At 35.0% G+C, this 144179-nt stretch overlaps 2 protein-coding genes across 6 annotated transcripts in view; one reads left to right on the forward strand and one right to left on the reverse strand.

The window, feature by feature from the left end:
* Positions 1-8027: 8027 nt before the first annotated feature.
* Positions 8028-91487, forward strand: LOC149773090 (translocation protein SEC63 homolog). Of its 2 annotated transcripts, XM_089946849.1 has the most exons (20): positions 8028-8207; positions 15959-16064; positions 17076-17190; positions 19894-20009; positions 22509-22570; positions 23219-23277; positions 32220-32270; positions 34155-34263; positions 36433-36527; positions 39116-39251; positions 39708-39800; positions 42236-42384; positions 43594-43741; positions 46195-46424; positions 50391-50561; positions 55318-55332; positions 65446-65709; positions 79325-79423; positions 79908-80012; positions 87405-91487. In XM_089946849.1, the coding sequence occupies exons 1-20, from the start codon at positions 8087-8089 to the stop codon at positions 87540-87542; spliced, it is 2382 nt and encodes a 793-aa protein (XP_089802975.1). In that variant the 5' UTR covers positions 8028-8086; the 3' UTR covers positions 87543-91487. The 2 variants fall into 2 exon arrangements, with proteins under 2 accessions (XP_089802975.1, XP_089802976.1); XM_089946850.1 differs by lacking the exon at positions 55318-55332.
* A 9170-nt stretch (positions 91488-100657) lies between these two features.
* The window catches only part of LOC149773091 (CCR4-NOT transcription complex subunit 2-like), a 66024-nt gene continuing 22502 nt past the window's right edge, over positions 100658-144179 (reverse strand). For 3 of the 4 annotated variants that reach the window (XM_089946853.1, XM_089946851.1, XM_089946854.1), the window contains 14 exons: positions 137892-137963; positions 133493-133556; positions 131802-131940; positions 130824-130949; positions 126662-126717; positions 125377-125478; positions 123480-123566; positions 121599-121669; positions 113782-113899; positions 112192-112348; positions 109517-109578; positions 105227-105276; positions 102519-102619; positions 100658-101292 (listed from right to left, as the gene is read on the reverse strand). In XM_089946853.1, coding sequence (XP_089802979.1) covers positions 101055-101292; positions 102519-102619; positions 105227-105276; positions 109517-109578; positions 112192-112348; positions 113782-113899; positions 121599-121669; positions 123480-123566; positions 125377-125478; positions 126662-126717; positions 130824-130949; positions 131802-131940; positions 133493-133556; positions 137892-137963 — 1443 coding nt within the window. In that variant the 3' untranslated portion in view covers positions 100658-101054. The remainder of the gene's footprint in view (positions 101293-102518; positions 102620-105226; positions 105277-109516; positions 109579-112191; positions 112349-113781; positions 113900-121598; positions 121670-123479; positions 123567-125376; positions 125479-126661; positions 126718-130823; positions 130950-131801; positions 131941-133492; positions 133557-137891; positions 137964-144179) is intronic. The other variant, XM_089946852.1, reaches the window with a different exon arrangement.

Genomic DNA, 144179 nt, shown 5'->3' on the forward strand with positions numbered 1-144179 from the left:
GTAGACCTTTCAATTTCCATAATTCTATTTTTAGCATAAAAGCCAGCCGAATAAAATATTGTTAGTTTGTGTGTGTGTGTGGGGGGGGGGTAACTTTTATTGGGGGTGGGGGGTCACTGAAAGTTTGACAGTTGTTGACAAAGGGGGGGGGGTAAAAATTTACTAAAAATTGTTGACATAATTAATGGACGTCCCGTTTACCCGTTCTGATATTGGACCCTGTCTATCATACTATAAAAGAGACAAGGTAGGTAACTTCCATAATTTTCATTCCACTCATCCAGATGCTAGTTAAGAGAAAAGATGACAACCTAATCTTCGTGTTTTATGCCAGCCATTTTATCAGTAGATATAATATGAATATGTATTCTTGTCGTTGTGGTTTGTGTTAGTGATTTTTTTATATGCCTGCTTTTCTTTGTGTGGGTTTGATAGCAAGGATGGCAACGCGTTGTAAAGACAAAAGAAAAACAAACAAACATACAGAAACCCTCATGAGCAACAGCTTAATCCGACATAAACGTACCAACTGCAATACCTAACTAAGCTGGAGCCTAATGTTCTGATTGTACCTGGTGATATTTTCAAGTCATTTTAAGCTCGGATTGTACCTGGTGATGTTTTCAAGTCATTTTAAGCTCGGATTGTACCTGGTGATGTTTTCAAGTCATTTTAAGCTCGGATTGTACCTGGTGATATTTTCAAGTCATTTTATGTTTTGGTTGTACTTGGGGATATTTTCAAGTCGTTTAATGTTCTAATTGTACCTGAGGATATTTTTATATTATTTAATGTTCTGAGTGTACCTGGTAATATTTTCATGTTGTTTAATGTTCTGATTGTACCTGGTAATATATCAAGTCTTCTAATGTTATGACTGTATCTGTTACTATTTTCAAGTCGTTTAGTGTTCTTATTGTACCTAAGCCCTCCCAGCACTGTTCCCAATACTCCTTTCAGCAACGGTCATAAAGACGTGGGCAAAATTCCTCCGCGTTGTACCAATATTTTTAAAAATATTTTTGACGAATGGGTATTTTCTTTTGGACCATTTGGCGAAGAACGATGCTTGGCTAAGCATTCATTCTGATGTTTAGACAAAGGTATCGTGCCTTTCAAGATGTTCAGACAACATTCACACGCGGTATCGACGACGTCTTTGGAGATTGTTTGAATGAGTTGTTTTCGCATGAGTGAAGGACAGAACAGACAACATGTCCCATGTTTGGCTAAACGGACGAGGAAGTATTTTCCTTTTCTTTCCTTTTTTACCCAGAGAGTGGTATGTACTTCTTTTAGGGGACATGCCTGGGAGCTCAGGAGCAAATGTCAATTTTGACACGAAGACAGACAAGACAAGAGTTTCTATAGTTTTTTTAAGGACACGTTTATTGCAAGTTGAAATGGAACAATACGAAAGACAAATTTACATAAAAGCCAACTGGTTAAGTACAACGATAAAATACACATCAAAACGATCAAAGTCGAATATAAACAAGTCACTATACAACATGTTTTTGGTAACAAAGGTGTCCTAGGGACAGTGTGTAATGTTCTTACAGTCTCTACATTGGGTATAATCACACAGATGTCCTCCGGAATGGTATTTCGGGAATGTCCATGACAGTCCTGTCCTGAAGGGATTAGTTGCCTTCGGTGACGGGTTCTTCTTCTGGCACTGTCACTAACTCGGGTTTAAAAGTTATTTTTTTTTTCACAGGACGTTTGAATCGATGATCTTGGGCATAATTGGCCACTTCCTGAGTCCAAGCCTCAAAACAACAATTTTTCAAGTTACGTTTATCTTTCCAGAGAGGGTGTAAGTCACAAGCTACACACGCATCGTCGTACACATCTTCAGTACCTAAAACTTGACGAATCATTTTTCCCGTTGAGGTCGAGAAGTATCCAGATGAAAACGTGAGGCTTTTACCAGAATGAGTTTCTCGGGACATTTAAAGGGACCACTTTCATGTTTTATTTGGTGGTAAGTACTGTTCGTAAAGCGTCCAGAATCGTCTGGTGAACGAAATCCCAGAAAGGAAGTCACTAAGACACACACCACACGATGGCCCCATTTTAAATGGGCACAGTTCATGTAATAAGTGTTGGTAATCCTTTACGGTCTGAATACGGTAATTGATTTCCTTCCATGGAATATCTTGTATCACTAATGATAAATGTCGTGGCATGGCAGCAAGTTTTTTTTTGTTTTTTTTAACCCTCCTTTGTTGAAGGCAATAAATGTACTTTATGCACATAACTGACTGTATTCCAGTGGCGTCAAATGGAGCAGTCACTAACTTGCACTCCACACGTTGCACATCATTTTCCTCTACAGACAATATTTGTTCGTGTACAAGATTTTGGTAACCCTCTAAATCTTCCTCTCGAGTTCGGTGCAGTATGGACACTTTGTAAGTAGAATGAGTAGCATCAAAAACATCTCGATCGTCGCGTAGTTGATCAATAACTGACCATTGGAACACTCTCATCTGAATCAGTCCTCTTATAGCTTTCAGGTACCAATGGTTTAAACATTGGTGACGTGACGGTTTCAATAGTCCTTTGTATTTCACTTGTATTTTGACCAGCTCTCAGTAAATGCGTTCTCTCAACTCGACAGGCAAGCCACGAATGTTCTCATGTAAAGTATCCATGATTATGTCAGTCAGTATTATTTTATTTAAAATCTTCTCTTAGAGCGAAAGTAATGAACATAGTGAGTAATTTCTGACGACAGACATTCAGGGTAACGGTCAAGAATGTCAATAAAATCTTCTAATGTAAACGGTCTAAAGCGGAATAATCGGATGAACGCAGACTTGGTTCAGAGAAATCTGACGCGTTTGTTGACATTTTTTTACTTTTCTCCTGTGAATTTCTCGACACAGAGGTTCTACAGTCACCAAATGAGATTTTGTTCTGGCAAGTCCCTGCCAAACATCTTTGTAGATCTTCTCTTGCAGTTCGTTTGGTATTCCTTGATTATTATTTTTAAATGGAGTTTAAATACTTGTCTCGGTGTTGTCCAACGTCCGACTCATAGCCAATCTGGTTTCTTAAAATACACGGTATGCCACTTCAATAACTCGGTCCCACTAAACGTAGGTAGTGACAATGCGGAGACCATCGAGCATGCTCCAGGTAAGCCGAAACTTTCTGCTCCCACTGGTATAGTGACACACCGCAAACGAAGCTCTTGACTTTATCTCCTTCACCCAAGTACAAAAATCCGGCTCTGACTAATTCTTCGTGGGTAGGTCCGCCCAGATATTTTGGCCATTTTCCGTGGAAGGGTTGAAAACGACTTTCAAAGTCGCACTATTCAGGCAAACGCACAGGCAACGAATATTCGTCTTTCACAGATTCATTTCGACAAAGGTACGGTGAAATCCGCAGGAGTTTACTTAGGGCTGGGTGACATCTGTAGGGTGGCAGCTTCATGGTTTCACCTAGAGGATGACATTGGCAATGAAAACCAGAAAAGTGATCAGGTGTTCTGTAACGAGTGGCATCGCTTTCGCATCCTTCAGGTTTGACTAGCAAAGCATCACTTTCCAAGGTAGGTTTTGTAATAGTCATAGCAAAGTTCCTATGATATGGTACTGAATAGCTGATGTCACAGCGTATAGCATACCTCTTATCGCATGGCACAGCATCGCACTCCACTTGAGAATCACCGAACTTGAATGACGTCTGTTTAAAAGTATTCATCTTTCTCGCTTGCTCTTGATAGTTACAATGCACTATCGGCCTCGGTCGTTGCCCCTTTTTATATGCTGACCAATATCGACGTGTCCGTACGGCAAAGTGAAGTGGTTGGGAAGCCGCAATCGCTTCTGGTACACGATTTGATACACTTTTTCCAAAGGTCGACTGACGATTTGATGTGTGGGTAAACGTAAATTCTTGAGCAGTTCGTAGCTGGTCACTTTAAAGTTTCCATTCTGTCCAGACTGAAACAATTCTTTCAAGACCCCAAAGTTCACCACTCGACTGGTGCGATAATTGAGAGACAATCCTTTCATTTTACACTCCGTGTGGACTTCTTGTTTGTTCCGGTATTCGTAGTGGGACCGCCACTAGCAAAACTTAGAATCTTGTCGTCTGGGTACTCGTCCGTCAATGCTGATAAACGGTCTCCTTCGATTTTAGGGTAACAGTGACCCAGACGATCGATGTAGATGCAACTGTCCGTGTCAAAGAACAGGACAAGATCTCCTAAATGTTCAAAAACTTCGTACAATTTTAAGCGACCATGGGCTGTCACATAAGCCACAATGATGACATTTCCAAATTCATTGGCTTGTACAAAGTCCATTCCTTCTTCGTAATTAACCAGGATCAAATCCTCACGAACGACGTCCACGTGTTTCATGTATTTGGTTTCGTCGTGAATCATCTGGAAGTACCGGGAAGGTTCTGTAAAATAATCCGTATTGCGCAAACAAGGTGGTTTTGCCATTAACCCCACAAGCAATTTAACATCACTTTGGCAAACGATCGCCTTGCTTCCTTTTTCTCCACGTGGTCTAAAGTGATGCCTTCCTGCTCCCAGTATTTCTCTTTGAATTTCTGTTGGTCGTCGGGAGTGTGGCACCAGGAAGGATATCCGCTGGCTTCATGTTTCTTGTTTCAGTTTCATGAAGGCATCCACGTAGTGTGCGAAAATTCCTTTCTGAGTCTCGTCGCCCTTGTGGCACTGTTCTGTCTGGTAAAGTGATAAATTTCGTACACTTCTAACAGTTGGTATCCCATGTCCAGAGCTTTAAAGAATTCCAAGCTGACTTACGTTCCTGTCAAGACACGCTCTTCCTGGGTGTGCTGCACAAGTACGGCACAGTTTTCCTTGTCAATGGTGAGGTAAAACGGGATGGTACAAGTCTGTGGGAGGCAAGACTTTACATTTAATTAATCCTTCGTATTGTCGAATGTCGTCCAGGTCAGTGTGTTCCGTCAGCATTTGCGAGTGCCCTGCAGTAAGCGACAATATCTGCACACGTATGGATACTGCAAACACACGTCAAAGTATTCGATTTCTTCTCCTTTCTCTTCGTCAGCGTGGTACAGCAGACAGGTGACATTTGTCCGTCCTCCGTACAAACTGTCTCGCGGGTTCAGTGGGTCTACCAACTTGCAACTTTCGACGATGCGTTTAAACTCGGGATCGGTTTTCAATCGGTGATCGTTCTCGTGTTCCCACATTTCCACCACTTGGCATCCTTGCTGTTTTAACTTCAAGCGCCTCTGCCAAGTTGCCTGGTACAGGTCTTCCATGGTCCGTTGTAAAAACTGATTTTTATTGTCATGTTCAGGGTAGCAAATGGGACATCCGTGAAATAAACATCTGCTAAACTCGTACACGATCGTGGGGTTTTCTAAGTCCCAGCAATCCACCGAATACGTTCCGATGCTGTTGTGGGCATGTTGGATCCATTTGTCTTCCTTGTCGCATAAGTAATGTAGCCAGCGTAGGGCTTTTACCGAGTATTGACTTTTGACACAAAGTTCGTCGTTTCAGGGCTGATGACAGACAGTGTATTTTCGGGCATGAATCGTGGACTGTACGCTAAAGAACACCCTTAGGCAATGGTGCAGACTTCGTTCAAAGGATCGATCCCTCCGTGTCCGATGAACAGTTTTCGAACTTTTTTCCACAGCAAACGCCGTAAAATGTACACGTAGGAACAAAAACACTTTAAAATTTCTTCCTGAAAGTCGAAGATGTCTGAGGTGTGAGTCTGGTACCAAGCGTAAAAACCTTCTCGTTGTTCTGTACGCATATTGTCGGGGTCGTAGTCGTGCGCCTCAGGCAAATGTGGTAGAACGGCATGTTGATTGGCTTCGGTATTGAAAATAGCGGTGAATAACCTTTGGTCATTTTTGTCATTCCAAACGTGTTAGGCATTCGACTCAAGGGCATGACCAAGTTGTTCATCGAATCTTTACGCTGTACTTGACCCACTTGTCGGAAAATGATTTTGACTCCGTCCAAAGTCACTTTAGGACTTTCGGTACTTTGTTCCGTATAGTATCTCAAAAGAAACTGTCCATCATATCCCGAGAAATTGTGAGCCATTACCGTGGTATGGCGATGACAATCTCCGTAACATTCGATGTCCTCTTGGCTCCACATCTCGTCGTTGGGGTCTAAGATCCATTGGGTGAAATCGGCTAGCGTGTTCGGTCTCCGAAAGATTTTTTCACGTCCTCCAGGAATCTTGCTGTTACAGCAAGTGGGGATATCCAATGACACACCCTGTGGCATTCCTGAAATGCAAAAATTGCAAGATTTCCTGGTTCCACGCTACATCTTGAAAGTACACACTCAAAAAATGCGTGGACCTTTGTTGTTTCGAGGCAAAGATTTCAAAGACGGAAAACACATTCATGTAAGCCATCACGATGAACATTTTAATGCAATCACCAGTATCGCCCCATTTCTGGGATACAGTTTTTACTGTGAAAAATGTGACAATGGCTATAACAATCGAGATACACAACCATTGTATATCTTAAGGATTAGGATGTTTGGCTTCTAAACCCTGTCTGGACAAAGGACAAAAACGAGTGCATTGCCCTGATTGTCAGCGCACTTTTGTCAGTCCAACCTGTTACCAACAACATCTAAGGACGCAAGGTTCACAGCAGAAAAGTGCATGCCAACTGCTTCGATTGTGCCCTCCTTGTGGACAAGGAATACGTACCAATAATGCCAAGTTGCACGTCTGTTCAGGAAAGAAACGATGTCACATTTGTCACAAAATCGTGGACTTGGAACACGAATGCTACATTCAAAAATACCATTCCAAACAGGAGGAGAAGGAAGATAACCAGAAGAAAGGGAATTTCATCTTTTTCGATTTCGAATGCATGCAAGAGACTGGCACTACCATTCCAAATTTCTGTGTGGCTCATCGAGCGTGCGAGAAGTGTTATCAAAGAGCCTATCTTTAGTCTGAAAAACCTTATCCATAATTGTGCCCACGATCTTTTTGGCTGGGTTTTCCATTGGCCATAAACAGCCCCTTATTACTACTCATGGCACAGTGTTTTGAGGATCTGCCTGGTGTAGAGACTGATATAGATGACATAATTGTTTAGGGAAATTCAAAGAAAGATCATGATGGAAAACTGAAAAATGTTTTAAATAGGAAAAAAATGCTAATTTGGACTAACAGAAGTGTGCTTCCTGGGACACATGTTGACATCATCAGGTATTAAACCTGCCCCAGAAAAAGTAATAGCAATCACAGAAATGCCCGCTCCGACGGACAAGAAAGAAATTGAAATATTACTGGGTACAGTCCACTACCGAGTGAAATGTATCCCAAATATGTCTACAGTGACAGAGCCAATCAGAGAACTTTTGAAAAGTTACACTGAATTTGTTTGGGAAACTGGACATAAAGATGCATTTGAAGTGATCAAACAGATTCTAAGCAAAACACCTGGATTGAAATACTTCAATGTTAAGAAGCCTGTCGTTGTTAGTTGTGATGCATGAAAATGAGGACTTGGAGCAGTGTTAATGCAGTCAGGCAAACCCATATCATTTGCATCAAGGTCTTTGACAGATGCAGAGCGAAGGAGGTATACACAGATCGAAAAAGAACTGCTTGCAGTATTATTTTGCTTTCATTTGCATTAAAGTATTTCATCTTCATTACAGTCCATTACTGTGTTAAGATAGGTTGACTAAAATAATAATAATACATTTCTTTTACAAGAAAGATAGGCTACAATCGGAGTATTCTCGGCCTTTTCCGTGAAGTCAATAAAGAAACCTCGGCTGGAATTCGTCGAGAACTATATCCTAACCACATTCTTTTAATTGGAACTATATGGCGGTATAAGGAAACTGTCTCGGCCTTTGCTGTAATAAGATATGTGGTGCATTCTGCCAGAGGCGAATCACCAAACACATCAAATTGATTTGTACTCCAACGACTACTTCCGAGGTTATGACAAGACTCGACGGAAGTAGCATATCGATTTTCTGATCTAATAGCCGAGATATTCCGATTGTGGAAAAGAGTGCAAAAGTTTTACTTCCGTCTGACTTGCTGGACAAAACCTCAAGATGGCAATGCAGTTTGAGTATGATGAGGAGGGAGGAACCTTCTTTTATTTTTTGTTGTCTTTCTGGGCGCTACTTTTATTACCCGCAACTTACTACCTGTGGCCCCGGAAAAAGTCTAAAGGTGAAGTTTGAAATGTCGTCATAATTTGCATCTATGATCTTGTCTATCAACAGAGGCAATGCAAACAGATGTTTTAATTTAATTCGCAATTTTACACAAGCTTTCATTACAATTTTGATGTGAAGTTAAGCTGTTTTGCTGTTAAAATTATTTAAAACATGTATTAGAAAATGTTTAACGGAGAGCTACAAAATTAAAGCTTGTGATAATTATTTGAAACCGTGTTGTTTATAGTAAGATTTCAATATTTGCAGCGGGTGTGAAATTGCTCATGGAGATATCTGTAGTAATCACATACCTCCCGACGGCAGTCAGGCTAGACATTATAAACTGATGAATGAAATAACGACGTTTTATGGTCTTTTCATGTCATTATTGTTTCTCGTTTTTAAAATTGCTGGAGTGTACAAATTGCAAGAAGTGTAGGTACACTGCTGTCGGACATTTTTGCGCACCTAAGGTTTTCGTTTCCAATATTGAAGCAAAACGCATACAGAATTCGAGCGATTTACAAAAATAAAATACAGCAATGCTTACCATTTGAAAAGATGCAATTGTCACCAGAATATTCTGTTCAAAATAATATTAATTTTGGACACAGGATACCACCCCCCTGTTTTCCTGACTTGCGATATGTCGGCCTATTCTGCGCACAGCTTTGAAAAGATTAATATTTATCTATCGTGCTATAGAAATGAAATGTATTACTTTGGACTGTCTTTGTCAGCAATTCAGTCAAGTAATTAGGTCAGGTTTATAGCTAGTTTTACAAAATTCAACGTACAAATGCCAATAAATGGCAAGAGATATTAAGGTAACTAAACTGATCTTGCAAAAATGTTTGCAAAGTTCAACATTTTATGAAAAATAAGCTATTACGTGGAAGAGAAACAACAATGAACAGGATGTAATGTGTTTAAAACGTCTTGATGATGGGGAAAAATTACTACATAATTTAGAAACAGACTATACGCCAGTGAATTTGTTGAGAATTTACGTTCTAGCGGCAAGTAGACATGTTGGGTAGCAGATGATTTTGTATGTGTGGGACAACTTCTTGCAAAATTGGAAACTTGGATTAAAATACAGTTTTGTTTTAAGGTACACATTTCCATCTTTTATATAACATGTTTATTTGTATGATTCTAGAAGATGCATGCTAAATCAAATTTCCTGGGTTATGGTTCAAGAAGGTCATGGAGTGGGTCTTCACGTTGCCATTTAGAAATCACATTTATATGTGCATTTCGAGTCTAAATGTGGGATATTTTTGTACACTTTATGAATATAATTTTCCTTAATTAAAGTATGATTGTTCTTTCTTGATACAAATTGGATTTTTGAACCAAAATAGCATGTGATCCAATGTTTGCAGAATTACCCGATATGCAGAATTGGCCGACATGGCTTTACATGTAGTCCAACATGTAAAACCTTGATGCTGATATTGATGTTTTGGGTGTCAGGGTCTTTACTGCCTAACTAACAGCACTGTGTAGTGTGTTTTGATGTTGACTAACATCTAACAATTGTCAAACTTTCAGGAATATCTCACACAACTGGCAACTAAAGTCATAATGTTTTAGTCAGAGTTTACTTACTCTGATGTTTTCTCTAATAAATTCAAATTATCACAGAAGAGATGGACCTGTCTTCAAGTTTCATTGGCCTACATTTCATTTGGCTGGAAAGCCGGGAGTGCCAAAATCGGGTTGAGTTGAAATTTTATTCTTTAACGAAGCAAATAAAAATATATTATGCCAATTGGAATTGTAAACAATGTTTCGTTTCATTCAAGAAATATATCCCCCACATGTACCTACTTGAACATATATTGGCATACCTTGACTACTGTCGCATTTCAGCCAATTCAAATGTATGTCTACAGAGCATGAAAATGCATCCAGTTGCTAGTGTCAGATTTTGATTCCACCAGGGTAAAAACAGCACAGTAAGTATATTAATTACATATCAATTTGTGGAAGAGTGTTGATATGGGCTGCCAAGTGTGTAAGATATTCCTGAAACTTTGAATACTCATTCTGATGTCAACCAACATTGGAACACACTATACACAACCGTTATTTGGATTGAAAGACATATCGCAAAAACAAAAATAACATGCTATGTCTTGCATTGTAGGACTTTAGGCATAAGGTACTAAATCTAATGTGGTAACAGGTGATGATATTTTCAGAACTTTAGAATATAAAAAATGGAACGTTTTCTGCATAATTCGAGTGTGCAGAATTAAACCATAAATAAATGAACAGGAAGTTGTTATGAGTCTGTGCTTTTAAAATAAGTAACAGAAAAGAGTGAAGACAACAAGCTTTGTAAAATTTAACAAATAATTGATTTCCCTGGAATACAAAGTAGCAAAAATGACCAAAAAAGAACTTTTGGTTTTACAGACTAAATCCAAATTGTAATCCAAGAATTAAAAAACACAAGTCCTATCAATGAAAAGTTCTAAATGAATCTAAGTTAAAATCTCAATGAAATTCTAGATGGAAAATGATGACATCTGCAATAACCTATAAAGTATAGATGTGTCAACAGTCTCTTGTTGAATCACAGAAAATATTACCCCAGTTTTGAATTTCGTATAAATTCCAGTAAATGTCTTTGTCCAAGAATTATATCAGAGAACTTTTGTATTTCCAATGAAAATTATTACTTAAATTCAATAATTTGAAGAAAAGAAAAATTCAGCCCAAACTGGTCACAACGTAACGCAACTTACAGTGTTAGCTGTTAAAAGCACAACTGACCAACCTTTATCAAAAACATCAGTTTTATGACTAAGACAAAACAGATTCCTTGATGGGGGTCAAAAGTTCATTCTTCTGAAAAAAATAGAAGTTTGTTACCAATTTTCACATGATTCTTGTCATGTAGTCCATGTATGACCTTGACTCAACTAAATGATTCTTACTCTGAGAGAGATGTTTCTATTATTAGTTTACATTAATGAAATATAAAAAATGCCAATCAGGTAAAACAGAACTGAACTCTATTCTGGACAATGTCAAATCCAGTAAACAATGTTACATTACAAAAGATTTCGATGGAATAAAAATTGTAAACTAACAAACAATTAAATTAGATATACATAACATCCCCCCAAAAAAAGAAAAAGAAAGATTTATATAATAAAGCTTTCTTTTTACCATAGGTCAATTATACATGTGGTTTAGAAAAGAAAATAACATAAGAAGGACTCTTGAATGATATAAAGTATACATGAAATAATATATTTCTGTACACATAAAAGAGCACCTGCTATTAAATTGTCTTTTCCCTTTATGTGTCTGATGTCTATATTATATTTCTGTAATTACAAACTCCACCTTATCTCTGATTTTTGTTCTTCATCTTGCAGATGTTTGCAAATACAAATATTCCTGAGTTATACACTTTTTTAAAATTATATGGTGCATTTACAGTTGAATGTTTTATGCATAATTTGTGCAGAATTCAGAAATGAAATCATCTTTATTATAACTGTTAAAATAAATTCACATACAGTATTCCTACACCTGTACCATCCACCATTTTTAATATTGGTCTTTGGTCACTTTTTATGCAGATTCCTGACTTTTCCATGTTAAATGCTACAGTTTTCTTATTTCTTACATTTGGTTATACAAAAATGCTTTGTGAACGTTATGCTTCAAGAATATGTTCATGTTTTCTTTGATTCTCGTACTTCTGAAACCTTTTTGCACCTTTTTCTGGGGCTAACCCCCCCCCACTTTTGCATGAAATACCATAATGATGGGTTGTACACAAGTTGAAATTGGATGTTACTCATAAAATTAATAGTGTGTATTTATTACAGTTGTTATGACCTTATGGTCTTAAATAAGTAACAGAGCAAAAAGCCAACACTTTTTTTGTAAAATTCAACAAATAATATATTTCCCTGGAAGATAAAGTGAAAATATGAAATGAACTTAGGGTATTGTGAATTAAATTTGAAATAGTTTTAGAAACTTAACATAATCCAAAATGTTCTTGACTGAATTCAGTATAATTCCAAAGTAATGATATATTCTAAGAAGTATCTGATGTCCATGATTTTTTTAAGTAATTCACAAATATGTAGCAGTTGTGCAGTCAGCATATATTTGATGCCAGCAATGATTTTCTCGTAATAATAGATTCCACTACAAACAAAACCAAATATCATATATGTATTTGGCTCAAAAAATTGCTTTATATATTTTGATTCATTCAGAGCTGTTTATTTCTTTCTTCATGTTGTACTAAGAAAAATTCCACAAAAATACTACAGTACTACAGCTAAAAGATATTCATTTTACAGACACACTTTTGGGTTTGAATGCTTGTCGGAGTTAAAACCATCCATTAGTCTCATCCAGTCTATCAAAGAAGTAGTTTGTATGAGGGCCTCAAGGTAGATTATTTCTTAGCTAATTGCGTTACCCTCATTAAATAAAGTCATTATTTATTATTTGTATTAATGAACACTTTATAATTCCAGTGAATAATTTAAATCACCTAAACTAAAACTGAACACAACAATTGGAGTTAGTTCCATTTTGGATGGTAAGGTAAGAATGAACAACATTGATATAAAAAATATCTGAGACACAATACTTGAGTCAGGATTTAATTCAGTTTCCTTTAAAAAATCGTTGGAAATTGTCAAAAATATTGAATTTGAGTAAAAAATTTATGTCTTTGACTCGGATTCAAATAAACATATTTACCTTCATAATGATAATTTGAAGCCAACAAACAGTACAAATTAAATACACATAACACATTTGTTCTTGTAGATATGTACATTGATCTGAAATAACAATTTGTTAAACATCAATTGCCATTTTAGAATTTATTTTTGATAGATTGAATTCTGCATTCTGCTTTTCATATTGTTCAGGTTTTCCACTAAGTTTTCGTTACAGTAAATTTGCACTTCTGTAGTTTAAATTGCAGATGTAGCTACATTAAATTTTGGATATCCCATGTTTAAGTTATTTCCTGAATAATTCTGAATAATTCCAACCAGTTGTAAGCAATATTATGCAATTCATGAATAAGTGTCAAATTGTGAAATGAGAGAGAGGACCTGTCACCATGTTAGATCCCAAGAAATTTATATGAGTTTTTTTTCTTTTTGTTGAACAGAGAATTGGTACAGATAAATTTTCTGTTCTTTATGACAACATTCATTCTGATTTGTATTCACAAAAATTGACATGAATTTGTTTTCTTTTTTGAATAGTTTAAATTTTACATCTTCCTCTCTGATACTAAAAATTCAGATTTTAATTTAAATACCAGTGCATCTAGATAAGAATCGTAATAGGATGATCTGATTATTTCTGTCTCAAGGTGATACAATTACATTATATGTCATTGTAACTGTCACAAGGATCAGCATCACCCGTCAAGTCTGAGTCCTACCTCAAAAATACATTATACACCAAAAAGATTTTGTAATGCATTAAGTTTAATGAATGACAGGATGTTTGTATAATCAGATTGCTTGGTATAAATATCTGGTTTTTCATAAAATGTAGGTTTATGTGCTTTTTAATTCCATGTATGTTAAAATGTTGCCATTAATTACATTTTTTTGCATACGCTTGTGTGGGAGGAGTTACTGTTCTTGTTGGCATATGTGACTTTTATAAAAGACAATTCTGTTGTGTTTTTTTCTCCAATATTCTTAGACATTGTAGCATTATTTTCATAAAATGATCTCCAAAGTGTTCAAAAAGTAGTCATAAGTCAGCATATATATTCATTTATTTAGTTTTACTGTATTTTGATGAATGATCTTGTTTATTTCCACTGAATATGTTGTACAAAAGTCCCAGTGTCCTATATGCGACACATAGACAGTTGACCTTTCGACAATGAATACATTAGGAACTAATAACGTTGGTTTTTACATATAAAGCGGAGAAAGTACAAGTGGTAGTGAGGCTGACATTTTGAGAAAATTATAATATTGATTGCCAGCACCCTCTAGAGATGTCTCTGTTGCTGTTTAGTGACACTATCTTCTTTGAAGCAATGCTAAAACAGTCCTGTATCAACCACTGGAGCTGTAAGATGTGATTTCACACCAGCATTTTTTCAGCATATTATCAGAAAGTCTGAGTATGGCATGCAGATCCTAAAGCAAACCAAATATTCTTCTTTATTTAATACTATAAATTGCAGGTTTTTCACCATAGAAATGTGTAATATATCTTTTGCCTTTTTCAATCAGACTTTTCTGTGTAAATATCTGTCATGTTGATGTTATACTACTCTTCCAGGGTGGAAAAACGGGGTGCACCAGACCAGCTAAAAATGCTGTGCAGTAATTTTTCCCAATTGTACCTTCATAGTTGAATGTTGGGTATTGCTGTTAGTAAGAGACCACATTTCTAACCATGGGTCTGCAACTCATTATCTGAATAACTACTTACAGTCCATACTACCAGACCCTTTTGGTGAACCCTTAAAGGAGTAGAACATGTGAATGTTCATCTTTCACCAACACAGCAACCTATGATATTAGTTTCTTTCATCATTGGCCTGCAACACTGAATGCCCCTTGATTTTGTATAATGCTTTCTCATTGGTTGTGTTGACTAACTTTACATAAGGAATATGGTAAGTGTAAAGAATGAAACCAGAAATGAGTTTCAAAGTTTGTAATGAACTTTAAATTTCTGAATTGGCACTTGTAGATTTCCACAACTATGAGAAGAAATTTTACCATTATTTGCAATAAAATCATGGCATCAGTATTTTACTAAATGTTTTTTTAAAAATTGAAGTTCAGTGTTGGTGATTGTTTCATGAAAGAAATTTTCATAATTTTTTATAAAGAAATTTTTTTTGCTGTAGATTGGCAACAAAAAGCTATGGCATAATGCATGACATTTTCATGTGAATGTGATGGTAGTTGATCCAGTTTGAGTCATGTTGTAAAGTCTTTCAGAGTTGGGGTAACTTGATAATAAAGGTAATTTATACAGAAAAGCCTACAACTTCTTTAGAAAAGCTGCTTATTGATAATTATTCTCCATGAGATTACAAAATGGGTATTCAGCCATTAAGTAGCCCCATTATTTCCCCCTCCCCCTGTTTTTATAATGCCCAGCAGGGATGGCATCCTTTTCATTTTTTTGAGTATCAGTAAATTGTGCTCTTGCTTATAGTGTGGTCTGTTTTTGGACCTTGTCTTGTGTGACTTATTGAGGGAGATGTGTATAGTGTGGTCTGTTTTTGGACCTTGTCTTGTTTGACTTATTGAGAGAGATGTGTATAGTGTGGTCTGTTTTTGGACCGTCTTGTGACTTATTGAGGGAGATGTGTATAGTGTGGTCTGTTTTTGGACTTTGTCTTGTGTGACTTGTTGTTGAGGGAGATGTGTATAGTGTGGTCTGTTTTTAGACCTTGTCTTGTGTGACTTGTTGGGGGAGATGTGTATAGTGTGGTCTGTTTTTGGACCTTGTCTTGTGTGACTTATTGAGGGAGATGTGTATAGTGTGGTCTGTTTTGGACCTTGTCTTGTATGACTTATTGAGGGAGATGTGTATAGTGTGGTCTGTTTTTGGACCCTGTCTTGTATGACTTATTGAGGGAGATGTGTATAGTGGATTTGTTGCTCATGACAGCAAATATGCATGGATGTTACTGAGGAATTTGATTGAAGGATGTATTTTTGACATGAATTAGTCCAAACAATTGACTTTTTAGTTTCTGTATCATTTCAGATGAAGAGGAGAGACTTAAAAAGATTTGTCAGTGCATTCCTTGTCAAGTGAAGAGACAGAGGCTGAATGTGAATCATACATGGATAAAAACTAGAGAAAAAGTCATGTGAGTATTTGGTTTGGTTTGATGTTTGATTCACAGCAACACAATTTGGTTATTTAGTACCAAGGCTAGTATTAGATTAAAGTTTCTTGTCCAAGAACACACCATGGTGGTTGACCTATGTCTGTCAAATATGCTGCACCAAGTTCATGGGCTAGAATATCATCTGGTTTGTCCTACCCAGAATTGTCTGTTATTTCCAGCAGACTGTTAAATATGATTATTTGAATAGTAAAGGATCACCAAATCTTGTATGCAGTTTATTATTACAGGAATTTAACTTTTTTATTACACAGTATCATTATGAAGGTAAACAATGATTGTTAACCAGGTAAAGTGTAAAACTAAAAATTAATCAGATTGATTTATCTTTTCTTTTCACATCATTTTTCTTGGAGACCATCATATATTTATTAACCTCCTCCAGTGTGTGGAAATAGGGCATGATTACCGGTCACCCGTCCATCCATCCATAAATAATCTATCCATCCATTTATGAAATACACAAAATGTTTGTTAGAATTTGTGTTTTTGAGTTCTTTCTGATATGTGACAGAATTTTTTCTGAGTAGATGAGTGGGCTAGGAGCTTGTTTCACAATTGGTCAGACCTTAAGCAGGGTATGCTTTAGAATTGACCTCCCTTGACATGTTGGTCACCTCATGGACCATTCTTCCTGGATTTGAAATGCAAAACTAATTTATCAGTACACAAAAGCTTGTCATCATAATTACCATGAGCATCATGAATGTAGTATTGAATACTTTTAAGTGTCCTGTCTTATGAGCATCATGAATATGTAATTGGATATTTTTAGGTGTACTGTATTTCTGTAGTTGACTCAAGGTGTCTCAGAATTCTATTTCTCTATTAGTATTTCTTGGTTGACCTAACAATTACATGTTAACAGTAAAACCTCTCAGTATCAAAACCTTAGTAAACTAGAATCTTCTTTAATTTGAACAATTACAACAGCTATGTATGTTAATTACAAATCTTTCTTTTCTCTTACAGTAAAATTGGACTAATCATAGGCTGGGTGGTATTTATACTGCTTGCCTACAAGGTGTCAAAAATTCAGCTTGAACATGTTGAATATGATCCATATGCTGAACTTGAAATTGATCGGGTAAGAACACATGTAGGCCATGAACTGGCTGGCATAGATTTGAATTTTTAAGTGTTTCTGAAATATTTTTTTTTAAACATGTCCACTTATAACCATGCTGGGCAATTCATTTTTCAAATACAGTTCAACATAGACACTGTGGTGTTTGATTTACTTTACTGTGCACTGTACATATTATACAGAATTTTAAAAGTACTTTTTCTGTGTTTTTTTTTTAAATTTAGATACATTCAAAGATACATTATTGTTGGTATTGTGTGCCCACTGATGTCATAGTTGCACACATTTAGATTTTGTTTCATTGTTCAAGTCTATGATATAAAACTGTTGAAGTCTTATATAAAGCATTGTTGGGCTGTGATCCATTATAACACTGTTTAAAGTCATATATGAAGTGAAGTTTGGCAGGGATACGTTATGGCACTGTTGAAAGTCATATATAAAGGTGAGGTTTGCCTGGGATACATGATGATGCTGTTGAAAGTCATATTTAAAAGTGAGGTTTGGCAGGGTTATCTTATGGCAATGTTGAAAGTCCTATATGAACTGAGGTTGCCCTGGGATACATCATACTACTGTTTAAAATCATATGTAAACTGAGGTTGCCCTGGGATACATTATAATAATGTTTAAAGTCATATATGAGGTAGATTTGCCCTGGAATACATTATAATAATGTTTAAAGTCATATATGAGGTAGATTTGCCCTGGAATACATTATAATAATGTTTAAAGTCATATATGAGGTAGATTTGCCCTGGAATACATTATGACACTGATGAATGTCAAATATTAGGTCAGGTTGGGGTGGAATACATTATAACACTTGAAAGTCATAAATGATGTTGGGTTGAACTGGGATACATTATAGCAGTGTTGAAAGACATATACAAAGTGGGGGTTGGACTGGGATACTTTAACACTGTTGAAAGTCATATATGAGGTCTGGTTGTACTGGGATACAATATAACACTTAAAGGTCAAATATGAGGTCTGGTTGGGGTGGAATACATTATAACACTTGAAAGTCATAAATGATGTTGGGTTGAACTGGGATACATTATAGCACTGTTGAAAGACATATACAAAGTGGGGGTTGGACTGGGATACTTTAACACTGTTGAAAGTCATATATGAGGTCTGGTTGTACTGGGATACAATATAACACTTAAAGGTCAAATATGAGGTCTGGTTGGGGTGGAATACATTATAACACTTGAAAGTCATAAATGATGTTGGGTTGAACTGGGATACATTATAGCAGTGCTGTCCGGCCAGCCTGCTGGCTGATTTTAAATGGCCCACCAGAGCTCAAGCAGCTATATAAACATTGCTTGTCAGTATTTTCCTGCTGCCCTTGGCTTCAAGAAAAGCATTTTTCAGTGGCCCATGGTGTCAAAAAGGTTGTACAGCACTGCATTATAGCATTGTTGAAAGACATATATAAAGTGGAGTTGGGAGAGGATACTTTAACACTGTTGAAAGTCATATATGAGGTCAGGTTGGACTAGGATACAATATAACACTTGAAAGTTATATATGAGGTTGAACTGGGATACATTATAGCACTGTTGAAAGACATATACAAAGTGGGGTTGGACTGGGATACTTTAACACTATTGAAAGTCATATATGAGGTTTGGTTGTACTGGGATACAATATAACACTTAAAGGTCAAATATGAGGTTCAGCTGGGATACATTATAGCACTGTTGAAAGAAAATATTTTGGGGTTGGGACTAAAATGGGGATTTTCATCACTGATGCTAATCCCTATATTGGTTATTTTTGTCAACCATTTCTTGTTGAGCTCCATGTTATGTACATGCCAACCATTATGTTTTCTTGTCCAGAATTGCATCTTATGCTCATCTGTATGTAGATTACACTTTTCCAGTAGATTAAAAACTAAAAATAAAGCATAAAAAGTCTGATCAGAAAAAGCACAAATCAACACTACATTACAAATTTATAAAGAAGATAATGAGAGTCATGCAATACAGAAGTCAGAATGAGGACAGAATTTGCGGACTTCGTGATCATTTGGCAAAAGTTAGACATGTACAAGCTAAAGTGAGTTTTGAATATAAATAATATGTCAGTATGTTTTGTGCTTGTATTCTGTTTCTAATCCACATGGAATTTTTCCATTTTTGCCAAGTACTTTGACCTGCAGATAAAGTTAGTAGTAAAAATAAATGTGCATTTTCATAGCACACTGTAATTATAGCATATAATATAATAGTTACAATGTCGTAGTCTCAACAAAGTAATGTTACTTATATTTGTACTAGTAATATATACATTACACTTTTTATGCTCAGATTATGCTTTTTTGCCACTTATATTAGCAAAAATTATGCTTATACCTCTATGAGAGTTGGCATGTTTACTGTTAGTGGTGAACAAGATAGAGCAGTCGTGCCTTTTTGATGGCACTTGCATGAACAGTTAAGGTTTTGGTTGAGTTTTTAATTAGCATTGTTTTCCTAAACCTATGATAGCTCATCATCATACTTGCCATAAATAATGATGAATCTAAAGCAATTCATTTTATAATATGCCTGATCATCCCTTTTACAGTAATGGATTTTCTTCATTCGTTAGATGAAACATAAAACTATGACGATTCATTCTGCAACATGCTTTCTCTTCATTTTGACCTTGGATGGATGGACTCTTCCAATATTTTTCTAATTTCAGGGAGCTTCACAATCAGAAATTAAGAAAGCCTATCGCAAACTCAGCCTTACATTCCATCCAGACAAAGAAACAGGGGACGAAAAGAAATTTATGAGAATTGCCAAGGCTTATGCTGCGTAAGTTGTATTCGACCATTTGGTCCATCTTAACATGGTAATGGATAGATATACTGTTCAGCTAAAGCAAATTTTTGTTTCTCCTTGCATTGTGATTGGGCATTTCATCACCATCACATTTATATCTACAGTATAGGCTTTTATAACTCAAATGTCATGAAGTGGTAATTTTTAAGGTCCCCACCTTAAGGTTATATAGCAAACAATGATTTACTGAAAAGAAGGAACAACTGATGTAATCATAATATCACAATGCCAGCAGGGGACTGTCAGTCTTTCTTACAAACTCTACAGACTGTTTCAATTTGTTTTCTTGGCAAACCTGTCTGTTAGGCCACGTGAGCTAATTGTATGCCCATCATCCATTGTCCATTTATCTACAGTTGTTTGCCAGCACTCTAGAGTCAGTAGTTTTGATTCATCAGTTTCAATCACACTTGGAATATGGGCCTCCATGGACAGGTTGGATAATGAGTGAGATCCAAAGATATGAATCAGTTGACCTTGCATCTGATTAGCTGACCTTGTGACTACTTTGAAGGCCATATTTCTACTCTAAGCTGATTTAGATCAAACTTGGGACATTGGCTTACATCATAATGCTCAAGAACGAGCTCAGTAAGGGGTGAGATCCACACATAATAAGGTTTTCTTGCATTTAATTGACTGAGCTTGTGACCATGCTAGAAGTCATATTTCTGATCCAGTTTTATCAAGCTTCATGGCTGTTTGTAATATTTGTTATACACAGGGAACTTAAGGGAGAGAACTATTTTTATCACTATGTGTTTTAAACAAGCAACATGAATATTTCCATGCACTCCGTCTGTCTGTCATTCACTGCACACAACCCCCCCACAGTTTTTAAGAAATATTTATGAAACCTGGTTGCAACAGTTCCCCTGTGATGTCAGGTGGCATGACAAATAATTTTGGTTCAATCTACAACCTTTCCTTGCCCATTTATGTCATTGGAATGGGTCATTATTACAATAATTCTTGGTTAGAATTTTTAGATGTACTAGACTCATTCATATATGTAGCTGACATTGGACTCAGTTTCTATCATTACCTCCAAGGACATGATGCTTAAGTCATAACTCGGACACTGTTGAGATTCCCACACTACAATCATATATACACATACTAGATATAAAAATGTTCCAATAAACAGCTGACATTGGTCCCTGGGTCCATCCTGGATTCCAAAGTACTTAATCCTTGGGTCATTACTTGGAAATTTATTATTGAGATCCCCACTGGAAGGCTATACAGCTTATGGCAGTTTACTATATACACTGGTAGTTGATTGTCTCTTTCCCAAGGCTTACAGCTGCTATATTCTGTTTGAAAATGTACCAATGCCTGGCACCATATATGTCGAAGGATACTTGAACCTCTATTCTTAGCTATGATCCATGCATCAACAACTGCTTGTCACCATTCTGTTGTCTATACTTCTGATCCAGTTCAGACTTGGAATATGAGCTTATATCATCAAAACAATTTATTAAACGGAATTGATAATGAGAGAGATCCATGCACATTAATTAATGGATTTTGAATCTGATTGGCTGACCATGTGACTCAGGATGCCTTTCTTCAAATCCAATTTTGACCAGACTTGGAATATCTGCTTACATTGTTAAGTTATGAGTTCATTAATGAACTAGATCATAATGAAGTTATCTTGCATCTGTTTGGTAGAGCTTGTGACCATTGTAGAATCAATATTTCTGATCCAGTTTTGATCAGACTTAGAGTCTTTCCTTTTTGGACAAGTTCAATAATGTGTAAGATCCATGCATATTATTGGCTTACCAAGTGCTGTAGAAGCCATATTTGTGATCTGATTTTGCATATTATGAGCAATGTCTGACCCACTTGGGCCTCATGTTGTAGATTTAAAAGGGTGGAAATAATTTCTTTAAAACAAAATCTTATCTCTGTGTAATCATTCAGCATTAAAACTGTTACAGTGGTTAATGTAAATTTTACCAAACTCCTATGTCTGTCTTCTGAAGAGAGCAGAAATGAAATGTAGTCATTTTATTCCAACAAAGGATTTTAAAACTGCACATGTATGTGTGTCTGTTTGTGCATGTATGTATTTATGTTTGTACATATGTGTCTGTGCATGTATGTATGTATGTATGTATTTTTTAACAGTGCCTTAGCACAATAGTAGTTTTATGGTGCCAACTAAAAGTTGCCTTACTGACTTTCAGTGATGTTTAAATTAAAAGCATCATTGCGAGCATTTTCCTCAAGTCCATCTGTTGACTCTTTGGTATACATCCTTAGTATAACATGGAGCTTATGAACTTTTGCTTCCTAATATCTCAAACAAATTTACAATTTACAAAACCATTAGGTTACATGTAATAGTTGGTATTTCTATCGTACAAAACGTTTATAACAAAATATTTTCGACATGAAATGTTTGAAATAATTAGTTTGCTTGCTAATTATGCCACAACTCTATTTATTATTTTGCAGGCTAACAGATGAAGAAACCAAAAAGAATTGGGAAGAATATGGAAACCCAGATGGTCCTGGAGGTGTGTACTGGCATCATTGTTGCATGCAAAATAGCTCCTGTTTTGACAAGACTAGTTTGGTCCATTGATTAGTTATTCATCAATTATCAATTGGTTTAGAGAAAGAAAAAAACTGATGATCAGTTATGGCATATATTAGATTTACCAACACAACTTTGTGTACAAAAGTTGACTCAAGAATCCAAAATCACAAAGCATAAATCAATGAAATTGTGGTTGTATACAGGCATAAAATGCTGTCATTTCTGATATTTTGTTAATTGTCCCTTTATTTGGATTAAATGCATTGAAGTTTTAATTACATTGTTGACTTGGGCCAGAAAAAAAGCATGAGCTTTATTTTCATCTGAAATTGAAATTGTCATAAACTCACACACAAAAAATGAAACTTTTTCTTTAATATTTTATTTTTAAATTCTGGGCAAAAAACACTGATTGTACTGGTTTGTTGTAATCAAATTTGGATACTCACATGGTGGTTAATCTCCATTGATGTATCAGACTGGGGGGAAGTATTACCTGTCCTATGATGGAAGTGTCTGCAAATTACTGACAATAGCTTTTATCTGCATTGATACAAGTCTTGAAGTCTGGCTTGAGAAGTAACATTAAACTCAAGACCATTACTTTCTGTGTTCTATTTTACAGTTACAAAGTTTGGAATTGCTCTTCCCAAATGGATCATAGAAGAAGGAAACTCTGTTTGGGTAAGATGCTTGGATAGTGTAGACTTATCATATTCTGTTATGTTTAAAGTACGCTTTTTATACCTATTTCTTCTTCAGATATATTACCCAGTCATAGTACCTTATGGGCACTATGTCACAAATCCAGCCCTCACATGTAGTTTTATTTTAGCTATAAGATCCAAATGTTATGTCACATGATGCCATTGGACAGAGTGATCTCCCTTTGAGATAGGTACTGGTACTAAATCCAGTGTGTACCTCAGTTACTACTTCTCCTCATGCAGAGTATCATGATCTCTCCAGGTGAGAGACCTTGCAAACCGGCTTCAAGAATTTTGTAACTTATTCAACATTAGAGCAAGTTGAGGGACTTTCTTATCTCAAGGAAGTATACTCTATCTATATATATATATATATCCAGCTTCTTCATGCTCCTTTCTTTTGCAGACATTTTTATATCTGCTGTAGAATTACAACTTTGTCGGAACAAATTAGCCCTTCTGTACTTATCTGCACATGTCACTAGTACAGCTTGGATTGGGGCATTCACCTAATAACTTTTTGTGTTGTGCAGGTAATGTTGTGCTATTGAAATCTCTTGAGTTGCATCAGTTATTTAATTTGATGCTGCATGTATATCATTGTATTATTTTGTTTAAGTCAGATACTTACAGATTGTTTTCTATAGATAATTTAAGGTCAGATCATCCATTTTGTGGCTATAAAAAGATAAGCTTCAGTGACTTTACCTGTTTAGGCAGTCTCTTAGACCTTGTTCAAAGTAAGCTAACACCATATATTTTATATAACAGCATCCACTTCTTAGTGACTGTTCTCAGTTTTTACTTACTGTGTGCCCTTTCTTGTAGGTAAGTTTACATAACATAGTGTACCGCCCAGTAACTTCCACTCCTTGACGTGAGGCTGGTTACACATGTATAACATTGTCTGCTTAAATTCTTGTTACAGATTTTGACCATACAGTGTAAATAGTGGAAAGGTGTGCACAACAAACATTGTACATGTCTAGCATGCATTGGTTACCACTCCACATATAAATGGGCTGAACTGAAAAAGTCAGTGGACCTTTGCATTGGGAGCACTATCAAAACAGAAAGGGAAAATTCAGAAGCACACTGGGAGACGAGGATGCCATTAGTATTTATGCTGATGTTACCTCATTGAACGATTTTATGTTGGATGAATATCTCAATCTGTGAAATACCTTTTGGCAACTGCTACAGTTCCATCCTTACTGCCTTAACCAGACAAACCATTTAAACCTCATACCACATTGGTTCAATGCCTCTGTCAGCTACATACGAGTGAGATCAAGATCAAACCAAATCAACTCAGATACTGTCTCACATAGTGCCAGCAGGCACTGGATCTGTTGATCAAATATCCCATAACCCATCTCAGCAAAAGAAATGGACAGAATCCTGGAAGATAAAATGGCAGTGTTCTACCATGATTACACTCTGCCATATGTTTCAGATTGCAACAGGTCAACACCTCAGTCAACCTTACCCTAAAAGTCAAAGTAAGTGATGTCTTTGTCCAGTATGCCTACCCAGCACACGAACACCGGCACTCAAATGGATCAGCATATCCACTTGTAGTGCTAGAAGACACTCAGGGCATCCTATGTCCAGTTTAGTGCCCTAGTATTCATTTGATATTTTTAACTTCATGTGCCACTCTAAGGAAGGACTTAAGTGATCATTTGGAAGTTACCATCAGGAAGATATGCTATAATCTTTGGCAGTTATATTAGACATTCTTCTAAAGATGATGAAGTTCACTCACAAGCGCTATCATCTTTGCTAGATCTAACAATGTCAGGAGCAGTCTTTACCTTTCAGGCATCAATTGAAGAAGTCTTTCAACTGTTACCACCAGAGTTTTGTACTCATATTTCTTTGGCAACAGTTTGGTTGTGAGTTCCAGCATCTGTTAACTTGCTAATAAGACAAATCAGCATTCAGACTACTCACAGACTGGTTGAGTGGCTGAGCTGATGGGATGCTTACAAAGAATTGCAGAACTCTAATGTCAGTAGGCATTCCATCTGGTTTTAGTAGTAGGAGATTTGGTAAAACATCCCAGTAATAGACAGAGACATTGCAGGTCTTGGAATGTCAAAATCTTCAATTTTGATGGATTGGAAGAGTCTTTGATGTTAATTCAGAATATCAAGGCAGTTGGCTCCATGTTGATCTCAGTGGCACTCTACCAAGAAGCTTAAAACAATTTATCCTATTCCACTATCTCTCCCACTGGACATACATGAGAGTATGTCTCTCGAATAGTGCAAGTATTCAGTAGTGTTGCACAGGATTAACTAGCCAATCCTTTATCAGCAGTGACATATCTTTGGCAGCTGGAAAGAGATGCAATACTGTACATTTTCAATTATTGAACTTGGCAAGTGGTTTCAAAGGTCCTCTCTATTGCATTCATTGGCCCTCTTCTATTGTCCAGGGTCCCTACAGCCACAAATGTCCCAAAAGACCCATTCAGGGCAGATATACTGGAGCAAGAAATCAACCATCTTCAGAAAAGGGTGGTTGAGATGGTTCACTACATAAAATTGCCTTCCAGATACTCCCTTTCAGACCCATCATCAGTCCCTGGGTCTATACACACATTATGGACAGAATAATGACTCACTTTAGGACCATGTCCACAACCTTGACATCAAACTATCTTGGCAACATTCTCCAGAAAAAAAAAAAGTTATGTTTTGAATCAAGACATGAAATTCCTTGTTATACAAGTTAACTGACTTAACACAGGTACAACCATCGAGCATGATGGTTTGCATGTATGTGGTATAGCAGACTGGGTTGCATATCTCCTTCAGACCTGCCAACCCTCGTGATTTTGGCATGAATTTCATGGCTCTCAATAGCTATTCATGGATTCACACCATGTGCAAAAAATCATGGATTCATACCATGTGCAAAAAATCATGGATTCCTGAATTCTCAATTGACTTAAATCAGGTATAACTTTTATTGTGTTAAGTGCTAGTCGAGATAGCAGCAGTGGTCACTGATGCCAATAATGGACCTGTATTTGCTAGAATCGATGTTAGTAGAACTATATCCAATTGTTACAGTTTGCCCTGTAGTAAGCATTGTTAAGTATATAATCTGTTTTTAGAACAGAAGTTTTACAAATACTCATGAAGAAAAATGGGGCCAAATTGAATTTTGATAAAATGGCATATGGATTCACTTCGTGCAACAGTAATTTTCTTTTAAACAAACACTGAATGAAGACAGCATTTTCAAATGGAGGAATTTTTGAGATATTGAAAGATTAGCATATATCGTAATTTGTTTAAGTTCCTCTTATTCCGCGCATGAGCCGATACCACTAATCATCAAACATTTGACATTTCAATTTCTTCATTAATAACATTTCATAATTAATATACAATATGCTCAAAATCTTTTCATCTTCAAGGAAAAGGGTATGTATTACACAAAACATGAAGCATAGATTGGTGTACACCGAAAATTGAAACAATGAAACATCAGTGTACATTATGCTTTTCACACAGTAGTGTGCCATGAATTTTAGAATTGGGAATGTGCACAGGGGCTAGTACCATTGCTTACAATTTACCTGTCATACATGTACTGTATAATAATATACGTATGATGGGGTCCCGAGTGGTCAAGTGGTCTAAAGCGCTGTCCGTTACGGATCACTGCCATCTCACCTCTGTCTGCATGGGTTCGAGTCTAGGATTCGGCTAACGTGGGTATGTGAGAAAGCTCGCCAGTAGCTTCTCGTGGGTCGGTGGTTTTTCCAGGGTTCTTCCTCCATTATTAATACTGGCCGCAATGCATAGCCTATCGTGTGCTGAAATATGGCGTTAAACCCCACAACAACAACAACATATATGTATGACTGATAAATTGTAAGCAATGATACAAGCCCCTTTGGGCATGTGGCAGAACTATGTGAAAAAACACACCAGGGTTTGAAATTAGTGGTAGTCCGCTAGCCCGATGCTAGCAGATTTCCTGTCAGAGTAGTAACTTTCATAATGTTAATAGTCCGATGGGCTAGTAAGTTTTGGTTATCAATAGTCAGTGTTTGTTTATGCCATTCCCTAATAAAGACTTGACTCGGCTGATGTTCTGTAGGATCAAAGCAGTGGTCATTGTAAACACAGTCATAAAATATTAGCATGAGAAGATGAAGTCAATTTCTGCCTTGAAAAGGTGCATTTCTATAACAAGAATTCATTCGATTTTGTGCATTTCACTTAACAGCGCAAATTATGGTCCCTCATTAACAACGGAAGTTTCTTAATTGATCCTTATTAATCTGATAATGAATTAAATGAAAAAATGACGTGGTATCACACTTTATTCACTCGACCACAGTAACAAACTACAAAGCAGTATACCACACAAAAGAACACAGCAAAAACTATTCAAAGAAATTAGTTTGCACGTTTTTTTTGTTTAAGGTTCTTTTTTATTTTGCTCGCTACCCAAATGCCCCAACAGTCTCAAACAGGAAACTACATATTTTCCATTTCCATCGAAATAATTACAAGAATTAGATCAGTTTATTATGATTACGTTATTGACACATCCTTTCCATACAACTACTTTCTCTATTATGATAAGAATAGTTTTTATATTTTTTGCCTTACAAGAATGAACAAATAATTGAATACACATGGATATATCCAAGCAGAATGCCGTACATTTGTTGGGAATTAAAATCTCCGAGCATGGGCATGTAAGATTTGAAAATGTTCTGCCTTATTATTAATTTCAACAATACATTGAGGATCGATTAATTAGGAACAATTACCAAACTTACGACTTAAGATACCGTAATTGGAGCTGTTAAATACAATGGGCAGAGTGTCAGATGGCTTTGTTTGATGGGAACACACCTTTTCCAAGCTGAAACTAACACTATCTTCTGATGCTAATATTTTATAACAGTGTTTACAATAGCCATTGCATTGATCATGCAGAACATCTGCTGAAGTTAAGTCTTTGTTAGGGAGAGGCCATTTAATGGTGGGAGATGGAAAGACGTGTTTCTTGCTCTGACTTTCTTATATAAAGGACAATGTGCCATTCCTTTTCTTGCTTTAAATAAATCGCGTCAGCTATACTATAACATCTTGTATTTCAAAACAAGGCACAATTCCAGGCAAAATGTGGCATTTAATAGAAGGTGTTCAGCCACTAGAAAAAAAAAGCAAAAGTTGAAGGAGAATGATGAGGAATAATTCTTATGATAGGGAAAAGCATAATGGAAAATTTCAGAAGAAATGGACAAAAGACGGAATGGCTGAATTATGACGAGGAAAGGAACGTTATGTGGTGTAACTGGTGTACGCAATTTGCAAAAACAAACACAGAAAACATCTAGTTTTGTTGCAGTTTGTTCGAACTTTAAAATTGAATCGGCAAACATACATGAAAGCTGTGTGACATTGTTTTGTGAACAGGACTAATAAAGATTTGGCAGGACTAGTAAATTTCTCAATATAATAGTCCTTCTGGCTACAAAGAAATTTGTGTTAAATTCGAGCCCTGAACACTGATAGCAAAAAGCATATAAATATTGTTAAAATTAAAAGCACCCCCAGCAGATTTCATCTCTGGAGTACCTACTCAAGTCCTGCAAAGTACTAATACTGAAGCATTGTTTGTGAGTTTTCTTGTTGAATATAATCTGCTATTCTCAGTTGGATATCAACAAAAGCGACAGTGAAAAAATATTTACTATTGTGAGGAAAAATAATACAAACTTAAGTGCCTCCATTGGTGCTGAAAATTTGCTTAAATTTTAGTCACCAAGACTAACCAGCAGGCAAGAAGCCTGAACTGTTTTGAAACAAATTTACCAAATTGAGGAAGTTCAAGTCTGCCATGGCATCATATCATGAAGTTTGTTTATACATGTATCAGTAAATTTGGCTGCAAATAAATTTGTACTTGTAATCAGTGTAAATAAAGTGGATGAAGCTTGTGCCATGGTATAATTTTTCACTAACTGTGTTCAAAATTCACTCCATTTTATCCCTCTTTTCAATAATTGCGAGACTGGAAGATTGGCAGCTCTGCTTCTTTAGTCATTTCTGGAGGCCAGTGGCAAGTAATCCACTCAGGATAATCTTTTGTGTATCAATATTCTAGAGATAAAAGCCATACTTAAAGCATTTCATTGGGGGCAGAAGCTACATTGGATGGGCATTCTCATCCTGTTCAACAACTCCATTATAGTAAAGAAGAAGGCAATGGGGAACCAGATCCTTACATTTATGTTTGGGATTTTTTCAGGTGGTGTCATCAATGACAAATCCACATACATGTTTATTATATTCCAGGCAGACTACATTATGTAACATGTACACGTGGATTCATCTTGAAAGAATCGACTAATTAAATTGAAAGGTTGCAATGGGGTAGCACATTGGTAGGTTTATTTGTGATAAAGTTGGAATGCAAACCAACAAACCTTTGTTTCACCAGGTCTGGATCAAAGACCTGGGCAGTTGATATTTGTTTCATAGATTGGAATTGCTTGGATGCTTTCCTTTGACCTTCAACACCTCTGATGCCAAAGGTGTTACAAAAAGCTAGAGAATCAGAGTGTCACATCATGCTGATTGCACACTTCAAGTAGGAAAAACTGTGATTTAATAATTTGGTGAATTCATGTCAGAAACTCAAGAATAGATATCTTACCCTATCTCTTAAAGCAACAATGATGGCAGGCTTTTCAGTCGAATCCATAGCTTGTGAACCTGCATGTATGGATAATATTAAACAAACCCTCAAGAACAAACAATTTACACAAGTGTAAAAAATAATCACTTCAGTGAGAAAGACCTCCATTTTGAAAGCACGAGGGGAAGTAGAGACTTTTCTCACAATTTCTACCCTAAATAGCTGACTTCCTTCTTTGCCTCTTTGAAGAGAAACAGCTCCAGTAATGAGAAAAGGTTAACATTCGACAATCTCTGACATGCTGCATCATCATAGAACAGAGGATATAGGTGAAAACAAAGACCTCTGCAATCTTCTGTTGAATTTGATCTCACATGCCCAAGAGAGTGAGATCTATTATGGGTTCTCACCTGGCTTAATAAAACACTGTCTGAACTTGTTGCTCACAAGAGCTATATTGGTTCACCTCTTGTATAAGACCTGCTTCCTAATTGCATTAACTACAACAGGAGAACTGTTGACATGCATGCTTTGTCCATTGATTGAAACTACTTAGAGTTCCAGTGGGATGACTGTAGTCAACTTTCTCTATCTTCTGCCTCAGGGATCTTTCATGCTAAAAGGCTTAGACCTGTTGTGGCCTCTCACCGCAGCTCAAATGATTACCTTTCTGGGTCATTTGGCAGATTGGTAATGATGCAGTGTGATGACTTCCAAAAGATTTTTCTTCAGCCAGGTTCTCCTCCTATGAGCTGCCTTACATATCTTAGGGAACTGGTGGTGGTCTCTCAGGAGGTAAGGGAGGTATGTTCCTCCATCTTTTACCAATTCTCTTAAGGTATTAGGATCAGTCGAGCGTTTAAAAGAAAACCAATTTATCTAGTGAAACAATTTTTCTACAATACTTACCCAATCATAATACGGATACACCATACCAACCTCCCCCCAGTTACATCCTACTTATACAGAAAAGAAAAACTTTATCTAAAAGGGCAGAATTTTTTTCTCAAGAAATTTACTGCATCATTGGTGGTGTTGTAGCCCTTAAGATTGGACCTTTTATGGTTTAACTTATTGCAAAGTTATCTAATTACATAACAGTATGGTTTGCAGATATACCTACTTGCATAATCCTTATTTTGTAAACAGTACATTGGAGGCATGTAGATACACCTAATGAGAGAACCTTTGCCAGGCTTGAAAATAGTGTCTGAGATTGACAGGTTGAGGACATGTCGCTCTCTGAGGCAGCCAGGTCCTACATAGGTATTAACATTTATGAGTTGGGACTGAGGATGAGCAGATTCAATACCAAGGCACAGTTACAAATGTTCTTTGCATCTTTCATGAGCATGAATTGTGCTGCCTTTTAAGTTGTATTTGCCACAGTAACGATCACTTGATCTGTCAGCCAAATCACAAAACTTCAGATAGGTTGAACACAATAGTTTTCCCACCTCCCCATCATATTCAATCCACTGACAATTTTTTTTCAAGACTGCTTTAAATATTTGTCCTTTAAATATTTGTCATACATTCCTACCTTGTTTTGCTCATTCTTTTAATTTGGAAGGCCAATTTTTATTTTTGTTTCCTTCAACTTTTCTGATTTGCAGGTTATATTTCAGTGTTTTAGCAGCTAATTCAGCCTCATGATTTGTATGCCAGTCACAAATTATAACCATATCTTTTGCATCAGGTATTTCAGGTTCTTGCTGAGTAAGGCTTCACGTGGAAGATTGGAATGTGTGGTTTCCAAAGTAAGACGATAAAGTCTTTTTCTTTGAGATGAAACTTTTGGACTTGCAGTTTCTATATACTTGTGGACTGGTACTCAAATCCAGGGTCAAGTTTCTATATACTTGTGGACTGGTACTCAAATCCAGGGTCAAGAATAACCACTGCTATTTTCAGGCCTGGTCTTGTTTTTAAAATAGAGCAATGAAAGCTTGCATATTTACTTAGCTGAAAACTTTGTTTTTGTAAACAGTATGTTGGAGTTTTGCACATGTACCTTTTTTGTAAACAGTATGTTGGAGTTTTGCATTATATGTACCTTTTTTGTCAACAGTATGTTGGAGTTTTACATATATACTTTTTTGTCAACAGTATGTTGGAGTTTTGCATATGTACGTTTTTGTAAACAGTATGTTGGAGTTTTGCATATATACCTTTTTGTAAACTGTACATTGTTGGCTTCATAATTGTTTTATTAATATTTCATGTTCTGTTTTGCAGGTGCTTGCCTTATATGGTGTAATTTTTATGGTCATTTTGCCAGTTGTTGTGGTAAGTAATGCTTAATTATTTCTCTGTAACTTTGTTAAGATAAAAAGGCATTAAATGGGGACATTGTATTTTGCATCATTACACTTTGAATTCATTATGTTATTTCTAAAATATGATTTAAAATAATGTTAAAAAATTGTACAAACAAGGATAAAAAATATTGTTAGATATTTTATGTGATTATTTAGTAAAGTTACTACAGCTTGTAACACATAATTACAACATCACAGATTTATTTTTGTGTGTGGAGGAAACTGAAGAATCCAGATGAAATCAATGACCTTGGGTCCTTACATATGATCTGGGGATTAAAACCTGGACAAGAGAAAACATGAAATACTAGTAACAATACTGTCAGTCCACTCATGTTCATTTTTCCTTATTCAAACATTAGTTCAAGTTTAGATTTTTTTGCCACTCTGTTATGTGTGTTTTGGTTGATTACGGTAGTCATTGGTTCAGGAGATTAAATGTTACTATCAGTGAAAACACCAAAATATTTCTGCTCTTAGCCAGAATATTTTTAATCCCCAACATCAACCAACCTTCAGAGAATTATTGACCGCTTTGGTGGCCTAGTGTTAGAGTGTCCACCTCAGATGTGGGAGGTCATGGGTTCAATCCCCAGCCAAGTCATACCAAAGACTTACAAAACTGGTACTAACAGCTGCCTCGCTTGGTGCTCAGCATTAAGAGGTTAGTACTATGACTGGTCATCCTGGTGTCAGGATAAAGTGACTGGGTGGGACATCATGCTACATGTCTGTGGCATGATGCCCCAGTGCTAGACATCACTATAAACTCACACTGCTAACATCATAATGATATGACTGAAAAATTGTTGAAGCTACTTTAAAAATCCCAAATCACATCACATCTTTTTCACTGGTATTCACAGAAATTTTGAAAACAAGTTGAAACAATGGAACATTTTTAAATTCACATAATATAGAGATACGTGCATGAACATCGATGACCCAGTGTCACCCAGAAGGTTTGGAGAAAATAACATCATGTGATGAATTCATGAAGGCCAGAAGAGAAACAGATCCTTTCACCAACAATATGATTATTAACATGAATGAAACTGTAGTGTACTTTGATCTCATTCCTGGATGGACTGATGATAAGATGGGGGTCAAAAGTGTGAGAATTAGCAAGACTAGTGCAGATTTGAAAAATATGACTTTAGTCCTTGCAGTTTCCGCTTCAGATGATCTGTTGCCTCAAACAAGTTTACATGGTATGAGAAAGCTAAAAAAAATATATGTACCGAAAGAATGGATCATACATGTGCAGGAGAAGGGTTGTGTTGATGAGATGATGCTGCAGTGGATTAGAGTTTTATCTTAAGTACACAGTTTTATGTTCTGTAAAATTTCAGTTGGAGTGCATTTTCCGACATGTAATTTTCCAGTAATTTAAAAGGTGTCCCACAACTTACAACTCGGAAAAATGATGTGTCCCGGAACATACAGTGCACAAAAAAATTACTTTTAAAATTAATTTATGGTGTCCAAACAAATATGCTGTCCAACATATACAGTAAATATGGTAAAATCATTTTTTACAATAAAAGCTTGATGTATATAACTTAACATGCAGAATTAAGTCATTATTATTATTGATAAAGCAAAATAATGGTCAAAACAATTAGTGAAATTAATTCTTTGTGTATAAACTGCACATTTTACTCACCCTTGTACCTTACAATCAGAAAACTCCCTTTTGTGAAGAACTTTGTCTTATGGTCACAACTGTACATGCTGTTTTTTCACATAGTAAAATATCTCCCTTACAGATAGCTTAGTTTTAGTTACTAGAAATTTTGGGCTTGTCTCAACATAGCATTGTTAATGTAACCTGAACTGCACATATTTTTAGGGAATATGGTGGTACAGGTCAATCAAGTTCAGCAAGGACCAGGTGCTCTTAGACACGACACGTCTTTACTATTACTTCTTCCAGAAGGTCCCAAACATGACTCTCAAAAGTAAGTATATTTTGAAATTAAACTTGATCTATTTATACATCTGATATGACAAGAACAGTGGCCATTTTGAAACTCATGTTATTGCTACTCATAATGGGATAGTCATATCAACATAGGTTTTAGCTAAAAGATTTTTTATTATGTCTAGTTGGTCCCAAATAAAAGTGGTGCCTAATTGATGTCTAGTATGTATGACATGGAATTCATCTTGAAAAGCTTGATGCTACAACTTTTGAACATAAGTCATATCAGTATGAGGTTTTTACTGGTAGATATCTTAAGATATCTTGTTGATCCTGAATGCAAATGGTGCAGATCAGACCTATATGGCATCTTGAATGTTTTAACACTGTCTTTTCTGGGTGAATGGTCATATTGACATGGGGTTTTATAAAAAGACTTACAACAATGTCTAGTAGGTCTTAAATGAAAATGATGCTGTACTGACATCAGATATAGCTACTACTCCACCTTAATGGAAAGTCTACATACGGTTTTTACCAGAAGATTTCTGATGTTGAGTTCATGCTGAAGAAAAAATTAAGATGCAGATCTACCATCATACTCCTGCTAAATGGATGGTCATATTGAAATAGGGCTTTCACCAAAAGACTTCTGATGACTTGTTGTTGGCCCAGACTAATAATGGTGATGATGGCATTTAATATGGATTCTTGTTGTAAGATTTATTCCCCTTTTTGATTTCAAGCCTGATATGGTGTGTGGCAGAATCTTTTGAATGTATCTTGTTTTAAAGTTTTCAGTGCATTGCATGAAAGATGAAAGACCTGTAAATATATATGTCAATAAAAAATAAGAGTACTGTCTATACTTACTTATAAGTCAAGTCAGACTGCAAACAAGAAAGACCCTGATCTGTTGTAGCATTATATACCTGTAGATCAGGGTCTGTGTTGTTGGTTCAGCTGATTACTACTAAGAAACTGCACAGACATTATAGAGTCCAGTTTATACTCAGATTAACACAGATGTCTTTGATAATGACTTTTTAAGCTTGGATTAATTAAGAAAGAATAAAACCCGATGGAAGATCCAAAAAGAAACCATTCTCACTCAAGAATACTTTTCTTTTGCTGAGGATAAACTCGTAAAATGATAACATTTGCTTATATAATTTGATTTTAGCTTGAACAAGTAGAAACTTTACATCAAACTAAATGGAACTCATCCAGTCAGTAATATACAAGATGGGATATACACCTCTCCCTTGATAACTTGAACCCAATTGGATCCAGAAAAAGAGACTACAATATAAGCAATTTTATAAGTGACAGGAGATCACTGAAAAATTGAAAAGGGAATGCCAACCCAGCTGGAAAACAAAGATAGGAATAGGTTGGGGTTACTATTTAATGGTTTAATACCTGTTTTATAGTTGTATTAGGAATTGTCAATACAGTGCCTTTCTAATAAAATTGTTCACCTCTATAAATTACCTTGATTTTCAAGATAACCACACCTTTGAAAGATGGCTGAAATGTCACTCCAAGAAGTTTCAGCACATGTTTTGCTTGTGAAGGTGGATATATTCAAGTGGTATTGTTGATTCATAGTAAAATGATATAAAGTCATCAAGCAACAAATTTCAATATTAAAATTTTATTTCTTGAAAAATTGTTCTATTAATAAAACATTGATGCCATGATTTCATTGAGCAAATCACACTGGGTCGATTCAGGAATTTTAAGTTCCCAACAGACTTGTTGAACTCTTCTCCATAATGAACTGTATGTGAATTGAAGCTTTTCGCTTGCTTTTCTGTGTCATTGATCACATATGCAGATTACTTAATAATTAATTGTATATGTGGAATGAAGCTTTCACTTGCTTCTCTATTATCATTGATCATATTTGTGAGTTATTAGGACAAGCAACTGATTAAAGTTAGATACTTGTAAGTGGCTTACATAATAGTAATTATAAGTGTTTAGTTTTAAATGAATTAATCCAATATGCTAGCTCTTGTGCCATACTTCTTATAAATGGATATATCTATGAAATCAAACTTTTTAATAGATGACATTGGAGTTTTTGTCTCAAATAAGATAATGTCTATTTTAGTTATTGCTACAATATTTAAGACAGGTGAAACATAACATTCATGGATCTTAAAAAAAATAACAAAATGCTTAAAACCTTTTTTTCCAGAGGTCATAATGGTCCTGGCTGCCTCCTTTGAGTTTGACAAGCAACACAATTCTCTAATTGTTGAAAGACCAAGTGACAATGAGGAGGTGCCACCGGTATGATGTATGGAATAAAGCATGTCAGAATGAACACCCAGTATTAAACAAAACATGCCCCCTAATGGAAATATTTGTATAGTATTGTTTGTTTTACTGATTATATTAGTTTAAAGTTGCAGGCACATGTTTATATGATTATGGATGAATCAGTTTTAAAGAATTTTATGGTATGTGTTTTATCAATTACATACACATGTTGCTGTGCTGTAGTTAACATGTATAAATCAAATATGTCCAGGTTACAAATCCTTGCAATTTAAAAAAAAATTCATAATAAAAGTATTTATTATTGACTTTAACAACAGTAACATGAAATCATTTTAACCATGAAAGAAGTTCAGATTTGTGTTAGAAACTTTATTGTGGAAAAAATACTTTGGTTAAAACTTGTACCCTTCATCATATAAAATTTTCTTAGTTGTCCCCAGCTTTTCATAGAAAATGGGAGATACTAAATTGGGTTTGTATGGCTTCCATTGTTCATTCTTTCCATCCTTTCATCTGTTTGTCCATCCCACTTTCATATTTGCACAGAACTCCTTTAATGATCATTTGATGTGAGTACAGTTTTGGTGTACAGCTTGATACTTACGACACATCAACATTGATTGTCAGCATTGTGTCATCATTATTTGGAGTTATAGCCTGTGATTGTCAGATCCTACCTTTTTATTTCTGAGCAGCAACTCCCTTTTAAAGTTTGGATTTCAACAAAATTTGACATGCAACTTATTTTTATGCAATCTTGGCTGAGTTTGAAGGTCAGCATTCTGCATCATTGTTAGCAGAGCTATAGCTCTGGATTGTCAGACTCAACCACTTTCATTTCTGCCCAGTAACTCTTGTAATTAATATTGAATTTCAAGCAAATGTTATTAGCTGCCTGATAATAATGATACCTCTGCCGAGTTTAGTTGTCAGCATTCTGCATCACAACAACACCCTTATTTATAACTAGAATTGAAACTTATTTGACAGAACACTTGATATTGATAGGACCTTGGGGGAGTTTGATTATCCGCATTTTACATCATCATCTTGTTGTGGATTTATTGCCCCAGATGGAGAGATGCACCCACCTTCATTTCTTTACAACACCACCCTTGTTTATGATTGAAATTGTAAAAGATTTGGTAAGCTGCTTGATATTGATATACCTTGGCTGATTTTGATTATCATTATTCTTTGTAATTATTTAGCAGAGTTATAGCTCCTGGTTGTTTTGATTCATTCACCATGATTGTGGAAGGGGGCATATTGTTTTGTACCTGTCCAGCCATATGACCATAAGATCATTCATCTTATGTCCATCCCAAATTTGTTTTAACATGAAAGCACAAAAATTATTAAAGTCATAGCCATTAAAGCATACACACAGTATTATGAGAATAAAAAACGTTACAGTTAGCAGATTTTGTGGATGGCTTGCACTTCAGGTAAGGAAGATTCCAAAACAGTTTTAGTCAAAAATTGAGGTCACAGTATGAAAGAGAAAACATGGAAACTGAAGTTGTCTACCATGTACAGTTACCAAACTTTGTGAATGGCTTAGAGTAAGGAAGAAGCCTAGCTTTGTTGGGGTTAAAAGGCAGAAGGTCAAGGTCAGTGAAAGAAGAAAAGTGATTTCCACACAGTAACTTGAGCTCTCCACAATCTACAGTTGCTAAATTTTGTGAATGGCTTGAGTTGGACTAAAGAAGCCTTTCAAATTGGAGGACAAAGGTTAAAGGTCAATGTTTCCTTAACTGGGAGAAGAACAATGGTTTCCACACAAAAGTATTAGTTCTGTGTCACACATTAGGATCAAATTTTGTGGATGACTTTCACTTTGGGTAAGTTGGAAGTTTTTTTATTTTGGAGGTCAAGGTCAGAGTCAGCTGAAGAAGAAAATTGTTTCTGCAAATAAATTTCAGTTACTTTCCATGTACAGTTAACAGTATTTGTGGATGACTTACACGCCAAGTAAAGAAAGAAACCTGTATTAATAGTGTACTGGTTAATTTCAATGACTGAAAGGAGATTCTTTAATGATAACTTTTGTTACAGACAACTTACTTTGACAACATTATTGTACAAGGCTTGCACTTAAGGTATGCTAGAACTATTATGGCTCAAAGAAAACTTAATTTTGCAGAATGACATGTTTTAAAGTAAGTTCTTGACCAAAATTTGTGCCAGTCTTTCACTTTGGATAATAATGAAAAATGTAGATTCTGGAGTCTAAAGGTCATTCACATTACTCTTGCTCAGAATTTAACTTTTTTGAATATGGATAATGGTTGAGGGTGAGGGCAAAAACAGTATGAGCACAGGTTAGCAAAAACCATTTGTGATGCTCAAATGATATTTGGCATGCATCTTAATATTTATATGTAGATGGCCGATTTTAGTTTATGCCATTCTACCAAATTTTAAAACATTTTCCACAATTTTGCAATTTTGGTTCACATTGGGGGCTTTTATTTTTTACAAACACAAAAAAATGTTAATTGAAACAATTTTCATAGTATTTTAAAGATGCTATACAGAATACATCAATATTATATATCAGTAAAATGTATTTTGAATGTTTCTTTCATTTTTAGCTGATGAAGATGCTGCCAGACTTAGATGAAAAGAACAAAGAAAAGCCATTGTGTTATACATACAGTGTAAAGGCACGAGCCTTACTACACAGCCAGTTTCATCGAATAGAGCTTCCCAGAAACACCTTGGAGCTGGGTAAGTGAATTTCCTTTGTTTCCTCAGGTATAGTAGCACCTGAGTATAATATGTACTTGATTTTATAAGGAGCCACAGTTAGCATTCTGGGCATTTGGCTGGAAGGGTGTAGGTTTGAATCCTTCCATTGTATCATCCTGGATCACCTACCATTGGGTGTCCTTGGCAAGGCACATTACTCCAATTGCCACAGCAGTGAATGACCTACAGGTGTTTCTGTACCATAAAACACCAAACCAATTCTAACTGATTTCTTGAGCCAATTTAAGTAAATAAAATTTCTTTCATGATAAAACACATAATCTGTTCTAAGTTTGAAAACATTGATTCATCACTAGTTGTAACCTGTAACATTAAGTTTGGATAATTATATTACACAATGAAATTTTGGTAATGACATTAGTTTCTAGTATTTGATGAAAAGGGAAATTCATCTAAGATACCTCTTGCTTTCAGATCGCCTTTATATCCTGAAAAAATGCCCAGTCCTGATCAATGAAATGATCAACATGATTTCCCAGCTGGTAGCCTCGGCAGTTGCTAGACGTGGTGAGTCATAGTATGGTGTTGTCTATATGTTGTCTGTCTTCCTTCACTTTTGGTACAAGTTTCATTAGTTAATATCTGAAAGTTCAGGAACTAGCCATGGCATGTTGGACTAATAAGGAGATTATGCTTTTAGGTTTTTTTAAAAACTTAATGTGAGTTAGTCTTTGCTTTACACAAGACATTTATAAAGTAAATTCTGGGATTAGAATTTCCTTTTCTTGGGTCATGTTATATCTGTATTTTTTGTGTGCTGTGACATTGATTTGCTGAAGAGGTGGACAAGTGCCTAAGGTGCTCATCTTTACAGATCACTCACATCTGCTGTCTTTATGGGTTTGAGTCTAAACATCACCAGTGTATGCAGGAATGCTTGCCACTAGCATCCCATGAGTCAGTGGTTTTTCCTGAGATCTTTATGGGTTCTTCCACCACCAAATACACTGGTCACCATGTATCGTGTATTGAAAAAATGCATGAAATGTCACAAATCCAAGCCAGTAGTTTGCTGAAACATTCATTACCGTGTGTACTTGTGTACATGTAGGATCCAAGTGCAAAACTGTATAGACTCGTATTTGCTTTACATAATGTATCAGCAGATCTGGGTCTGTGCAGTTTGTTAGTCATTTACTTTATAAACAAATGCAATATTTTATCACAGATTTAATATCAGGATGTTTGATACTGTGATGTCCAAGATGAGACATGTTGATCACATGACCCTGATAGCGTAGTGGGTACATTATTATACTTGCATGTAAGTTGAGTCCAACTGCTAATGCTGTAGCATTAGCAGATTAGGGACCTTACTGTTTGTTCTACTGATTACTTCTAACAAACTGCAGAGACCCAGATCTATCAGTACATTATGCAGTAGCGGGTCTGAGTATGGTAACAATACCTTTACTGGTGCTTAAGGGGGCCCCGAGTAGCCAAGTGGTCTAAAGCACTCTCCGTTACGGATCACTGCCATCTCACCTCTGTCTGTTGGGTTTGAGGCTCAGATTCGGCCAATGTGGGTATGTGAGAAAGCCTGCCAGTAGCTTCTCGTGGGTCGATGGTTCTTTCCGGGGTTTTTCCCGGGTTCTTCCTCCACCATTAATACTGGCCGCCATGTATAGCCTATCATGTGCTGAAAAATGGCATTAAACCCCACAACAACAACAACTGGTGCTTGAGGGCTGGTCTGTTTTGCATCATCTATCATCTGACTCCATTAGTACCAGTTTGTTATTGCTTCTGATCATAAACTACTTGGAGGATTGCTTTGAACTTTACACACGCATTCACCCAATGGCCTAGTTGGTTCTAAATAAAAGTGATGCTGCTTGGATATTCACTTCAACTTCAGCAGTGGCCATCTTGAAAACCATGTTGTTGCTACTTTCCTGAATGGATCAGTGATGAGAATTTTAAAAGTGCTTTCCCTAGGTCCCATGTATGTTTTAATGGAACAACTTTAATCATAAAGCTATTTAATTGACTTTATTAAAAGTCTTTACACATGATGAGAATGTGTTCCACTGTTTGTGGACACTGGCAGAGTACACACTGGTTAAAGCTCACCCTTCAGGGGATATGTCTGTATCAGTTATGATTGTCCCATATGTGACTGGCACAATACCACCTTGTTTTATATGATGGATGCCACCTTCCAGTGCTGGATTTTTCTGTCCTTTGATTAACATACCACAGTGACTAGGTTGCCAACAGTACAGAATGCTTTTTTTTTCCCTACATTTAGTTAGCAATTCATGTTTCTGTAAAATTTGAAATATTAAAGATTTTGCAAGGCTTTCATTGTGGAAAGAGAATTGGAAAAGATTATGCAGTTTATTATTTTAGAGGTTTCAGTGTAGTTCAGAAATTGAGTATAGATGTAATTTCTGTGGTAAAAATAAAGGCCTTATTTGGTAACCAGCTTGAGATGGTGCAGCAGCAGTTTGTCTTCATCTTTTGAACAATCTAAAATCAGGGACATATGGCTACAATAGGATGCTCTGGTTGAATTGAATTTACTTGGAAAAATGAGAGTATTTGGTTGAAGACATTTTTAATTAATAAAGGTCAAATATTATTTCGTGGGTTGAAGATGTTTTGAATTAATAAAGGTAAGATATTATTGGATGGGTTTTAATAACCAATGTGGTCTTCTGAGAATACAAAATTTGTAGAATTGTTGGTGTTGATTTTTGTGTGCTTAAAGATGAGGACAAATAATTTTTGTGCCTAAAGGTGGAATGATATTTGAGTGAGAAATGAGTTGTATTTGCTGCAGATACAAGAATTCCTTTGTGTATACTGCAAATCTTTTATGTATTTTATTTAGTAGCTAATGCCATTTCTGCCTATGGAAATGCAGTCATTGTATGGTGATAAAATAAATCCTTTATATATTTTGTGCTGTAAATAATACATGCCATTTCTGTCTATAGCAATGCAGTATATGCCAAGGTTGGATACTGTGGAAAATGTGATGAAGGTGTCTCCAATGATTATTCAGGGAGTTACAGCCAAATGCAGTCCATTGTTGCAGTTGCCTCATATCACACAGGACATGCTCAGGCACTTTGTTACCAAGAAGGTATAATTGCACTGTTGTCATTGCAGCTTTATCCTTTGCTCATTAATTGTTCTTCAGTAAGCATTTTAAGATACCTGTTAACATTGTTTGTTAAAAATTTGTTTGTCAATACAGTGGGGTGCATTATACAATATGGTACACAGATTAGTCAGAAATTTGTTATGTTTAGCAAGTTTTAAAGAATGGCTGTTTCCCAGACTTACATGAGAGTATTGTCTTCAGACCTTGCAAACATGTTCAGCAATGTCCTCTATGCCTTCGATGGTCATTGGCCAGGTGTTGGTTTTTTCCTACCTTAAGCTTTAACTGGCACCTATCTACATTGACCACTCAGTCATTTGCTTCATGAGGAAGGCATTGTTTTGATAAAGGAATACCATGTAAATCGATATGCCAAATTTTCTTATCTTGCTTGTGCTCATTATAATCCAGACAGGTTGATAGTTTAACTCAAAGGTGTCACTATGTCAAATTAGGAAGCAAGGCCGTTTTTATCATTAGGATTGAGGGTTGAAGCAGTTTGTTTTCTGGAAGGGGGGGGGGTAGTTCTGTTATTGCTGGAGAAATGGAAGTCACATTTTATGTATCTTTTTACAGGTTTAATTTATCTTCATCTTTTTGCCTGTGAATTAAAGCTGTCTTTGAAGAGAAAATTTCATGTTTGAGAAGAGGTGCGGGTTACAACCCTTTTCATTAGGGTCAGGGGGTCATTTAATAGTCAAAACTCGTTTGTAAAGACAGGAAGTTTCAGTTCATGGGTCACAAAAAAATTTGTATACAGCTTCTTTTGATTTCCTATTCACATCAGCCAATTGTCTTTTGATCTTGCCAAGCTGAGCTAATCCAGATATTGTTTTTTAAGCATGAACAAACTATGATTGGTAATTATTTTAAGTAAATGATTTTTGTTTATAGCAAGGATAAAAGTGTGCTGGATACAGTAATCTTATGTGGAACATAAATTTGGGAGAGAACATGTACATATAATTTATGATTTTAGTTGTATAGGACATATAAACAATCTTGATAAAATAATAATAATAATAATGCTTTAATGAAATTTGTTGTATGGTATTTATCAAAAACCAGTTTTAAAATGTGAACTAGTTGTGCAGAGGTCACCTGTGTATAAAGGCCAGTTTTGCCTTTTCCCATAGGTGGCCGCTAGTGTCAGGTTTGACTGTACGTAATAATAAATTCTCTTTACAGAGAAATGTTCAAAAAATACGGGATCTGGTGACGATGAAACCTGCAGACAGGAGAATGTTGCTGCGTACACTTAATGATGAAGAATATCAGCATGTCATGAATACATGTTATAATTTACCTCAAGTCAAGATGACAGTAAAGTCAGAAGGTAAAGAATATCAGCATGTCATGAATACATGTAATAATTTACCTCAAGTCAAGATGACAGTAAAGTCAGAAGGTAAAGAATATCAGCATGCCATGAGTACATGTAATAATTTACCTCAAGTCAAGATGACAGTAAAGTCAGAAGATAAAGAATATCAGCATGTCATGAATACATGTAATAATTTACCTCAAGTCAAGATGACAGTAAAGTCAGAAGGTAAAGAATATCAGCATGTCATGAGTACATGTAATAATTTACCTCAAGTCAAGATGACAGTAAAGTCAGAAGATAAAGAATATCAGCATGTCATGAATACATGTCATAATTTACCTCAATTCAAAATGACAGTAAAGTCAGAAGGTAAAAAAGGCTTTGTTTTCTTTGCAGCTTGATGTTCAGTCCATAAAATTCATTATCAGTGGTCTGGAGTTCCATATTCACAATATTTTAGCATCATTAAGTTTGGGCTGATCTGAGTGTAAGACCAAGTGAACTTATGACATGTTTCTTTGTTTGTTGCATATTGTGTATTGTGCTCCCATCAACAATTGCTCCTTTAAACTTTTATTAAAAATCACTGGACCACTTTTGGCACAGCACATCCTGGCTTTAAAATAGTACAACTGAAGTTCATTTTCCATCAGAAATAGCCATTTCTAAAAGTGGTGAGAACCCATTAAATGACAGTGACTTTTCAAACATAGCAGAATTTGATCCAGCTTATGCTTTTCCGCCCTAAAATGTAGTCACTATTTAAAAAAATTGATAAAACACTGTTAAGAAGATAGAAAAAACCTTTATTTGACTTCTCCAAAGCCACTGATCAGAATTTCTCCAAACTTGACAGAAAACATTATGGCATGAAGAACTTAAATGATGCTGATATCCAAGTCTGGCTTCTGTTACTAAAAATATAAAAATCTGAAATGAATAAAATGAAGACTATGAAGTTTGGGTTATTTTAAATTCTCCCCCTTGCAGAAAAATATGCAATTGGTAAAAATAACTTTAGAATACATGATTAATAGTTTTTTTTTATTAACACAAGATATTTAAATTAGTAAAAACTACAACTTAGGAATAAAATCAAATAATCTGTAATTTATAACTGAAGAAAAATATAAAGTAGAAATATGACAAGTAGCACTCTCAGTAGATGAAATATGTTATGGATACATTCAGCATGGAAAACAATGAAATGAATGTGATCTTGAAATGAATCTTCAGTATTGTGCTCTTTGGCAAGACACTTTACTCCTATTACTCAACAAAAAGTAACCCTAGCTCTGAATACCTTAAAATGGTTTTACCATATTCAGATGTCTGAAATAGATGTTTTTTTTATTGTTACATGTGTATGCTTTATTTTATTTTTGTATTTCCTGTGAAGCATACTTTTGACATATATGTCACTTTTTTGTAGATATTGTTGTTGCCATAGGGATCTATGTTTCGATTTTGCATTTAACTAATTTTCATGTTTGCTTATGTTAGTTACTCATGAACTGTTTGGAGTACATCCACTACCTTGGAAATCAATCCTTCTTGGGGGAAAAATGATGTTCACCCTGTCTTTAAAAGTAGAAAAATGTTGCCTACTGCCTGAGAAATTCATATTTCCATCAAAACAATTTGATGGAAATTTCCTAGGTGCACATGCAGGGACACTACCAGTTTATGGCACTCTTTGGAACTTCTTGAAAATAATAGAGACATATCAGTCTTAACATTTTCTGAAACAGCTCCATATTTGTGACATTGAACTACCTGGATGACATTCTGCTTAATTTCCAGGTGTCTGTCTTCTGAACCAAGACCTAAAATTTCTTGTTTTACTTGTGTTTTGCATTGTTTTGAGTTCTTGTCAGCAAATCTGATCTTAATGATCTTAATCTATCCAGCATTGCATTCATCTAAGCATGTCAGACTCAGAACTGTAAGGGTGGGGGTTCAGATCCTACCAATGGATCAGTCAGGGTCATCTGATATGGTTTGTCCTTGGGCATGGCACTTCACTCCAATTGCTGCCCTTGGCAATAAATAAACTACTTTTGTTACTGTGTTGCAAACACCAAAGGAACAAAACCATGACCCCCCACCCTCCATTGCAGCCTGACCCCCCATTGCAGTTACATATGTGGAAGAGCATGAACATCTGTTGAAGTAATAACCGATGATTGACAGGATTTGGCACCATTCTTTGTGTCTGTGGGTATGACATATCTCTTGCTAGCAAATGACTTTTTAGCTTCTTTACTACTAAAACAAGCCAAAAGACATGATAAACTATATCGTTCTGCAGATTTCTTGTTTTGTTGGTATTTAAGTTTTGAGACCTCTCATGTAAATGCATCAGTCTGAGAAAGTAAAGATGTGTATGTATTTTTCCTGATCAAGGAATGGTTACAATATGCAAAGGAAAATTGCTTACTTGAAAAATATATTGATTTCAGTTCTTGATGATGAGGACACATCCATCACAGCTGGGTCAATTGTAACAGTGACTGTTACACTGGAAAGAAAGAGCATGGGGGAAGTGTTTGAAAGGGAATTTAAAGAATCTGAGGAACAAGGGTCATACAGCAATCAGAGATATATTGAAATGCATGAGGAAGATGACGAGCATGGCATGAATGAAGGCAATGATAAAAATGAGGATAAGGAAGAAGAGGAAGAGGCAAAGGTTTGTTAACATCAATTATACCAAATCTTTGATATTGTCTTGAAGATTATCCACTTGAATACACATTCACTCAAATGACTTTGGAGATAGTGTTCATTTTAGGTTTTGCTGTTGTGCATTTGATCATTAGTTTTCATCTTTGATGCAAGAAAATTGCCTTTCTTGGCAGACTGAAATGTTTTACTTCTTTTGTTCACTTTGGGGACCAATTGAGAGCAAATTGTGAAAAATCATGAATATAAAACTTGAAGAAAAAAGATTCAGCAAAAATTCTGTTGCAATTGTTCTGAAAGCAGAAAACGGGAGATAAAAAGTAGATTCACGTGTCCAAAATAAAATTCTCTGGGGGATGTTTACTCCAGCATTTGGAATTAATTTCAATGTATGGCATGCTCATTTCAGGGGAGGCTGATAATGGAGTGTATTTGAATTTTCTTGAAGAAACAAAAAAAAATGGGTTTGGATATCTAAATGATCTTAGGGCTGTTCCATTAAAACATACATGGGACCCAAGGAAGGCACTGTTGAAGTGTGGTACCCACCCATGGATGCAATTTAGAATTTTCTTATCATTTAAATATGACCTTTGTGAAGTCAAAGTACCCTGGAATATGTTTTAAAAACTGCCTTCCCTGGTTACCATGTATGTTTAAATGGAATAGCCCTTACATTTTGACAAAGGTTTCCATTTAATGCATTTCAGAAATGAGATGAAAACATAAAGTGGGTGATATTTTTCAAATCCTTTCATCTTTTATAATGTTACTCTTTGTGGCAATATGTAAAAACATAATATACGGGATTAGTCCCATTGGAAAGCCTTCTCCTGCCTGCAGCCTCTAAAATTGCAAAAAAAAAAAAATCTTGCACTTGAAAAGGGTCTACAAAAGTTCTACTGTATTTTTTTAGACCAACCTTTTGATGGAGATGACATATATTAGTCTTGCCCTATGATGAATCATTTTTCATTGTGTGCGTCTAAAATTTTAATTATAGAGAGGTATTATATATACATTTATACAAGTTAGGTCTGACTGCAAATTGCTTATTCCAAGATGCCCTGGCAGATCAGGGTCAATGTAGTTTGTTATTAATAATCAATAGAACAAACATAATTGACCCTGATCTGCATCACCCAGTGGCAGATCAAGGCCTATGTTGTTTGCAGTTGGACTTGCACGTGAGTACATTCGCTACTTCTCAGAACACTGTGTTTGGTTGTATTTTGCAAGTCCTTGTTCTTTAGGAGTTTAGTAGTGTCAACTTTACAGAGGTAGGTCTTCTGCACAATTTGAGCTGTATGTTTAAAAAAAACTTTTTTATTTCATTGTAAAATATTTGCTGACTGGTCTGGCAGATGAGCTAAAATGACCATTTGCTAGCTCAAAATGTCAAATACTGGAAGGTGCCCATAATTTTCTGTTTTATTACTTTCTAGCCCCAAATCAAATGACAAGAGAGTTGTGAAAGTTAATCTCCTGGACTTAACAGAACCCTTTAATTGAATGATGGCCATAGGTTTATATTGTATCATATAGACCTTACATAAGTCCCTCACAGCATGTGATTTTTTAAATTTCTCAGAACAGATTAGACTTTAAAAAAAAATGCATAACCTCTATCCTAATTAGAAAGAAAATAGATACTAGCAACAACCTTATTATCATCCAGAAAGGGGCCCCGAGTGGTCTAAAGTGCTCTCTGTTACGGATCACTGCCATCTCACCTCTGTCTGTGTGGGTTCGAGACTAGGATTCGGCCAATGTGGGTATGTGAGAAAGCTTGCCATTAGTTTCTCGTGGGTCAGTGGTTCTTCCTGGAGTTTTCCCATGTTCTTCCTCCACCATTAATACTGGCCATCATGCATAGCCTATCGTGTGCTGAAAAGTGGCGTTAAACCCCATAACAACAACAAAAATAATCATCCTCAAAAACATCTGAGTAAGAGTAAGTTTGCTTGTTATTTTAAAAAATAATGCGTAAAAAAAGTTAAATGACATAAAATACTTTTGTTTGGTGAAGTTCTGAATTAGTTTTCTGAACAAAAAAATCATTTTTATAAATAAAACGTTTGGGGTAAAAACTACTGAAGGAATGAAGAATAATACTAAAACTGAACCAACAGCTGGAACTGGAACTACACATTTTAGTCAGTGTGTTGATGATTTCGTTTTTTGGTAATAACTTTTTTGTAACTATTGAAATTTTTATATTAAATTTCTCAAGTTGAAATCCATTGTGAGTATGGGAAATTTTGAGAAATTATTTACAATTGTATGATTGGTATAAACCATTTCATAAACTTCCAGGTTCACATTACAGATAAAGTGGAAAATTTCAGCTGTTAACTTTGTATTCAGTGTATTAAGTAAGAGTGAGGAATATGCAGTATTCAGATGTACAGATGTAATAGATTTCGTAATATTCGTTCATGTTATTGTGAAGACATTTGCAGGCAGGGTTCCTTTTCCTTTACTTTTTCAATTTCTTTGTATTTCCTATAGATTATTTTGACCTTCAGATGTAAAGAAATCCATAAATTGCATTACTTAAACAGTTTAATAGGAATGATCCTTTTGTAGAGTAGATTACAATAAGTAATCCCTCGATACAGTTGATGAATACTGGGCCATTACATTGAGTAATCCCTCTCTACAGCTAATGAATACTGGGCCATTACATTTGGTAATGCCTCTATGCAGCAAATGAATACTGGGCCATTACATTGAGTAATCCCTCTCTACAGTTAATGAATACTGGGCCATTACATTGAGTAATCTGTCTCTACAGCCAATGAATACTGGGACATTACATTTGGTAATCCCTCAATGCAGCAAATGAATACTGGGCCATTACATTGAGTAAGCCCTCTAAACAGCAATTGAATACTGGGCCATTACATTGAGTAATCCCTCTCTACAGCTAATGAATACTGGGCCATTACATTGAGTAATCCCTCTCTACAGCTAATGAATACTGGGCCATTACATTTGGTAATCCCTCTATGCAGCAAATGAATACTGGGCCATTACATTGAGTAATCCCTCTCTACAGTTAATGAATACTGGGCCATTACATTGAGTAATTTCTCTGTACAGCTAAAGAATACTGGGCCATTACATTTGATAATCCCTGTATGCAGCAAATGAATGCTGGGCCATTACATTGAGTAATCCCTCTATACAGCAATTGAATACTGGGCCATTACATTGAGTAATTCTTCTCTACAGCTAATGAATATTGGGCCATTACATTGAGTAATCCCTCTATACAGCAATTGAATACTGGGCCATTACATTGAGTAATCCTTCTCTACAGCTAATGAATACTGGGCCATTACATTGATTAATCCCTCTATACAGCAACTGAATACTGGGCCATTACATTGAGTAATGGCCATTACATTGAGTAATCCTTCTCTACAGCTAATGAATACTGGGCCATTACTTCGAGTAATCCTTCTCTACAGCTAATGAATGCTGGTCCATATGTAATATTGATGACTTCACTTTGTATATACAGAATTATATGTAAGGTTGTGGTGGGGTGGGGATCAGAAGACCATTTCTCAAAGACTTAACACCTATCATATTTCATTTGAACTGGTCAGCTGGTGAGTTTTCTGCTGACACAGTATCATTCTATAGTGTGTCACCAGCAAACCAGGCCTCTAGTATTATAATGTACATTGGATTGCTTATATATATGTGGCTTATATATAAATTAAAGCTGGTCTTGGATGGAAAAGCTTCAGTTGGATTTTCATTCAGGTAAGGTGTTTTAATACATGTTAAATCATTTTAAATGTGTCCTTGTGGGTTGAGCACGAGTTTTCGTGTATCTGGAAATTTTTAACAAGGAAATCCATTCTGCCAAGGAGAGCACTGCTTATTACTAGCACATTCTTGAGTAAACAAGAATGCAGGTATTCGTTAAACATACTTAATTTGCTGTTTTCTTGTTCAGAATGAAGAAACTGCTGATTCTCCACCAAAGAAGGCAGCAAAAGCATGGGAGAAAAATAAGAAACATAAGAAAAAAGGAGGAAAACCTGCCAAAAAAAAGCCTAAACAGCCCTACCAGTGGAAGAAACAGCCTGTGAATGACAAAAAGCCAAGTGAAGAAACAACAGATCAGGTAAAGATACAAGTACATTACTACATCATAAAATAGTTGCCCTTTCTTAAAATTGATTAATCAAATGTTTATTTAAGCAAATAACATGCTTATGTCCTCAGTTAGTGAGACAATGGTTTAGTCATTGTGACAGTAGTCATAGCAACATAAAAAACATTAAGATTATACATGTTAGGCTTTTTTTAAAGCTTTTTGAGAATCATACAACATGCATCATAAGATGGTTTTAATTTTGCAATATTAATTCCACAGATGTTTCTTTTATTTGGTTACATGACAGTATCATCAGAGCACTAGATTATCTGTGTATTTGCATAATTTATGCAGACAGTGTGGAAAAAAATACACGAAGATGTTCATTGATGCATTCAACCGCTCCAGTGGACTAGTGGTTAGAGCATCCGCCATGGACACGGGAAGTCATGGGTTTGATCCCTGGTCGAGTCATACCAAAGACTTACAAAAATGGTACTAACAGCTGCCTCGCTTGGCGCTCAGCATTAAAAGGTTAGTGTTAGGACTTGTCAGCCTGGTGTCAGGATAATGTGACTGGGTGAGACATCATGCTACATGTCTGCAGCATGATGCTCCTGTGCTAGACATCACTATAAACTGTCACACTGCAGACATCGTAGCGATATGACTGAAAAATTGTTAAAGCTATTTTAAAATTCTAAATCACGCACACACCCAGTCATGAAAACAATTAAATTTTAAGCATTTAGTCCAAAGTTATTAGCATATTGCTACTTTAGTACTACTCTAAGTACATTCCATGTTTGTATGATGGTTCATTTAATTAATATAATTATGACGTTAGTTCATGTTCCAGATGTTCATTGTATGTTTAAAATGATAGTACTTAATTATTATGAGGACACTCATTCAAAAAGAGCCATATAGGCTAACACAATATGGACTTTAAGTCTTCATCATTAAGCCACTTTATGCAATCAAAAAGGAATGATTAACATCCTGTTGATTAAGACTCAGTCTTGTAGCATGAATTTTGTGTTCTTGCATTATTCACAAAACCTCACATCAAATTTAAAAAAGCACAAACTAGGGAATTAAAATACCCAATTTATTGAATTTTTATCTAGACCTCTGATTATATTCTAGCCTAGAATTCATAACACTTTCATGTAAAAGAACCAGAAACCAAGTCCAAATAAAAGCAGTTAAACTTGCAAGAGTTTTTAATGGGAAACAGCCAAACTGAATATTGTATGCAGTTATCAATTTCAGAAATATTTATTCTCAAATTGGAAGTAAAATGTCAGTTTAACCTTCAGAGAGTTATGCATTCAAGACCTGATTCATCTTTGCTAGCTACGTTGTTCAGATTGGATAAATAAGCAATTTTCCACTGCCAGTCCGTGCTTCTACAAATGCATTTCACTCAAATGCACCTGAAATGGCTTCTCTTGGGTATGTAGTCATACTTTCGATGTTAAACTTACAAAGTATCCTTTTTAAGTCAATTGCCTCCACCATTTTTACGATTGGTTAGTTGACATTACATGCTAAGGGAGGCAACCCATGAAATCCAGTATGTGACACTGGGACAAAGCACTAAAATAACTGTTTGATCCGCCAAGGTGTACATAGGGTTATCATATTGGAACCTTGGCTAGTGAAGATGGGCTTGATTTGGAACAGAACAAGGGCTTCTGTAACTATGTTCTTGTTCTGTTTCATTGAAGGCATACTCTCATGAGACAAAAATGAGGCTTTTGCCTTCACAGCATACTATCAAAATATTTTTCTATTTGGATTAGGGCCAGAAACAATTGTGTTAATATTTACTGTAAAAATCAGATTTATTTATGATGGATTTTTTTATTGTTTTTTTCTTCCATATCCATGGATAACAAAGTATCCTAGAAATTAAATTCAGCATACAGTTATATATCTGGTGTTAATATAAACATTGATGCCCGAAGATTTTATCCTATCAAAGACAGGTTTAGTCTTAAAACACAACAATTTATCCCCAATAATATGTCTGATTTGACAATATGTCTTACTGTATATGCCAGGGGTGTACAACCTTTTTCGGCCAAGGGCCAGATTGGATTTTCTAAGACCACTTGATTGCCACAAACACTAATTTCTTTAATATAATTACTGTTCATGGGCCAGATTTCTGTGTCGTTTTAATTTGCCCTGAGGGCCGGACAGAACACGTTTGTGGGCAGGATCTGGTCCACAGGCCATGGATTGTGTATCCCTGGTATATACTCACTTATAAATGAGTATATAGGGTATGTTTTGCTATGTGTAAATATTTGCTAAAGCAGGAAGTGTTTGATCCTGTGGTCCAAAGAAGAGGATTCCAAGTACATTCCAATGCTCTAGTTAACATTTACTCATGGAGAACAGCATATTGTTGTTATTTGTACATTATCAAGTACTGTGTATTTTGATTATGTATCAGATACCTGTAAAAAGTATTTTAAAACTAAATGCAAATCCTTTACTCATGCAGGGCATTACAGATCAGTCATTGAGTACAGTTCAAGTCATAATAGCAGACAGTATTAAACAAAGCATGTATTACCACTATCATTCGTTAAAGAACATTCATCCATACTTCTTCAGTTATGTTATCTGATCAGGACACCTTAGGAGTACTACCACTACCTCAGAAATCCAGACCTCCCAGCCAGATGTTTAGCTACGGGAGCTAAACGCTGTCTGGCCACATGTGGCAGTGTTAGAATCTTATTCGTCATTGGTAAAATCATCTTGTTCTCTTCTGGCCTTCACACATTCATCAAATGATTTTATTTTCTCCAAATCTTTTGGATGACGCTGGGTCATCAATGTCTATGCATGAAGCACTATATTTTGTCACTTTAAAAATTGTTCCATTGTTTCAATTTATTTTCAAAATTCCTGTGAATACTGGTGAAAAGGAACCAAAGTTAGCTTCCTTATCTATTCAGACTTTGTATATTTAAATAAAGAGGAAAACAAATTTGGCACACTTAAAAGAATCCAAAGTCGGCATTTGAGATCAGCTTGCTTTGTAATAAAATAACCTTTTTACTGATATCCTTTTTTAAAAAATCTGCTAAAAAATATTCAAAGTCAACTTCTGAGGTTGGATTGCTCTGTAATATAACCTTTGTCTTTGATGTCCTGTCTATAAGTTCAAACAATGGGTTTACTGCTCACTGCCAGTTGTGTTTATTCTCTGCCCGGGCTTCTGTTTGCTTGGCATCTATATTATCTATAGTTATAATTAATACAAATGGGCACTGATGTCTGTGGGTAAATAGTATACACAGCAATAACTTGCTTTAATTATTCTTTTTGTAACCCATGCTAGTGAAAAGATTGTCACTTGTACTCAAGTGAATGTATTTTCAAATTATTATTTTTTTCGTGAGATACTGTAATATAGTTGACCTGGATATAATTCAGTCTTGGTTATTTTGTACCTATCACCGTGTCGTGCATGAATGGCAGTTGTCTTCAAACATTCAGTCAATTATTTCCCCTCTCATTTGCAATTTTGTTCAGTCCAGTTTTCTGTCAGATAATATATTCAAACATTTGAGTATAACCAAACATGATTTGTTTCGCAATGTTCACATCAATGAACAATGTGCCATGTGTTATTGGACATAAGCAATACACGCTACAGTATGGATGCTTACGCTACATATACAGAGTTCATGGACATATTTTAATCTTTACTGCTCTTGATGAAAAAAAGGAATAAATGATAACAATACAAGGTTAGTTTCTTTCATTTTGTTTATCTATTTTATTGCAACGTGTGTGTGTGGGGGGGGGCAGGGAGAATGCAAATTCAACACAAATTTATTTAGTTTCTTACATTTTGAGACATATGATCGAGGTTAAAAAAACTTTCACCATAAGTTCTGGGATAGGAAAATATTTTTTTTTATCATGGCCCAATATGTATGGTAAATACCAAATTCTCCTTAAGGTGTTATGATTGGGTAGTGTATTTGAAAAAGAAACGAGTGTTTGGAGTAAAGTACTTACCCAATCATAATATGGAAACATTCTCCCAGCCTTCATGCTCTTAGATCCTTTTAGGAGAGCATGCATTCTGCTCCAGTAGTAACCAAGGTACACACATTGTTGTAACTCTATGGTCTTGAACTATGTAACAGAAAGAAGCAAAACCATCAAATGTTTTTTAATTCAACAAACAGTTTATTTCCCTTGTATACAAGTGAAAATTTGCAAGGAACTGACAATATTATGTATTAAATCACAAATAGTCTTAAATGATATATCACAAGTCCAAAAGTATAGAATATTCTGAATGAATTCCAAGTCTTAATGTATCACAGTGATATAGTCCAGAATGTCTTTGAATGAACTAACAGTAATCCTAAAATAGTGTTTAAGTCCAAAATGTCTATAGGCACTTTGTAATTCCAGTGAATAATTTAAATAAATCCTCTCAAATTATATCTGAACACAACAGTAATAATTCTACAGATTGAACATAAATGGGAATTAATAATTTTGTTTACCACAACCTTATAAAAACTTAAAACACATAAAATGACTAAGTTGTGGGTCACTTTAACTTTGTTTGTGAGGTAATGATAGCATTCCCAAGGTATTATGATCAGGTAAGTATTATTGAAGAAACATATTTTACTAGAAACATGGTCTCCACTACTTTTTTCTGGAGTATGAGCTTTCATATGTTTTCTAAATTTCAGTTTGAAGATGTAATGCATACTCAATACTTGTGTTTCAGAAAAAGAAAAAGATTGTAAGACTGTTTTCTTTTTGATGATTTTTGTAGGATTTTGTTCTTTTTAATTAATGCTTGTTTCTTTTGAAATTAGAAATGTTGTAATGATCCACTAATGACACAAATGTTTGACTAGCAAGTAGGGAGATTGAAATCATTTTAAGGGATAGAAGTTATATATCTGGACTTACAAATGAGTAAACAGTAAATTTGAACTATCAGAATATCATTTAATTAAGCCTTGATCTTTTTGTGGTACCATTATATTTAATTTCCAATAGAAAACATACAATCTGTATTCTTCAAGCAAATATGCATTGGAATACCACTTCTACAACATTTCTGGTTTTAAAGTTTCTTTCTAATAAGTTTATTTTGTAGTGACCTCAATTTCCCTTATTTAACAATTGGTTCATTTGCATACTTATATTTAATTGATAATAGAGTTCATGCCTGATTGCTTCAACCCCATTTGTTTGTGCTTTTGTTTCTTGTTTCATAACCAGTGTGTTACTCTGCTAGCCTTGCATCTTAGTTTGTGAATTTGTATTCTTGAGTGTTTTTAATCTCTGTGTGAATTTGTATTCTTGAGCATTTTGAATCATTGTTTGCAAAATTGTATGCTTGAGTCTTTTAAATCTTAATGTTTGAATTTTTAATTTTGAGTCTTTTGTATTTTTGTGTGCAAAATTGTATTTTTGATTTTTTAAAATCATAGTGTGTGAATTTGTTTTCTTTAGTCAGTAAACTAAAATGAAGTGGCTACTGACATTTGGAAATTGTAGCCTGTCAGTGAATCTTCAAACATTTGCAAGTACAGCTAACCCCTGACTTTTATGTGTTCCCAAGAGTGGTAGTTTAACATGTAATCATGTAACTCAACATTTTTGGTTTAGCTGCCTTTAATTTTCATTGAAAAATAAGTAAGTCAATTAACTTTAATACAATTCATTTTAATCATTTACATATTCATTTTGTTTTTTGTTTTAGACAAATAATTTCACTGTTTTTAGTCTTCATTAAAAACTATTGAATATAAACTAAGTATATGAAATTGCATTAATGTGAAATTTGAGTAAGTTAAAATACATCATACTTTTTTTACACTCCTAGATTATTTTGTGTCCATCTGTTGTGGCAACCTCATATGTCATTTCCATCCTTTAACTTTTGAGCATGGTGGTTTAGTGTTTAGCATGCCAGACTTGCAACCACAAGGGTGTGGGTTCAAATCCAGTGGTTGGATCAGTCTGTGGTGTGTCATTGGGCAGGCTGCACTTGACTCCAATGGCCTCAGCACCAAATAACCTACTGGTGTTGCTGTGCAGTAAAATGCTAAACTAAACCAAATCAAATTTTGAATGACCTATTGCATTGCAACCAAATTGTTTTTGAGGCTTTAATGTAAAAAATCTATGTAAACATTTATTTCAAACGTTTTCTGACAGAGATGGATTGAGTTAATGCCATGTTTTGACTCTGAATCTTCCCATTGTATATTGTGCTAAGCTTTTTTCAGTGGTACCATATTTGTGGGGACATAACTGTCATATATGGACAGACTTCTTGTTTGAATAGTTTGTCTTTAAAACTGTACTTCTTAGAAACTTTAAAGGTAGTGAAACCTCATAAAGAACATTCTAGGGACTACAGAATTATGTCTTTCATGGACAGGTGTGCATTGTAGACCAATGTATGAAGAGGTGTTTGGTAAATTGTCCTTTATGAGCATGTGCATTATATATACAGATATGGATTCCGGGGTGACTGAGTGGTTTGAAGTGCTCATGTTTACCGATCATAACCATCTTACCTCTGTTCATGTGGGTTCAAGTCTCGGACTTTGCCATTGTGGATATGTGAGTAAGCTGTCAGTAGCTTCCAATTGGTCAGAGGTTCTTACAGGGTTTTCCCCAGGTTCTTCCATCACTGCCATGTATAGCCTATCTGTGCTGAGAAATGGCGTTAAGCTCAGAACAACAACATATACAAATATGTGAGTCGGGGTTGGAATAATAAAATCTTGTTCTTCATGGATATCCCTTTATAAACTGATATGGTAAGAGGGTTCATATAGATGTTCTTTATGGATAGATGTTCTTTATATATAGATATTTGAAGGGGGTAATAATATGGTGTCCCTATGATTGGGTGTCCTTTATATAGATCTGTGAAGGGGGTTCATAAAATGATGTCCTTTATGGACAGGTGTCCTTTATATACATATGCGTGAAAGCAGGATTCATAATATGTCATTGACTGACAGGCATACTTTATATACAGATACATGAAGAGGGCTTTATCACATGTCCTCTCTAAGCTTGTGTCCTTTATATATATATGTGAAAAGTGGGGGGGGGGTAACATTCTATGAGGATGTATTTATTGTTTTCAGATAGGTGAAGGGGGGGGTGATAAAATGTACTCTACAAACATGTGTCCTTCATATACAGAGATGTGCGAAAGGTTTATGAGATATATTTTATGAGATGTCCTTGATAGACATGTGTCCTTTATGTACATACATGTGAAGACTGGGTTCATTATAATGTCTCCTATGAACAGTGTTCTTTATATACCTATTTGTGGGGAGGGTCATACAGTTTCCTGTCTCTTTATTTACAGATTTTGATGGAGTCATAACTTGTGCTATAAGCAAAAAATTTTAAATTGAGACAAAATAGCCAACTGAATATTGTGTGCAGTCATCACTTCCAGAAATATTAAGTCTCAGATTGGAAGTAAATTGTCAGTTTAACCTTCAAAGTGTTGTGTATTCAAGGCCTGGTTTTGGAACAGAACAAAAGGTTCATGTCTCTTTGTTCTTGTCCAGTGCGTCATTAAAAGCATACTCTTGTTTGAAAGAAATGAGGCATTTGCCTCCACAATACACCTTCAAAATATTTATATATTTGGTTTGGGACCAAAAATGGAGTTGTCTTAATATTTAATGTAAAATAGAAGTTAAATTCACCATAGTATTGTAAATCTGGTGTTTAGTAAACAGTGAAGCAAAACTTTTTTATCCCTATAGAGTGATAAGTTTATTCCCAAACCATCACATTTTTTCCCCAATAATTTGTCCAGTTTGATAATATGTCTTATTTGAATTAGCAGACAGAAGTTTTTAATGAATCCTTTTCCAGCTGGTTTTTTCCCACCGGACCAAGAGGGTTACAAGTACATTCCAGTGCTCCAGCTGATGAACCATGTTTGCTCATGGAGAGCAATGTACATGTGTTATCATTATTTTTACATGATCAACTAGTGGGTACTTAAATTATATACCAGATTCCTGTAAAAAGGATATTTTAAACTATAAAAAATTCTATACTTGAGCAGCACATTAAAAATCAATGTTTGAGTACAGTTAAAGTCACAATAGCAGACAGTATAATCAAGCTGTAACTGGTCTGATGATGCAAGAATTTAAATTTTAATTCAAAATCATATATCTAATGTCTTGATATTGTTTGAAAATGAAACAGACCCATTGTTCTGATTCGATTGTTAGTTCAGAAATTGAATACATGTCTGTTTTGAATTTCATGTGACCCAAAATGCATTTTACTTAAACAACATTCATTCATATTATATACGACTCAATTCTAGAGTTTGTATTTCAGTTTCAAGCTGTAATGCATGCCTATACTTGTGTTTCAGAAAAAGAAAATGATTGTAAGACTGTTTTCTTTTTGGTTTCTATAAGATTTTTTTGTTTTTAATTAATGTGTTTACTTTGAAATTAGAAATGTTGTGTTGACCAGCCATATAACACAAAAATATGCAGAACAGGTAGGGAGATTCAAACCATGTTTAGGGGTAGAACTAGATGTCTTTGACTTGAGGAACGAGTAAAGTAATTTGAAGTGGCAAAATGTAATTGAATTAAAACCGTGATCTTTTTGTGATACCATTATATCTAATTTTCAGTAGAAATAATACAGTGTATATTCTTCAAGCTAATAAGCACCACTTTGATGGCCTAATGGTTAGAGCGTCCGCATCGGATGTGGGAGGTTGTAGGTTCAATTCCCCGCCAAGTCATACCAAAGATCTATAAAAATGGTACAAATGCTGCCTCGCTTGGCGCTCAGCATTAAGAGGTTATTTTTAGGACTGGTCAGCCTGGTATCAGGATAATGTGACTGTGTGGGACATCATGCTACATGTCTGCAGCATGATGCCCCAGTGCTAGACATCACTATAAACTGTCGCACTGCAGACATTGTAACAATATGACTGAAAAATTGTTAGAGCTACATTAAAATTCCAAATCACACACACACACACTCAAGCCAATATGCATTGGAATACCACTTCTACAACATTTCTGGTTTTAAAGTTTCGTTCTAATAAGTTTATTTCATAGTGACATTAATTTCCCTTATTTAACAATCTGTTCATTAGCATTCTTATATTTAATTGATAACAAAGTTCATGCCTGATTGCTTCAGCCCCATTTGCTTCTGCTTTTATTTCCTGTTTCATAAACATTGTGTTACTTTACTAGCTTTACATCTTAGTTTGTGAATTTGTATTCTTGAGCATTTCGAATCTCTGTGTAAATTTGTATTCTTGAGCATTTCGAATCTCTGTGTAAATTTGTATTCTTGAGCATCTTGAATCTCTGTGTGTGAATTTGTATTCTTGAGTGTTTTGAATCTCCGTGTGTGAATTTGTATTCTTGGGCATTTTGAGTCATTGTTTGTGAAATTGTATTCTTGAATCTTTTGAATCTTAATATTTGAATTTGGATTCTAGAGTCTTATGAATTTTAATGTGTGAATTTGTAGTCTTTAGTTATTAGAATCTTAGTGTCTGAATTTGTAGTCTTTAGTTATTAGACTTTTAGTGTCTGAATTTGTAGTCTTTAGTTATTAGAATCTTAGTGTCTGAATTTGTAGTCTTTAGTTATTAGACTTTTAGTGTCTGAATTTGTAGTCTTTAGTTATTAGAATCTTAGTGTCTGAATTTGTAGTCTTTAGTTATTAGACTTTTAGTGGGTGAAATTGTATTCTTTAGTTATTAGAATCTTAGTGTCTGAATTTGTATTTTTAAGTCATTAGACTAGAATCAAGTGGCTACTGATATAATTATATTCTTTAGTCATTAGATTAGAGTCAAGTGGCTACTGATATAATTGTATTCTTTAGTCATTAGACTAGAGTCAAGTGGCTACTGATATAATTGTATTCTTTAGTCATTAGATTAGAGTCAAGTGGCTACTGATATATTTATATTCTTTAGTCATTAGATTAGAGTCAAGTGGCTACTGATATAATTGTATTCTTTAGTCATTAGACCTGAGTCAAGTGGCTACTGATATAATTGTATTCTTTAGTCATTAGATTAGAGTCAAGTGGCTACTGATATAATTATATTCTTTAGTCATTAGACTAGAGTCAAGTGGCTACTGATATACTTGTATTCTTTAGTCATTAGACTAGAGTCAAGTGGCTACTGACATAATTGTAATCTTTAGTCATTAGACTAGAGTCAAGTGGCAACTGATATAATTGTATTATTTAGTCATTAGACTAGAGTCAAGTGGCTACTGATATAATTGTATTCTTTAGTCATTAGACTAGAGTCAAGTTGCTACTGATATAATTGTATTCTTTAGTCATTAGATTAGGTGGCGCTATACAGTTTCGCATTTTGCATAGGGTTAGGATTTTAAAGAAAAAGAATGTCCCCGGCTTTCCTCACTGGTTATACTGGCTATTTAAAAAAGACCTTGTATATCTTAGGTATAATGCAAAGAACCTTTAATTCCCTTTATTTTGGTGTATGATTGATGGGTGTACTATGGGTTATAGAGTATACAGCTTGGCCTTACTTCAAATGTGCACCTTTCAAAAAAGTGCTAGCTCTACTTGGTCATTTTCACTTCCTGAACTTCAGAGGTAAATTGTATAAAAAAGAGCTGATAACTTTTTTTACATTTTATATATTTGGTAATTCATTCATTGCACTTTCAGAAGCTGGTATTGTCTAGTCTGGCAAAATTCATTTTCCCTATTTTAATAGCTGCTATGTATAGTGTACTTTAGACTAATTCAGACTGATTTTTTAACACAAGGGAGCAGCCATTTTAGTTAGCAGTGTGCTTAAATCATGTAAAATTTCCAAAAGTACAATATCCAAAAGAAATATCATCCACATTACATTAATGTAGCATAGAGGTATGCAAACATTCTCTCCACTGTGCATGTTTTAAATGTGAACTACTTCACCTTACATACGTCACTCTCTCAAAAGTACATATTATCTGGTGAGCGCCACCATAAAGAAGATGTAGGTATTATTTTTGTATGATTTAATTATGTTTATATGGCTGAAACATTTAAGTCGCAAGCATCAAAACAATCCTTATGAATAATTCTCCTGCCTTTTTCCACACAGAACAGTATTTGTGAGTGTCAGAGTCTCTAACAAGTCCAGCCTACCCCACCCCCCCATGATAAAAGTGAGCTATTTTAAGAATGCACATTACATTTTGTAAACATAGCAACCAATGTTATGCTGAATGACAGGAACATGAAACTAGCCAGAATTATTTCTGAGATATCAACAATGAATTTTACAATTAGAAAAGGGAGGTAACTCATCAGCTTCATAAAGGTCAAAGGTCAAAGTGTAAAATTTTGCCTATTGTTTAATATGGAAGAAGCGAATTCACTTTCTCTTCATTTATTTTTTTATTTCATTGCAAATAAATGAAAAGAAACATTTTCACCATATATATCTGTCACTTATTGCAACAGTTTTAAATTTAAGTTGACTCTATTCCTATATTCTAAGTCTTCTAATTTCCCCATAATTAAGGTCACTACTCACACAAACATACCTCATGGCAAATTATGTAAGCAAGAGAAAAATGATCATAATTAGCTTATTTTCATGCTTAACATCAATATGAATGTACCATTTTATTCAGAACATCATACATAATTATATGAAAATAAAAAAAAATAATTGCAAACATTTTTTTATTTTCTTTAAGGTGGCGCTATACAGTTTCGCATTTTGCATAGGGTTAGGATTTTAAAGAAAAAGAATGTCCCCGGCTTTCCTCACTGGTTATACTGGCTATTTAAAAAAGACCTTGTATATCTTAGGTATAATGCAAAGAACCTTTAATTCCCTTTATTTTGGTGTATGATTGATGGATGTACTATGGGTTATAGAGTATACAGCTTGGCCTTACTTCAAATGTGCACCTTTCAAAAAAGTGCTAGCTCTACTTGGTCATTTTCACTTCCTGAACTTCAGAGGTAAATTGTATAAAAAAGAGCCGATAACATTTTTTACATTTTATATATTTGGTAATTCATTCATTGCACTTTCAGAAGCTGGTATTGTCTAGTCTGGCAAAATTCATTTTCCCTATTTTAATAGCTGCTATGTATAGTGTACTTTAGACTAATTCAGACTGATTTTTTAACACAAGGGAGCAGCCATTTTAGTTAGCAGTGTGCTTAAATCATGTAAAATTTCCAAAAGTACAATATCCAAAAGAAATATCATCCACATTACATTAATGTAGCATAGAGGTATGCAAACATTCTCTCCACTGTGCATGTTTTAAATGTGAACTACTTCACCTTACATACGTCACTCTCTCAAAAGTACATATTATCTGGTGGGCGCCACCTTAGAGTCAAGTGGCTACTGATATAATTGTATTCTTTAGTCATTAGACCTGAGTCAAGTGGCTACTGATATCATTGTATTCTTTAGTCATTAGATTAGAGTCAAGTGGCTACTGATATAATTATATTCTTTAGTCATTAGACTAGAGTCAAGTGGCTACTGATATAATTGTATTTTTTAGTCATTAGACTAGAGTCAAGTGGCTACTGATATACTTGTATTCTTTAGTCATTAGACTAGAATCAAGTGGCAACTGATATAATTGTATTATTTAGTCATTAGACTAGAGTCAAATGGCTACTGGTATAATTGTATTCTTTAGTCATTAGACTAGAGTCAAGTTGCTACTGATATAATTGTATTCTTTAGTCATTAGACTAGAGTCAAGTGACAACTGATATAATTGTATTCTTTAGTCATTAGACTAGAGTCAAGTGGCTACTGATATAATTGTATTCTTTAGTCATTAGACTAGAGTCAAGTTGCTACTGATATAATTGCAGCTTTTTTCAGGAATTGTGTTCGAAGTTTATTTTAAAGTTGCAGGCCTGTCAGTGAATTTTCATACATTTACAAGTATTTCAACTTATTTATGCCCCAACATATTTTATGTTTCATGTCCCAACCCTATTTTATGGAGGGAGTATAAAGTGCTAGCCGTATACATATGTTGTGTCAACCTTAAATATCATTTCCATCCTTTAACTTTTGTCTTCAATGGTTATCATTCCAGACTTATAATTGAAAGGGCATGGTTTCAAATCCTACCATCAGATCAATCTGTGGTGCGTCATTGGGCAGTCTGCACTTGACTCCAATTGCCTCATCACCATAAAACCTAACTGGTGTTGCTGTGCAGGAAAATACTAAACCAAACCATATTAAATTTTTAATAACTTGTTGCATTGGAACCTAATTCAAATAATCTAAGTAAAACATATAATATGTATATGTGTCAATCCATCCATATATCTGTCACTCAGTTTACTTTGTAGCATTGACTCAACACAATGAAGGGAGAGTGATCATGTTGGAGGTTGGGGTAAGAGTTGCAGGAAAATGAGTAGAATGCAAGATAGAATTTGCCCAAAAAAATTTAACATTGAAGATAATACTGTAAGATTGGGATGATAAGCATCCATTTATCTGTGTCGGCCAAGGCCTTGATTAAGGCTGGTGTTCAAGTTTTTTTAGCTTAATGTTAGTTTTTTAGATTAATTTCAGTTTTACAGGTTTTCATTTTCTAACCAGGTAAAAGACAAAATGAACAAAAAAGGGAGGTTTCTATTTTTTGTATGCTTATTGACAGTGTAATATATCAGTTTTGTTCTTAGTCCATTTGAGTTGGGTGCTGCACCCTGCCTTCCTAGGAGGAACTCTGTCTGGAGTTTAAAAATACAAGGCATACGATAAACATTCTTCATGTTATTTTTTACCATAACATGGCATAATTTATCCTTATTTTTCACTTGAACTGCAAGTATTTGCACCAGTTGAGTACATACAAATGCCTTATATATATATATATATATATATATATATATATATATATATATATCTCTGTTAATTAATTTGTACAAATTAACATTAAGCAAAATTAGTGTCATTATGATGTAACATTCAGATATTAGAGCAGTGATTTCTTCAGGATTTTAACTAGGGGGATTTTTGTAAAAAAGGGAGCAGTCAATTGCTAAGAGGTTCAGTCAGTATTTGTAAACAACATCAATGAGTAGATCCCTTATAGTATGTTTCAATGTCTGATAATAACTTTTGATGAATAATGATGAAACTTTGGTGTTGATATTCATTATCATCAACACAGTGGCAGCAGTTGAGTTTTATGACAATGGCACTATGTTGTATTAAAACTGCACATAATAGCAGAGACATTACCACTGTATACTGAAAACTGCATGCTGGTCATAGTTGGTAAAATGCTTTGAATAATTATATAATACATGAAAGCATCTTATTGCTAAATTGCAAAAATGCACTTGGTAAATTGCTTGATTATGATAGTTGATCTCAAAGTCAAGTGTTCACATGATCAGATTTAGCTTTGTTATTATTAATAAATGATTTTGTTGATTGTTACAAGTTTCATTACGCTCATGGCAAATAGACTGCATGATTTTTTTGCATACTTGTTCATTTTGGAATGGGGGAATCATTCAGTTTAAAGTTCATGATTCATTCAGTCATGCATCCTGGAGAAAAGTCTGTTGTAACATCTTGTAATAAGAAAATATGGCACATTGACTTAACGCCACATAATATCACATAGCAAAGCCAATTTGTTACTAAAATTTACTGCGTTTATTTGATAATGAAATTGCATCCTTGTGGCTTGGATGAAATATGTAAACAAAAACATGCAATGAATGGCATATGAAATGAATCAACATCTTTATTATTTTATGTCTATCGAACACTACTGAAAGATCATCTTTTCATTTTTATTTATTGCAGGCTGAGGCAGGTGCAGGAGACAGTGAGCATGTGGACCAGTCTGGAAGTGAACATGAAGAGGAACCAGAAGAAGAGAACCAGTCTGAGGTTGAAGAGGTGAAAGCGATTGAGTTCAGTGACACAAAGGAGAAGCAAACAAAGGATGTTTCAAAAGAAGAAGAAGAAGATGACTGGGACAAATTTCAAGAAGAGGCTAAAAAGGAGAATGTTCTGACCCCAAAAAAGAAGGAAAGTCATCCTGTTCACTGTCCTTACTTTCCAGAGGTAAGAAAATGTGCATGATTTGAAACTAATACTTAAGATGATTTAAGTCTATGAATTCAGTACCCTTTTTTCAGCAAATTAAATGGGTTAAATTCTTTATTTTTTATTTGTTACTCTGTAGAATGTTTGGCTTGGTGTTTTACAGCACAACAGCACAAGTTGGTTATCTAGTGCTTGCATGAGGACACAGTAGGGTATACAACCCAGGCTGATGGAGTGATAGAATTTGAACCTTTGACCTTTGAGTCATGAGTCTTGTAAACTAACCACTGAGCCACTTTAGTATCCTCATACAATATTTATGGGATGCATTGGGCTTATTCCATATCCATGAGCTGATCGGGAGGGGGATTTCATATTTCATATATTCATTTGCTGAGTCACTCAGAAATACATCAGCTCAGATCTTTTAATTCTACACTACAACCTCTCTTTACCATGGGGTTCCCACGCTACTGGAAAATTGGCTGAGTGCTCTAAAGCGCTTTCCGTTACGGATCACTGCCATCTCACCTCTGGCTGCGTGGGTTCGAGTCTCAGATTCGGCCAATGTGGGTATGTGAGAAAGCTTGCCAGTAACTTCTCGTGGGTCGGTGGTTCTTTCCGGGGCTTTCCCTGGTTCTTCCACCACCATTCATACTGGCTGCTGTGTATAGCCTATTGTGTGCTGAAAATAGCATTAAACCCCACCACAACAACAAAGAGAAACCTCTTCAGATTTGGATAATAAATGTTTTATAATCCAAAATGTTCTTTAATTCTATTCATCAATGGTCATATGTTAACCTTGAAAAAATTAATTTCATCCTGGAAAAGACCTGGAAATTTATATTTAGAAAAGCGTGGGAACCATGTTACCAGCTGCCTGGGGGCCCCGAGTGGTCTAAAGCGCTCTCCGTTACGTATCACTGCCATCTCACCTCTGTCTGCGCCAGTTCGAGTCTCAGATTCAGCCAATGTGGGTATGTGAGAAAGCTTGCCAGTAGCTTCTCATGGGTCGGTGGTTCTTTCCAAGGGGTTTCACCTGGTTCTTCCTCCACCATTAATACTGGCCGCCATGTATAGCCTATTGTGTGCTGAAAAATGGTGTTAAACCCCACAACAACAACAACAGCAACCAGCTGCCTACTGGATGGATAACTTTGAAAATGTATTAATAACGGATGTGGTCATTGAGGGGAGGCAAAATATGTACCATATTTGACACAATACCAGCATATGTCCTAATTGGCACATTTTCCTCATTTTTGTCAAAACTGATTAAAATATATCAATTATTATGAGCACACTTGTGTCAATCCCAGCATGCCTTGTGGGAGGAAAGCAGCTGCTAATAATCACCTAAAACATCTTGATTTTCTTGGGAGCTGCCACTGTGCCTATTGAATGTCTCAATGCCACATAACTTAATAGGTTAGATGAACCTCAAAGTGATCTAATATAGGTGGCACTAATTAACTTTATCTGATTGGCGGTGAGGTAAATTCATAATATTTGAGATATGGATGAGTAGTCCCATGATATCACCATTATTATTAGTAGAGGTGTCATGAATATGGTACTGGAAATAAACCAAGTAAATATCTATCATGCTGATGTTTTGATTACGGTATCTCCACCATTTTCCAAACATGAAAATATATACTTATTGATGATTGCATTGTAAATTATTGCTGTGGGTAGATTTTTATTTGACAATATGCATACAGGCATGTGGACCTTGTCAAAATCTATTTAATACTGTAATATGCTTTATTTGACATTATTGGGAACAACAGTGCAATTGCATGATGTGGAGTTCCTAAGAAAGAGACAAGTAGCTAGTTTTTCTAGCACTTGTATGTACTAGTGATGGAGAGGACATTGTTGATGATAATGCTAGTGTGCTCTTATTATTATGAACTTCAGTTTCACAAAATGTACCCAAATCAGAAATTTTTAAAATGCAAATTGCAATTGTAATGTTGAATATGGTAGACAGAAAAAGTAGCTTTGCAGAGTTTTCCATTATGGAAGGATGCAGTATTCTACTGTGCATCTTAATACATCTGAAAGGGTCTAAGTTGCTATACAGAAACTGGATCACTGTGACCTTCTTTAGAAAGGAGGTAATTAGCTTGTGTGTTCATTTGCACAAATTTTGAACTTGTATCTTCCATCATCAAAACTTTTAGATATGGATGCATGTTTATGATCCCTTCATGTTAAGCTTGAGTAAATTAAGTACCTCATGCAATTTATCAGATAATTGAAACCATACGTTTTGATATCCAAACCGGATATGAAGAAGACCAGGCTTTAAACTTTCAATGTACTACCATCTGCACTCACTTATAAATCAAGTCAGATTGCAAATATTGTTGACCCATATTTGATATCAAATAATGTGCCACCAGATCAGGGTCTGTGTTTGTTCTTCTGGGTACACCAATTTTTTTTTATTGACCTAGATCTGCTGGTGCTTTATGCAATGGCAGATCTGGGTCTGTGCAGTTAACAGATGGACCCTACTTATGAGCAAGTTAAGATGGTAGGTAAATGATTTAAATGCTTCTGTGAACAAAATACTATTCTTTAATTAATATTTTGGTGGATACAGATTTTCAACATTTTGCAGATATATGATATTTTTATCTCTGTTTAGATTCATGTGCACAGGGATGATGTTTTCTTTTGGTGGATCACTTTTCCTTGGACTAAATATCGTTAAATTTTGTTGGATTAAAAAGAAATTCAATGTGTTAGTAGCATCCATAAATTTGACTAAAATCGATACCCCTAAAAATAGAGAATTAATGGTAGGAAGTCCAAAACAGACGTAAAGTTAAATCACTGAACTTTCATCACATTTGCCCTGTGGTTACGATAGTAGTAGCAAAAAGAATGGTTTACATCAATGAGGTCACTGTGATGGGGGACCAAAATGAAATAACATATTTCATGTTATTTTTGGTACACAAAAAAATAATTATTAATTTCAGTTTACCAAAAATTATATGTAAAATAAATAATTATCAATTGGTGGTACTGACCGTGTACGAAAAATAAAGGGATTGTACCTGAACAAGTTCTGTGGAACATATGCTGCTCGAAAACCTAATGGTACAAATGTACAAGTAAACATATTTTCTGTCTCATTCTGCTCTCAACTCAAGAATCTAATTACAATAGAAGTAAAAGTACTCAAAGATTTTTGTTCTTATTAGTGAACAAGAGAGAGAGAGGATTATATCTCAATGTGCAAGCTCGACTACATTTAGAGCATATGTAGCTGTTATGTTGTGTAATGTTGGCAAAATCATTAAGATGGTTTGAACTTGTATTAGTTATGGGTATTATTTATTGGTAACACAACGATATGAGACTACATTGTCAAGAAATTAAGTGCAACTTGTATTTTTACATTAACAATAAATCTCATTATCAAATTGCAATAAAAAAATAAAGAACTTGAAATCACGTTTTAGTTAATGTGTGCATATATATAAGTGTGTGTGTGTGTGTGTGAGAGATGAAACAAAATTTTATATGTTGAATTATACTGTGGTGTTTAAAGTTCTATTTCCTATGTCGACGTTTTACAGTGTATATTTTGAATTACACAACGGTAGTTGAAATTTCAATATCATGTCAAGAATCCCTATTTCACACTTATGTAACTGTTTATGGTGAAAGTTCCATTTCATATGGCGAGTATTTAGATTTCATCTGTTGAATTCCATTCATCTGTTGAATTTCACAGCAATGAGAAGCAACCTCCTTGTTTAAAAATAATGCGGTCCGTTCATGAGAGCAACGTATAGCGGAGAAATTCATAGTAATTCTCGACATTTAAATAGTAACTTTCAAACTGTAAATGCATGAAATGTAATGGCGCTCATAATTGAATACATGAATGATGTATCTTAATACTCTATTTTTATATTGAATTGTTAAAGTGGGCATTGTGTAATGTTTTAACACTAACACATCATTTCACCATATAAAAATAAAATTCTGACAAGCACAGTATATCCAATTACTGCTTTGTAACTCAACAGATACAATATAAAAAATCAGCATACAAAACGGAACTTTCAGCACAATCAATATGATTCAAGATGTTAAATTAAAACTCTTGACTTACGACATTAAAATTTCAACAACATCCTTGTAATTCAGAAGGTAGTCTGAAAACTCGATACTGGACATAGAATTTTATTGGACATATAATTTTCAACCAGCGCTGTGTAATTCAACAGATGAAATCTAAATACTCAACATATGAAATGGAACTTTCAGCATAAATTCATTGAACCAATACATAAATTATAAATAAATTCTTGACTTATGCAGACCTGCCAACTCTTAAGATTTTGCCATAAGTCTTACAAAAATTAACCTTAAAATACAGACTTACAGCATACAAGCAAAAACTACGGAAAAATGATAGTTGCCGAAAAATCTGGATAATCGGTTCATCCGGGTTTCACATTAAGATTAGTGAAATAAGTCAGGGATCCAGACTAATTTTACACAGCACCCCAGATGCTTTAAACTGCACCTATTTGTTCATGCAAAGCATCTGCATGATCAGTCTGTTGATTATAAAAATTTTTAAATGGCATCCAGAAATGGCATGTTTAAGGGGCAGGGGCCAGTTTTTATGTACAAATTTAATGTCGCAATCAGCGACCTAGTATAAAAAAATAAAAGTGTGGTCAAAATTTTCCATATATTTGGATACCTATATTAAAACAAAGCATAAGAATATGAAGGATATTTTTGAAACCATGTGATGCTCACAGTGCAAACACAAGCCCTTTTCCTAGATGACAATTCTGCAAAACAATGTGTACATAACAGGCTGATGTAATTGAAAATAGTTCTCATCCAAGCCGCTTTTGACATATTTTACTTACCTCAGACCCATGTGTTTACTGCTATGGGAGGCTAGCTCCTCTTCCTAGCCAACTATTGGTATTTCACTATCAACATACTGCAGAGTAACTATGGAAGGTGTATATGCCTGACATACAGTTTCAAGAGCAACACAAGCCCAAAACACCTAGTTCACAAATATATCCATATTTTTAAATAGTAAACAATAATAGCTGAAAAAGTCACACCATAACCTTAAATTAAGAAATTTGCCAGGGGCCAGTTTACGAAACTGGATCCTGCCAACTTAAAACAAAAAGGGAAAAAAGCTTCTAAAAAAGTATTAAAAATTAGCACAGAAGAATAAAAAGGAGTATTCAGATTCTTTTAATAAAAGCTGGGAAGGACACAATTACGTTTATTGGACATAATGTGCCAATTTGAGTATGTCTCGTGGCAGGAGATATGATTGCCATCGTCATGTGAAATAGAAAAAGAATTTCCAAGAATTATGTCAAGTTGAGACATAGCAACAAGTCATTGAGTTGCATAGGGTTCGGAACTAACAACTGTACTAGTGATAAATAAAGTCAATGCATACTTTACAAACTTTTCAGTTGAACATAATGAATATCATCACTGCATCAAACTTTTATGTTTTCCAGGTTTACAATAGTAGTTATTGATATTTTGTTACACCTTACTGAAAAATGGTCAGTCTTACGGAAAAAAAATCAACTGCCTTACTGAGACAGACTCGTCAGTGTTGGCAGGTCTGCATATGACATTGAAATTTCAACCACTGCCATGTAATTCAAACGACACAATCTAAAACCTTGACATAGAAAATATAACTTTGAACCACTACTGTTTAATTCAACAGATACATTCTAAAATCTCTTGACCTAGAAAATTGAACTTAAAGGACAAGCATTTCTGATACAAGTGAAATTGGAGTTCTGGACATATGATAGTAAAATTTCAGTAGCAGCATTCTGATTGGACCAGCTTTTTCCAATAGGGGATTTTATGGTTAGTATTTTCCCTTGAAAACACCAGAGGGCATCTTGGTGCAACTCACTTCCGGATAGTTCAGTCAATTAAGCTGGCAGATGTAGATCAAGAAAATATACAGACCGCTCACATTATGCAAGCAGGATCGATATCTCACTATCTTAAAAAGAAATTCTATCAATAGTTGATCAATTGTTTTTACATCTTTTTTTTTCCTTCTCACTAACTTGCACTGCTCCCAGCATTCAAATAAATATTCTCTGCCCATTTCAGTATTGCATTATCTTTCCATTACTACCTTATGACCGCTCCGGTGGCCTAGTGGTTAGAGCGTCCGCCTCGGATGCAGGAGGTCATGGGTTTGATCCCCGGCCGAGTCATACCAAAGACTTACAAAAATGGTACTGACAGCTGCCTTGCTTGGCGCTCAGCAATAAGAGGTTAGTGTTAGGACTGGTCGGCATGGTGTCAGGATAATGTGACTGGGTGGGACATCATGCTACATGTCTGCTGCATGATGCCCCAGTGATCACTATAAACTGTCACACTGCAGACATCGTAGCGATATGACTGAAACATTGTTAAAGCTACGTTAAAAATCCATATCACACACACACACACACACACTACCTTATGCTCTAGTTTGTATTATTTGATTGTGCGAAAGTGTATCACTGCGTAAAAAGTTCTTGCAATTTATCTCGCTTTAAGAATTATGAAAATATGTGTATTTTTTACAGCTTCAATCATACCAGTTAATGGAAGTTTAACAACAACAAGAAAAAATTCTAACTTCTTAAGGTTCATTTTTTTTATTGATTTAGACGTTTCTATTTATGTTCATTATATTTTTCCTGAAATAACTTTGAGTTTTTTCAAGATGCACAAATGTCAACCACACTTGAACAGACAGGCGCATGTACGAGTCTCCTTGATGATTCTTTTAATTTCATTTCCTTGAAATTTTAGAGTGTACAATTTGGAGAAATATCGATGTTAGACACACTATGCATTTGTAGGACATTTGTGGCTCTCACCTATCTGTCTCTCTGTATGTCTGTCTTCTTTCATCTGGTGCATGGGTATGTATATCCTCGAATGAATGTCTGTTTGCATACGTATATTACATAAACATACTTCAGGTTAAAAACGAGTATAAAATGATGCTAAGTTAGAAAGAGTGACTGATAGATAAAGACAACAAATATGAATATTTGTGAGTATCCATTTATTATTGACTTGTAGAGCATGTTCTTACACACTGTCTTTTTTTAAAAATCATACTGTTTGCAATTTCACATCTGGTCACATGGATCAATATTGATTTCAAAAGCAAACCAAAGTAATAGGACGGAATCTGTGAAATAATTTGATCTTTAAAACTTACATATTTGATGCAAGGAGAGTTAAACAGTATGAAACTAATTTTAAGAAGGCTGTTCTAGATGAATTTGCTGGCGGCAATCAGAAAAGTTGTCTAAAGACCCCAGCAAATTGATTACATGTCAGCATAAGCAAAGAAAAATTATTCTGAAAGTTATTGCATGTACCGTCCGATACTTGATGTTTCAAAAGTCCAAAAGAAAATTAAACAAAAATAAATGTCATTGGGCATGTTATTTAATCTGAATATTGTATGATATTTACACCAGAAATATGAATAAATATTCTGTCTGCATTAATTACACTCCTTTTTAGTTATGATAGCTAATGTAATTATTGCTTTGTTAAATTCCTCTGAATACATTAAAATACTGTGTTCCATTAAAAAAAATAAAAATAAATCTGGTTTAAAATATTCAGCATTACAAATCAGCTGACGTATCGAATTTGTGTTATAATTTTCTTAACTCGTGTTATAAACAAACTATTAGCCTTGCGAAAGTAAATGAGAAAGAATGATACATCAACATAGAAAAATGCAAATAGTTGAGATTGATTTCATTAAAGTTATATAGCCAAAAATGTGCAATAAATGTTTAAAATTGGAGAGCAAAGTGAAATGTTCCTTCAACTGTATCTGAAATTATGGATAATGAATCTATATTATCAGGTTTGGACAGTGTATTTAATTTAATTATTTGATATCATTTAAGTATGGAAAGTAAATATTATTTATCTGATATAATGTAAGTATGGACACTGAATCTAATTATCTGATTTAATGTCTTAAATTAATATCCTAGTATGAACAAAAGATGTTAGACATATATAATAGATTCATTGGTTTAACCAAAATGATCTGTAGTACAGCTAAGATTCCAGCCTTTGTTGACTTTATGTTTCACTAACCAAGTATTGAACGGTGAACTATCCGGAACTGGAATTTTTTTGTGGGCATGCTCATTGGAGCTAAGAGAGGTAATTTTAGGCGCTATGATCAGTAACTCCATTGCAACCATGAAACCCCCTAAACTGTGCCTCATACTTAGCGCTTTGGGTTATTCCAGTTGAAACCAGATTAAGTGCAAGAATTGACAGAAGAGGACAAATCAGCGAGACTGCCAGTAGGGAAATGAGGCTCTCTTTATGGAAATGTAAAAATGTCTTTGTGCTATTGAAGCCATTGTCCATACAGCAGATGTTATAAGGACAAGCGATCATACGCATTACTTGTTATTCAAACTCGCCAATAAAGAAAATAATGGGGTATATTGTAGAAAAGATTGTCAGTAAAATGTTAATTATATCCGAGTCAAAACAGAACAAGTATTTAAAAGCTAGTATATGTATATATACGAATCAATTTAACAGGATCCGTGACTTTCATATTTAAGATAGAAAATTAATATGTTTTTATATTTTATGTTTGCATATTTTAATGAAACAATAAGATTTGTTGACCAGTGGTCTGTGGTCTTCAATTTAGCATGTACTGAGACGTAATTTTTGTTGGATAAGAAAACATCAAAGGTCTTCCGAACTAATTTTAAAATGCAGGTGGTGTTTTGTTACTGTGATGGACTTAATAAGGAAAACTAATTAACAATAATATTTAAAGGTACATGTATATATATTTGTACACTATGGATATAAATTTTCAGTTGTTGAAGGCTGTAATATAATGGCAGCAGTAAAAATACAGTTCCATGCCATTGTTTTGTACATGTTATATTATCAAGAACCTTATTTACTTATGAACTGACAGCAAACTATAATACATGGACCCACTGTAAATAAAACAAGTCATTGTAAAATTGTTCATTCAGTATTTGTATAATTATGATTTTTGTTGTCCCACTTTTTCAATTAATACAAGTTAATAACCACAGACAATGTTTTAAATCCAAAATCTGAATATTAATTGGCATAAGTCACCTGGGGATTCTCATTTCAATATTATTATGATAAATGTTGATCAATTTTGAACATAAATCTTTCCAAAATTCATTATCTGGCAATACTCTTTCTACAATCAATCTTTTTGAGGACCAAATAACAAAGTCACAAAAGTCTACTTCACAAAGTGCAATCCGCATTTGTACCTGGTAGTAATATTTATGAGATTTCTTTAAAAATGACCTACCATTCATAACATTATAACAAAGATTGTTTCTTTCATTTGCATTATGTTCATCTACACATAATGGGTCTTTTCCTGTTTAAAAAAATGGACATTTTATCTCAACTACACCTATTAGTTTGTTGTTTGATTGTAGACAAGGCCATCAGGACTACATCCAAATTCTGGATACAGAGGATTGATCCAAAATCTACATTTATGTGACGTAACATCCTTTCCAGTATTTTCAGCTATGTCTCAAAAAGCTTTCTCTTCATTTTGTCTTCCATATTTTAAAATAAAAATTGCCCCATAGAATTTGTTCAGAAGATTATATTTCCCTTTTTTACAGTGGACAACTGCTACATCTTTTGCTCTGAAGTGGTTATTCTACAGAATCTGCAACTGTGCCACATTTCTGACTCTGTCTGAACTTGTGTATTTTGGTACTTCAAAGGGGACTGTGTTTTTGTTAAACTGCATTAAGTGTAAGGCAGACTTAGTTCTATCCTTTAACTCATTCGACCCCAAAGGTTTTTGTTGTTTTTGCCTGAAGTGTGCGTAGGAAAGACATTTGGGGGGCTATTTCTGAATACATCGTAATACAGTGGTTTTCAACAGATTTTCCATGAGAATAATGCCTAGTTGTGTTAGAAACATCATTTTCCATTGGTTATTTTGCTTGCACATGAGCAAAAGGGTAAAAGTTGGATTTGTTAAAAATTTTTTTTTTTTTTTGCCTAATGGATCCATCATTTTCGTATGGAGACCGCAATTTATTCCAAATGCCCACCTTATCCTAGCTTTTGCAAAGGTTCACCTGTCTGTGTGCAGTTAAGACTGGTATGCCTTAGATCTGCGGCCAAAAGGTCTAAAATCCGGACCCAAAATCGCATTCCGATCTCAAGCGAATTTTGGGTTAAAAAAAAACGGGTCCAAAAAATGAGGTTTTTCTCTCTGTATTTTGTAGTGAAACTAGAACTTCCAGATTATTTGATATCATTGTAGAACTATATCTGTCTGCTTTTTTTTAATACCACCCACGTTGGTGTATCTTAAATGGCCTTGATGCTGCAGAGCTTTGAAGTAGGGTACAGCCTCATCACGCCTACAGACGGGATCGGGGCCGAATCGGTTAATACTTCCGTGTCAACTTCCTAATCAGGGTATTCTGTCTCTAATATTTGGCTGAAAATGCTTTATGAACCTGAATTGGGTAATGTAGCAATGAAGTTGTTAACAAACTTTGTTTCATTAATTTTAATGTCACATAATGGATCATAGTTTCTAAATCTATCTGTTTTTAATTCCTTGCTGTATGATACTGAATGGTATGGTTAAGACTGTCGTTTAGACTTCTTCCCAACATTCGATGTACAAAGTTTGATAGGAGATGCACATGGCTGCTGCTTATATCCAAACTGAGGAATATAATCTTCCAAGGAAAAAGTAAAGAAGCAATATGAGTGCGTCTGCCGAAGGAGGAAGCTTTACAGTCCCATGATGCATCCTTTACTTTTCCTGAGAGTGTTACTAGAGTCACTTATACATGATATACATCTTGCTGTGTGTGTGATGCCACTACAGATGATCTTAAGAAACAGTGGTCATCTTTATAATTATCTTGCAAGTTTTTCACATGACCACTTATAAAATATTGTCAATCTTTCAACATAGGTTTTAATGTGTTGAAGTCAGTCAAGTTGTCCTCACTTTCACTATCAGAAGCAGAGTTAAATATGTACACCTTTGTAGTTGATATAATGTGTTCATAATTCTCCCATAACAAAATCCGTTTGGAATATTAACAGATGGGAAACTATTCCAACTGCTTGTAGAACGAAAAGTTACAGTTTCTGTAGACTTACTGGTCCTAACTGAAGATAAAACCTATTTCACTTTTTTGTTCACATCATTTTCCTCTATCAGCATGAATAACTATGTCTGTGTTATTTGACTCTATACACTCCAAACGCCTAAAGTAAAAATATTTTTTTTCTTCAAGTATTAATGCACAATATAAATTTAAAACAAGAACAACAATAAACGTGTACAGTAACAAACAGTTTAGCAAATGAGTTGTTACCTGTATTTAGAATTTTACAGGATCTTAAAATGTTAGACATTTATTTATTTTGACAAACAAAAAATTCAGCTGTTAAAACAACAAAACTATTTGTGAACATTTTAAAACACTATGTGACCCCAGGAATATTAGAACCTGTTAATAATTAGTGTAATGTCATCTATGTATGTATCAGGATGGATAATTGTGTACATCCTTGTAATTATTGATGTTATTGTTTTTTTGTTTACTTACATGTACATATTTCTGTGTATTTGTATATTTATGAACAATACCGTGATAAAATATTTTATGAAAATTAAAAATATCTAATTAAGTAATCTCATAATTAATTAATTAATTAATTAATCACAGACACTGCAAGCCTTATCCTTGCACGCTTCCTTCACCCCCATGACAAAATGGTAAACGGCAAAATGTGCTGCATACAGAAGTTAACATGGACTTGAAGAGTTTTAGTTTGCTGTTCGTGCAGTGAATATGGTTGTTTAAAGATGGCAGTTTGTTATTTGCCTGAAAAGAATGTTACAATAACAAACTCGTAGTAACATTACAGTAATTATTTACAGTATCATAAGGAAGACTTATATTTTGACAAATTCCGGCTTCTTTTTTTTGGCAACTGCCAATCCATGACATTCAAGCCAGCACTTCAACTCAACAAACTGAATGTTCTGATATTTCAGAACAACGAAAATTAGCTCCTGGGACATCATTTTGCTCTAGCGTTATTGAATACGTCTTCTCAGCCGCTGTCATTGTTTGTCCTACATTTTCACTTTTGTGTATTACATGATATGATTAACACATTTACTTGATGCTTCATCAATCTCTGCTATAGTAAGCAGTCAGAAACTAAAGCGAATATTTACTAAACGTTTTGAATATAATCTTGTGACATATTTTCAGCTTCATTTGCATGATTAAACTTCATGGAATATATATATTTGCACTATGATCTATGATTTCAGGGGTGGGTGGGTGTGTCATTGTGACTCCCTTGACTTATGATGAGGGCGTCCATGCTTATGCATCAATCATTGTATTTTCTCACCAATAATTGATTATTAATTTTTGAAAAAACATAATGGCAGTACACTAGTTTCGATCTTTTTTGCAAACGTAAATCATCTTAGAAATTTTATGTCTGATAATTTAATGGATTTTAAAAAAAAAATACAAGTGATATGTATGAAGAATTGTGAGAAATTTAAATAATTATTATTTTGATAACTGGATTGTGTAAGAAAAATTTAAGAGTACAAAAAAATACATGAAATAGGGTAAAAGTTACAGTTAACAAGAATTGCAGTTACCTTGACATTGTAAAATATTTTCTGAGTCTACATTTGTAGCAAGAGCGCACATCATATATGTGACAGATTTTGTATTACGACTCCTGCATTGGGACTCTGAGTGGCCAAGTGGTCTAAAGCACTCACCGTTATGGATCACTGCCATCTCACCTCCGTCTGTGTGGGTTTGAGTCATTGGCTCGGCTAACGTGGGTACGTGAGAAAGCTTGCCAGTAGCTTCTCGTGGATCAGTTGTTCTCTCTGGGGTTTCCCAGGGTTCTTCCTCCACCATTAATACTGGCAACTATGTATAGCCTATCTTGAGCTGAAAAATGGCATTAAACCCTACAACAGCAACAACAACAACTCCTGGATCACTGTTATGGTGGGTGTGAGCACAGTGTTTGGTGGGTTGGTGTATTGGAAAATGCAGTAATTAATTGTAGTTTGTTGCTAGGTATTTGTTGGCACTCTCAGCAAATTATTGGCCATATCATGCCAAGAAAATTGGAGTTAAGTGCTTTCCCAAGGAAATGCTGAGGCACCCATGTTGAGCTGGCAGGCAATTGTATCCAACCCAGGAGTCTTCAGTGAGGAGTCTGATGCTGTACTGAGTTACCTCACCTCCCAGAATATGAAGTAGAAAATGTGGCAGTTTGTGGTGGAAAACTATTTGCTATAAAGTATATTTGATGTAAATGTTTTAGTCTAGAAATGTAATGCTTTGTAGTCATATCAAGAATCTTCTGTTGTCATTACTAAAGATTATGTGTCATGAAAAATAGTGCAAATAATAACTGTTGATATGACAGTATACAATTCATAGAGATTATCATAGTCTTTCATATACTTCTATAGGAAAAGCAAGAAGGATGGTGGCTTTATGTTGCAGACAGGAAGAATCACATGTTGATATCAGCACCTGTGCAGATCCTTAGTCTCAAAACTTCAGAAGAGGTAACTTTCTGAATATTTACTGAGCTTTATTGAAAACTTAGTGCTCTTTGTGTTTGAATTAAGAAATAATAACTTCTAAACCAGTATCTGGCAAGTTTGTTTGTAAAAAAAATTTGAACAAAATAAAATACTGAAAACAGATATTCATCTTTTGAAATAGATAATTATTTAAGTTTTAACATGAAAATAAACAAAATTCACATAATACAGGCAGTATGAAATGGTTTCTTAAAATTTTTTCTTTCTTTTAAAATTTGAAATCATATAAGTTTCCAAGATACTGTAACAATGATTTAGTGTAATATATTGTTCTTATTTCATATCCCAAATGTTCATATCTTGTGAATTTATAAACATTTGCAAGAAAGGATTCAGATATCTTTGACAGGTCAGAGGAGCAGTAGAGTATAATACGATGGGTTCCAATTTTCGTTGAGTACACATTATAGTCATGAATGATATGCAAATGGCTCCTTCCTTTTAGATCCAGTTGAAGTTCTCAGCCCCTCTTAAGCCAGGCCTTTGCACATACTCTGTCATCTTGCGGTCCGACTGCTATTTTGACTTCGATCAAGCACATAATATTAAGGTAAGGATGCTATGTACACTGTACACAGGTTCATCACACGAATTACACTGCTGAAAACTCCTCATTTACTGTATATACTCATTTATAAGTAAAGTTGCATAGACCCTGATCTGCCATCGCAGTATACAGTCAGATCAGGATCTGTGTTGTTTGTTCTACTGATTACTCCTAACGAACTGCACAGACCCAGACCTAGTATTGCATTATGCAGCAGCAGATCTGGATCTGTGCGGTTTGCAGTTGGTTTTAACTTACAGGTGATTATATTTGGAGACACGATTTTCTTGGAATCAGTAGCCCTTTAGATAACTACTTGTTCAGGTAGGAAAAACTCTTAATTTTCCATCATATCATATATCAAATTCTGAAGATGTAACAAATATATATGTATCTAACAAAATTTTCAACTTGTTCATTCCTACCAAACAAGGGATTAACATAAAGGAAGAGAACTTCATCTGGCTGTTATAATATGTAATGTCTTAAAGCCCCTTTACCACTTCATTAAATAACCAGTCTTTATATTTTGCCCCTGAAACATGTTAGCCACAAAGTGACATCCAGGATGTTGTGTGCCATTGGGTACCCTTCTATGGGGTCAGTCTTTCTAACCACTCGAGCTAATGGTAATGACAGATTAAACATTGACAGCAATGTTCAGTTTTGTTTCTCGAGAATGTTATCTTATAGTTTGGACCGCATTGGGGTATACCAAATTAACCTGACCATTATAAGAAAGTTAGCTTTATATGTAGGTGACCACTAATGGAAGTTTGAAAGTGTAACCGTTTTAGTAAAAAGGTGGCCATTATGAACATGTCATGTTCTTTCCAAGAAAAATGTGCAGCTTTGCTAACATTTTGCAAGAAGATTGATAAATAATTTTTATGCATAATATTCTCCTTATGATCCCAGAGTATTTAAAATGTGGTAATTTACATTTATTGCAAATATTCTGTTTTATTTTTGTCACGAACTTCAACATGTTCAGACAGATTAATAGGATACAAGTTGCAACCATTTAACTACCTTGCTGCTAATATCAGTTTTCATTGCAAATTCAAAAAATGTCTCCAACGAGTTTGAATAATCACGTTTTAAATGTTGAGAAATAAAAAAGAAGAATATCTTATTAAAAAGTTGGTGTTGTTTACGTCTCCGTAAGTACATTACCTAGTCACATTAACATTATATAACTTCCACATCTTACTAGGTCCATTCATCACAGTAATATTAATATTCAGGTCTTTTTTGTCTGTATACATTATAGAAGCTAAAAACAAATACTATTTGAATTACATCCTGTGGTCTTGGCTAGAAGGCTATCTGTATACCAGATGTTCTTCAGTCTTGGCTTTCACTGGGTACAGGTAATTATAATGATACCAACCAAAATCCATTGGATTTCTCAACTTTGTATAGTTGGTATGTTTTTCTTTTTGTCATCTTCGCATCAGGCATCAGTAACTTATTATTTATTTTTTTAATAGTTGGTTGGTTTTAAAGGATATTTTACACCTTATTGGCTATATCATGTTGAGAAAGCCAAGTGTCTTCACAAAGGATACCAATGCAGGCAATGTGGGCTTGGTTGAGCAGGCATCAGACTCCCATTTTTTCCTTATTTGTTTCCAAATTGGTCATACTATCTCTCCTTTTTTTCTAGTTTTTGTTGTTGCAAAATGATTACACAGTAATTGAATAATGAATTCAAATATGGTCTTGATGCAGAGGCAACATGAACTTAAAAGACAGCCATTATGTAAAAACATGCTTTTGTTAAATTTTGCGAAAGAAACTCACGGTTTTATTTTTTTTCACTCGTGTACATCAAAATTCATATTTTTCTTTATAAATATCCTTGTTTTCAACTACTTTTTCTGTAAAAGAAGAAGCCTGATTTATCTATACTTTTTCAGAAGGGTTTTCTGGAAAGACTGAACAAATGAAAATGTTGGCAAAAGGGTCAGTCCGTCTTTTGATAAGTTCAGTTAATCTGCACTGATTGAAAAAAAATAATATTCCAGATACATGGCCTTACTCGAAGGAAAAAAAAGTTTGGAAAGGTGGTGTAACATTTCTTGGATTTAAGTCTTTTTCATGGCTGGAGAACTGATTGTTGGTTCTGAATGAAATTAAATGAAAAAAAAACTTGCATCAAGAGTTCTAGAAAGTAGACAATAAGGTGGAAGTGTACATTACGAGTTTTCTTTGCTGTGTCAGATCACACTTCTGAACTTTTAAAATGCATGTTTTTAAGTCGTCAATTGCAGTACACAATATTTAATTCCACCTTACTGAAAATTGGTGCAACTTACGGAAAAATAAATGACTGCCTTTCTGAGATCTTTTTAAAGCTTGCAGGTTTGCTTCTGGTCTACTAAATATACATTATCTATACCTTGCATTACCTGTGCAAGTTGTTGGTTTGAGGGGACATGGTTCACTTGAAATGCAGGGAAATGTATTACCATCTTCTCATTTGCTTCTCATTTTGAAAGCCTAGTGTTTATAGGTCTCAGCACATGAGATTTTCTTCCAGTTTCTACTGGAGCTTTCTTCCCCACCCTACATTAGTCATTGATACCATCAGCTGCCATCCCAGCTTTTGAAAAGTATATTCAGCTGGTTGACTGACCATACATTGTTAATTTTGACTAGAGGTTGGTTTTTGGGGCAGTAAACAATCAGATGGATCAGTCTTGAAAGATCTCGTACTGGGATCCTTCCAACCAGTTCATCTGCATGGCCACTCAGCAGACTTATCAGTCATTCTTTGCCACTTGTGATTAAAGGTCATGGGTAACTAGAAGTCAGAGTGCAAAGGAGCCAACTGTTCTGTCATTTATGGCCTGGTATGGGAATCTGATGGGACAGTCAGCCTGTAAGGCCAGTGCATCACCATCAGCTGCAAGTGACTGTTCAGCATAGTGAAGATAGGTTATAAAACAAACTCTCTAGGCTCTTTTTGTGTGACTTTTGCTGGTTCCAAAGCAAATGGATATACTTGAGCTAGCTCAGTTTCTTAGCATTACCAATGTTTACAGTGGAGATGACATGATTGTGATTTGTACAACTTTCCATAAAGGAGTGATGATTATGCAGTCATTATCAACCTAGTCAATGCCTACTTTCACATTCCAACTCATGATGTAGGTTTCTTTGGTTCATGTTCCAAGGAACTATATCAGATAGCATCATCAATCACTTCAGATCCACTTTGATAACGGCAAATGTTGTATACCTGTGTTTCGTCTCAGTTTAATTCACCTTCCTCACAAATACATTGCACAGATTGTCCAACTTACTGAGTCAGTCTCCTGGAAAGCATGGATTTCCATGAAGATGTTATTTGCAGCTCTAAAGACCATTCAATGCAACCATAGAACTTCTTCATCTAGGCTGACCTTTTATGCTTATGACTTCCTTAGTTAAGTGGTGCCCCTTTTCAAGTTGCCTTGACCACCATATCCTTATATTGAGATAAACACTTCCTGCATCATTTTAGTTGGCTATTAGCAGGAACCCCCTAGAGAACCCCTGACTGGAAGTACGGACACTGGTACACATGGTTAGTGTATCCACCTTTTGCCTTGCTTCATTAAATCTCATGAAAATTAAGGCCATAATCAATGCCTTTCATCATGGAGAACCTCTTTGTGAAGTGTAGTTATCACTGTGGTAAGTACTGTAATATCAAATACAGATTTGTATCTTGGATATTCTTTCTAGGGGTTCCCATAATTGACATACTGAACAAATAACAAATATCAGACATGCTGAACACCTGGGAAATTTTTTTATAAAGGAGAGGTCAGACTCTGCACACTGAGTGGTCTCTACCTATCGGTCTTCCATTGAAATGGCACTTTTCAAGGTCATCCAGTTGTCATTTATTTTGCAGCCAGATGGAACCACAAGCTGTCAACATTTGTCTTGCCAAACCTAGACTATGTTGTTAGTTGTGACAGGAGCTAGGGACATTTCTTCTGGCAATTCAGATTCTGAAGAGTGATTCAGAAAAAGAGGAATTAGACCAGGAAGGTGGATCAGTTCTCTCCTTTCTGATGAGACAGGTTCTGTGTCAGTGATTTACTTTATATGCTGATAAATTCTCCCAGGGAGACATGAACAGCTACCCAAGCTGCTCAGACAGCCGAAATTACAGATCTTCCATCCCTGTCTGGACAGATTTGCCCTTCACTCCTGGTGCTTAATCAGGAACCCCTGTAATGGAAAGGAGTTAAATGCTTCAGTCCTTAAGAGCATCTCATGTGTTAGAAGACCCTTCACTTTGAAAGTGTATGAAGGAAGGGACATAATCTTAACTTGCTGACTGCTCTGGTGTCCTAGTGATTAGAGCGTCCGCCTCGGATGCAGGAGGTCATGGGTTCGATCCCTGATTGAGTCATACCAAAGACATACAAAAATGATACTAACAGCTGCCTTGCATGGCGCTCAGCATTAAGAGGTTAGTGTAAGGACTGGTAGGCCTGGTGTCAGGATAATGTGACTGTGTGGGACATCATGCTACATGTATGCGGCATGATGCCCCAGTGCTAGACATCACTGTAAACTGTCACACAGCAGACATCATAGTGATATGATTGAAAAATTGTTAAAGCTATATTAAAAATCCAAACCACACACACGCTTAACCTGCTGCTTCAGTGATAGTGATATTGTTCCGTTAACAGGCTTTGATTCCACAAATAGCCAGATTCTTTCTCAGTGTCTTCAAAGATAATGCTCTATGATTTTAGACACATTCATACCTGATGGAGGAACAGATCAGGGCCATAACATGGATCTCACTGATTTGTTTCCCAGCTTGATCTGAATTGGCTCCAGTCACTCACATTGTTCCCAGAATAGTATCTTTCCTGGGTTCTAACATGGCTCATTTCCTTTAGACTTGAACCTTTAACATTATTGTAGCTGCTGTAATACAAGACTGATGACTGTAGCTTTAGCTTGCAGCATGAGTAAACTTGAGTTTATTAAGATAATGATGTAACTAGGACCTGTGATCAGGATCCAGTTACAGTTCATGATATAATCAAAAAACGATCATTACCTCCCTTACATCACTAGACTGATTGAAAAAGACAATATTCCAAGACCAGATGCCCAGTTTCTAATCTAATGCTGAAATGCACTGAAAGTATGCTATGGGGCTTACAGATGTTTACTCAGAGAGTAAAACATGACAAGGTAGGTGACTGTTTGCATTATATTCCGAGATCTCACATAATCAGATATGCTTTATAAAAATATCAGTTCATGCCTTGCATTTGAACATGACTCTTCAGTCTGAGATATTATCAAGACTGTTGGTTGGCATTCAAAGACTTTCTCTTTCTCTTTTATTGTTGTGATTAGCCTTCCAAAGAAGGTAACGGGGGTCCAGTATCAGTTGCCTAGAAACCCATCAGATCCTATGGCCAGCACAACTTTGTCACAGACATCGGTTTAACACTTGTGCTCAGTTGGCCAGGACTTTTTTTGCAATGCAAGGAAATGCCCTGCTCTTTTCTTTACTCTTTGTGAGTCATGGTAATCCTACGTAGCAAGCTTTTGTTGTACTGCTTCATTTTAGCTTTCACATGAGGAACCATTCCAAAGCATAGGATGATCAAGAAAGAGGTTGGATGCATTTCCTCCTCTTCTCTTTGATTCTCTAACCCAACTATTTATTGAATCAGGTAAAGTATTTAGCAAAGAAAACATCATTTTATTGTAAAGTTTATTTTACTGAGCATATATTCCCAATTATTTTCTTGCCAATCCTTTCGAATTTGCTCCAAGTCTTACAAAAATGACCATTAAAATATGGACATAAGGAATAAAGCAAAAACTACGGAAATCAGATTGTTGAAGTAAACTGCAGATAATTGGCTTGTCTGTGTTTGATTTGGTTTGGTTTTCATATTAGATATAGTTAAATTAATCAGGGAAACAGACTCTTTTACAGTTACATGGATACTTTAAAATGTACACATTTGTTCGTGCAGAGCATCTTCATAATCAAACTACTGATTATACTGATGATAGAATTTTGTTTTTAAATCGTGTAAACAAGTGATATATGTTGAAGACAAAAGTTAAGTAAGCCTCTTAAAAAGTGTTAATAACCAGTACAGAAGAATAAAAAGGGATGCAAATACATTTATTGATATCAATTTGAATATGTCTCACGGCAGAAGATAAGATTACCATCATTGTGTGAAATTAAATAAATGATTCCAAGAATTATGTCAGGTTGAGAGATTGCAACGAGACATTGAGCTGCATAGAGTTTTAACTGGTTTGTGCAACTGTACTAGAGGTAAATGAGTTCTATGCATACAATCTTTTCAGTTGAACACAACGTTTACCGTCACTGCATCAGTTTTTAATACTGAAAATTTTCAATTATGTGTTTTCCAACTTTACAATAGCAGTACATGATATTTTGTTACACTTAGTGAAAACTGGTCAAACTTATCAATTGTGTTACATAGACTGGTATCCTTGCTGCCGTATCACTTGAGCTTTATTTAATTGAAGAACATCGCATATACTGATGTGTGTGTGTGTCAATATCCACCATTGTGACAAGGGATGATAATGTTAATAGTACAGTACTTGTATCATTGAAGAGTCATCTCCTATAGGTACTAGTTTGTATGTGTGTGTGTGTGTGTGTGTGTGTGCTAAAAATAGAGTATGTGGAAGGTAAATCTTCCATGTATATACCCTATTTAACAGAGGGTGTTATATTTTTTTAATGGTGGCATTTACTAGAGAGTACAATAATGAAAGCTACAGATGTTCCTTTGATGTGCTCTTATAATGACCACATATACATCTGGGGGTCTTTCTGCCACTTAATTCAGCCATCATAAATAAGAGCACATATAAAATGATAATTGATCAACACATCTTCCCACTCAGCAGCTGGTTGAAATAGGACTGGTAAGTCTTTGAACTTGCTGCCCAGCTATTGCATCATGTATAACACTACATTTGTGCCCATGACTTTTGTATCTATAACATTGGTACATAAATTGTAACTGTGTGATCAACTGAGACTGCTTCAGCATTTTGTTGTAAGCATGGATCTAAAAGAGACAGGTATTAAAAAGCATAGGTCTTACATTGCAGCATTTAAATTGAAAGTCATAAAGTTGGCAGATGCAAAAGGCAAACACCATGCCAACATGACATAATTATGTAGATAGAAAACATGTTTGAGAGTGGTGCAAGTCAAAGAATAAAATTTAGACTGACAATTTTGGGTAAGTTTTAAATGTTCTTTTCATAAAAAAGGGAGGGAGGCACTGCACATTTTTCCACATGCTGTATTTTAAGTTGGGATTTTGTTTTCACTCTTAGACTTTTTTATTACAGCTGGATGTGAAGGAACACAAAGCTATCAAGGAACATCCACAATGGGACATTTCATCAGATGAAGAAGAAAACCAAGATAATAATAATGATGATGGCACTGACTCTGATTATTCAACAGACAATGAGGACTCAGATTAATAAGTCAATCAGCCAGAACCATTTTTTTTGACCACCCTTTAATTTGGCATACAAGCATTATCATTGCATATTGACTGCTGGAGGGGCTTGGCCTGGACCGCTGGATTGACATATTACCAATAAGGTCAAGGCCACATCAACCTGATGGTCCACTTACTGGCCAGAGGGTAGTCCATGACCAATGATATTGTCCTCTTCATAAGTAACTGTCACTTTATTATTTTTTTCTTCATTCTGTCAGTATGACATTCAAAATGATTTGTATGACATGACATAATTTGCTGATATGGACCAGTCCTTGTATCCCTCTTAAACACTATATCCTGCAACGCATCATATGCTTACCAGTTCATATTTAATATGGCCATTGTCAGTCAGCTTCATATATTTTCATGAGATGGTATTTGTAATCAACATAGCTCAAGAACGATTCGACTTATTCTGATGCAATTGGTTTTCACATTCTTTCATATACTAAATGTGTTCACCATTAATACTGGCCGCCATATATAGCCTATCATGTGCTGAAAAATGGCGCTAAACCCTACAACAACAACAACAACTAAATGTGTTCTTTTTGAATTACATACTTCATTATGGACAGTTATAGCTTTTGGTGCTCAAGTTCATATCTTTACATGGGATGTTGCTTGTATTGACAAGTCCTTGAATGAATTGAATTCAAGCATTTTTTATTATCATTTATAGTCATGACCTGATAATGCCCACCTTTTGTTACTTTTCTCACCACACTTAAGGCAATTATCAGTCATTTGTAGTTAATTGGCCCTTGGCAATGCACTTATTGCCATTAGCTTCATTTTTTAAAACTTTGTTGAATTCATTAGCATTTGAATTTTTAAAATTGGAATAGTATGCTATAATTGTTTTGTGTCCCTAAAGCGTATATAAATTGTAAGATGAACTATTAAAAACTAATGAATATCTTTAGAACTATGACAATGACTGACAAGTTTGGACAAAAATCTAAATGTTGAAGTTGAAAAGTTATAGCAAAATCTTTTTTGAAGAAGAATGTTACAGATTTATCTAATTTCTTAAAGTTTTTGTTCCATATTGATTAAAGCTGTGTATTTTTATCATACAAAATCTCGAACATATATTTACATATGCATGTCTTGCTTGCTTTCATACTTTTTGCTCTTTTAATATAACCAACAAATATCACCTAGTTTGTTGGAGGGGGTATCTGATTAAGATAAAACTGAAGAATGTATAGAACATGTGTTCATTTATAATGGAAATGTCATTTTTCCTCTTTCTTTTAACTGATATATTGTACATAGGGCTATTGAAATTATTTTGGTGTAACATTTGTACTTGTTCAATCAATGCAAAATAATTATTGCTGGTGTTATTTATTAAATTGTCTAAGAGTTATATTATAAGGGTGGCGTTATGTATGTATGAATAAACATTTTAACAGCTTAGTTTGTACAAATAGAAGAGATAAATGTCAGAAGAACTAATAGTTTGAATATATAGGAGTTTTACATGTGGCAATTAAATCTGATAGTCAAATTGTCATCAGGTGATAATTGTCAGCTTTCATTACTTTTTTATGAATTGTAAAAAAAATCCTTTTCTGTTGCTATATAGTCAAGCTGTAAAATTACACAGATAAAGTAAATTAAAAGGTCTAAATGAACTTGATACACAAATGTGTTGATTCCTCTAACACTGTTCAAGACCAATAAAATGAAAAATCAAGTCTCAATATTTTGTCAGTAGATCCTTTCAGGTTCATGTCAGAACATGTTTCTCTTATGTAATATTGCGTCTTGAAATTGAGAAAATTTTGCAAAGTCAATAGTGCAGCGTACAGAATCTTTCAGTTGAATGTCACATTACACTTTCAATTTAGAAAGACCTAAGTAGCCATTGCAGAATTATGTAGTTAAGTTATATTCACATTGTACAATAAATTATAAAAACTTGCATACATTCATTGCATGATGTTTATTGTTAGATATTTACATGCAGCGGAAAGGATTGCATTATTTTTGTTTAAATTCACCTCAAGAACTCAGTAATTTCAAGTTTGTAGGATGTAAATTCTGTTTTTCAAGATTCCCTGCCCATGTGACTTAAAATTTCATGCTTATGCTTGCCGTGTTTGACTGATTGACAAGTGTTTAATGGTAGCCTGGAACGCTGTATTATCGCAGTACTTAATGTTGTTATTGGTACATATTAAAACTGATCTATTATTGCTGCATTGTTACAAATTGTAAAGTTTCTCTGACTTTCCCTCTATCTATTCCTATAAAAAAATCTCTGTCAATCCAATCACAAATGAAATAAAACTGCTTATGGCAGCTAACCCAGATTACCGTACCGTGGGGAAACAACTCTATATTATCGTGGTATTTACCTAACTTGAGCATGGTAGTACATACGTATTATAATAAACATAAATTTCAGCATAATGATAAGATGGATTGTACTGGCTGGATATTTCTGCCAAAATCCAACGACTAAATTTATTAAGCTATCGTCAGTTAATTTGAAATCCATGATAACAGTAGGAATAAAAAAAAAAAAATGTATATTACTGTCTGAATTTTAAGTACAATGTGGGCAGAGGAATCTATTTACATATATACAAATGAATCTATTATTAATATTATTACTGAAAAATGAAATAATACAGATTTTAAAACTATAATTGAACTATTATTATTTTCCTATTTATGTAGGAGAAGTAGGATCAAAAGAAATGTTTTGTCAAATTTGGTCATTATTAGCTACCATGGAATGGAATTCCAAGTGTAACCACGTAAGGACATTACGTTGCCATTGGCATATGACCTATAATCATCAAACATCAGATGATACACTGAGTGCATTTCATAATCAAGACCAATGCAGATATAGTAAGTTTGACAACAATTTTATATCTGATGATCAGTGAAATTCCATGCACTTTACAAAAAAGTGCTGTTCATTGTTTTTCAATATAGAATTGCCAAAAAGGTTGACATTTTTTAGGTAATTGTGCTTTGAGAGATTTGCGTCTTTCCTGGCTACAGCTTTACATCTGTGAACAACCGATGACGGAGCATGTTCACAATTATTTGGAAAATCCTGTTTGCCGCAAAAACACAGTGCCTGCTATAATACAGTGTTGGGAGTATATATCAGCACATAAAAAAGCATTTTTAGTTCAAAGCAATTGGAGTAAAGTGCCTTGCTCACAGAACTGGAGCCATCCAAGGCTGGGCTGGGTATGAATATCTCAGTGGCCTGCCAATATGAGGAGTATTAAGTATCATTTGTACTAATATACTTGCCTGTAAGTCCATCTGTAAACTGCAGACCCATAGCTGCCATTGCAATATTGTTTGTTAGGACAAGCAACATAGAAAGAGTAAGCAAATATATATGGAAACAACTTTTTTTTTTTTTTTTATACGTTTCTAAAACAGCTACTTTGTAAAGTAACACTACCAATTGTTCAGAAACCAGGACTGCAATTAGTATGGTTAGTGTTCTGTAGCATTAGTCTGGCACCAGGTAGAATATGCAGACAATTAAGATAGGATATCAGTGCCAGTAATGCATATAAATTGTTTTAAGACATTCCAAGTAAGGTTTCTAAACAAGCTAGATTTACGGTTTAACTTAAATGTCTAATGCCAGCTGTGGTTGTGACCTGCTTCTGTGACAGTATGGGTTAAATGTTCATTTTCTAAGAGAAAGTTATTTTTTAATTTTCTAATCTTTGAAGACCAGTAGAGCTAAAAGTTGGAAAACTCACTATGTGAATTAATTACACTTTTTTAATTACATCTCCACCTGGTGAAAATTCTCTTGAGTGAATATGCCATTCAGGAGTATTCCATTATCATCTTTGCTGAACACTGCTCGGGTTATTTATAAGGTTTTAATGTTTCATTAATGATAAAGAAGACATCTTTTATATTTGTTGGTTTCGCTTGTTTTTGTGTATAATCTTTTGAGAAATTGTGATGTGGCACAGGCTACACAATTCATTACCTGCATAATGTATGCATAGCCAGTTGACCTGTCCACTTCTCTGATTACTCATATGGATAACACTTGCTTCACAATCGGAGATTTTGTTGTCATAATTTGTATACATACTTCAGCAACACTGCAGAATCAAAATTATGCTGAAAGACTCTAAGTTATAGCAAGATAAATTTAAACACGATACATGGGCAGATAACTGTTATCAAGACTATTACATAACAACCGAGTTTGATTTGCAGTATACTTAGTTAGCAGTCCATTGGGATCACCCATAAGCAGTCATTAATTGACGGTTGTTATTACATCATTTATCAGGAAAAAATTTGAAATTGCACATGTACTTTTTTTAGTCCTGTTCATTGGTACAATGGCAATTTTGGTGCTTTCTGCTCCTGATTTTATTAATATATGAGACATTTTCTGCTCATAAAATATGCAATAGATACATTATTAGTGTTTTTCCTTGTATAGATTTCAACTGTTTGCATGCTGGAAATAATGGGCAAAAAGTGTATAAAGTTGTGTTTACATGTTATTTTTTACAGTAAAGGGAAAGAAAATCACAGGTGATAAACAGCGGTAAATTCAACTTTTTAAAACAATAAAACATGATTTTAAAACGTTAAAATATTTATGTTAGTTTTTTTTTAAAATGCAAAAATGCAACTGCCAAATACATTGCATGTACATTATACTAACTCAAAGTTGGAGAGAACTGCTGAATTCAGCATTTATTTTCTGTTTTATATTGCCACCATGAGGCGGAGCATATCATACTATGACATCCATACATCCAGCTGTTCCCTATCTGAAGATCACAACTTTAATGCTTTACCAAACTTTGTGCATGGTTTCTACAGAAGAATATCGATTTTGAAGGTCAAGGTCACTGTGGCTGAAAGAAGAATCATTAGTTCTGCATCACAGACCTAGACCAAACTTTGTGGATGACTTGCATGTTTGACCACCAAAGAAAAGAATCATATCAACATTGGGGCGATTAGTTCTAAACCACAATACTGGTATCAACTGTGTGGATGGCTTACATCTGGGGTAAGGAAAAAGTCGTCATTAATATGGGGTGGGTGGGTAAAATGTCAGATTCACTGTAGCTGAAAAATGGTTAATGAAGACTAATATCTTGACCATGTGCCTTCACCATTTCGTGGATGGCATACTCTTTGGGTAAGAAAGAAGCGTTTTGTATTTGGGGTCAGTGTCACTGACTGAAAGATGCAGGGTGTTTTTTTTGTAACAGTAACATTAGTTCTAGACATTGACCAAAGTTTGTTTGTAGGGGTGGGAGGCTAGCATTTAAGGTATGGAAGAGGCCTATTGATCTTGGGACCCAAATGTCAAGGTCATTGTGTGGACAGTTAATGCAGTGACAATAGATAACGGAGTTGTGAAAGGTGAAAATTAGTCAAGTGTCCCATACTGTTTGTAAAATATCAATTTCTGTTTTTCTAGAAACATTTTGACGAATACTGTAATATGAATTGTCGACAGGAATCCTGTAGTCTTCTTCTCAGATTGACTGCAGGACCTTAAATCTGTAAAGTGAATTCACTGTATATCAGTACAAGAATTGTCCAAATACAGTGTTTGCCAGTCTGAGAAAAGTGTCAGAACCAACATATACCAATATGAGAGCAGTACTAGACCAGTGATGAGAATGATGTCAAATTCTTAGTCTTTACCAAACCAAGAATAGTGTCAAATACAGTGTTTCCCAGTCTGAGAATAGTTGCTAAAAAGTTTAGAGTAATATTTCTGTCCATCTTGGAGAGGTGTCAAACCGATTTTGTGGCTATGATACTTAGTGCATGAAACAGCTAGAAAACAAATTCTTTTCATCTTCCTATACAATGCATTGAAAAAAGGAGAGGTATTTTTATTATTAGATACCTCTTTTGGATGCATCACCAGCATAAATATTATGGATGACTTAGCATTCCAATATCATAATATACTATACTAGGTCAACAGAGTAAATTCAGTAACAAGCTGAATTTTGTTCGGTTTTTTAAATATAAATATTACAACGTACATAAGTTAAGTACCTGTTTACATAATCCTCATGCACTGGTGTTCTTAGGGATTATTTACAATGATAATCTTGAAAATAGATAGTTATCTATGGGTTGAGACATAGATACTACTTTTCAAATCATTTCTTAAACATTATGGTCTTTTGGGGGTACTCCCAGCAGCAGATCTCTTGGTTTATATTGCATAATGATGTTGACTCAAATCTGTCGGCACATAATTTGTGGCAGGTCTTGATCAAGGCTAATCACAGTTGGATAAATATGGTAGTAGTGCCTCCCAGTAAAACATCGGACTAAATAAATATTGGAGTATAGCCTCCCCGTAAATGTCAGACTGAATAAATATTGGAGTATAGCCTCCCTGTAAAACTCGGACTGAATAAATATTGGAGTATAGCCTCCCTGTAAAACTCGGACTGAATAAATATTGGAGGATAACCTCCCTGTAAAACTTGGACTGAATAAATATTGGAGGATAGCCACCCTGTAAAACTCGGACTGACATGATAGACTATTACATGGCAACCAGTACATCTGGTGGAGAAAGAACCGCCAATCCATGAGAAACTACTGGCAAGCTTCCTCACTTTCACATGACATGATGAGACTCAAAACCAACATGGACAGAGGCTAGATAACGATCTGTAAAACCAATCACATTAGACTACTTGGCATGGAGCATGTTTGAAGTATTGGACAAGACTGGTATTCATAATATATTAGTGTAACTGAAACCTGAAAATGAGTTCAGTGACCTAAATTTGATATGACCAAGTTATTCTTCTTGAGATGCATAAGGGGGCGCTCACCAGTTATTATGTACTTTTGGGAGAGTGACGTATGTAAGGTAAAGTTGTTTGCATTTAAAACATGCACAATGGAGAGAATGTTGGCATACCTCTGTGCTATATTAATGTAATGTGGATGATATTTATTTGGATATTGTACTTTTGGAAATTGTACATGATTTAAACACACTGCTAACTAAAATGACTACTCCCTTGTGCTAAAACATCAGCCTGAATTAGTCTAAAGTACGCTATCCATAGCAGCTATTAAAATAGGGAAAATGAATTTTGCAGGACTAGACAATACCAGCTTCTGAAAGTGCAATGAATGAATTACCAAATATATAAAATGTAAAAAAAAGTTATCTGCTCTTTTTTTTTATACAATTTACCTCTGAAGTTCAGGAAGTGAAAATGACCAAGTGGAGCTAGCAGTTCTTTGAAAGGTGCACATCTGGAGTAAGGCCAAGCTGTATACTCTATAACCCATATTACACCCATCAATCATACACCAAAATAAAGGAGATTAAAGGTTCTTTGAATTATACCTAAGATGTACAAGGTCTTTTTTAAATAGCCAGTATAACCAGTGAGGAAAGCCGGGGAAATTCTTTTTCTTTAAAATCCTAACACAATGCAAAATACAAAACTCTAGAGCGCCACCTAAACAAATTGATTTTCATGGGTGTAGGTTAAATAAGGGCCATGCTATTGAGGCAAAATGAACTGATGGCTGAAAACACCAAGTCATTTAAGCTTTGAAACAAGCAAATTCAGTGAATGTTTGTCCCCTGAGATCAATAAAGTTCACATTCCAAAAATTGATGATATTAAGATAGAGCTGTAAAGTTACTGGGTGGATGTAGAAAGTAAGAAAATTTTCACAGCTCCTCCTTAAAGAATATGAGGAAAAGTGCAGAAATGGGGTTTTTAAAAAATCATCAGTGATGTTGACCTTGAAGATAAAACCTGGACTGTGATACATTACATGAGATGCCATCAAAACAGGAAGTAACCTAGTTTTCATACAGCTCAGGTACCCTCTTTGAGATGTCATCAAATGCCAAGTTTTATGAGTGGGGGTGAAATAGGGACCAAGATATTGAAGGTGCAATATACGGATAGCTGAAAACACAAAACTCCCTAGTGCTTAAAAATGAGGTCACATTAACATAGTTTTATATGGTTTAATTACAATACACAATGCACATCCAGGGGCCCTGAGTGGCCAAGTGGTCTAAAGCGCTCTCCATTACGGATCATTGCCATCTCACCTCTGTCTGCATGGGTTCGAGTCTTGGATTCAGCCAATGTGGATATGTGAGAAAGCTTGCCAGTAGCTTCTCGTGGGTCTGTGGTTCTTCCTGGAGTTTTCACGGGTTCTTCCTCCACCATTAATACTGGCCGCCATGCATAGCCTATTGTGTGCTGAAAAATGGCGTTAAACCGCACAACAGCAACAACAATGCACATCCACATTGCAGTATTAATAAGTGCATGTGAAACAGGGCCCGAGATGTTGCATATGTAATGAATAGCTAATATACAAAAAGTCTGAAAAGTGAATTTATATCACAGTCACCTAGTATTATGGTAGAGTTTTTCTCATTAAGATTCATCCACATGCCTGTTTTCTTGAGTACAGGTAAAATAGGATTTAAAATATTGAGTCTGTAATGAATGAAAATTTTATAAAGGTCCCTCAAGCATGAGAATTAGATCACACTGATAAGGTTTTTATGGGCAAGTTATTTTTTATCAAGAGGTATCCACATACCAATTTTCAAGAACGTTGACGGGGGCCCAGAGTGGCTGAGTGGTCTAAAGTGCTCATCATTATGGATCACTGCCATCTCACCTCTGTCTGCGTGGGTTCAAGTCTCAGATTCAGCCAATATGGTTATGTGAGAAAGCTTGCCAGTAGCTTCTCGTGGGTCAGTGGTTCTTTCCGGGGTTTTTCCAGGTTCTTTCTCCACCATTTATACTGGCTGCCATTTATAGCCTATCTTGTCCAACAATAACAATGTTGACAGAGAAGGGTCTAAGATATTGAATTTGTAACCAACAAATAATTGAAAATAAAAACTGTTTAAGCATGCAGATTAGGTTACATGTACCTAGCTTTGGTATGGTAGAATTGCATTAGCTGGAATGTAACTACATAGTTTTCTTGTGTAGGTGAAATAGGGTCCACAGTATTGAGGGCATTGTTGTTGTAGGGTTTAATGCCATTTTTCAGCACAAGATAGGTTATACATGGTGGCCAATATAAATGGTGGAGGAAGAACCCGGGAGAGAACCACCGACCCATGAGAAGCTACTGACAAACTTTCTCATATACCCACATTGGCCAAACCATAATGGTGAGCACTTTAGACCACTCTGCCACTTGGTGCTAGACATCATTATAAACTGCCACACTGCAGACATAGTAGCGGTATGACAGAAAAATTGTTAAAGCTACATTTCAAATCCAAATCTCACACATACATATATATATATACACACACTCACACTACATTTCTCCAACAGATACGTTCCCCAATCACATTACATTAGGAATAATAGCTTGCTATATCACAAATCCAGCCCTACTAAAGGAAAATATTCATCTTTTAATCCATTTCCATAGAAAATGGACAATAACTCTTGCCCATTGGCACCACCATTTGTCACTGGTTTTTAGCTTCACTGGATATCATCATAAGTTTATCCTCCAACAGCTATTTTTGTGTTCTTATTGACTCACCAATTTTCCTTATGGATTTACTAAGTAGATTAGTCATTCTGCTGCAGGTTGTATATGTTCTGTTTTACAATTTCTACTAAGTTTGAATTTTTTTGTCACATTTAGGGACTTTGTCTTTTGAAGACCATTTCCCACAAGGTCACTATGAGCTAGTGTGACTTTATCCAGGTTCATACCAGATAAATTGGATCCACCTACTTATATCGCCAACTGTACAGTCATCAATGACTGTCCAGCACAGGGGGCCTTTTGAGAAGAGAGCTCAGCCAACTAGTTCACTGCTTGCATTTCTGACTCATGGTGGGGGGGGGGGGCGTTTCCCAATTTTAGGCAGCCCAGTGGGCGTAAGTTCCCCTGCCTGTCTGAGAATGTCCTTCAGGCTTACAAGCTGGGATGCTTGGGGTTTGTACCGGATCCATTGAATCAATGGCTAATAAAACCGCACTGTCACCAGCCATCCAGCCTATCACTGGCCATCCATGGGTCACCATCGGGTCATTCCAACATGGGAACCTTTTCGTCAAATCAGTCCAGCCTATGATTTACAGAGACCTGGTGATAGCCAGACTGACTTCTATACCACCATGTTCCAGGTCAACCGTTTGCTGGGCAAACCAGCCAGCAGTGCCAGACAGCCATATGTTCACTGCTTGTCCACAAGGCAGAACTAGTGATGTTTTCATGGGGACTGAATAGAGTCTTCATGCCACCTGATACAACTTCTCCAGAGCTCCATGCAAACCCAGTATGGGCCTAGATGCACAGTGAGTGCAATGAAAGTCCTTCAAATCCACAGTCCTTCACATCATACTCAGAAATGACCACTGAATGGACTAAAGTTTAGCTTTCAAGCCACCATCGAGAACATTTATACGGTGTTGGTTACTTTAAAATGCCCTCCACCCCCACCACTTCTCAAAAGAATTGGTAGATCTCGATGAGGAGGAAGACACCTTCCTTCTGGTTAATCCCCAATCAAGTCCTGGGTCACCAGTCTACTCATTCTAGTGACAGATATGTCAAGGAAGACTTGGGCTTTCCCAACTAGATCAATCACACAGCCTGTTAGCTTTGCTGAATTCACTGGTGAAATATTTGCAGATAAGATTTCAATATTCGTCTTCTTAACCATATATAACATCCTAGCAAACCTAATAACTTCACTACCTCCTGCAGCAGTACAACATGACAAGTGCTTGCAATTATTGCTCGACAAACATGCCTCAGCAATCAAGTGCAGGGGATCAATTCAAGGGTTCTCCATGGTACAGTATTGTTAGGGACCAGCTTGGCACTGCTAATAGAGAATACCATAAGGCTGAGAGAATCTGACTTTCCACCATCCTCACTATTCATAAGCAGATCCATGAAGCTGCTAAGAAGAATGTCATTGTTCATGCAGCAAAATCAGCCAACTACATAACTACAATCACTGAAAGTTCCAACTGCAAAGAGCTATTCAAGTTTACAAACAAGTTCATGTGAAGGAATAAATGTACACCACTTCCAACAATCTTCTCTCTGGTAAATTTTCTGGACCTGTTTGCAAATTTCTTCAATGACAAAGTTCATTCCATAACAGATAAGCTTGATAACAAAATTTCAGTGGACTCATCTTCATAGAATATAAATGACAAATTTGAACCTGTTTCAGCGTATACATGCAGTTGTGATATGTGCCGCTCTTTCATCCGGGGAACTCCCATCATTTTTCAAAACTGCCACTGTGAAGCCTCTGTTGAAGAAACCGACACTTGACAGTAATGATTTAAAGAACTACTGCCCTGTTTCTAACCTCTCATTCATGTCATAGATCTTAGAAAAAGTTGTTCTATCCCAACTAGTATCTCATTGGAATTCTAATTGTCATTTTAGTATTGTACGGTCTGCATATCACCCTTGCCAAAGTACTGAAATTGCCCTTCTGAAAGTAGTTAAAGACCTTCTCTCTGCTTTGGATAGTAGAAAAATTAGTCCTCACCTTCCTGGACTTGTCTGCGGAATTTGACACATTAGACCATATATATTCATTGTCTCCAGCATGTATTTGGTATTCACAATACAACCGTACCATGGTTCAAGTCCTACTTAGTCAACAGGGCACAAATTGTGTCTGTAAATGGAAAACAGTACAGCCCATCTGATCTTTGTTGTAGTGTTCCACAAGGCTCTGTTCTCGGCCCCATTCTCTTCATTATATACACTTAGCCGCTCTCAATTATCAAAGATCAACATCCAATGTCTCACCAACTGTGAGCTGATATTCAATTATACAAACCTAGCTGCCCAACTAAAGTTGATACCACCATCCAAGGCATAGAAAGGTCCAATGTGAAGTCATGGATGACATATAACAAGCTGCAGATGAATGATGATAAAACTGAAGCCATCCTAATCGCCACACAAAAACTTTCTCATTCACTCCTTTACCTCCAAAACAAAGCAATACATATTGGCAAAACCAGTATTAAATTCACAGTCAGTATGAAACCTAGGTGTCACTCTCGACAGTATGCTCTCATTACATGAACATTAAAAGAACATGTGTAAAGCTGCATATGTAGAGTCGAGGCACATCAGCTCCATTCGCAATTTGCTTTTGGTTGATGCCACTAAAGCACTTGTATGTTCCTTAGTACTTCCAAGATTGGACTACTGTAAGTCACTTCTATCAGGTTTGTCTCAGAATCTACTACAGATGCTTCAAAACATGGCAGCTCATATCATCCTTAGAGTACAAAGAACTGTACACACCTCCCCCTGCTCTGTAACCTTCTGCTGCTATCCGTTCAATCCATATTCAAACTCAGATCTGCACACTCTGCACCCTTTCGTTCATTGTCTCCAGTCCAGTATACCTATCTGACTTCACAAATGTGTCTTTCCGATTTGGAAACTTGCACTACTCCTCCAGCACTCATATTCTCTTTGTTTCCATTGTTAAAAGGAAGTCATAAAGAGGTTCTTTTGCATACCAGGGCCAAGCTACATAAAATGAATTAATCATTGATCTTAGATACAAGGACACTGATATCATTCAAGAGTCCTCTTAAAACACCTATTTCAACTACACTTAATGACTTATAAATATTTCCTTCCTTATTAGTGTCAGCATGTTGATGTTTTGTAATTTCATAGTGTTTGTTTTTGCAATCTTGTTTTATATGTTTTGATGTTCAATCTAATACTGTAAATTGCTTAGGCGCTGTACTAAGTCCACATTATTATTATTATTATTATTATTGTTATTAGATGGATGGAAAACAAGAGCTTTTGTGTGGAAACATAAATGGTAGCATAGAGATTGATGACATCATACCATAATACACTTCATGGTTGGCATATGGAAATTATAAATTCCATCAAAAAGGGACAACTGGATCTGAAAAGTGCTTCCCTGGGTCTTCTTGGAACAGTCCTAATCCCAAATAATAGTGTAACTGATAAAAGTGATTAACTCAATAAATGGAAAGTGTGCATGATGCAAGCTGACAGAAAATAGAAAAGTACTTATTCACATAAAAGTTTTATTTACTGATAAAATGTATGAAATTAGATTTCAGTAGACCCATTCAGACTGTATACCATGCCATTCCACTGTCGAACATGAATGATGAAATAGGTATTCAGCAACAATACTGAATCTATTCCTATTTGTAGTTTTGTAGAAGGATTGTAGCGCTTGTTCTCATCTAGCCTGTCTATTTTTTAAAACTATTTTGTTGAACCCCCCTTCAGCTGGGGGAGCTAAACTGACTTCTGTTGACTAAAAAGGTAATTTGGGGCAACAGTATCTGTTCAACTTTGATATGCAATTTCAATGTGCCCAATAGCGATGATTTTAGTCTTGTACTGTAAGGATTAAAACATAACATGTAGTCCATGAAGATGACCAAACTCTATGACATTAATGAGCTGGGATCGGCTGATTTGGGTTGTGATGTAATGTTGGCGGCAACGAAGGCTTGTCTTCTAACTTGTCATACTCCAGATAGAATTCTTTCGCCACCTTCCTCCAATTCTGAGCATCAAAGAAATAATAAGTTCCTCGTTCATATGTGTTTGTTTTTACGATTGGCTCTACACCTGGTGCCCTTGTTATCCACACCCTCTCATCTTTGTGATACCTCCAGTCACGACTGTACCTACAAATAAATATTGTATTTGATCTTAAATCACAGCCAAAATCCCAGGGCTGAAGTATTCTATTCTGCAAATGTACTTAAGATAGAGTCCTAAAGTCCCTTATTTGCCAAAAAATGATATGGTATGTATAACTGCTATAAGAAATTATGGTTCTGAGTAAAATGTTTACATCCATGTTTTTGCTCAAGTACACAAGTTCTGATTTATAATAACAGATGATATGACTGAAAGTGATTCCGTAACAATAAAAATACAAATATTCAAAGTCCATCTTTGTGATAAAAGCATACATATAACAAACCGAAAATTATCAAATGGTCTACAATTCCACAAAATTAAGAAAATTATAGATGAAGAGAGAAATATGCATGAATAAAGAAGATCATGCATACAAAGTGATGCTGTTTAGAGGTCTGGATAAACTGAACAATGTTATCTCCAAAATTCAATGATAGAAACAAAATTACAAAACAATATTAAAAGGAAACAAGCAATGTTTCCATGGTTCATTCTTTTCACATTTTAATCCAGATAGTATTGGCCTGGATCTGCCAGTACAAAATTTGGCTGTAAATCAGTATTTCCATTATTCATTCTATTAATAATTTTAACCCAAACTGTGTCAACATGAATTTTCAGGCACAAAATGTACAATTTTCATTCTATGTATGATTTCAACCAGAGCTGACTTGGATCTGCAGATGCAAAATGTGGTCAGATCAGTGTCTATATTATTCTGTCTACTTACAATTTTAATCAGTGTTGACTTGTATCTGCCAATACAAAATATAGTCAAAGTCTATGTTGTTTTTTCTAATCATGATTTTATCCAGTGTTGACTCTGATTTGCTAGTACAAAATCCGGTCGCAGATCAATGTCTACCTTGTTCCTTCTATTCATGATTTGAACCAAACAGTGTTGACTCATATCTGCTTATGCTAAATGTGGTCACAGATCATTGTCCACCTTGTTCTTTCTACTTGTGGCTTTAACCAAACAGTACAGAGTTGGATAAGCTGGTACTTAATCTAGTCATAAATTGGTGACTACTTTGTTTTTATCCAAACAGTGCAGACCCTTGTATTCTAGTACATTTGGTGCTGTCAAATTAGGGTCAAAGGTGTTTATATATGCACTATACATGACTAATTATATCCCTCAACTAAACCCACCCCACCCCACTTCACATCTTTATTGATATTACATAACTGAGTAGTGACTTACAACTCAGCAGCAGCAGCCAGTTGGAGCACATCTCCACCATTCATATAAAACAAAAAAAATAACAAGTCCTCTGTGTATCGGTTCAGTTTGATAGGTGCAAGCTGTGGAAAGTGAATAAAAAAAATATTAAACTCTCTTCCATTTATACATGTATAAGTATACCTCTTATAATATGAGCAAATGAATGTAGAAAATTCCTATTATAGGATTTGAAATTAAATTCAACTAGATTCTGGTCAATTTTACTCTTGAGACAAACTGTTGCCATTACATTGGATAAAGCATTTTAAGACGAGACTGAATCACAATTCATCACACGAAAACTGAAGTACTATATGTATCAATGACCTTGAAATTAAAAACCTACTATACAGAAACCATCATATTCTTATTAGGTTTACCATAACTGTGACCTTGGACCTTTGGACCTCAAAATCTATAGGTTTCTTGATTACCCTACAAGCAAGCCATCCATAAAGTTTAGTCAAGGAAACTACTGTTGGATAAAAGTCACTGTGCAAAGCACTTTAAAAAAAAAGAAGAACAATAATCTTGGACTCCGACCTTCAGACCCACAAAATCATTATGCATCTTCTATACCAAAAGTACAAAATCTCCACAAACTTTCATCAAGGTAAATGGTCAGAAATAAAAGTTATCCATTTGTCTTCTTTTAGTCACAGTGACTTTGACCACTGACCCAAAGTCAATAGGGTTCTTTCTGACAAAAAATGTAAAACACATATATACTTTGGTTAAAGTAAATGGTTAAGAACTAAAAACATTTTGTTGCAGAAACCATTTTTCATTTTTTGGCCACAGTGACATTGACAGCTGACCTTTCAACTCTAAATCTGATAGCTTTCTAAGCCCAAGTGAAAGCCATCCACAAAGTCTGGTCCAAGTCTGTGAGGTAGAACTATTATTATTATGCAGAAATAATGTTCTTTCAGTCAGCAACCTTGACCTTTAACCTGACTCTAAAATGTATAGGCTTCTTCTTTACCCTAAAAGCAAGCAATATGCAAAGTTTAGTAATGGTGGGTGATGGAGATTTCTAGTTATTGTGTGAAACTGAAATAGGGAACAGTGAGATGGATGGAACAGATAGACATCATAACAATATCTTCAGCCCTATGGCAGATGTACTAAACATAAGTGTTTTCTAGGAAAAACTGTCATTACTATTTTGTCTGACCCAATTTGGCATACAGTGACTACACTCTTGAGTGATAGCAGTATTTGTTGGTAAGACTGGATCTAGTGACTTGTGCCTTTCATGTTCCAGTCAGGTACTAGTCACTAAATCCAGTTCCATAGTTTGGTTATTGTCATTGTTGTAGGGTTTAGCGCCATTTATCAGCATACAATAGGGTATACATTCTTGGCCAGTATTAATAGCGTCCATAGTTTGGACCAAGAGATGCTGCAACTAACTTCAAAGAAACTGTTGTACAATATGTATGGACAAGTATCCATCTGGTGGAGTGAAGGAAAGAAAGTAAATATATTGTGTCTATACATTTAAATGCTACTATGTATAGGTATGCATGTGTGTATATGTATGCATGTGTGTATATGTGTGCATGTGTGTATATGTATGCATGTGTGTATATGTATGCTTGTGTGTATATGTATGCATGTGTATATGTATACATGTGTGTATATGTTTGTGTGTATATGTATACATGTGTATATGTGTGCATATTTATATGTATGCATGTGTATATGTGTGCATTTGTATATAAATAAGTTCCTTTGCATGAGGGCCTCAAGGCAGATTAGTTTTTCAGCTAATTGTGTTACCTTCTTTAAATAAAATCATTGTCATTATTATTACATTTATTATTATTATTATTAAATTTATTATTATTATTATTATTAGTTATTATTTATTATTATTATAGCAGTTGTGCACTATGCAATAGACCACCGAATGAAGCAAAAAAATTATCATAGCGAATTAAAAGAGCTCTACATACAGCTGATAGACAAATCTTCTATTTGTGATAACCAAACCAATGAACTTTTACATTTAAACTTTTTAAATTATGGTGAAATTATGTGTACAAGTAGCAAAGGAAGCCATCAAAAATATTTATAAATATCATCCTCTATTCTCCATCTGTTCCACCCCTAAAGACACATTTAGGATCTCAAACTTGCAATGTCAGCTACTGGTCATAATACACAAAATCAAACATAATCCTCCTTCAACTGACATGATGACAGGTTACAAGGTATATATATACTAAGATCTCTGACCCATGCATCCTCCTTCCCCATAAGCTGAATACAAGATTGGACACCCTTGTTGTCATCTACCAATCCTCCGTAAGCATAATGCCAAACATGATCTCCTTTCCACAATTTGTCTGGATAGAATTCGGGTTATCATCTCAAATGTACCAGAGGGTGGGTCATAGTACTTCTATTTATCACAGTATGCATGTCATCATGATGTTCTGCAGAACTCTTTCAGTAACATGACTTTAGTTGTCATGACTTTCAACAAAATGTGGAATAAATTATAAAGTCTGATTTTACAAATATTTGGATAAACAGAAGAGTGATAATCCAATAATGAAACTTAAGCTCACATGCATCATCAAGTGTTCCAGTTGCAAATCCTAACCCAATCCGAAACAGTTCTTACCAAATCAAGCATTTCTGCCAAGTATGGAATCATTGGAACTGACAATACTAACCTTGTCTCTGATGAAAATATTTGTTAGGTATTCTGCAGGCACATGAAAATCTGAAATTATAAAAATTGTATAAAAATTCTAGAATATGCCTTAAATCAAGAAAAGGCACGAAAATAAATGACAAAAACAGTTAAAACATCTAATTTTAAAATTAAACCATGTCAAAGTCATACATTTGCAAATGGTTTAAGTAGGACAATTTTTAATAATATTATTGCAAGTTGCCAAGCAATTCAGTTAAAGAACCTCTTATAAAAAATCTTGTTTTTTTACAGATGACTCCTAAATTTATGCACCCTAGAAGAAAGGGCCCAGAGCATGGCCTTACCATTTAAAATTATAGTGCTATCTTTCGCACATTTTCGTGTGTCTCACAATTATCCGTTCACCTTGATTTGTATGGTTTTAAGGTCCACTAATTCAGAAAACTGATTGTCACCAGCAGCAACTTACTTTTCCCTGATTCTCTCCATGACCTACTTAGCATATTAGTTGTGGAAGCATGATTTAAATTTTTCTTTGTAGTCTTTCTTTTTCATCCTGTCTAGTAGCTGAAAACGTTATATACAGGAGGCAGGCTAATACAAAGGAATGATTCCATTGTTTTTTAATTAACATGGTTCACACGCTTTTCTAAAGATAAATTTCCAGGTCATTTCCAGGGTATTTTCAGGATGAAATTAATTTTTTCAAGGTTTACATATGACCATTACTGAATGGAATTAAAGAACATTTTAGATTGTAAAACATGCATTTTCTAAATCTAAAGATGTTTCTCTTTAAAGACTAAAAAACATCTAAGTCAGAAAAGATGATCATGTACAAAACCACAAAATGTATCACACAAAACAAGCTTGATTATTTTCCAATAAATTGGCACGTGAAGTCATTTCAGTGTACAGAATAAAAATTCTAACTTTATTTTGCTGACCTGCATTATAATGCTAAGTGGTTACAACTTAATGAACATAAATTAGTTCTGTTTCCTTTCAAACCTTTAATTCTAAAGAATTCTATAGAAATATGCATCTTATAGAAAGTAAACATTTCCTATTACAGTAAAAAAACAACCATAAACGCAAATATTTAGAATCTTATCTTCAACAAAAAGAGTTTAACCCTGAATTTATCTATGCCAATAAAATCCCAGACAAGATTTTTCAAACAACCTATTCTCCTTAAGATGATCTGGTTAAAAATCCATCATTTAAAAAACATTTTCAAAAGGATTGATTTAAATTTTGACAAAAGATTTTCAAAATTATATACTGTTGTATAAACAAGGACCGAATTTTCTGTAAAATCAACTTGTCTTCTTGTAATTCGTTAAATCAGTCCCCAAACCTGTACTGATACAGGGGCTTGTATCATTTTTTAATATATAATACAAGGGATGAAAATTTCTCATTTCAGCTCGAAGATTCAACAATTTGGTCTACAAATTGGGCTTAAAACAAATAGCAGTCCATTTTTTAATCCAGGTTTCCTTCGAATATTCCCCCCCCCCCCATGTCATATTTGGACATTCAGGTTGGAGTGTGGGGGTCATTTCAATTGCATATAAAAAATATGGAATATGCTGCCACTGTGCAGTAGTGACATATGGTAGTCGTTTACCAGCAGGCCTATAGTCTGACTCTACATCCTTGTTTGTTTGTACCCCCATACCAATTTCAAAAACGAAAATGTTTAATGTGATAAAAAGTGCACAGAACTAAGTCAATTGAATCATTGATTTATAATTTCTAACCTGACTGTGACCAGAATGGCACTAATGCTGGCATCCCCTGCACCATTTCATGATTAACAGATTTTCCATACTAACACGGCGCCATATTGCGTACACAATAGGCTAGTTTATTTCCATCAGACAACATAATGATGTAGTTCATCCTGTTGGGAAAATGCTGAATAACTGCGTAAATTACATAACGTTGAGAGTTTGGAATTATATCCCTCTGCATACATGAACATAGAAATTAAACCACTTGTTAAATCCACATGAAAAGCAAATTTGTAGTTGTCATTATTTTCCTTTTCTTGATTCGACATTGTAAATATCGAAAGCAGACAACTTATGTATGTACGTCTGTAGTCATGATACACCCCATTGCTGAAAATGGACTCGTCCAGAAACGGGAAATGGATCCGAGCATGTCCGTCTATTACACTGAAAACTTCCGTTAAGCATGAAATGGGCATAAGATGACATTGTTAGGGCCACTCTACTCAGAGTCAGGTTAGAAACTATAAATCAATGAATGAACTAAGTTCCTTGCACTTTTTATCACATTAAAGGTTTCCATTATTTAAATCAGTGGGGGGGGGGTTTACAAACAAATGGTTTGTATTATCAGACTATAGAAAATTTAAACTTATGTTATATCGACTTATACCTGCATGAAATCAATAGGAAAATTATTTATTTTCTCAGAAATGGCAAGTGTTATAATCGTTATGTCTTTAATCCGCTGACAGACTAGACAAATCTGTGGCATAGATGAGACATGAGCCAGTACTCACCATCTGCATTACTAGTCACATGACTTCACAAATCTCAAATGACGACATCGCAAGTCCAATAGTCACATTATATCAACAACTCCTTTTTAATGTTGTTGTACAGAAATTCAATTAAATTAAAAGAAAGTCAGATACTTTTTGTAAAAACCAGTCTTATTTATTAAGCAGAGAGCACATGTCAATGTGGTAGCCACACAATACAACAAAACTCCACAAGTTGTTCTCGGAATATATAAATATGGTAAATTTTGTGTTCTTTCGGTTTTGTATTTCTATTACAACCAGCTTACAACTTTCATTTAACATTTTTTTTGAAAGTGTGGGTTGTTAGATTTGTGTACTCATGCAACTTGCAATGCAAATTGCGAGTACCAGGTCATATTTCATCAATGCCATAGTTTTATCTTGTCTTTCAGCAGAATAAAGACATAACAATTTTAAAACTCACAATGTCTGAGAAAATAAGTAATTTTCATATCGATTTCATGCATGTATCACTCGATCTAACAACATTTCAAGTTTGGCTTCTTGTGATTCTAGACTGGTTTTCATACCTTCCATGTAAGGAAGGATACAGATATCAAGCTGACTTTCAAAATAAAAGTCTACTAGATGAATCTAATCCACTGAGTGTTTGGATCGACTAAGCATATATGTTTATTGATTGCACCCTCTGAATATTCGGGTTTTAATTCAATAAATTTAACTCAGGATCAGTTTAGTTACGACTCAATTACATGACTGTTTCGGGCATCAAGTGGTGGCATAAAATTCGTTTTATTCCAGACTTTCATCAACATTTGCAAAATTCCAGGAGTTTTCATAATCGGGAATTTTTTAAAACATTTCCACAACTTTTTTCCGATTTCCTGGTAGCATTGGAATTGTGAATTAAGTTAGCATTTTTGCATTTTGATACACTCTCAACACATCAAATACCAATGCTACCTGCTACCTGCATTAAGCAAGAGGCCACTTGTTATGTGTTTAGTTCATATGTGGAATGATGACCTTTCCAAACTGACAGGGATCTAAGCTGAATTCTGATACTCTTAAGACACTACATAAATGCCATGGTTGTTAGAAATCGGTGCAACTTTACAGTGTTTGAGGTAAGAGATCATACACGTGTGTTTCAATAACCAATTAGCTTAGTGTTGTTGGCTGTGCTGGGTCCATTTGATGCCAAGCATGCTGATGTTGGTAGTAGTATTGTTCTAACTACTGAAGCAACCAGTGTTTGCTGTCAGTATAGTTTTGTTCTTTTGTATTCTATATTTTGGGTCCTTCTTGAGGTTAATCCATGAAATTGATGCCTACAAATTTGCAAATTTTGATAGGCAAATCCACAAATATAAGTACTCATAACAATATTTGTAAGATCCATGAAAATAAATGAAACCACAGTAGTTACTTAACACAAATGTTGATACCTAATTGACAAAACAACAGAAAGTACTAGTATTTTTGCTGGCATCAAAACTGTATAGACAAGAAAATGTAACTGCTACATTTATATAAACACTCTTATGTCACTCCACAAAGAAATAAACATGAATAAGATTAGTTTAAAATTTATAAAGGGTGAACTGCTTTTAAACTTATTCACCTCAAAATGAAAAATTTAATTATAAATTTATAATGTCACGTTTTGAGAAATATTTCAATAATGGTGCACTAATTAGCATTTTAATGTCTTTTTATTTTGTCTGAAGTATATAATTGTTGGCCAACGTTATATGAATTACAACATCACAGTACAATTACCTATATCTTGTGGCCTGCATGGCATATCTACCCATGGAGACTGAAATGTGCTGTACAGGTTTCTGTAAATGAAAAAGATTAATGGTAAAACTAATCTGAAGATTGATCAGGAGATATATGGAGTAGGCACAGTGCACAGATCCAAGACCCTGACATACAGTTCAAACTTTCCCAAAAATCACCTTCCCCACCACCTCTCCATATCATTCCTAAGTAATCACTTCCTGTATCCAGTTAGGTTTTGAAGATTCCTCATATATATATATATATATATATATATATATATATATATATATATATATATATATATATATATATATATATATATATATATAAATAATTTCATTTCAATAATTTTATCACCACCACCTTTCAAAATGTAATCTACTAAACTTTTAGAAATAATGCCCTTCTACCAACTGGTACCATATCTGTATTTAGTTATCATTGAAAAAAAGACAGCACTGACATATTTTGCAAACTGAATGTACTGCAATAATAACAAAATACAAGTTATAGCTCTGTGTAAAAGTATTATTGGCAAGCTCTTAAACAAGAGTCCTTTCACACGCCTGACACTCTACTGCCCAAACAATTTCAAGAGTGATGAAACCATCTCCAATATTCTTGAGTGGATAAGATATTTTCAAAAAAGGCACTGTGGCAGGCTGGCACTAATTCCGCTTAAGATAAACTTGACACCATTATAAGACTTGTGGTGAAAACCACATGTTCATAGGACCATCTAATCTGGAAAATTAGCGACATGATTCTTAATATGGCCAATATAAGAGTCATATTGAAGCCAGATTGGCACCATTTTCATTCAGATGCAACTAGATAACATCATTAGCCTTCTGGTGAAAACCATGACAGTAACACTTTAACTAGATAACATCATTAGCCTTCTGGTGAAAACCATGTCAGTAACACTTTAACTAGATAACATCATTAGCCTTCTGGTGAAAACCATGTCAGTAACACTTTAACTAGATAACATCATTAGCCTTCAGGTGAAAACCATGACAGTAACACTTTAACCAGATAACATCATTAGCCTTCTGGTGAAAACCATGTCAGTAACACTTTAACTAGATAACATCATTAGCCTTCTGGTGAAAACCATGACAGTAACACTTTAACTAGAAAACATCATTAGCCTTCTGGTGAAAACCATGACAGTAACACTTTAACCAGATAACATCATTAGCCTTCTGGTGAAAACCATGTCAGTAACACTTTAACTAGATAACATCATTAGCCTTCTGGTGAAAACCAGGTCAGTAACACTTTAACCAGATAACATCATTAGCCTTCTGGTGAAAACCATGTCAGTAACACTTTAACTAGATAACATCATTAGCCTTCTGGTGAAAACCAGGTCAGTAACACTTTAACCAGATAACATCATTAGCCTTCTGGTGAAAACCATGTCATTAACACTTTAACCAGATAACATCATTAGCCTTCTGGTGAAAACCATGTCAGTAACACTTTAACCAGATAACATCATTAGCCTTCTGGTGAAAACCATGTCACTAACACTTTAACTAGATAACATTATTAGCCTTCTGGTAAAAACCACATCAGTAACACTTCTATTTAGGAGAAGCAATATCAAGATTTTCAAGATGGCTTCCATGATGGCTATACTGGATTCAAGATCAGTACCATATTTATTTAATACCATCTAGAAGTTGCAAGAAGTCTTCTGGTGAAAACCCATTGTTGATAAGACTTTCCATCTAGGATGGGTAGCAAAAACATTTTCAAGATGGCCATTGTAGTAACAGTGACCATATTGGACATAGGATCGCATTATGCGAATCTTTTGCGTTAAAAAAATGCATGGCAACAAAATGTGTGCATCACATTTCTCCAGTGTGTGTAAAGGGAAGCACTGAACAGTGACCATATTGGACATCCGATCAATAAAATTTTAATCCAAAACCAACAAAACAGAATAAGAAGGCTTTCTGATGAAATTGCAAAGATTTTTAAGATGGCCACTCTGGTAGTAGCCATATTGATTATCTGGATGACACCATTTTAATTTAGGATCAACTAGACATTACAAGAAATCTTGTGGTGAAAACCCCATGCCAATAGTACTTTCTATTCAGGAGGAGAAAAAAAATAGACTTTCAAGATGATTTCATGACATAGTGGACACCAAATTGGCACAAATTTCATTTAGAACCAACTAGATCACTTTCAAAGTCTTTTAGTGACCCCTGCCACCATGCTATGACCATCCACTCAGGAGTTTCAGTAACAAGATTTTCAAGATTGCAGCTTCAGTAGCCATAATGGTTGTCCTAGCAGAATCATTTAAATTTAGACATCATAAGAAGTATTCTGATGAAAAATGCATGTTGATATGACCATCCATTTAGAAGCAGTAGTAAGATTTTCAAGATGGCTGTTGTGGTGGCCATACTGGATGTCTAAGCAACACCATTTTCATTTAGGACCAACTAGATAAATGTGTAAAGTATAATGGAAATCTTCCAAGAATGTCAGAAGAAGCGTTTAGACATTTCTGCTAATGGAGAGATGGATGACAAACATCGGACAACAGGTTATCCCATAAGCTTCCCAAGTCTATAACAGTACAACTAAATGAAATCATATTATACTATTCTGGAATATACAGTAAACAAATTGCAACTTACTCGGGTGAATTTAGATTCAATCCCAGCGTAGTCAGATCCATTCCAGGTGCTAAGGCTATCAAATTTGGGTCAGTTTCTGCAGCTTTGATAAATGTTAACAAACCAACAATGCCAAACTGGTCCGTCACCATTCCAGCTGGTATATTGGACACTGTGCCTGCAATTTAAAAAACACTTCTTGCTTTTCAGACATCCTATGACTCAACCATCTGTTTCGGGTCCATGATTTCCTTAAGATTTTCTGGTCTAATCAACCAACTAAAATGAACATTCATGCAACAGTGGACTTTAATGAATGTGATTAAATCTTAGAACTAGTACTGTCAATGTTAAAGTAAATAATCTCTTGTATAAGGGATATCACCAAAAATCTTCTCGTGTTTCATGGTTTACTTTGTTGTTGTTGTATGGTTTAACGCCATTTTTCAGCACAAGATAGGCTATACATGGCGGCCAGTATAATTGGTGGAGGAAGAACCCTGGAAAACCCCAGGAAGAACCACCGACCCACGAGAAGCTACTGGCAGGCTTTCTCACGTACCAACGTTAGCCGAGCCTGAGACTTGAACTCACGCAAACAGAGGTGAGATGGCAGTGATCTGTAATGGTGAGCACTTTAGACCACTCAGCCACTTGGTGTCCCAGTTTACTTTGTATGTAGAGTTATAATAAACCTGAAATTTGCTTCTTCAAACAAATAATTATTAAATAATTAAAAAAAGTCTTGTCAAATTCTGATGTCTTAAGACCAATTACCAGCATACTCGTAACCTTGACTTCCAATGGCAAAATTTTATTGATGTAAAAGAAAACAAATTTATCATCATTCTTGAAAAAATTAATGGGGCATTCATTACATGCAAGTGTAATGTAACATTGCATGTTGGACTTGACCTTGTCCAATAATAAAGTAATGACTTTTTCTCAACTAATACATAGCTAAATTATTCTCTATGTGTACGGGTTTAAAATCAGAATTATTGTAACCAGAAGTAAATATGTTTATTTGGGTCAAGGTCTAGGTTTTGGAACTTTATTTCTTCAAATTACTGAATTCAAGTCACTATTTTCTCTGGAAATACAAAAGTGCTCTGATAAAATTATTGGACATAGACATTCACTGGAATTTATAATGAATTCAAGCCTGGAATTATATTACTGTGATTCAACAAAAGACTGTTGGCACATCAATACTCTACAAGCTACATCGTCGCCTTCAGTTTTGGATTTAATTTGGACTTCAAAAGAATTTTATTCAGGACTTTAAATAGTTAGGACTTGTGTCTCTAATTCACAGATTATTTGGGGATTTAATCTGCAATACCATAAGCTCTCCTTTTTCATTTTCACTCTGTATTCTAGAAAAATAAATTATTTGCTAATTTTACAAAGCTTGTTGCTTTTCACTCTTTTCTGTTACTTATTTTTAAGAGCACAGATTTGAAACACTGTGTTCATACACAACTACATAAGAGTTCATTTTATTACCTTTTTATTAGTTCTGACAAAATTTAGAGTATCAGGAGCAAGACCGTGTAAAAATCTCAAAACATTTCATTAAAATGGGGATAGGCTGAAACTTATTCTGACCATCTTGGTGGGTAACTATTCCTCTCTTGTATGGTCCCCCTGTCTGCTTGTCTCCTGGAAATTTTCCATCCTTACTAGAAGACTGTTCAAAGGATGAACCCGAGATTAAGTTGATCGGCTGTATAAAAGAATAAATTCAATAAATTCCTTTATCTAATGACAACTTTTTGTACGAAGGAGATATATTTAAAATTATCGGTAAATACACGCATATGCAATCATCTGCAAATGAGACTAGGTGCTATTTTTTAAAAAAATTCTTGCATTAATAATTACAAGAGATTTATCTTCTTAATGCATGTGATATTTAGATGGCAGAGAACCTAAGTTATTGTGCAGAATGAAATTTACAGACCAATAGACATAATACGCTGGACCTCACTGTGGGTGTACAAAAAAACAGCAGCTAATCAAACAAAAACTGTGCACAAAGCAATTTGTAGATATGTGCATTTTCAAGTGATGACCATAATAATTACAAGTTTCATGGCAATCCATGAAAACAAAATGCTGGACCAGTTTCACTGATGGGTGCCATTCCTTTGGACAGACACAAGTACAAAAAAATACCCCAATGTCCTGAGGCAAAATCCCACTGAAACTTTTCTATGTGATCTTGACTCATTAACGCACTTGATTCACAGGATGCACTGTCATTGCATCATACTGATTTATCCAAGTATGGACAAAATGTATTATGGGGTTTTGCAAAAGGAAATTACAAACGTTAACCAAAACACAATGCAAATTTTACAAGACGGACTGTGACTTCAAAGTTTAAGGGGCTAGTAAGAGTGTCCCAGAATGAACTAGCCCAGTTTAAGATGATTCATGCCAAGCATGATGAGAATCCCTCAGAAGTCTTGTGGAAATGAATACAAATTAAAAACTTTAACTAACTGTTAAGAAACTTCTGATGCTGGCAAAGACAAAAATGACTGCTACATCCCACTTTCTACAAAGTCAACTAAAAAGCAGTACACTGAAACATTCAGTGGAAACCATGCTGGTCCAGGATTACATGACATGTGCAAACATCTTTTGCGGAATTCAATTGCACAGGACGCTCTCAAAGTGAAACTTGCTTGGATTTTAATAGCTTCAGCTTCATCATGCCATACTGATGTGAACCATGAACACCCAAGTCACCAATGGTGGGCACAATATTCACATGGTGATTCATTTCCATAAAAACAACATGTTTTGGTGATTTCAAATTTAAGGGGCTTGTGCTGTTATCTGTAGATTTTTCCTTTCAAGTCACAGATAACCACCAGTGTAAAGTATTTTCAAGCCTGTATAAATGATGTAAGAGACTAGAATTCTTTAAAAAGAAAATGCATAATTTAATAATGTATCAAACTTGTTATTAACTTCTTTGAACCATGGAGATTTTTGTCACTTTCATCTGAAATATGAGTAGGAAACACAATTTGGGGGCTGCTTCTGAATATATCCAAATAACTCTGATTCCAAGAGATTTCCATTTAGCCTGATGCCTAGTTGTGATAGAAATGTTTTTCATTGGCTATTTCACTCACTCATGTGCAAAATAGTAAAAGTTAAAGAGTTCTTTTTTTCTTCTTCTGCTTATTGGACCCATCATTTTTGTGTTCTGGCCGCTTTTTACTTGAAATTCCAAATTTATCATACTTTTTACAAAGGTTTGCCTGTCTGCATGCAGTTCAGACTGGTCTGCATTAGATCTGAGGCCAAAAAGTCTAAAATCCTGACACAAAATCCAATTCTGACGTGTGAAATTTTGGTGTAAAAACAATTGTGTCTCAAAAAATATGTTTGTCCCTCTGTACTTTGTAATACAAGTAGAAAGTTCAACTGTCTACTTTTCAGTAATACCACCCATTTTGGTGTGTCTTAAATGACATTGTTTCTACAGAGCTTGGAAGTAGGGTACCTCCTCCTGACAAACAAAAATTGTGGCACCATGGATTAATGAGTTAATTTGACAAGATGATGGAGGAGAAAATAGCGAATTATGAAATAGATAATAAAATGGGTAATAACTAAGCTTAAAAAGAGTCAGATCCAGAATGGAAAGTTTCAGAGTGTACAACCACTAGATAATCAAACATCTCAGTATTTACCTGGGTAAAAATCTGACAATTATTTGAGAAATTCTAGTACCAACCTGGCAAGCATAATACATATATTAGGCTACTATTGTATTAGACTGCCATTTCAAGCATAATACATGTATTAGGCTACTATTCCATACATAATATATGTATTAGGCTACTATTCCAAGCATAATACATGTATTAGGCTACTATTCCAAACATAATACATGTATTAGGCTACTATTCCAAGCATAATACATATATTAGGCTACTATTCCAAGCATAATACATGTATTAGGCTACTATTCCAAACATAATACATGTATTAGGCTACTATTCCAAGCATAATACATGTATTAGGCTACTATTCCAAACATAATACATGTATTAGGCTACTATTCCAAGCATAATATAGTGTGACCCCGCTATAACGTGGTAGTTGGGAGCCACAGAACCCAACTGTGTTATAGACTGAACCGTGTTATAAGCAACCAGGTCAGTTAACTGAAGAAAATGATGTATGTACAACAACAAAAAATGTGCGCAGAGGGGGGATGGTGTAGGTAATAAATGCAGGCAGTAAAATATGTGCTTCATTGGCACAGTTACCATCTTAAATTGATGCATACTGAATGAGAAATATTTTACTTTATTTAGAGAACCACAGATTGGAACATATACGTATATACTGTTTATATATACATGTCTAACATATAGCATAAATAAAATATCAACACCATGTACTCACCCATGAATCTCATCACATACATTGAATCGACAATACAAGTAATTCCAATAAAAATATGCACACACACATTTTAAATATTTAATAATTTTGTCATAGGTCATATAGGTCTGAATTCAGTGGATAAACATAGCACAATCACGTAACAAATGATGAAGCAAGTCAGTACAAGTTAGTTTGCATTTTAAGCCGCCGTTGGTAGCATTCATAAGCATAAACTTTTTCCCTGCAAAAAGGAAACTTTTACTGCACAGTAAACGTGTTTCAGGCATGTTGGAAAATGAAAAAATTCATCAGATTCCATTGCTTTTAATTAAGTTTGGTACTGACTTACTTTGAAGAAAAGTACTTTGTTTCTACTGAAGATTGTAGTCAGCTTTCTTTGATGAAAGGTGCATGCATTATTGAAGTCACCGCTAAAGGACAGATTTGGAGAAACAAACAAATGCCTGTTTCTTATTGTGATGGCAATATCAAATAATCGTACTGCATGACTGAGACTGATTTTTCTTGCTTAGTACATTTTCATAATTTACAGTCAGTGCTTCAAAGGTAATCTGTTTTCCTTGAAATTTCAGCAAACTACTTTATCTGGGTACATTTTTAAAAAAAGAATTGGCCAACGTTAGGTAAAATGGTTATTTTTTTTTTTACATTTGTGGTAGTGGAGTGATGTTGCTTTCCATGCATCAGAAATTTAACAAATGGTCAACAGACGATAGAGATGCAGGTATTCTGGTCTGATGACAGGGATTATTACAGAAAATGTGAGCGTTCTGAAGGATTTAATTCTGAGTGAAAAGAAGAGGAATTTTACTTACCATCGACATACAAATGTCAGCCTATATAAATATATTAATTACAAGCGAGCGGCCAAAAATTAGACGAAAGAGAGATTACAAGATAATGCCTCGTCTCACCCACCAGAAATGTCAACAACAAATTAAAAAAGGCGGATATCTCACAACATATAATGCTCATGCTCTATGTCAACATAAGCAGATTATGATGTAACAATGCACTGTTAAGATGGTTTGTCAATATCGACAATGAAATTGTTTATGTAATAATAGATAAATTTCAGTGCATTTTGTATCAAGTTTGTGGCTTTTTTTTCATGGGGCTTCTGAATTTCTCCACTCCAAACCAATAGTTGTATATACAAGTTTAAACAGCCAACAATGTCGCCAATAAAAAAAATCACCAGATGGTATATTCTGCTATCAATAAGAAAATTACAGCTTGCGACATTGGCAAAGCCCTACATGATCCCAGAATAAACTTTTACACATTTTTTTTGTACCTTTATGAAGAAAAAGGAATATTTTCGTGTATGAGAAAAAAACATAAAATTTCAGGAGCCACCCTATTATCGTCTTGTATTATTCATGTGCAATGTCTTCCTAAATGATAATAAACTTTTTAAGTTATTTTAGTACTTTTTAAAAAGTTTTTTTTTCGAGTACAAGAAAGATATGCCACGACCGTGTTATGTCCAAATTTGTGTTATAATGGAGCAAGTTATAGCAGGGTCACACTGTACATGTTTTAGGCTACTATTTCAAGCATAATACATGTATTAGGCTACTATTCCAAGCATAATACATGTATTAGGCTAATATTCCAAGCATAATACTTATAATAGACTACTCCAAGCACATTACATGTATTAGGCTACTATTCCAAACATAATACATGTATTAGGCTACTATTCCAAGCATAATACATGTATTAGGATACTAATCCAAGCATAATACATGTATTTGGCTGCTATTCCAAGCATAATACATGTATCAGGCTACTATTCCAAGCATAATGCATGTATTAGGCTACGATTCCAAGCATAATACATATATGAGGCTACTACTCCAAGCGTAATTCATGTATTAGATTGCTATTCCAAACATAATACATATATTAGGCTACTATTCCAAGCATAATACATGTATTAGGCTACTATTCCAAGCATAATACATGTATTAGGATACTATTCCAAGCATAATACATGTATGATGCTACTATTCCAAACATATTACATGTATTAGGCTACTATTCCAAGCATAAAACATGTATGATGCTGCTATTCCAAGCATAATACATATATGAGGCTACTATTCCAAGTGTAATATATCTATTAGGTTGCTATTCCAAGCATCATACATGTATTAGGCTATTTTCCCAAGCATAACACATTTTTTAAACTACTATTCCAAGTGAGTTCTGATCAAATATACAAAACAGCTGATTAATGAACATACAACTACTCTAACACAATCCATAATTAAAGAACAAATTTGGTTTTCTATCCAGATACTTAATGCATCTGATTAAAGTTTACTAATCTGTAAAAACTGTTCAAAGATATTCACTGATTAAATGTACTGTATATAGTTTATTGTTTTAAGAAACAATACAATAATTATACTGACTGTCCTTGGTCTATAATTCAATTCTACCTGAAGTGAAACATATGAACTAGACCTTCTTGATCAAGAACTCAAGACACTTTTTGAATAACAACTGCTCCCAAACAATTTAATATTTCTAAGCATCTGAAGAAAACAAAACATTCAGATAACACTGGACAACAAATTTTTACAAAAGTCATGTTACTGAAATAAAATTAGTCAATTCTTATCAATTTTTATGTGCTGAACACGAATATGACAGTCAAATTGCAAAATTGGCTCTAGTTTTTTTGTAATCTGCAAGAAATTAATGTTTACATAACGAAATGCATTCCAATAGTAAAAGGTCAACTGTAATAGCCTACCTATAAAAAAATCAAGTCATTGACTACATCTTAGATTTCTTCGCCTGTCTCTTGTACAGCTGTTCGGGAGCATCTCTGAGGAGTGTCCAGCAGTAGTCAGCCAGCATTGTAGTGGACCATTTTCCCTGGTATCTTTGTTCCATTGTTGCGATATCTTGATGAAAACGTTCGCCGTGTTCATCACTAACAATACCACAGTTGCTAGGAAAGAAATCCAAATGGGAATGAAGGAAGTGAATCTTTAGAGACATATTGCAGCCAAGTTTCTTATACTTCATCAACATGTCTTCTACTAGTTCCTTATAGTTTTCTGCCCTAACATTTCCGAGGAAGTTTGTAGAAACTAGGCGAAAAGCATTCCATGCTTGTTTCGCGTCACCTTCCAGCAAGTTGTTGAACCGGTCATCTTTGAAAAGCTCTCGAATCTGAGGACCCACAAAAACTCCCTCTTTAATCTTTGCTTCGCTGAGTCGAGGGAATTTTTCATGCAGGTATCGGAATGCTGGCAAAGTCCGGTCAATGGCTTTCACGAAGTTCTTCATCAAACCTAGTTTGATGTGAAGGGGTGGTAGCAAGATTTTCTGAGCCTCAACCAGAGCTGGGTGTTGGATATTCTTCTCTCCAATGGCTACATTCTGCCTGTGAGTCCATTCCTTCCTCATGTAGTGCATTTCCCTTGCTCGGCTATCCCACTCGCATAAGAAACACATGTATTTTGTATATCCTTGCTGCAGTCCCATTAAAAGGGCAACTACCTTCAAATCACCACAGAGGTGCCAGCTGTACTTGTTATACTCAATGGAATTCAGTAGCTGCCTTAAGTTATCGTATGTCTCTTTCATGTGGACAGCATACGCTACTGGAATAGATGGAAGAATGTTTCCATTGTGCAAAAGCACAGCCTTGAGACTCAGTTTCGAAGAGTCCACAAATAGTCTCCATTCTTGTGGGTCATGAGTGATTTTTAAAGCATTCATGAGGCCCTCAATATCGGAACAGAATATCAGATTACTTTCCTTTCTGAAGAAAGGCCCCAATTGCTGCTGGCGCTTTCGATATGCAGTAATTGTGACATCTTCTTCTAGAAGATTCCATTGTTGGAGTCTTGATCCTAGCAATTCTGCCTTGTTCTTTGATAAGTCCAAATCACGAATCAGGTCATTTAGTTCTTCCTGTGTTATTCTGTGTGGGGTTGATGATGCACCACAGTGAAAATCTGGATCACTGCATGCTGATGGACCAGGAGAAGAACAGGTCGACTCACCTTTGTCTTCGTCAGATGAATCAAGAGAATATTCTGCTGGAGGTTCTGGAATAGGAAGTCCCTCACCATGTGGAACTGGTCTCAATGCAGACGGAATGTTTGGGTAGACTATTCTCGACTTCTTTCGCTTCGTTATTCCGCCGGAAAGAGGAGGAACCAAGCAGAAGTAACAGTCATTTAGGTGGTTGCTTGGCTCTCTCCACACCATTGGGACTGCAAACGGCATTGATGACCTTTTGCAATTCAACCACTGTGAAAGCTGTGTTGTACATGTAGCACAGCATATATGCGGAGCCCAAGGCTTGTCTTGGTCACCAACCTTGCATCCGAAGTAAAGATGATATGCCTTCTTCACTTGAGAATTGATACTTTTCTTCTGGTTGGCAAATGTCACTTCCCCACAAATATAGCAAAAATTGTCCGCGGTATTAACACACTTTCGAGGCATTACTGTTCTTTATTGTACGTAAATGGATAAAATAATAAGTTTTATGTAACAGTAGCTTGAACTGTCTCGCACAACGTCTAAAATATTTTAAATGCTGAACCTATCTGATTGGGCTTTATATAGTACACTGCTTACGTCAGCTTCAGCAGCCGCCTGGCATTAGTATAATAGGCCTACACATGTATAGTACACTGCTGACGTCAACTTACTTCAGCAGCCGCATGGCATTAGTATTGCATTGCATCAGAAAATGATGCAATCAACTGTGGATGATGTGAGCATGATGGTATTATGCAATGTTACAACATTATTCCGGATGTTGCTGCAGTCCTACTGGAGAAATTTACACAGTGAAACGTAGAAAATGAGGTATATGAATATCTTCAAAACGAGAGCCAATACAAATTTTTCACGGTTATATTCGTGTTCGGCACACCAAAATACTACAGATTAGGGCCTTTTCAAGTCAGTAATGATTTCACTGTTGACCAGTGTAATATCATACTTACTGTTTTTCTTGACAGATCTGAAGAGGATCCTGAGGAGGATGTTGGGTCTGATACAAACATGGATAATGTACCTAAACAAACAAAAACATTGGGATCAAACACAAATTCAGATTTGTTTCCAAATCATGTCTTTTAATATTTTCTAAACCAAGTATACTTACATACTGCACAGACCCAGATAAACACAACCAAAATGAGCTAGAAGATCTAGGTCAGTGCAGCTTGTTAGAAGTAATTAGTTCAACAAACAATACAGCCCCTGATATTATGGTGCATTATGAATTAGTAGATCAAAGTCTATGTTGTTTGGAGCCGGACCCAACTTCCAAGCAAGTACATGTAGTACATTATTAGGTTTCCTATACATCTGGAAACAGGATCTTAAATATTGATAGCCTTGAGAGGCAACTTTGACTTGTTCATGCTTTCCTGGCCATGATTCATAGAGCTTTGTGACCTGGCCATGATTCATACAGCTTTGTGTCCTGGCCATGATTCATAGAGCTTTGTGACCTGGCCATGATTCATACAGCTTTGTGTCCTGGCCATGATTCATAGAGCTTTGTGATCTGGCCCTGATTCAGAGAGCTTTGTGTCCTGGCCCTGATTCATAGAGCTTTGTGACCTGGCCCTGATTCATTGAGCTCTGTGTCCTGGCCATGATTCATAGAGCTTTGTGTCCTGGCCATGAGTCATAGAGCTTTGTGTCCTGGCCATGATTCATAGAGCTTTGTGACCTGGCCATGATTGATGGAGGCTAGCTGATAGTAGTTTAGACATGTAATCTGTGATTTGGAGGTTGAAATCCAGTCCAGACAGAGGCAGGTTGACTGCTGTGGATGTCTATGGGAAGGACACTAAACTCCTACTGCTTCAGCACTAAATACTCTTTCATGTGCTGATGTGTCATCACTCACTCAGCCACCAACTCAGTCACTCCTGTCCCATATCACTTATATTTTGCAGCCACACAGTTCAAAATTGTTATTCCAGCAGCTGTTATGATTCTGTGAATTTTGAAACTTGATCAGTTTGAAAAGTGCAAGCACCCATGTAAACCAAAAGTGGGTTCAAATCCAGGTCACACCAACTTACATTTTGTACAATATATAGGATTTATTTTATCTGCCCATCCATCCACCCAACTTCCCTCTATCTATAAGCTGTGGTTGCAGGCACATACATGTGTTCCATTCATACTTGTTATACTATAAAACTTAAAACTATTTCATGAAAGTCACATGCTACTGTTAAAAATGACATGTTCCGACAGACACTGCAATAATGGCAGTTAAGATTTTTTTCAGCATAAGAAGACCACAACTTTCCTTTTCAGAAATGGGTAGGGCTTTACTTGTGCACTTCTCTTTTGAATATTGAAGTTTTGTGTAAAGTAAAATCTTGTTTAATACAATCAAACAACTTGTTCATAATGACCATGTAAAAATAATCCTGCACTTGTCAAAATGTGAAAACGTCTTTCCACTGAAATGTATAATTTAGATTCATCTTTGTGATCAAAACTTTGAGACCAGTGAAGTTTGACATAAGCCAAACATAATTTTAAATATGGATAAAATAATATATACATCCATCCCAACAAAAGTTATTCCTATCTACATCATTTGGTCTGTTTCACATTTGTTACGGTCATTTTGTTATTTGGACTGACCACTTGGACTATTTCAAAGTTCTTCAGTTGGACGGTCAGAACCAATCAAGAAGATACAAATTCATAGAGTAAGCAATTTATGTTTACAAAAAGCCCACCTACCAACCAGAAATTTTTCAAGCCTGTTAAACAAAACACAGTACAGTGTTCATTATGGAAATAATCTAACAAATGTATAATAATAAGATGGCTGAACTACAGACTCTTACTCTGTGCTCCTGGCAGGGCTGGAAAGTCTTCCTGCTGTATTGTAAACTCTGGTGTTTGTTCCTGGACTGGCTTGCTGACCATTCCTACTGGAAATATGCAAATATACAGATTATTTGTACACGGAAAGATTTTAATTTTATTATACAATTCTTTTGCTTGTCATATTAATTTCATCAAATTTTAGCACTAACCTTACAAATACTGTTAAATGCTGATCTCATATATCAATTAAGAGACATACAAACAGGGTTAAATGACAAAAGTTCCTTGGCAATATATGTTGGTGAATAAGTATCAGATTTAATTTCTCAATGTCAGGATACTTTCTGTCGAATTTTGTGAAATTCTGTAAAGCAGTAATTTAGAAGAATCTTCAAAGATCTGTCTATCTTACTATTACAATATTTGATGGCAGATCAACAATTTTGTTTCAAACTGAAGAGTCTTCTGACTGGATGCGTTCAGTCACCTTCTATGAAATCCTATTAATAAGGAGTCATTTAAGTGTTTTCTATTTAACATAATCGTGTCCATATCAGATAAAAGATCAGCATCATCTGTAAAAATTTAAACATTTCTAGTTCTTCAAGCCAGAATACATTCTGTCAAATATGATCAAATTATGTTCAGCAGGTTAGGTTGTCTACCTTTCCTAGTGCACTCTTTAGTGAAGGAAACCATAACTGCATAATTTTTGGCCATTAACTACCTCACAGTCTCATTCAACCAGAATTCCCATGCTGCTCCTAGAAATCGTTGCCATATGAAAGTCTGGTAAAGGTCTATACAAACAAATGTAGCACTCAAAACAAGCTCACCAAAACATTAGTAAAGTTGTTGATTGTTTGGCAGGTCTGTCAATAAAATATACAAACAGTGATACAGGCTTTCGCTGCTGCAAAAGAATCTTGCAAACTGTCAGACTGACACAACTCAATGATTACAAAAGGGGCATGCACTGCACCAAAACATTCTACTACCTCTAAGATACTTTATAAATTAAATTACATTTACCACTTATGTACAAATAGTGCTGATTAACTTTAGGGTATAACTGGTGTATCCTTTTAGACAGAAGAAAGAAAAAATCATCAGCAACACCTATTGGTCATGATCAGTTGTACAAAGCATGACAGCCAGGAAAGATCTCTCAGAGAGCTATGCAAGTCTGGCTGAATGAGACTAGCTACCTGAAAAACATTTAACTTTTTGCTTCTGCCAAAAACTACCAGTAATCAGCAGCAAAGAGTTTGGAACTTGCAACATCAAGTTCTCCTTACTTTTTACTAACAAATGTTTTATACATAATAAAACAGGAATGTGCAACATATGGCCTGTGGGTCAAATCTAGAGTGCGACCTGGTTTTATAAACTGATTTGCATCACAGAGTATGGCTTTAAAAATTGCTAATCTGGTCCCTGTCCTAAAACAAGTTGCACAAGCCTGTAATATGGCATCCTCTCAATCAACAGTAAAAATCAATTTATTTATCGTGGGACTTCCTGTCCATCTGTCTGTCTGATAAGAAATCTACATATTTCAGTATCAGGGTAATGATTAATAACTAGAATTTTAAAAACAACCTGAACACAAGTCAAATAATGTTGCATCTACAATGACACACATGTTGATAATATTTCTGTATGTATTTCGGATTTGCAATGAAATTATATAAATGATTTTTTTTTTAAATGTGCTAATACAGAAATAATCATCTAATCATCTGGCAGGAGTCAAACTTTCTGATGATGACTGAGCCCAAAAGATACATGCTGAAATGTTATCACATGAGCTGAATTTAAAAATACAAAAACATGGCAGAAACTGAACTGGCCATTAAGCAAATGGCATTCAATTAGATGGGGTTTTATTTTTGACAAATCTATATATATTACCATAGTTCCTGGGTGCCTGGATAGGATTGCTGGATGCTATTGTTCTATTGCCCAATGTAGGAAACTCAGAGAGATCAAAGTTTGGCTGAGAACCTTCATTACCTGACAACAAAATATACAAGGAAAATTAAGAGATCATGTTATTATTATTATTTTCTAAATTATGAAATTTACTATGCTGGGTGAAAGCCCAGTCAGGTGGTGTTACCCCCCCCCCCCCAAAACCAAAGACCTTTCACAAAAGTGCTATACAAGAGGATGAAAAGAAGCTTGGACTAATTCTATAGAAATATAATTTGCCCTGTCAGCAAGATTTGAATTACTACTATAAATTATCTTACATATTTGATTCTTTAATTGCCAATTCTCAAATTATATTTAACTTGAAAGTATGATAAAATATCTTACTGTAATGGATTCAATGATTGTCATTTCTCAAAAATTACATGTAATTGTTTATCAAAACTTCAAAGACATTTTCAGATCTAATTAATGCATAAATGCAACTGGTTATTTTTAAATCAGCCACTCAAAGTGATTTTTTTCTTATTTGGATTCAATTTTATCTTAATCTATAAGTTGCTCCATCAGCTCACATGGATTCGTCAACAGTCATGCATTACATGACTTCATAAGTGTCAAAGTGTGACAAGAGGTTGCCATTATAGTTTTTCAATATATTGTCAAAGGACCTTGACTCAGCCATAAGCATCTGTAAACATCATGTAGGTATGTGAAGACATAAAGCATTTATTCTGTCAATGATAGCTTGCTACAGCTGCAATATTAACCAGGATATATTTTTATTGTATTTTGGATGAAAAGGCAACCAGGAAGAATAGGCAGTTTAATGGCCAATTCACCTGGCTCTCCACTTTAAAGGAATGCACTGATGTAGCACATGCAGCTGAATTAAAATTAGTGTATATGACCTTGTTTTTGTACAAGACAGTCTTCCGTAAAATATTAAAGAATCCAACCAAATTTTATAAAGTCAGTAGGCACATAGCTTCAAATTACAACATTACTAAAGTAAGCAATAATAATAATAATAATAATAATAATGATGATGATGATGATAATATAGTGATCCTCCTCTTGAAAGGCCATTTTCCCAAAAGAGACAACCCAATTCAGAGACCATATTACCCAACAACAAAAACACACATTTTTAATATTCCCCCATGAGAGGCCACCCCTTTTATTAAGCTACCTTCTTTGGTGCTGAAGGGATAACCTTATGAGAGGGGACCACTATATATGTGATAATAAGTCATAATAATACCTCGACTTTGAGAGAAGAAAGCTTGCCCTAAGTTTGACATCTGTGTTGCTGCTGAACTGTAAACAAAAATAAAAAATGTCACAATTAATTATGTATGCCAACATTTATTACAAACATTGTAACCTACAAGTTCAAACAATAATTCCAACACTAAAAAAACATCAGTGATGAAAATCAATATAGGTACAGTTCATTCTTAGCAAGAGGCCCAAGTGGACTTGATATCATTCATGTATCTTACATAACTTAACCAATGACCATTTTAAATGAAGCTGCTTATGTAGTATTGTAAGAACACAACACTATGTAAACTATTTCCCAAAATTTGCAACATGCTGATTTTACCAATTTTACTATAGTCTCATCTTCATAAAAAAAAAATGATGATCATCATAAGGTCCATCCCATTCCCGCCACTAACTTCAATACACTTCATAAAGCTAAGCTGCCAAGACCAAGATTATCAGGAAGGTCAATCAGGGCCAACAACTCATGTAAATAAAAGAGAACTCATGAAGGTGCTTATCAATATGCATATGTCTGTAAACTTCTGCTGAAATCAAACAAGCCTTATTAATGTTATACTAAATGATGACACATAACAGTTGAAATCAAAATCATTTAATATCTAATCAATAAAAAAGTTACATGCCTAATTTAATTAAAATAAATAATTTCTTTGTAAAGTTACTGTGCTGAAAGGAAAGTTAGGATGATGACAATTCAGGAATAACAGCACCTGCATATGAGGTGATGGAATGCTGGAATTTAAATCATTCAAAGTCCAGTCAATAAAAAATTAGGTACAAAGCAAACAATTTGTTGTGGAAAACAAAGTTATGGCTGCAGGTAATCAGGGGCTGTAACTCCTCTTAATGATGACCCAGAATGTTAAATCAACTTTGTCCAATTTTTGGGGGGAGCAATTCTTCATGTTGACATTTTAAGAAATATTCTTTAAAATGACATCATACTGCCCTTATTGTGCTGACATATCATTAAAATTTTATTCCAAACGTGCCCACTGAAATCCAAATCTTGCCTGAAACGTTATCCGTGATGACAAATGATGACTAATGGAGTCAGACTTTGTAAGGTAGGATCATAATTAGAACATACACACACAAGACTGACACAAAATCTTCTGTAATGTCCAACAGAAACTGCAAGCCTTTATGGAGTAAAGGATGAACTACATTTACTGTTTGCCTATTCTACAGTAGCAAAAGAAGACACTTTATGACAAATAACCCTTTCAGATTTCAAATAACACAGAATCATGTAAAGTTTACATCACCCATGCAGTTGTGGAACATCAAATATGATCCTACATGATTAGGACAAAAATCTCAAGGTCTGTTGCGTGTTAGCAATTCTAGGTATTTTTCAAATAATTTTGCTTTAAAAGTATACCTGGAAGACCTCTCCCTTGAAAATATGCAATCGGTGGGACCCAAAAACATCAACTGCTGCAAAAGCAAGGGTACCAGATATCAAGGGAAACTCAAATGTTCATTGATACACAAGATTTATAACCTCCATTCTCTGACATAAATATTCATCCAATGACTTTGAATATTTATGGATAACTAATGTTTAAAATTTAAATTCAATGAATTGATGAGTTGTAATATATATCATTAAATTTGTGTATATATTGGAGATACTTCCCTTGTAAGGACAGAGCATGCGCATCCATCATTTGCAAACACAAATGAACTGAAGCGTCACATTTACAATTAAAAATAAAAACCACCGTAGCAAAATCCACATTTATGTCTGCAGTGTTTAATTCCCCAGACAGTATTTTCAGGCACAGGAAGCACATAGCAAAAGAGTGCCATTTGAAGTTACACACAGCAAAAGAGTGCCATTTGAAGTTACACATAGCAAAAGAGTGCCATCTGAAGTTACACACAGCAAAAGAGTGCCATTTGAAGTTACACACAGCAAAAGAGTGCCATTTGAAGTTACACATAGTAAAAGAATGCCATTTGAAGTTACACATAGCAAAAGAGTGCCATTTGAAGTTACACATAATGAAGTTTCTGCATACACTTTATCAACTTGTACTTACAAACCCCAACCATTTTTAAAAGTTAAAAACATCAAGGAAATAAAAAAATGTACAGAATTAATTCATTTCATTCACTGATTTATAATTTCTCACTCGACTATAACCACAAAGTCCTTAACATTGTCATCTTTTTCTTGTTTCAAACCAAATGAAAGTTTTCTAACTAGATTCCTGCTCTTCTTCCAAATGCTGGAAGAGTGCATATTCATTGAAGGGATGGAAGGCCTACACATACACAGAAGATAAATACTTGTTTGTCTGCATCGACTGTAAGTCATGTTTAATTCTAATGGCTCCAAAACAAATTGAAAACAAAAAGGGGACAAAATATGCTCTTACATTTCAACATTACAGTAATTTATGTACTTATCTGGAACTTGCAGAACATTATAAAACTACATACCCCCTGTTGTGTCAACAACAAACACTGGCAAATGCAGATGATATGTTAGTGTTGAAGTTCCACTAGGTTTGAAATGCAAAGAATGTGAAACATTAGGGACCTCTCTGTGGCAATAGGAATACAACTAATCACATATGCACCATTTTCATTCATAACAAACTACATATGACAACAAGCATTTGGTCAATTACACCACTTGTTCAACTGCAGTGAAACAAATCTTGTTGAGATGGTCTACAGTGCCATTTTGTGGGTCCAATCAGCACCATTTTCATCAAATCCAGATATGTACTACTATAATGGTTTCAAATTAGTGAAACTCCATGTTGATATGATCACCCACTCAACAGATGAAGTCATATAAAGATTGTCAAGATAGCTTTCAAGCCATTTGGAAGTTTTGTCAGCATCATTTTAACACAGGAAAAATTACCTAACCGCAAAAAAGAAAGGAGTTTTTTTTTAATATGAAACAATGCAATATAAAACAATACCATTCCTTCTGGAGTAGATTAACAAGTTCTTTTTTAGTCACAATGGCTGCATTTTGGGGGAGTCATATATGCGTCATTTTCAATTAGAACCAATTATATAGTTAGAAGTGTTTACTGAAAACCTCTTGCTGGTGTAACAATCCTTTAAACTAAAACAAGATTTTTAAGATGTCTGCAATAGCTGCTGTGTTGAAGGTATGACTAGTACAAATATCACATGGGCACAAACAGAACACAAAACAAGTCTTTTTGTGAAAATCTCATGTCACTATGACCATCTTGTCAAGAGAAGCAACAATGACAAAATTCCTAAGATCTGTACTCCTGTCATTTAGGTCCAGCTAAACAGTCTGTATGTATCTAATGCATGAAATAAAGGATTTGGGACATTCTATTGATTACCATTATTACAGTAATAATACTACAAGAGGCACCTAAGAAGCTCATCCAACCTTAAAATACCTAATTTTTTATTTGACTACATTTTCAAAACAATTCAATTTATACAATGTCTGAGCTTCTTGCAGTGACTGGTGTATTGATTTATAAATTTCGTGTATGATGAACTTGGGTATAAAATTCTATTTATCACACAAATGTAAATAGTGTTGATCGATGACCATGTTAATCCAGATTATGTTACCACGTTGCATACAATGACAATTTGTTGTTCCAAATTGTTATGTCATGTTGCATATGACACTGATAGTTCGGTGTTGTATCAACATGTTGTGTAAAATGAGACCATGTTATTCCAGAAAATTATGTCACAATGTTGAATACAAAGACTTGGTAATATTCCAGTGTTCTGTCACATGTTGCATATAATGACAGTTTTATTCCATATAGTCCATATCAAATGAGTTGTTTCCCTCCACTCATAAGAAAACACAATTGTGATTTTATATTTATGATATAAAACCTCTTTTTATTTTTGCAATTTTTTTATACAAATTGTGAATTTAATTTTTAACAAATAAGGATTTATAAAAGTATGATTCAATGCAATATATATACCAAAGAGCAGACATCAATGAAAACACATGTTCCAGACAGGATGTGTGATACAGAAATAAACATCTGTATCAACTACCAGATCAGCCAAAATAGAATTAAATGTGTACGTAATAAACTGATTTTTCAAGGTGATGAAAAGCATGCTATGACCCTTCAAATGTGTCAGATTACCTGGATAGCCCTGAACCAATAGATCCCAAAGATCCTATTGGCCGTTTCTGCATATTTGACATTGCTTGACTGGTTGGGGGCTGGTTTATCATTCGTTGCTGGCCTATTGCTGATATTATACCCCTGCTGAAAACACAGAATCAAATGTACGAGTAAACAAGACAGATTAATAGTCAACCCCTAAGGAATGATCCGTGTCAGAAAAAGGAATATAAACCCACAGAAAAGAGAGACACCAACAGAAAGGAATGTAAAGCTACTGAGAGACATCAATAGAAAGAAATATAAACCTAAAGAAAGAGAGATAACATGAGTGCAAAAGACATATGGATACAGGATCAACGAAACACAGATAAATAAAACATGATTCAAGACAATAAGTTACAGCTAATTAAGATGTCATTTCAAAATGTGATATATATCACAAGTTTTTTTATTGTTTTCTTGCCATGTAACACATTGATATCATACAAGTTTATGAAATGAGTTGAATAATTTCATTAGTTTTAAGTAACAAACTGAAATTATTCACTGATTTTCATAAATTTCAACTGAAATAAGCACAAATATAAGATTCTATTCATATCATGATGAAAAATACTGATTTCATTTGATGACACTGTGTAATGTTATCATGATGTCATAAGTTTTGGGTGTGTCAAAATTTTATTATTGAAGAGCTATTGAACTTTTAAATTCATTTTAATGAATGTATGTTTCTCCAATCACAATTTAAATGTTTCTTAAATAGTACATAATTTGAAAAACATTGTAGGAGTCTATGATTTCTCTAAAACTTTGTCAATTTCTTTTTATATATACTTTTTTGCAACTCTTCACAACTGTCTCTGAGCCTAACATGTTAAGGCCTACGCCTTCACTCACTTTTTTCATTCCTTACTGTGTGTGTGTGTGTGAGAGAGAGAGAGAGAGAGAAGAGAGAAGAGAGAGAGACAGACAGAGAGAGACAGAGAGTACCTGCTTGGTGAGGACTGCTGCTGTAAGCCTATGGGCTGAAAGTTGGGGTTCATACTTGTGGGTGTCGGTGCATTGTTTCTTTGGAACTGTGGTCCTGATACACCTCCCCTCTGCTGTGCATTGAACATGGCTAACCCTCCTTCAAAATACAAAAATCATGTAAAACTAAAACTTAATTATGATCCAATTTACAACATCAAAAAGGAAAGTAAATACCTGTAAATAAAAAAGAAAACTTGCACACAAAAAACCCGAATTTATCACAAAAAGGAAAACTTTTCAAAATCTTTTTCTAAAACAATTAACAAGAAGTTTTTATACCTTCGGTGAAAAGAACAACCAAGCTGAATAGAATTGCAAAGCAGAGTGTAAACAATAATTAAATAACAGACTTTTGATTGTCTAAGTTTCATTACCAAGTGCAAGGCATTAATAAAGTTTGGTATCAGTAGATAGTTGTCTACTCAAATTATTGAACAGAAAAGAAGATAGTAACACAGAGATGAATGGACAGACACCTGAGAGACTTCACAATATAATATATCTTGTGACATGCAAATAAATACAGATTAATTGTAATCTTTGTCCTTAAATGAGCTTCATAAGCAATATTCAATGTCCACCTCAAAAAAGCAGACCTAAGAGTAACCTTTGTGTGACAACCAGTATGACCTCTATTATATACATAATTCATGTATCGATAATTACCCTGATTAGCCCCTACAGCTGTGGCCTCACGTGAAATGCATGCAGTCCACTCATCTAATTTCCATAACCATTCACATGTAAAATACAGTTAACCTGATGTGGGAAGTCAAATACAACATCAATGTATAATCATTAATACAGAAAGCTGATGAATGAATATATATATATATTCCAACTGAATTGGTCATGAGTTACAAACAAATACTGAACCTTTCATTTCGAGAGTGAAATACTATCAGAGACACGTCCAATTATCAAGTTTCATGAAAAAAGCATAATGACGTTCAAGCACAAAATATCAACCAAACCATATTAAGAATAAAATATTTGTAACAGAGACCTCTTTTATGAATAAAAATGCAGTATCAAGGTGCATCCACTCACAAAGTTTTCATGATTCTATGTAGGTTAGGATAGAATGCAAAATAGTCCCTAGAGGAGACTAACACTATATTGTCCATTAAACTTTCATTTAGTTAACATATTCTAACCCTTTGACATATCTTTATAAAACTTGGTTGTGCCTGTGACTAGACACCATGTCATGTAAAATACAGAGTCAGTCTAATCAACATATTAAGATCTAGCCCCATATTTATAAGCTTTACTGGTCAAGGAAGAGCTTACTGGAAGGCCAGCTGCATGTCTGTCCATCCACTGTCCATATGTCAGTTAGTACAAGTTTGTTATTGCTAATTAGAGGATTAACATGAACATTACAAACACATTCACCCCAAGGTCTAGTTCATGCTAAATGAAACTGGTGCCACTTGAATATTCAATAAAGATGCCTCACCCAACTTTGCTGTTTTTTGTGTGTTCCCAAACTGCATTTAGTTACTGTGTGAATTAATACTAAATTGTAGTTTTGTAAATGTTCCTTTCTTCAAAAATTAAGTCACTTCTATTACCATCATAAACACATATATCTAACCATTCCAATCTGGAGGTACAGCTGAATATAAGTAACCATCAATTCTCACCTTGATTAAAAAAATTGTTGCTAAACCCAGATAGTTGTGATGGGGACTGTGCTTGTGTGAGGATCTGCAAAAGATACAAAAACATTTTTAGATTAGAATAGTGTCCATACAAAATGGATGTCCCTGACAATATCAAGAAGAAACTTCTAAGTGAAATATGGCCATTATGAAATAAACTTTTAATGGAAAACAGCAAAAGTAAAACTTGCCTTAGGTCTTCTTCATATAAAGACTTATAACAAATTTGGTTTAAATCAACACCGATAGTCAAAAATTATCTGATAGAAATTTGAAGGCAAATTTCTTAGTAAATGGGGCCATAACCCTGTAAAACATTGCTTAAAAATGGTACATAGCAGACCTGATGCAGTCTATTTAATATTAATATTCATCCCAAATATGATTCTGATCCACAAGGTCTCTCAAACATTACTTAGCAGAAATGAAATGGAAGGATAAAGTCCTCAACAATGAGCAATAAGGCATTAAAACAATTTTCAGAAAATGATAAATTTTATCCAAACTTTCTTAATGTAAAGATTCAAACATAATCTGATTGCAGTCCATTATGTCCTTCAAAAGTTACTGAGCTGAAATACAGCTAGAGGACAGGGGCCATAACTCCATAAAAATTCAGCCCAAAAATGGGTAAAGAAACTGAACCTGATGTAGTTCTTCATACTGTAAAGCCTTATACCAAATACGAATTCAATCCATGAAGTAATTCAATCACTTGATTCATTTTTCATTTCTTATGCAACCTTTCCAGAATTACAAAACTCAAATCTCACTAAACAGTTATGGACTGAGTTAACGTTAATGTATCTTATTATCTTATATTCAAGGCCTTCCATTTAAATCTAATTTGGGGGTGGGGTAACCACTCTTTTTTATGGAATACCACTATTAAGATTTTATTATTATAATATAGTTTTATTTAAGTCATTTGGGTTTATGACGATTATATTTGAATTCCTTAAATTCAGTGGATGGCTTATATTGCAGTAGGATATCATGTATAATACATGTAGAATTTCATTCACAGAACAAGGCAGATTAAACAGGTAAAGTCAATGACTACTTTTGTCAAGTATGCCATGCATTTAGTTTGAATGGAGGTGACGTAAATACCACCTGAAACCTGGAATGCATTTGTCCCATAAAAGTATCATTGAGTGGCTCAACAAAATGAGAAGGTCAGATTAAGTTATTTAGTAATATAATCATTTAAATTGATCAAGAATCTTTAAGTGATTTTGATTTTGTTGATTTGGTATGCATTTAGAGACTATATAAGTGGATACAAGCAACAGGTATGTTATTTTAAAGTTTATGACAGATCATATAAGAATGAGAGGAAATCGTGATTATTTAGAATTGTTTGCTTGAACAGTCAATACCTATCAGATTATAAGAATTTATTCAGGCCTTGAATATTTAAATAATTCAGTTGGATTATGTGAAAGGTTTAAGGACTTTAGCATAAATGTTCAAGGACTTTAGCGATACCCTACTTTCCATGGGATTACCTTGAAGTAAAAACTTTTGGATTTAAAACTGTGACTCTTCAGTGGTGGTAGAACATTAGCACATAAACACATTAGAACCTTCATTCAGAATATCTTTGGTAAGTTTCCAGATTAGTGTGAAATTGATAATACAATTTAGGAAATTCAAGGAATTCAAATACTTTAAGTTACTGTTAATTCTTTCATTTTATTTTATTTCATAATTTAAGGAAATAAATTTTTCTTTTTTGAAATTTGAATGTTTGTTGGGTTTCAACTTGTTACTTAAATTTAAGCCCTTAGACATAAAACCACCAACAGGAATTTAAAAAAAAAAAAGTTGCACCCCCCACAGGCTCAGATGCCACTGCCTGCGGGGGAAAAAATTGTGTTATTCTAATAGATATAAATGGTAATAGCCTTCAGGTACTATTTCATGACACTGTAAAAATGAATTGACTCAGAGCCATCAATCATCACGGCAGTGATGGTGGATTTGGATTTACTACTTAAACAATGAAGAAAATGTGTAAAAGACGACACAGTCCCAACCTATGCTGAAAATTTTTCAGATACAGTTAAATTTGTGTTGAAGACAAATTCTTTTAAATGAACCATCCGTACTAAAGAAGCATATTTTCATTATGATTCTACTGGTCCATTACAACTTAAGTTTTCATTTCTGATTCAGGACTCCATCCATACAGTATGCTTCATTATATAACAGTATCTTTTAAAAGGCAGGTATGGCCATAGATCCCATTTCATTTTTTAATATTAAAATAGTTTTTCCTCAATAACTTTTGATATTGATGCGATCTATATACATCAATCATATCACAGTGTTATGACTATGGTCTTAAACTAAAGTAAGAAAAAAAAATAAAATTACAAAAGATTTCAACGAATAATTTATTTCCCTAGAATATAAAGAGCAAATTTAAAAAGAACTTACAGTATTGTGAATTATATCACAAAATAGTAATAAAGGTTCTATCACAAATCCAAACATAGAGGGTCTTCCGAATGAATTCCAGTGATGTTCAAAATTAATTCCAATTTTTAATATGCTGATGTGCCAATAGCCTGGCAGTGTAGATGTGCTAACAGTCTTGATGTATCACAATGATATAATCCAAAATGTCCTTGAATGAATTCACAATAATTCCAAAACAGCAATTTAATCTTAAAGCCAAAAAGCACTTTGTAATTCCAGTGAATAATTTTAATAAATAAATCCTCTCAAATATTAACTCAAGCAGAACTTAAATTGATTCCACTAAGACTGGTGTTAAAATATGGAATTCTGAAGTAAACAACATTTATACAAAAAGTTCTGTCACAATATCAGAACCAGGATGAGGGTAATTTTTCCCATCAAATTTGTAACAACTTGCTTCCAGAACATTCTTGATTTCTAAAAAAAGCTCAACATCTGTATACATGTTTATCTCTAAGTAAAAAGGATTTTAAAATATAATTTCAAATCATAGAAAAATATTAGCTAAGTAATATGTTTCTTAGACAATAACAAGAAAATAGGTAGGCCCAACTCCAACTGTCAATTACACACAACAAATTAAAATACATTACAGCAGGCAAATGTGTCTGATAATTTGGAACTGGAGGTCCATTACTAACAACATTCAAAACAAGTTAAGCTGACATACAGTACTCACAAATGTGTCTTGGTGAAAAGGCAGAGTTACTTCCCTCTTTAATTTCTCAAGACAGCCATTTTAAACATCAGCATATATCTTCTTTGGTAGCACATGGCAAGGACTGGCTACAACACCATGTTGTATGTACATTTGTCCCTAAATAACTCGCACACAAACAGGTCCAAAAACATAGGCCCCACTATAAGTGAGGACACAAGTTACTAAGGGACCTCCCACTGGACATCAAGACAATCAGAGGGTGGCGAGCAAAGGGGCTTCATAATGGCTGAACACTCATTTTATAATAGCATTCGAAACATTTGGCACAAAAGTACTTTTCTAATGAATTTGTTTATTTTCAGTATATATTATGATCCTCACCTTTATTCCAAATGGTTTCAACAGCCTTCATGTGGATACAAAAATAGGGTATATTACGTCACTGCTTTTTGTAGTTGTCCAATACACAACCAATAAGAGTCAATGTTTTAAAAAACCTGGGCCACTTATTTCATGTATCAACTGACAAGGTTGAAATAGATGTTTTGAACATTTTATTAGTAAAATATTGATGTGATGATTTCACTGCAAGTAACATTAAAATTTCTTCTCACCCTTGAGGAAATCTCTAGTGCCAATCAGGAATTTTAAGTCCACTACAAACTCTGAAACTCATATCTCCACAATGAACTAAGTCTTTGAAAAATGGCTTTTTATTTCACCAAGTATTCATATTGCCATACTATCTTTGATCACATATGTGAGTGAATATGCTAATTTAAGGTAGTTTAATTATATTGCTAAAATAATATTTATAACAGTGCTCGTCTGATCAACTGAAATGTGCTGATCTGACGCATGACTGGGGCCACTAGCAAGTAAGCTCTACATGCCTTTTAAGTTTTCTTTATTCCATTTCCTTACAAAAGATGTAATGAACATGATAATACAATGCAAGTCTGCTTTTAATTCAGTGCAATAATACAACAAATGCTTCCACACGTCAGATATCAGAACTTTGTCAGCACTTAATTAACTCTTGTGGACACAGCTGTTACAGCTGAATGACATTCATGTTTGAATGCAAGAAACACTTCACCCAGTCTGAAGTAGTACCACTGGCATACTGCAAGTTAAATTAACACAGACAACAGAAGTATACGATTACAAACTGCAAAAACTGGGATGTGAGACTATTGCAAATATAAATTTTCTCCGAACATGTCTTACCTCTTTATCTCCACGAAAAATATTGGACGGTGGAAAAAACAACTCACTGTCATCCTCATCAAAGAATCCACCCTAAAATAAGAGTGTAAATTTCATCACATACTATGAAACTCAATTATAATCTGAAATATATATCTGTAAAGCATACATAACCCATGCTTATTCGTTTGTACCTTCAACTTCAAATCAGAGCCTTTGGGATTAGCCCTGCAAATAAGGACACACCCAGCCCTACCAGCTGGATCTGAGCATTTGCCTTTTCATGTTTATCATCATTCACAGAGATATTCCTTCTGGAAAGTAAGCACTTTTCAAGGACATTTTAAAGACAAAATGTTTTAAACTTAGAATGTTAATTATGTTATGTTGAGTACACAAAATATCAGAAAAAAGTATTTCATTCTTAAACAAAGAACAAAGAAATATATGTTGTTAAACTAGGCTTGGGTAATGACATTGTAGCTTCTGTCTTTGGAATAATATACATCAGTTTGGGAGTTATCACTCCTACTTGCCAGTGTTTCCTTCTTGACTTCATCATGTTTAAGAAAACTATGTTCTAAATGCATTCCTGTTACCAATATTTAATTTCAAATTTGTTTTTATTTCACTCTTGCCATGAGATTTCAAAGCCCCTTTACTCACTGATCTAGCTGAGGCTAATATTAGCTCTATAAGTCCAAATTATAATGATATGGGGACTTTATCTCTACAATTCCTAGTTATACTGATGGTGATGACTTTATCTCTACAAGCCCTAGTTATACTGATGGTGATGACTTTATCTCTACAACTCCTAGTTATACTGATGGTGATGACTTTATCTCTACAACTCCTAGTTATACTGATGGTGATGACTATCTCTACAACTCCTAGTTATACTGATGGTGATGACTTTAGCTCTACAAGTCCTAGTTATACTGATGGTGATGACTTTAGCTCTACAAGTCCTAGTTATACTGATATGGGGACTTTATCTCTACAACTCCTAGTTATAATGATGGTGATGACTTTAGCTCACCAAGTCCTAGTTATACTGATCATAGGGACTTTAGCTCTGTAAGTTCTAGTTATACTGATGGAGACTTTAGCTCTACAAGTCCTAGTAATGTTAATGGGTGTGGGGACTTAAGAGCTAAGGTCAAATGCATTCAGATTTTCATCACAGTTGCCAGATCCCAGCAATATTGTATATGGTACCAGTCCTATGGTATGAACTTTAACTCAATAAAAATAACACTGTATCCCACAAGCAATTTTCTACTGTTTCAAACAATTTCAGATGCAACAGGAGCAGAAACATCTCATTCTGAGACTTTGATGTTTGATTACTGTCATCAGTATGTAAGTCAATAATACGGTTTCTATCATAAGTATACACAAGGCAACTACAGATCTCAAGTCTAGTTATTTGTTTATCACTTGGCCTGACCCATACTCACAGCACGTATAGTTTTTATGTTGGCATTTTTGTTTGTTGAAAATATTATTCCCATCACAAAGCACATGACTGACTTTTTACCTGCCTTAACTCATTCAGCACCAATCCCACATGTAGGCATGATGAGGCCGTACCCTACTTCCGAGCTCTGCAGCATCAAGGTCATTTAAGATACTCCAAAGTGGGTGTTATTACCAAAAAAACAGACATACAAAATAGATGGAAAAACCTAATTTTTTGGACTTGTTTTTTTTTCTCACCCAAAATCACCCATGGTCAGAATCTGATTTTGTGTTTGGATTTTAGACTTTTTGGCCTCAGATCTAAGGCAGACTGGTCTGAACTGCATACTGACTAGTGAACCTTTGCAAAAACTAGGATAAGGTAGGCATTTGGAATAAAGAGTGGTCTCTGTACGAAAATGATGGGTCCATTAAGAAGAAAAAGAAAGAAAAAAATCTCCAACTTTTACCCTTTTGCTCATGCGCAAGCAAAATAACCAATGGAAAACAATGTTTCTAATACAACTAGGCATTAGGCTAATGAAAAATCTGTTGAAAGTCGATGTATTAGGATGTATTCAGAAATAGTCCCCCAAATGTCTTTCCTACTCGCATTTCAGGCAAAAATGACAAAAACCTCCAGGGCCAAATGAGTTAAAGGACCAGTCATCACAGCATCCATTCATCTTCATCATGTGGTACTCACAATCCCAAACAAGGCTATAAACCACTAATGAGCATGTAAGTGACCCAACAACCAAAGCCTTAATGTATATGTGAGCACCCCAACCATGAAGCAAAATTTGCAGATGATCGGTTTCTAACATTTTACCAGATTTTTAATTTTCTTTCTTGATATTTATGTCAGTAAAATTAATATTTTTCAATAAAAGCATGTTTGTTTCAAACTTCAAACACTTTTCAAAATCAGCCAAGTGTTTACTAGAACTTTTTGAAATACTTTTTTTTGGAGCTGACCCCAAATTCAAACACTTATCAAGGTAACCCAAAAAATTCCAGCACTTTTCAAGATTGTACAAACCTTACTTATTATGTGCTGTATATATATATATATATATATATATAATCACATGCTGGTTATCTTAATAGTTTCTAAATCATAATTGAGGATCTGTGTGCCCGAGGTGGGAGGAGGGGAGACAACTGACTCAAGCTAACATATGTTGCATACTTCATTTTATCTTTTCATGCCTACTAAATATATATAGCACAGAAATCTCAATAAATTATGACACAGGAGGTTGTTGTTGTTATGGGATTAATGAAATTGTTCAGCACATGATAGGCTATACATCGCAGCCAGTATGTTTTGTGCAGAAAGAAAAGAAGAAATCCCCAGAAAGAACCACCAAGTGCCAAATGAATTTGTCTTTTATGTCCGACAAATCCTGGCCATGGTAGTCAATCGCACCAAAAATTTTCATTCAAAACTTTGGCTGCAGTAGTTGAGCTTTCTGTGTATTTGACCAAGGCAGGGGAGGTGGAGATCATTGGAGTTAAAATGACATTACATGTTACATCATTTTATATTACTGGGGAGAGTATTCCACCAGGATTTCTCAATTTTCATCTCAAGCTGAAGCAGTTTACATTGGGTATGAGAAGTGATCATACCATATATACTCACGTATAAGCCAAAAAATTTAGGAAAAAAATAAAGGCCTGGAAGAATGTGGGTGGGCTTATCCACGGACCAATGTCTAAACTTTATAGTTTTTTGGTCTTTTTGTTGACTACTGTTATGGCAGTAAATCTTGGACATGAAACAACATATTTTCTGTGTCCTAAGACATAGGCATGTAAAAATGAGTAACTTTTGCTGACCCAACGATTATTAAACTGCTACATAGCACTGTGATTGATTTTGTTATTATTCTGGATGTGCATATTTTCTGATTTCTCCAACACAAGTTAATTACAGATAAAAACTAACTTCATAATTCGTGGGATGGTTGAGCTTAACAGGGAGACCATGTTGAACTATAATGTGCAGTACTTACACAGAGCAAAGCGTGCATAGTGTCACTTAAATCCTTACTTATTCTCAAACATATTATTCATTGTTTCAACTGAATTGCCTTCTTCCAGCTAACATTTCAGCTAACCCTTAATAGCTGTTTCGTTTACGTTGAATCACATGCTCACAAATTTCTCATATTCAATGTTAAAGCAATCCTACAAATTGAGGTAATATTTTTAAAAAGGCACGCATGTTTAATTGTACAAGGCACATAACCATCATAATTTACATGTTCACGAAGAGTGGTAATAATAAAGGCTAAAATTCTCATATAGTTCAACTAAGATCATCATCAATCAATTTTAGTTTTGTGTTTTAGCTGAACAAATATCATAACTTCCCACACAATGGAAAGCTTGATGTTTTGGCGTCTCCTATGTTAATAATCGGTGAATTTCTTTCGCTTTGCGAAGTACAGGCCAGTAAATCATTAAAACTCTGAAACTAGCTTGTGATAAGAAAGAATTTTGACTGGTAACTACACAAGCATATTGACATGTAATTGCCTTATATTCCATAATATTAGCATGATTACCATAGTATTGTAAAACGGAGGCAAAGGCATACCTATGAACTTTTCAAAAGCCAAGTAGGGGGACTGAATTAAAAAAACAGAGATTGGGACCTAAAATCAGGAGGTTTTTCGTGGCATTTTTAAAGATTTTGTTTTCATTAAATATTGATCGATCTTCCTGGTCCACGATGCATGAAATTCGCAAAAAGGCTCGCTGTTTCTCCCTGAGACATGCCCTATTTTCATATTCTGGTCAGCTGTGGTCAAACTGCACAACAGCTAAAGATTAGTCTTAAATAAACAAGCAAGAAAGCCAGCATGACTAATTAAAAGTTAATCCTTTTAAATGCAACTATTTTGCGAAAACGATACGCCCTCCACCGTAATTCAAAGAAACCAAATTATACACTCAATTGATTGGCAAATAAAGGATTCCCAATTTTGTTGAACTAAAGGTACAAAAATAGCCAACCTCATGGTAACGTACATGTGGTAACTATTTTCCCCTCTTTGTACATCCGACCGTATTCCTTTATTGTCAACTCGTAAAGCATTTAGTATTGTTTATTATAAAACATGTATTCTGAATTAGTTTTATAAGGACACATTTGCTGCGTGGTATGTATTTTCATTCCTTCTTTTAATTTAACAGTGGTAATTAGCATTGGTTGTTGTTGTTATAATGTTTAGCGCCATTTTTCAGCACACGATAGGCTATACATGGCGGCCAGTATTAATGGTGGAGGAAGAACCCAGAAAACCCCGGAAAGAACCACCAACCCACGAGAGGCTACTGGCAAGCTTTCTCACATACCCACATGGCTGAATCCTAGACTTGAACCCACGCAGACACAGGTGAGATGGCAGTGATCCTTAATGGAGAGCGCTTTAGACCACTCGGGGCCCCTAATTATCATTGGTATATATGGTATAAAAGAGGAAGGTGTTCACTCATGTAAGTTTCTTTCGTGGGAATGGCGCTATTGCAGATGGAGTTACAGCATTCGTAGTGATCATTCTTGGGATTGAAATTAATTGTGGACAATTTTATTGTTGTGGTTCATTTTTTTGTTCTTGTTTTATTGTAGAGGTAAAACAAATCATTAATTTATGTGAATAATGTTTACCGGTAAACATAACATTCTATTTAGTGAAGAAGCGAATTCTTTATAGTTAAGTAATTATTTTGTCCCAACAATAATTTACAGGTGATACAATAGAACATGTAGGACTTTTCTTGTTTAGAAGAAATGAAAATCGAATACATAATGTAATAATTGGGAGTTCTCTGCAAATATTGGAAGATATGAAATCAGGAGGTTTTTTTCTCCCCTGTGAAAGTTGACAGGCATGGTGTAAGGTCGCTTACATCAAAGCAAACTGTAACTCAGCTTTTACGGTATTAGCATCGAACTGTATTGTTTTTATTTGTTGTGTTGTCATACTGGGATTACATTTTAATGAGCTAGGTATTTACAATTTCAAAGCAAAGTAAAAACATAAATGCCAGCGCACTCATATAAAATGTCCATTGCAATAATGCATAAACAAACAATAATCGAGTATAAAGGGAGAGGTACTGTTACAGCAACTCGCGAATGCTAAATTCTTGTCGTCGTTCGATCAAATTATACACAAATCTAAATCAGGCAGAAACAATAAGAAAACAGAAAATTAAATAAATTACTTTTCAAACACATTTATACGATTTCCTTTTAATAATCATGCATGCCAACCTCGAGAAAAGCATACATGTAACTTTGCCTACATAAATGCATTTAGAACATAACTTGTGCATCTAGAGATGTTTCGGAGTTGTACGTTGGTTTATACGCGGGTCATGCACATTTTGGTGTTTATACCTGTTCAATTTGGGTGGGTGGGGGTCGGCTTATACCCGGACAGGCTTTTACATGAGTATATACGGTAATATCCATGTGCCTATTTTTTTAAAGTTGAAATAATAAACATCAAAATTTATGGTTAGCAATAATTTCAAAAACAAATTATTTTTAGCAATTGTGACATCATTTATTTTTTTTTTAATAGTACATGCTCAGGGCAAGTGGACATAGGTCATACAAATTCTCAAATTCCATTATATTGGCTAGTCTTTGACATGTTTGTTCAGTAAACTACCATACAAAAACCTTAATGATGTTAAATTCATCAGTCATTAGGCCCTGTTTATAGATCATTTCTTTCTTGGACAATCGATACAGGTGTTGTCAATAAATTTTGTTGGTATTTATGTTCTACCAACTGTTTAAACTCTCTACAGCCATGAAAC

The sequence above is a fragment of the Sinohyriopsis cumingii genome, unplaced genomic scaffold, assembly GCF_028554795.1.
Source record: "Sinohyriopsis cumingii isolate HCF-2022 unplaced genomic scaffold, ASM2855479v2 utg000913l, whole genome shotgun sequence".
Lineage (NCBI taxonomy): Eukaryota > Metazoa > Mollusca > Bivalvia > Unionida > Unionidae > Sinohyriopsis > Sinohyriopsis cumingii.

What these genes read in the sequence shown, in the direction of transcription:
- LOC149773090 (XM_089946849.1), top strand. Translation starts at nt 8,087, where the DNA reads ATGGCAATGCAGTTTGAGTATGATGAGGAGGGAGGAACCTTCTTTTAT. An exon ending in ATTGCCAAGGCTTATGCTGC is followed by an intron (nt 20,010 to 22,508) that starts GTAAGTTGTATT and finishes ATTATTTTGCAG; the next exon opens with GCTAACAGATGAAGAAACCA. An exon ending in AAACCCAGATGGTCCTGGAG is followed by an intron (nt 22,571 to 23,218) that starts GTGTGTACTGGC and finishes TCTATTTTACAG; the next exon opens with TTACAAAGTTTGGAATTGCT.